Genomic DNA, 144,179 nt, shown 5'->3' with positions numbered 1-144,179 from the left:
CGACTGGTACATCAAAGGTCGTGGTATGTATTATCCTGTCTATGTCTATGGGATGGTGCATATAAAAGATCCCTTGCTGCTAATCGGAAAGAGTAGCCCATGAAGTGGCGACAACGGGTTTCCTCCCTCAATATCTGTGTGGTCCTTAACCATATGCCCGACGCCATATAACCGTAAATAAAATGTGTTGAGTGCGTCGTTAAATAAACCATTTCCTTGTTCCTTCTTATTTCTTTCTCGACGTTTCACTTCAGTCATGACTGACTGCTCGGTTCCTCGGCTACAAGAAATTAGCTTGGTTATACTCCTTGCAATATAGCCTATGCGTAGTCAAGTTAGCGAGAACGGTCTAGATTTGTTTGTTTTTATCTTCGTCGACCGGTGCCCGTCTCCCCATCAGTTGCTCCCTGAAGATATATCATTTCCTTCCAGATAACGTTATCAAGCAATTGGTTTCTTTCCGCAATTACTCCACTTCGATTAACTCGCTATCGCAATGCGCTGGCAGTTGTTTCATTTCGCCACAAACGCGATTTTGTCATCTGTGCATTGAAACGAGTCTATACAGCGGCCAGTAAATTAAAGTGGGAGACAGAGGGGTCGGGGCAGAGACAGCGAAATAGAGACAGGAAGGGACAGCGAAAGAAAGAGAGGTGGGGAGAAATACAGAGGGAAGAGACAAACAGTTAGAGAGAGAGAGAGAGAGAGAGAGAGAGAGAGAGAGAGAGAGAGAGAGAGAGAGAGAGAGAGAGAGAGAGAGAGAGAGAGAGAGGCGACAGCAGGAATGGATAATCGCAGATTAGCAACCCAGCTACAGGTGTGTAGACTGACTGTAAGCTCGTGTCAAACGTTAGGTAGTCAATGTTAGTCAAGTCCGTATAACAACCACATGGTTGTATTATACCAAATAAGATCCCAGAGGCAGCAATGTTAACATATATGTAGCTAAAATACTATATACAATAGATCAACCGAGCTATATACGTAAATATTTGAACCGATCCCTCAAAGTACTAACAGAAGAAAGCAGAGCCTATCATGACTAATTTTAAATATAACTTGATTATTATTGCTTTACAGCACCTCCTAGTTTCGCAAAAATATAGTATATAATTTTACAGATACCCCATACATGTTTCAGTTGCAAGGCTTCCTGACAGAGATGAAATAAAACAGTTTACACTTATTGCTCAGATAAAATATTCTTGACAACAAATACTGTCACATTTATCACCAGTGGCAAGACTGTACAATCAAAAGTTAGGTGTATTTTGAACTTTGACCCAGCCGGATATTATTTGGTTTGGTGCTATCTTACACTTCTCCGTTGAGGTAGCAGTGAAGAAAACAAACCAATCAGCGATGTAACCCGACGAATATAGTACAATGTAAATATAGCCCATATTTTTAGAGAAAAAATGTTTTAGTAGTTTGCAAGTAAGAAATTTGATATTTTACAGGATGGCACCTGTGCGTGTTGTTCACACATTTGTTAAACGAGAAATACAGAGGGAAGAGAGAAACAGAGAGAGAGAGAGAGAGAGAGAGAGAGAGAGAGAGAGAGAGAGAGAGAGAGAGAGAGAGAGAGAGAGAGAGAGAGAGAGAGAGAGAGAGAGAGAGAGAGAGAGAGAGATTTACCCAGGAACATTCATGTTCTCCACTTTTTCTTTGCATTTATGTTAGTACCCAGGAACGTTCATGTTTTCCACATTTCTTTGCATTTATGTTAGTGTAGTGGACAGCGCATTATAATTTACATCCCTGCCACCCTGAATCGTGCCTTCGCTCGGAGACGAGACTGCGATACCGTTACAAGACTTATCAGTCTCAAACTCGGTGGCCGAACCACATTGTCACTGAAACCAATAGCCTGCACGGTTTTATGGTCAAGCCCCAACTGCATTCTTTAGTGGGAACCAATATGTGCGGTAAAGAATATAAGCCTAGACGGTAATTTCACATCTGTTGCCATGGTCATAAAACTGAAGAATATTTTCTCTTTGACCTTTTAACATGGAGGAATTATAAGGGGGTATCTGGTAAATTAGTCTTCCCTTCAGACATGAAACGTCTGTTACTAAGGCAACTAAGACCATAACTAAGGCAATAATGACTTCTCCCTGCTATTTATGGCATCCGTCTGGAAAGAAACGTTTTTGGACAGGATTGGTCTTTTATCTTTACTCCACCACTCTCATTCATCGATTCAGTGAATTATATCCTGATCTAACCAATACTGGAAGGTTTTAGCTCAGTGACGTCACAGGGTAGATATCGCTCCGATGACTAGCCGCATCTTTCTCCCGCATTTCAAAGATCATTTTTTGTTAAAGTTAAAGTTTGTTTTGTTTAACGACACCACTAGATCACATTGATTTATTTAATCATCAGCTATTGGATGTCAAACATTTGGTAATTCTGACATGGTCTTAGAGAGGAAACCCGCTATATATATTTTCATTAGTAGCAAGGGATCTTTGATATGCACTATCCTGCAGACATGATAGCACATGCCACGGCTTTGATATACCAGTCGTGGAGCACTGGATAAAACCAGACCTCTTTGTTAATTGCTTAGCTTAGTAACTAGTTTAACGTGTCCATATACCACTAGGGTTTCGAACACGCCTATCCAGAGTCCGGCCTCCGATACGATCGGGGGTCTGACTCAGGATAGGGATAACCTAACAAATACGGTCAATTTTGACATTTTGAACATTAACACCAAAAGTATTACCCAAAAAAAGGAGAAAATTGGGGTTAATAAATTTTGACTGCGCCCTTAAAGAGAAATATTAACATTCCTAACCTATATAAATTATTAATACGGTATAATATAATTTCGGCGCAAATTTAGATGGGCTGATCTAAAATTAATAATAATTATTGAACAGTATTCATTAAGCCCATGGATGTTAACTGCTGCATGCTTAGAGTAGTGCGAGTACGGATCATTTTAACATGCTCATATACCACTAGAGTTTCGAGCATGTCCGTCCCGGGGCCTGTCTCTGGATAGCCAGTGATAATTTTAACATGCTCATATACCACTAGAGTTTCGAGCATGTCCGTCCCGGGGCCTGTCTCTGGATAGCCAGTGATAATGTTTACATGCTCATATACCACTAGAGTTTCGAGCATGTCCGTCCCGGGGCCTGTCTCTGGATAGCCAGTGATAATGTTTACATGCTCATATACCACTAGAGTTTCGAGCATGTCCGGCCCGGGGCCTGTCTCTGGATAGCCAGTGATAATGTTTACATGCTCATATACCACTAGAGTTTCGAGCATGTCCGTCCCGGGGCCTGTCTCTGGATAGCCAGTGATAATGTTTACATGCTCATATACCACTAGAGTTTCGAGCATGTCCGGCCCGGGGCCTGTCTCTGGATAGCCAGTGATAATGTTTACATGCTCATATACCACTAGAGTTTCGAGCATGTCCGGCCCGGGGCCTGTCTCTGGATAGCCAGTGATAATTTTAACATGCTCATATACCACTAGAGTTTCGAGCATGTCCGTCCCGGGGCCTGTCTCTGGATAGCCAGTGATAATTTTGAAATTGAGTAGTGTGTAGTTTGTTTGATTAAAGGGTCGGGGCGGGACGTTACTCACGGTGGTGGTAAAGCGCTCGGCTGATACTCTCTTCTAGGATCGATCCCCGTCGGTGGACCCATTGGGCTATTTCTCGTTCCAGCCACGTTGATTTACCGGTTGCATATGCATTAGGGAATACATTGAAGTTTGACCTAAAACAAACTCTAGTATGATCAGGAACACATTTTTTGTTCCGTGCTTATATCTAATTAAGGTTCAAGCACGCTGCCCTGGGCACACACTTCAGCTATCTGGGATGTCTGTCCAGGACAGTGGCGAAGGGAGGGGGACGTAGCCCGGTGGTAAAGTGCTCGCTTGATGCGCGGTCGGTTTGGGATCGATTCCCGTCGGTGGGCCCATTGGGCTATTTTTCTTTCCAGCCAGTGCGCCACGACCGGTATATCAGAAACCGTGGCATATGCTTATCTGTCTGTGGGATGGGCCTACTAATGGAAAAATGTAGCGGGTTTCCTCTCTAAGACTATATATTAGAATGACCAAATATTTAACATGCAATAGCCGATGATTAATAAACCAATGTGCTCTAGTGGTGTCGTTAAACAAAACAAACTACTTGTTTTGTTAACCTTTATGACAGTTATTTGCATAAAAAACAAATCTGAGCATTCTGAAAAGGGATTGAGTGAGTTTTTGAAAACAATTCTTGAGAAATTGTGTTGTTGGGCAAAAAAAACACAAAAAAAACGTTCATCATCGTAGTTACATCTGGATTCTATCTAGCTAATAAAGTCATTTCTTTCCATTCTGGTTTCTTTTTATTTATCTTCCTTCTTTTCCACAGTTCTGTTTTAGTTTTGCATAAAAAAATATTGATGATTAAGCTCTTGTCATTCTGAAATTAATTGAGTTGAACTTCAGGACGTATCAATCGATAATTTATCTTTGTCACTGCTGCGGCATTAACTCTTATCAACATGCAACATGCATTTTATATTATAACAGTGGCTGTCGAGTCTGAGTACGAAATATTCGGTTCTCTTTCAATAATTTGGATGATATTTCTGTCTAAGACGTGATTTCTTCTGTATTTAGTTTCTCTCATGTAGTCACGTGAAATTTATTACGATTGTATATTCAGCATGTAAATAATTCGTCAAGCACTTCATAACCCACTAATTTCAAGTCTTCGCAGAAGATGCGTAAATGCTTGTGTTATATTCATTGTCAGTAGAAGAGTTGTGAATTGTCACTGACGATTCAATCGGGATGGTTTTGAAAGGTATTTATAAAATGTCAGTACCATCAGAATTCTGTAGCTCGCCAGACGGTCACTGTAAGACACTGCCTTGACGTTTTGTAGACATTCGGGCAACCAATGCGATACCACAGTTATGGTGCAGTGACAGGAGTGAGAAATAGCCCAATGAGCCCACCGACGGGCACCGAACACAAACCGACCGCGCATCAGGCGAGGGATTTGCCACTGGGCTACGTCCCGCCGTTTCAAAAGAGAGAAAAGAAAGTAGGATAAAAAAAAAAAAAAAGTTTGTTTTGTTTAACGAAACCACTAGAGCACATTGATTAATTAATCATCGGCTATTGGATGTCAAACAGTTGGTATTTCTCGTAGTCATCAGAGAAAACCCGCTACATTTTACTTAAAGCAGCAAGGGATCTTTTGTATGTATTTCACACATACAGGAAAGCACATACCACGGTCTTTGACCAGTTGTGGTGCACTGGTTGGAACGAGAGAAAAAAACCAAACAGTTGAATAGATCCACCGACATGTTTCGATCATGCGACGCAAGCACTTCAAGCAACCACTCAACCAACTGAGCTAAACCCCATGCATATTGACAAATGTAGTAACCCAAATGAATGTAAGATTCAATAAGAAATAAGGTACCGTGTTTTTAAACCACTATCTACCTGTGTATAACCAAGACTACGATCAAACTATCGTAACAATCTGGATATTAAACTGAGGTGCGGGACGTAGCCAGTGGTAAAGCGTCCGCCGCATGCGCGGTCGGTCTAGGATCAATCCCCGTCGATGGCCCGTTAAGCTATTTCTTGTTCCAGCCAGTGCACCACGGCTGGTATATCAAAGGACGTGGTATGTGCTATCCTGTCTTTGAGATGGTGCATATAAAAGATCCCTGGCTATAAGTGGAAAAATGTGGCAGGTTTCCTCTCTAAGACTATAATATGTCAAAATTACCAAATGATTGACATCCAATAGCCGATTATTAATAAATATAATGTGCTCTAGTGTTGTCGTTAAACAAAACAAACTTCTTCTTCTTTTACCCTATTTTATTTTCTCTTTTGAAACGGCGGGCACAGTGATAAAGCCCTCGCCTGATGCGCGGTCGGTTTGTGTTCGGTCCCCGTCGGTGGGTTCATTGGGCTATTTCTCGCTCTTGTCACTGCACCATAACTGTGGTATCGCCACTGCACCATAACTGCGATATCGCCACTGCACCATAACTGTGGTGTTGCCACTGCACCATAACTGTAGTATTGCCACTGAACCATAACTGTGGTATCGCCACTGCACCATAACTGTGGTATCGCCACTGCACCATAACTGAATAGCACACACGTGTAGTCAATGTGGCGAAAGCGAGTGCCTCGTACGAAAATAACCAATTACATAGCAACCGATGAAATCGAAATATGTTGTCATGTCACAATCGGCTTTTTTCGAGGCTATTCTCGTACTAAGCAATCGTACCGTGTGGCTTCGCCGTAAACAGACGTCATGGCTTAAAAATGTACTGGAGCGTCGTTAAGCAAACATTTCTTTCCTTTCGTGGAATAGCCGTACCAATAGTGTGTGGATGTTCTCCTTATCGTTTCGTGGTCGTAGACTTAAGATGGTAATTTCCTTTCCATCTGCCATCCGCGCATGTTAAAAAAAAAAAAAAAAAAAAAAAAAAAAAACGCCGAAGATGGGCCATAAAGATCCATAAAAGCCAGTTTTTTTCTTGATACGAACTGCCATATGGTCTTTCTGGCGATTTAAGATGACAGGACAGAAGAGAAATCTCTTTTTTATTTCTCTCCAAGATTCCAAGACATTACCGTAGACTGGAACCAGTGCAGTGCCGCTTATCCCGGGATATCAGCACGGCACAAATTGATTGCGTCCTCGCAGACCTGTTATCAGGGGCAGAAGAATGGGCCGAGTGTTTTAATAGAAAAACGGATGGACGAAAAGAAAGGAAAAGAAAGGGATGTTTGTTTAACGACACATCAGCGTGTTGCTTCCAGTCAGCGGCTGTTTATTGTCAGCGTGACATGATTATGCTAATTTTTAGTGCTTGGCAAGTTGGTCTAGAGATAAACGAAAGAAATTATGTTTTTGTAACAGAGGCTGTTTCTTTTCGATTTGCAGTGTAGGGTATTTTACTTAATGATGTGAACGAATGACTGAATCTGTGTCAGAGTCGGAATATAGCTTGGTGGCACGGCCCCCGTCTATAGTGTGATAGTGATATAGCTTGGTGGCACGGCGCTCGTCTAGAGTGTGATAGTGATATAGCTTGGTGGCACGGCGCTCGTCTACAGTGTGATAGTGATATAGCTTGGTGGCACGGCGCTCGTCTAGAGTGTGATAGTGATATAGCTTGGTGGCACGGCGCTCGTCTACAGTGTGATAGTGATATAGCTTGGTGGCACGGCGCTCGTCTACAGTGTGATAGTGATATAGCTTGGTGGCACGGCCCCCGTCTACAGTGTGATAGTGATATAGCTTGGTGGCACGGCCCCCGTCTACAGTGTGATAGTGATATAGCTTGGTGGCACAGCGCTCGTCTAGAGTGTGATAGTGATAGCTCGTAAGATCGATCGCCCGCAATGTTCTCGGGTTCCCGCATTCCTGTCTTCGCAAACCAATGTCCCATTCCGTATATTTAGAATGATACTTGGCTTGCGGAGATGTTCCATCCCAGAGCATTGCCTAATCTTGTATGTCTATGGGAATGTGCTTGTTAAAGATACCTTGCTTCTTTTTTTTCTTCTTTTTCTTCCTTTTTTTTATCTTTTTAACTTCAAGACACTAAATAATCATAGTTTAAAAGTGGTAAAGCGTTCGGTCTGGGATCGATCCCCGTCGGTGGGCCCATTGGGCTCCAGCCGGTGCACCACGACTGGTATATCAAAGGCCGTTGTATGTATTATCCTGTTTGTGGGATGGTGCATATAAAAAATCCCTTGCTGCTAATCGAAAAGAGTAGCCCATGACGTGGCGAGAGCGGGTTTCCTCTCTCAATATCTGTGTGGTCCTTAACCATGTGTGCGTCGTTAAACAAAACATTTCCTTCCTTCCTTAATTGCAATCGCAGTGAGTTACATGTCCGTTCGACATACAGTTGGAAAGACATGATGGGGGGGGGGGGGGGGGGGGGAGGAACCCATGTTATGTTACTTAATTTTTGTAGTGAGTGTATTCCAGTTCTTCTCTGGAATACGAATTCGGCACCTGGCAGTGTTAAACCCGACGAGGTACCTATACGTTCGCTTTCTGGCCCACGTGGTGCCGCCATTAACGGAGTCTAATTAGTTTGTTTGTGGATATTATGAAACATCGATGCCTGTTGTAGACCATGTTTGGTATCGACCACGATAGGGTTCCTCCGCGGTAACTCGTCTCACGATGTGTGGCAATGCTCGAAACAGATGGTACGAACCGACATGCAAGCCAAACGGCGGCCATTAATCGCAGGTTAGACGGAGGAAACCCGTGTCTGTGAATGTATCTCCCAGCGTTAGAAATGTGCTTTTGGGTTGTCTGGCACTGGTTGAGGTTCAAGTTACACAAGGTACCGTTAAACGTACACCGGCCTCGGTGGTGTGGTGGTTAAGTCGTGGGACATAAGACTGGTAGGTACTGGGTTTGCAGACCAGTATCGCCTCACTTCCCCCAGCCAGAGCGAGTTTTAACAACTCATTGGGTAGGTTTAAGAACACTACACCGACTTCTCACTAAGCACTAACAAGTAAACCCACTGACGCACTGTCCTGCACAGACAGCCCAGATAGCTGAGGTGTGTGCCCAGAACAGCATGTTTGAACCTTAATTGGATATAAGCACAAACATATATATGTATAAATGAATCGAAATGTTAGTCGTACCTGCCCTAGACAGACCTCTCTGGCAAAGTCAGATGTTGTGCCCACGACAGGCGTTCTTTAACAATTTGCTGTTGTTTGCAGCCCAGAAATGACCCATATCTATTAATCGTAGGGGCTTCTAGTCATAGTTCAAGATGCACAAGGTGCTACTAGTCGTAAGTTAGACGAAGCGAACCTCTAATTGTCAATGTAGCCTCCGGCATTAGAACTGTACTTTGAATCACACAGTTTCGGTTGCTGGCACCAAATTATTGGGGCTTCCGGGTCATATAGAGTTCAAAGGAACCATTAGCCACAGTTTAGACAAATGATAAGTAATCACAGCCCGAGGCGTACCAAAAAATCTATATCGTGGCCTTGCATCAAATCGGGTGCTTTCGAAAAATAGTCCGGGTTCTGGAACGAACCTACGCAGAAAAGAAAGAAAAGGATGTGTGTTTAACGACACAAAAGAATATTTTAACTTGTGCTACTTGACATATGGCTATTTGAACACTTTGTCGACAGATATATGGAGACAGTAAACTAGCTTCCACCACAAAGGCTAATCCAACCGATAAAGCAGCAGGTTTCTTTTATGTACATTTACTCATGGACAAGACACTTAATAGCAGTGCAAAAGTTTGAATGATAAAATTTGTGTTTGTTTGTTTTGTTGTATTTGTTGTCTTTTGTTTTGTTTTTGTTGGGGGTTTTTGTGGTTGTTGTTGTTGTTGTTTTTTTTTGGGGGTGGTGGTTAGGGTGTGGGTGTTTTTGTTGGAATTGTAAAAGAATAATCCTCGAATATAACCATTTGATCGTGACACGATTTCAAAATGTATGGAATACCGAACAAAGGAGAGCAAGTCTATTTCTGATAATGCACTCATAAATAGATTTAATGAAACTTGATGATAAGAATTGAATATTTCGAGCAACAAACTAATTTTTAGCAGAAAATTTGCTACTGCGTTGCAAGACGACTAAGTGACTAAGTGACTTTAATGGATTTACAGCTTTGAGCATTACTTTGAGTTTGAAGCATTAATGTTGACAATATGCATGTCACAGAGCTTATTTTTTAAATACTATAATATATTTTATTTTCAGTACAGTTTTACATTCACAACATGTTTTTAAATCAGTATGGAGAACGGTACAACCAACACACACACACACACACACACACAGAGAGAGAGAGAGAGAGAGAGAGAGAGAGAGAGAGAGAGAGAGAGAGAGAGAGAGAGAGAGAGAGAGAGAGAGAGAGAGAGAGAGAGAGAGACAGAGAGACAGATACAGATACAGACAGAGACAGAGCTTGACCATTATATCACCAGGTCGTACTTAGCCAAACGAAATCTTCTGGAGATTCAAAAACGAATCGGGGCAGAGTAATGTATAGTCTTCTCCACGTAAACACAAATGGTACTTTGAGATCATAAACAGTCAATACCCCGTGCCCCCACAACTGTCAGGTACGGCCCTGGACATGTTTACTAATGTTAGATATGTGTTGGTGGTCACATAAGACTCATGTTTGAGTTTACTCTCCCTTTAACAATCGGTAGATAAATTATAAATGGGAGCGTCGTCAGAAAACGATTCGGTGCTATTGTGGGCATTCATTCCTCTCCTCGTTCTACATCGCTTTGATATGGGAAAAAACGTTACTTTCACTTCATGATGCTCAAGAATGCATCCTTTCGTGCTGAGTAAAAAAAAAGGTTCTAGCACGCCCTCTGGTTGTTAAACAAACATTCTTCCCTTTTCCACTATCTCTTTGAAAGCCCGTGAAGCGGTTGTATTTCTAGTATGTTATCACACAGGTGGCTGATCAACAATCACTGTTATCGTTTCTTTGTGAGGTCTCTGGAATTGGCATTCAGGATACTAGAAAAGAATCCTGTTCTGCTATTCTTACCATTGTATTTGGCACTTGCACCCTGTTTGCAACTGTAATGAGAGTAATGACTGTGAAGCGGCCACATACGCTACGCGTTTTCCATTAGCAGAACATTCTTACTGACATGAGATATCTCGTGTTTGTATGCCAGTGTTACTACGTGAAGATATCCTGTATATATATCCTATATAGAGACAGCTTGTGTACGTCGGGTGATATAAATGTACGTATTAACACACGCACACAGTCTCAGACTCTCTCTCTCTCTCTCTCTCTCTCTCTCTCTCTCTCTCTCTCTCTCTCTCTCTCTCTCTCTCTCTCGCTCTCTCTCCCCCTTGTTCCCTCTCTCTTTCTGTCTCTCTTTCTCCTTCCCTCTCTTTCTCTTCTCTCTCTCTCTCTCTCTCTCTCTCTCTCTCTCTCTCTCTCTCTCTCTCTCGCTCTCTTTCTCTTTCTCTCTCTCTTGTTCCCTCTCTCTTTCTCTCTCTCTGTCTTTCTCTGTCTTTCTCTCTCTCTTTCTCTCATAATCTCTCTCTCTCTCTCTCTCTCTCTCTCTCTCTCTCTCTCTCTCTCTCTCTCTCTCTCTCTCTCTCTCTCTCTCTCTCTCTCTCTCTCTCTCTCTCTCTCTCTCTCTCTCTCTCTCTGTGCGTGTGTGTGTGTGTGTGTGTTTGGTTGGGGCGGGAACAAAATAATAATTACACAAATAGGATTCAATCCTTTGACCCAGGCACCTCAAGGGAGCGCTCTACCAACTGAGCCAGATCCCGCCCCAACACGGAACGAGTTATTCCAAGATGTCGGAGAATAGCCATGATCATTGGCCGTGGGTCTCCCAGGAGACTAGCTCCATAAAAGCATCAACGAAACAGTGTGAGCGAATTTCCTGTCCGCCAATCAAGTCCTAGGTTTCGAATTTGTTTCTTCTTTTTGGTGACCAGCTTCTGACACCCGCCAGTTCCATCTGACAGTTGGATCACGCCGTTACAATACAGCGTTATCGTTGACTTAACCGACCGTGGTCCGTGCGACTTAACGTCCTAATGCGCAGCCTTTTAATAACTTAGCATATTTCAATATTAAATGTGTACTAACGTAAGTCTGACAAGGAAATTTAGTCGATCAACAGGTGCGGATCCAGTGGAGGGGTGCGCACCTCTTCAAAAGCCAACTAACCCACTGTGTAGTTTAGAGTAGACTGTCTGTTAGTTATCTGGCGACTGATTACCCTAAAAAAAACACACAAAAAAACACACAACAACAACACACCTATAAAAGCACAAGCAAACAAACAAACAAATCCCACTATTTGAAGTTGATTAGCGGGAAACGTATTCAGTCACGGAACATTGAAAATGTGTACAAAACCAGTCTATTGTTTTACGTATTGATGGTAAAATAAAAAATACTTTGATATAAAAATAGTTTTTAAAACGGTACGTAGTACAAATGTGTTCTATCCACAAACGCAACCGCCCCCTCCCATACGCCTGGATTATAGAAAAATGGTTATCATTGATTTGCTGTGTACCGCAGCAGTTGAGTAGCTTCTTAATGGCATGCCATTGGTTGACGTCATGTTTTGTATGACGTACGTTTATCATGTAAACTATGCATCAATGTGAAAATTCTGTCATCAGTAGACCACATGATACAATGGTTCTGTTCAAATGTTTATATTTCTGTGATGCATCTTTTTTCTGCTATTCAACTTCAAAACGTAGGCCATTTTTTATTATTCACCCAACATATTACCCATAGTATAATATTGGTATACATATAGATAGAACAGCCTTCGGGGGAGGGGGTGGCCGAATACATCGTGGGCAGTCAAGTTTATGACACATAGCTCTTAAACCGAGCTAAATATAAAGAAAATAAATGAAACCGAATGAACTCTTTCATTCCTTCTTTTTTATTAAATTTTATTTTGACATCTCTGCCCTGGACAGGCAGACCCAGGAGCAAGTTTCCGAAACGGGGGACTGACAGCGTTGCAGACAATTGCATTACTCGTCGTATTCCTCTTGCAAATTGCAATTGTTCAACTCCGTCGTTTCCATCAAGTGAGGAATGCGCCTGGCAGGATAAAATTAGTTCGGTTATGTCTTTTTAATATTCCAAGGGCCTGTTCGATTAGCCTGATTCCGGCCAACCTGGAACTGCAATACTTCCATTAACGTAATCCGGACATGTTCTGGTTCGATGGTCTAACTCATTAAAACCACCAAATGTATCATCTCTTAAAGGTCTTGAGTAGGGACCAGTGACTTGATAATTAGTCAAAGGGCTAGAAGAGACTCGATTTTTGGAGCAAGAGTAGGAGTGAGTGAGTGAAGCGAGAGAGGAGCGAGTGAGAGAGAGACAGAGAGAGAGAGAGAGAGAGTGAGTGAGTGAGAGAGAGCGAGTGTACTGCGAGGGAGAGTGGAGTTTCGTGAGAGAGAGAGTAGAGGAGAGAGAGAGAGAGGAGAGAGAGAGAGAGAGAGAGAGAGAGAGAGAGAGAGAGGAGGACGAGTTTGAAGGAGAGAGAAAATAAAGGGAAGAGAGAACGTGGATAGAGAGAAAGACCAGAGTGAGAGAGAGAGAGAGAGAGGACTGGAGGGAGATGAGAGAGAGAGATTCTAGAGAGGAGAGAGAGTGACGGAGAGAGAGAGAGAGAGAGATCATCAAAGGCCATGGTATGTACTGTCTTAATAACAAATATTTTATTATACCTATATTATTCCCCCTCCCCCTTTGTATATAATGTACAAAATCATTGTCTCTTGACGGATTTTGCATTGTAGTCTCGATATATTCAGGCGATATATATTTGAACCTCATTAAAGATGATAACGCGACGTAAGTGATTTCCGTCCAGGCTGAATCCATCACGTGGGACAATTATTCTGCGTCAGAATTAATTTCCACGGTAACTCCCTTCACTAACCAAACAGAAACGAGCATTACCTATTCTGTACGCAACACCAATTCCGGTGTAGCGAAGATAACTCGATAGATTACAAAATTTACAAAATGGCGACTACCACTGGCCGGAACTAACCAAGGCTTGGAATGGATTTGAGACCACGTCGCGAATATTATGGGTATAGATCTTTCCATTGAAGCAAGCTTACATTCTCAACAAACTATTTAACAGTCAGTAGACATTTTCGACACTTTTCTTTAAAAGCGAATTTCGCTAAAATGTAAAAAAACAAACAAACACAAAACACAAACAAACAAACACACAAACACACAAAACCAATCCTTTGTGCATGGTTTCTCGTGCACCACTGGTGAACATTTTACGTTTAGAAATAATCTGTGATTGAAACGACCAAAATGTCTACTGATCCTTTACTAATTTTGTTGAGTATATTTTGCGGAACAGGCATGCGCAAAACGTATGACGAGTGCAAAATGTTTTTCTTGTCCCGGCCTTTGTGGCGCAGTGGTTAAGCAATCAGACTACAGGTTAGTAGGTACAGGGTTCGCAGCCCGGTACCGGCTCCCACACATAGCGAGTTCTTAAGGGCTCAGTGGGTAGGTGTAAGACCGCTACACCCTCTTCTCTCTCACTAACCAACTAACCCACTGTCCTGGACAGACAGCCCAGATGAATGTCCCGTCACACCCCCCCCCCCCCCCCCCCCCCCCCCGCCACGCCCAATTTGAAGTAGCTCTTTGTTTCTTTTTAAAAAAAATACAAATTATCCTCACTATATCATTAAGTTGTCCTGAAAACACGTCTCTGAGCATCTGGAAAACATGCCTAAAAACCCCACCCCCACCCACCCATACATACCTCGGCGCTCTCTTTGAAACGTCGGCTCGTTTCCCTTTCACAAACTCAAACTTGCCTCTTTTAATTGTGTTAAGCCCCTCCTCCCTCCTCCCACCTCCTCTCCTACCACACACACACTTGCATAATCCTGGATCTGTCCCTGTTAATAATTCAAGGAGTTCAAACGTCATTTTATTTCCTAGTACATATATATATATATAATATATAATATATCTATATATATATATCTATATATATATATATATATATATATATATTATATATATATATATTTATATCATATATGTAATATATTACAGCTCGCTGAGAGGTGAATTCTATTTGTGGAATTACAAACATGACGATGTATATATACAGCCACAGATATTCTAAATAAGAAAATTCAGTGTTTAATTTTTAGGCTGTGTTAGCTGGAAACATCTTACAGGCCAGTCTGCTTAATCTCTGTGGTGGACCTACAGGCCAAGCAGCTGAATAACGTGCCCAGGACAGCGTGCTTGTATCTTAATCGCTAGCTGAGCTTTGATAATGTTATGTTTTATTCGTGGTGTTAAGTTTAATCTTCATGTTGGGTGTGTGACCTTTCTCAGCGGCGGTCAAATCAAAAGGTTGTTGTTTACTCAATTGGCCTTCGTTACAACAAACAGTTTGCGTCTTCCGGACAAACGTGGGGATTTGGAGGATTTCTTTACACTGTTTATTTTTCTGCGACAACCGAGAGATAGCTCAAATATGAGAGAAGCAAAAAAAAATATTTGTTTTTCTATTACCCCTCTGAATGGAGTATTATATAAGTCGAGAAAAGAGCATTGAGAGAGAGAGAGGGAGGGAGACCCATTGAATGATGATGATGAGACAGATGATGATCTCTCTAACCACTTAGTACACCCATTGCTTGAACCCTGTACAAAGAGCCGGCTTGGCCGGCTGATACAAGCAGGCCGGGTGGGGGTGGTGGTGGTGCTATGGAATTTGAATTTGAATGGAGCAGTTAAATGCCAACGAGAAAAGGGTGCGCAATTTTTATTGAGGGAATTTGGCGCAATTTTGAACGGTCGGTCGAAAGGTTAATGGCCAAGCTAATATAGGTGTCACGGGGATTCTATAATTCCCGTAACTGAATAAAACATGATTATCCAAATATCTCATACACTTTGGAATCTGTATTAACCTACGCTGACAAACGTACAGCCGTAGTAGTTAATTTAATAACAACAATAATAACAACCCAGAACTGATCACTTAATTAGTTAATCTCTAGGTGTCTAGTTTACACAATATGCGAATCACTTCACCGTGACACAACACCCACACGTGTGATAATTGAGAAACGCTTCTAGGAGAAGTAATTAAATAAAGGAATTACCACTCTCCACCACACCACATTCCTAACTGGTTAATTTTGTAATTAACCCTTACTAACTCGTTCATCAGTAACGTGTGATAACTGAGAAACGCTGCCAGGAGAAACTTAATTAATAAGGGAATTACAACACTATATCTATACTGGGTTAATTTTTAATTAACCCTTCACTACTCATTCAGTAAACCTTGTAACGTACAGAATTAATACTGGTACCTATCACAATAAAGACAATCACCTACAAGTTTACCTACGGTCTTCTAGGATGACTGCTAAGCTTTATATTACCAAATACCGCATATATCGTTAGAACAAAAAGTCTACGATTTACTTCGTCAGAACTGACCGAAGACACTGTCTAAAGAATATTGGTGTGAAATACAGTATTAAAATTTTAAAAGTCACATCAATCACATCAAGGTTATACAACAGAGCAGAAATAATATATATAATATTTACCAAAGTCCAAACGGACAACGTTCCCTGGGGAGCGTTCCTTTTTGCTTCTCCTCATAACTCTAAAACAACTAGCTATTTATTATAAAATCGAAATATCGCCTGGGGGTACAAGGCGGTACTCCCCCTATCATCTGATATTCCACCTCTTCCAGAGACGCATTTTTCTCTTTGATCGCCAGACTTACTGACGCCATCGTCGCCAAATCACGGTTGTAAAAACCGCACTCGCAGAGGTATTACGTAACTACTGGCCACATGGCTCCGCACCTGCGCTGGGTGTGTATTAGACGACCATCGCGCAGAAGTATTACGTAACAAGTTGCCCACCTAGCTAAGTGCATTTGGAACTGCACACGGCCTTCTAAAACAATTAATATCGCCACAGGCGAAAAGAGATTAAGAGCATGTACCGTCACAATAGGTTTTGATATTAGTGAATCGAGAGTAGCTCGTTAATTTTAGACCTCTACGATGCTGTGGTGTCTCCCTAGGTTGCCCATAGGGCCCTTATAAAGGGCCTGACCGCTTCTGGTCGAGGCATCACATTGTTTCTCTGTTGGTCTTTCTGTCCCCTCTCTCTCTTTGTGTGTCTGTCCGTCTGTCTCTCGCTCTCGCTCGCTCGCTCTCTCTCTCTCTCTCTCTCTCTCTCTCTCTCTCTCTCTCTCTCTCTCTCTCTCTCTCTCTCTCTCTCTCTCTCTCTCTCTCTCTCTCTCCTCCTCTCTCTCTCTCTCTCTCTCTCTCACGAAACACACCGTATTGAATACGTTGTTCACAATTGAAATACACCTAATACTATTTACTATTTCCCGTTGGCCTGTTCTCGTTACGCTTGTGATGTCGTTATTTGACAGAATTGGATAACTATAATTTACTAGCTTCGACGCTAACCCGATAGTAGGGATCCAATTAAGTATTTAATAAATAATGTCATGCCTGTCACATCACGAAATTAACAGACATAGCTTGCTTCTTCTCGCTGGACAAACCAATATCTAGATTTAATTTCGATCTTCGTTTATTCAGACACAAATAGCACGTTGTTAATTACTTATTGCTGAGAATATACTTCTCTTTTTTACTCTTCGAACGCGTAATCGACGCTGTCATATCGATCTGGCATTGATATCATAGACAATATGAAGTAATTAATTGTAATTTAGGTACTTAGAATTGAGCGCAAGAATCCAATAAGTCCATCCCGGTCACCATAAATGTAAATACTTGTAGTCTAACTTGACGTAGAGGACAAAACAAAAGAGGGGGAAATGTTTTGGGTTTTTTTTTAAATGTTTATGAAGAATAAAGAGAAAATGAGGAAAGTACTATACTTGATATTTTTCATAATTTTGTAACTCCTCTTTTCATATTCCACTCACACTGACCCGAACTCCTGTAACCTACCATGTGTGGGATGTAGCTCATTGGTAGAGCACTCGCCTGAAGTGTGACGAGACTCAGGATCGATCCTCATTAGTGGATTTGTTTTGTTTTCTTTTTTTAATCCCACTGCCCCCTTTCCTTTATCTCCTTTGAATTCCGTTTCATTTCTTCCCGATCTGGCAACTCCTATCTTTCAACTCCGTTCGCTGTCCACCTTCACAACCCAGTCCTCGTCTCTTCAACCGCTATAGGTGTTTGTGTCTTGTGGCTATCTGTGTCACTCACTTGCCATTTACCATCAGCTTTTAGCTGTCGGCTTCGTCTGACTTCGGAGAGTGTTCAATAGTTACTTCTGGCATTGTGAAGTGGCACTTGTAACCACCTACTGTACACCCCTACTATTGGCGGTCGTTAGTTATTGTCGTGGGTCAGCCCAGATTTTGTTCATAATAAAATTAATTCAGTATATCAGTCTCTCTCATTTTTCATTTCATTTCAATTTATTTTCGTGCTTATATCCAATTACGGTTCAAGTATGCTGTCCTGGGCACATACCTCAGCTATCTGGCTGTCTGCATAGGACAGTGGGTTAGTTGTTAGCAGTTAGTGAGAAAGAAGAGGATTTAGTGGTCTTACACCTACCCACTGAGTGGTTAAAATGCGCTCTGTGTGGGAGCTGGTAACGAGCTGCGAACCCTGCATGTATCTGACGGCTTAACCACGACACCACCGAGGCCGGTGATCTCTCTCTCTCTCTCTGTATATTTGTTTAAGTATGTTATGCTCCAAATAGCCATAGTTTAATGTATGCTGAGGTGTCTTTAAACACAAATTTCATTTTTGCAGAAAGATCCCCGTCTCTCCATTATTTATTTGCTCCGTCCTGCCCTTATAACCATACACTGACCCCTATGTGGCAACCAGACGTTCTTCCCGCTACCTGTGGTTACAGAAACAAATGTCGAGTGTTTTCGTTGAAGATAATTGCAGACGACAGAGCGAGCATATTGTTAAACGCCATCACCAAGACTGCGCATGTCCGTAGACAAGACGCTTCACAAGCTGTTATAGCGGGAAATAACGGAAGCGAGAATCTGGAAGTGTTTTCTCCGAAACTTGCTACAACTGTCTGGTGTTTACATAAACATTGCCCTGCTCTGTATGTTTGTAGTTACAGAATCCGTGAACTGAAAACAGAAAGTCAAAACAACATTAAGCGTGTTGATCCGAACCACAAGAGTCGAGTTAAACATATAGGACTTATTTGATACCGTAATATACATGTATACCCGGTGCATGTCGGTATACTGCGGAACAGTGCTTCAGCATATACAACACATGCGCTGTTTAAATACCGTGAAATCACTGTTATTCGTGGTGGTGTAATTTTCGTGTAATTTTGTGCAGTCAACGAATTTAAGAACACAACGAAAATATAATACACATATAATAATACGAATTTCTCATACTAACTTTTCGATCAACGAATTTAAGTACCCAGCGAAATCGGGGGATGAAATAATACCACTAAAATTGAAGCCTACAAAAATATTGGATTTCACAGTACACTATAAATCCTAAAATAAAGTTTCCATAATTGTTGTATGTTTATAAATATTAGCGAATTCAGAAGGGTGGGTCATGATCCACAATATACAACACTAAATTGCCCTGAAAAAAAACACCCCGTCTCGGAGCATTTTTATTTCAAACATTTCCAGGGAGCTAGTATAAAAGATCCCTTGCTACTAATGGAAAAAAATAGTGGGTTTCCTCTCTAAGACTATATGTCCAAATGTTTATTAATAAATCACTGTGCTCCACTGATGTCGTTAAACAAAACAAACTTGGACTTTTTCATTTGCGTTTGAAAAACTCAAACTTACCCGTTTTAGAATTTTACGACTCCCCCTGTACAAAATCCTCGACCCACCCCTGGAAAGCAGTCGGCCTAAAAGTGGAATATTACTTTTAACTCGTATACAATTTTCGGACCCGTTCTTTAAGTGCTTAATTACTTTATACACTTAAGGCGATCTTAAAACTACATTCCCTGGAATATTTTTTATTATTTAAGCATATAGAACAGAAAATCCAATTACGGTTGGTGCATATATGACGCCGCACTCCGCATTGGTTTCACTACGCTGGCTTATCCAGGTCAAAAACAAAGCCATGATTTTGAAAGTGGAACACTTTTGACGGGCTCGTACCGATCTCGGTTTTCATTGGCTTATCACAAGTATAGAATTCCCCAACAAGAGATCACGTGAGATTTCGCAAATCTGGAACAAATTTAACTGTCTTGATTGAGGGGTCGTCTCATATCTCCAAAACATATTTTTTTCCATAGAGGTATGGTACAACGCCTTTCCAGGGGTCGGTGAGTGGGGGGATTTGCCTTGAAATTTTGACAGTGGCCAGCTGTTGGCATACGCGTTACATGTAAGGGGGTGTTACTAATTACGTAACGCTCTAGGGGTAGAGGAAGAGGGTACTGTTTTCGATTTACGTAACATTTTTCAAGACTATATGTTATTTTTATTCATTACTTAAACTTAAAAAGGTCTTTTTTGGAAATGCGCGGTCAGTCTAGGATCGATCCCCATCGGCGGATATACAAAAAGACCATGGTATGTGATATCCTGTCTGTGGGATGGTACATATAAACGATCCCTTGCTCAAATGTAGCGGGTTTCCAAGGCGTGTGTGCAGGGATTTCAGCGGGGTTGGGGTTATAGACTGTGTTAAGCGAAATTTATATGAGGCCATGCGCCCCCATAAAATACATTTCAATTTTTTTTAAGCTTGGGCAAGTAAGGGTTTCGACCTCCAATACCCTCCCCCTGCACATGCACCCGATTCCTCTCTAAGATTATATGTCAAAATTACCAAATGTTAGACATCCAACAGCAGATGGAAGGAAGGATAGGATACGTTTTATTTAACGACGCACTCAACACATTTTATTTACGGGTGTATGGGGTCGTATGATTATTAAATCAATATGCTTTATCTTTGATGTCGTTAAACAAACCCCCCCCCCCCCAACTTTACCCTTTGCAAACGAAATAATATTTATTTGAATTTGTCGATTTTAACACGTAAAATTAAGAAGTGAAAACGTTCATTGTCTACTTTAGTATATTTTATTTTAAAAATATATACATGATTAATGTGTTACTAGTATACAAACTAAACTTTGAAAGTACTACTCACACTTCATAAAATATGAATTCTGAAATTGGAAGGTACGACTGTCGATAATACGTTGTCAAGATCAAACCGGTTTTAACTAAAGACTCTAGTACCGTACCCTCAACCGAACGTTCTCCGTATAGCGCAAGATTTCTCTTTTAATTTTTTGAGACGAACCCTACAATTTGAAATCGGCAAATGCACGTGTTAACTGAAACTGACAACAGGCTGTCGTTTGTGCTTTGCAGGCGACGAATCAAGCGTATACGTTTGACGATATCCGTTCATAGCGAACACACACGACTTTTTTAAAAGTGCATTTGAGCTTGTATTTCACATTTGTACATGATGTTATAATATAGTAACCAGAGAATGTAACTTTAACATTTGAGCTTGTATTTCACATTTGTACATGATGTTATAATAATTATGGTAACCAGAGAATGTAACTTTAAGTGCTACGTTCGCTTTGTAGAACGGGGCCCAGGACGGCGCTCTATACTTCTTGCATTACGTCAACAGAGCTCGTCAGGGATCGAACTTAACTACGGCTTCGACGACATTTGCCACAGCCGCGATCTGAATTGCCGTAGGTCAGTGTCAGGAGCGGTACTGATGGCAGGTTTTTGTTGTTGTTGTGGTTTTTTGCTGATAAATAAAAAGTACACAGTCATCGATTGAAGGGATAAAACCAGAGCCGTAGCTAGCGGGGGGGGGGGGGGGGGGGGGGCAGTTGAACCCCCATTAAGTGCCCCCCCCCCGAACAAAATCCAGAAAGCATTATAGAAACTTAAAGAAAATTCTCTTCTTAACAGTTTAAGGATTTTAGACTATTAACTACTCAGTTGCCCCCCCCCCCCAACCCCCAACCCCCCAAAAACAAAAAATCCTAGCTACGGCCCTGAAAACAGGCTTTTTAAATTCGTTTTGTTTTGATGCTACTCAGAGAATATATAATGAAGAATATGCCATACAGTTATTTATCCTATAACTTACCCATAATATCCATGCCATAAACTAATTGGATATCTAATGCAGAATATGCCATACAGTTATTTATCCTATAACTTACCCATAATATCCATGCCATAATGCAGAATATGCCATACAGTTATTTATCCTATAACTTACCCATACTATCCATGTCATAAACTAATTGGATATCTAATGCAGAATATGCCATACAGTTATTTATCCTATAACTTACCCATACTATCCATGTCATAAACTAATTGGATATCTAATGCAGAATATGCCATACAGTTATTTATCCTATAACTTACCCATAATATCCATGTCATAAACTAATTGGATATCTAATGCAGAATATGCCATACAGTTATTTATCCTATAACTTACCCATAATATCCCTGTCATAAACTAATTGGATATCTAATGCAGAATATGCCATACAGTTATTTATCCTATAACTTACCCATAATATCCATGCCATAAACTAATTGGATATCTAATGCAGAATATGCCATACAGTTATTTATCCTATAACTTACCCATAATATCCATGTCATAAACTAATTGGATATTTTGCTGTATTAACTCGGTTAATATTGTGTATATTTCTAACTTACGTCTATGTAATTTAACCGACCATAGACTGGTAGATACTTCTAGCATACTCTCTAACATATACCCAGTGTCTACTAAAAATAATAAAAATAATAATAAAAAAAAAAAAAAAAAAAAAAACAAGAAATGTAAAAAGTCACCACTCTATATAATGAGTAAAACAATTTTATGCATTGGCGCTGCTCCACGAAATATTTTCCATTGAAAAAGAATGTCATAAAGCGTCGTTCTTTCAAAAGATGTCGTAAAACGTTCCTGACAGATTTAATACCGTTATAGCTGGGGTCGCGGGGTTATTGTTATTTATTGCACTCTGAATACTTATTCTCATATGATTCCTTCCCATAGACCGGTCGATCGATACCACTGTAAGAAATATGGATGTCAGCGGTGGGGAGAGTTTGTGTAGTAAACACTAGTCTGCACTTTAGTTTTATTTCGGAAGCGCTCTCAGCCATGCCTAATAAAATATCAAACTCTCCAAACGACCAGCTCTCGTTATTGCTGTCTGCCTGTATTGGGAGGTTTAGTCTGACTTGTCTACAGGACTCATTTCGTGTAATTGCGGGTATTGGTTTATGGCAATTTGGCCATTCTGTGGTCATTTCAAATATTTGCGGATCCTGCCTGGAATGCCAATAGAAAACGTTCGGTAACCATTTCTCTCTTTTCAGCGTAACTGTATTAATGTTAGTGTCGCGGGTGTCTGGTGCCCTGGGATGAGAGGGTGGGGGTGAGGGCGAGGGGGGGGGGGGGGGGGGGGTGAGGGCGGGGGGGGGAGTAAAATAATATACTGTACAATAAAGAAAAGGAAACATTTATTTAGTTGTCTTTAATTTATTTAAAATTATTCAGTTTGAATTCCATTAGTAATTGAGTTTGTTGAAATTATCAGTTTCTTGTAAACATTCTAAGTCCATTTTTTACAGTCCAGTGGTAAAGCGTTCGCTTGATGCGCGGTCGGTCTAGGATCGATCCCCGTCGGTGAACCCATTGGGCTATTTCTCGTTCGAGCCAGTGCTCCACAACTGGTGCAAGGCCGTGGTATGTACTATCCTGTCTGTGGGATAGTGCATATAAAAGATCCCTGCAACTGCGGGTTTCCTCACTCAATATCTGTGTGGTCCTTAACCATATGTCCGACGCCCTATAACCGTAAATAAAAATGTGTTGAGTGCGTCGTTAAATAAAACATTTCCTTCCTTCCATTTTTAAGTCCATTTATAGAATTTATTGTATCATTAAAAAATACTTATATTACAATATTCGCGTTTCTTGTGTTATTCAGTATATTCCACGTTAAGCATAACAAATACCTTTTTATCGTTTGCGCACTTTGCATTGGTATCCAACGTGGTCATTCGACTTTTTGTTAACATGAAGTGCACAAACCAGCTCCGTGTTCAGCGACAACAAGTGACGCTAACGTTCGCGAGCTAACTGACTGGTCTCCGATGTGGTCACTTGGTTTAACGTCAAGCGCAAAAACCAGTCTAGAGAGCGTTTTTCTGCTCTGTTATGATGAACTCGGGCCAGTTTAGAGAATGTTTTTTTACTTGTAAGACAAAACGAAAAAAAAAGAAGAAAAAGAAAAGAATAAATAAAACCTTCGCTAGACTGATTTATGCGCTTCGCGTTAAACCGATTGAATACACTGGGAACCAGTCAAAACGCTCGCGAATGTCAATGTTTCCTGTAAAAAAAACACAATAATAATAATAAAGATTTTTTAAAATCGTATCACTGGTTGATTTCTTCTTTTTCAGATGAGTTTTAAATATTTTATATAACTGGGGGGGGGGGGGGGGGGGGGGGGGGGGGGGGGGGTGGGGGGGGGTGGGGGGGGGGGGGGGGGGGGGGGGGGGGGGGGGGGGGGGGGGGGGGGGGTGGGGGGGGGGGGGGGGGGGGATTCTTATTTTTGTGTTCAGGTCATTCGATTTGTTATTGGTGCCCAATTTAGGTCAGATGTCATTATTCCTTTAAACCGAATGACAACGTCGTGAACCATTCAAATACTATTATAGTAGTCCACGAATGTAAACCGCCACTCACTGTCGCTGAACTCTGATGTTGGTTACATCTATTTCCGTGATGCCGATTCGTCAATGTGAACCAAAAAACAGCTCATGGCTAGGCATCAACAATTGGGACGAGATCGTTGATCTTAGAAACCAATAACGGAGTTGACCTCGGCCCATTCTTCTCCGTGGATGTCCATTACCGTTAACTGAATCTGACAAATTAATTAGACGAAAACCTATTTATGTCATGCGATCACTATCCGCTCAGATCATCTATATTGCTCTGGCTACATCAGACAAATAGTTTCACAAATATTCACAACCGTATTTTATCACGACCCCAGTGGGGCGTGATGTTCTGTAATGTGTAATCTTCTAAAGACGTCAGGACAGAGAGAGAGAGAGAGAGAGAGAGAGAGAGAGAGAGAGAGAGAGAGAGAGAGAGGAGAGAGAGAGAGAGGAGAGAGGGAGAGAGGGAGGAGGGAGGGGGAGAGAGATGGAGATGGTGAAAGATTTTTCGACGCTTGATTAGATGTAAAGGAGAATGAAAGTTAGTTTGTTTTGTTTAACGACACCACTAGAACTACGATAATGAACCTTTTTTGGGCCAAAAGTCTACCTCAATCCCTTTTCAGAATGGTCAGATTTGTTTTTGATACAAATAACTGTGACAAAGGTTAACCAAACAAGACATTTGTTTTGTTTAACGACAACACTAGAGCACATTGGTTTATAAATCATCGGCTATTGATTTCAACCATTTGGTAATTCTGATATGTAGTCTTAGAGAAGAAACCCGCTACATGTTTCCATTAGTAGCAAGGGATCTGATGATGGTGTTGGTGATGATGATGATGGTGTTGGTGATGATGTTGATGGTATTGGTGATGATGTTGATGATGATTATGTTGATTACTATGATGATGATGATGGTGATAGCGATCACGACGACGATGATTATGATTATGGTGGTTATGATGATGATGGTGTTGGTGATGATGATGATGGTGTTGGTGATGATGTTGATGATGATGGTGTTAATTACTATGATGATCATAGCGATCACGACGACGATGATTATGATTATGATGGTTATGATGATGATGGTGTTGGTGATGATGATGATTATGTTGATTACTATGATGATAATGATAGCGATCACGACGATTATGATTATGGTGGTTATGATGATGATGGTGTTGGTGATGATGTTGATGATGATGATGATGATTATGTTGATTACTATGATGATGATGATGATGATGATGATGATAGCGATCACGACGACGATGATGATGATGGTGTTGTTGATGATGATGATGATGATAGCGATCACGACGACGATGATTATGATTATGGTGGTTATGATGATGATGATGATGATGATGGTGTTGATAATGATGATGATGATAGCGATCACGACGACGATGATTATGATTATGGTGGTTATGATGGTGTTGGTGATGATGTTGATGATTATGTTGATTACTATGACGATGATGATGATAGCGATCACGACGACGATGATTATGATTATGGTGGTTATGATGATGATGATGATGATGATGTTGGTGATGATGATGATGTATGTTGATTACTATGACGATGATGATATAGCGATCACGACGATGATTATGATTATGGTGGATGGTGATGATGATGGTGTTGGTGATGATGATGATGGTGTTGGTGATGATGATGATGGTATTGGTGATGATGATGATGATTATGTTGATTACTATGATGATGATGATGATGGTGATAGCGATCACGACGACGATGATTATGATTATGATGATGATGATGGTGTTGGTGATGATGATGATGGTGTTGGTGATGATGTTGATGATGATGGTGTTAATTACTATGATGATCGCGATCACGACGACGATGATTATGATTATGATGGTTATGATGATGATGGTGTTGGTGATGATGATGATTATGTTGATTACTATGATGATAATGATAGCGATCACGACGATTATGATTATGGTGGTTATGATGATGATGGTGTTGGTGATGATGTTGATGATGATGATGATGATTATGTTGATTACTATGATGATGATGATGATGATGATGATGATAGCGATCACGACGACGATGATGATGATGGTGTTGTTGATGATGATGATGATGATAGCGATCACGACGACGATGATTATGATTATGGTGGTTATGATGATGATGGTGTTGGTGATGATGATGATGGTGTTGATAATGATGATGATGATAGCGATCACGACGACGATGATTATGATTATGGTGGTTATGATGGTGTTGGTGATGATGTTGATGATTATGTTGATTACTATGACGATGATGATGATAGCGATCACGACGACGATGATTATGATTATGGTGGTTATGATGATGATGGTGGTGTTGATAATGATGATGATGATAGCGATCACGACGACGATGATTATGATTATGGTGGTGATGATGTTGATGATTATGTTGATTACTATGACGATGATGATGATAGCGATCACGACGATGATTATGATTATGGTGGTTATGATGATGGTGGTGATGATGATGGTGTTGGTGATGATGATGATGGTGTTGGTGATGATGATGATGGTATTGGTGATGATGTTGATGATGATTATGTTGATTACTATGATGATGATGATGATGGTGATAGCGATCACGACGACGATGATTATGATTATGGTGGTTATGATGATGATGGTGTTGGTGATGATGATGATGGTGTTGGTGATGATGTTGATGATGATGGTGTTAATTACTATGATGATCATAGCGATCACGACGACGATGATTATGATTATGATGGTTATGATGATGATGGTGTTGGTGATGATGATGATTATGTTGATTACTATGATGATAATGATAGCGATCACGACGATTATGATTATGGTGGTTATGATGATGATGGTGTTGGTGATGATGGTGTTGGTGATGATGTTGATGATGATGATGATGATTATGTTGATTACTATGATGATGATGATGATGATGATGATGATGATAGCGATCACGACGACGATGATGATGATGGTGTTGATGATGATGATGATGATAGCGATCACGACGACGATGATTATGATTATGGTGGTTATGATGATGATGGTGTTGGTGATGATGATGATGGTGTTGATAATGATGATGATGATAGCGATCACGACGACGATGATTATGATTATGGTGGTTATGATGGTGTTGGTGATGATGTTGATGATTATGTTGATTACTATGACGATGATGATGATAGCGATCACGACGACGATGATTATGATTATGGTGGTTATGATGATGATGGTGTTGGTGATGATGATGGTGTTGATAATGATGATGATGATAGCGATCACGACGACGATGATTATGATTATGGTGGTGATGATGTTGATGATTATGTTGATTACTATGACGATGATGATGATAGCGATCACGACGATGATTATGATTATGGTGGTTATGATGATGGTGGTGATGATGATGGTGTTGGTGATGATGATGATGATGATGGTGTTGATGATGATTATGTTGATTACTATGATGATGATGATGATGATAGCGATCACGACGACGATGATTATGATTATAGTGTTTATGATAATGGTGATGATGATGATGGTGTTGGTGATGATTATGTCGATTGCTACGATGACGATGATGATGATGATGGTGTTGGTGATGATGATGATGATGATGGTGTTGGTGATGATGATGTGATGATGATGATGATATTGGTGTTGGTGATGATTATGTTGATTACTATGATGATGATGGTGATAACGATCACGTCGACGATGATGATGATTATGATGGTTATGATGATGTTTCTGCTGATGATAGCGATATTTTAACTTATATATAAAGGAAAGGAATATTTCTTTAATGACACTCCAGCCCCTTCGACACTTCATCTGTTTGGTGTGTTAACCTTATTTATGGCAAATTTAGGGCCGGTTTCAATGTTCGCTGTTTTTTGGCATGGCGCGGGCGTAGCATGAGCGTGGAACGTGGAAAAGGAGGAATATATTTATCACCGCTATTGAAAACCAATACATTTTTGATGCGTCCGTTTTTCATCAGTCCATGCCCGCAATGCGCGAAAAACCCGTGCACATGAAAAACGACTCTTAACATTCTAACTCCTACTGGTGCTAAAGAATGTAGAGTTAAAAAACCAAATCCTGGTCTCCAATCTAGACGTTAGATTCGCCCCTAGTCGGCTTCTTTACTGGTCTCGTTGTTTACTGCTCTACGACTGATTGATCTGGTGAGTTAAACCGTGTATGCCGGGCACATTGCTCTGAACCGGTGATAATTGCGAGAAGTATTGATTACTATTCCCAGCAGTTTATCGTTAGTTGTATTATCCAGACACATGCCGCAGATATCATCGTAAAAGGTAAGGCAATGAACAATATAATGACGGTAATTATTTCTAAACCGCTGAAAACTTAAACGTAACTTCTTCAGCTATGAGGGCGAGACGTAACCCTGTGGTACAGCGCTCGCTCGATGCGCGGCCGGTCTGGGATCGAACCCCGTCGATGGGCCCATTGGGCTATTTCTCGTTCCAGCCAGTGCACCACAAATGGTGTAGCAAAGGCCGTGGTATGTACTATCCTGTCTGTGGGATGGTGCATATAAAAGAACCTTCGCTGCTAATCGAAAAGCGTCGTTAAATAAAACAATATTTCTTTCTTTGCTAAGAAGGATAACTAAACATGAACTAAAACCTGCCAACGTCATCATTCAGCTGAACCAGCTATTAACTGGGATACAGAATATAATTTACAATACGTCTTAAGGGCGAATCCGATCTGCAAACAACGATAAGCAATATAATACGTAACAAACACACCTGAACTGAAGTTTATTTAAAAAACATGCATGTAAATATATAATGAAACACATCTCCGATGTCGTAATTTTTACATAATGGACATATTCGATTGTTTAGTGATACATTTTTCCATCTGCCAGTTTCAATAGGAAGATTATGATTTGAAAATCTGAATCGTAATAATGGACACCAGTGTTTTTTCTCTATAAGTGTGAAATATGTCTCAAATGCAACAGTATTTTTTTATAATTTATAATTTGAAGCTTTGGATGAGTTATTAACGTGGGTGTACCATGATTGTAAGTATTGATCAGTAAGCCTTGTGAAAATAAATCTTTTCAACAAGGAACAACTAGTAATACCATTGCACTGTGAGAACCATATATATGTACAACCAACATCATCTAAAATTGATTTTACAAACATAATCCATTTGTGATTAGACTAGTAATGATAACTTGGACTGTTTTCCAGTGATTAATCGATACCAGAAAGAAACCATTCTTAATTTTACAGTGATATAAACTGGATACCGTCCAAGTTCTCCATATAGCATATACAATGGTGTTGATTTCCTTACAGGTAATAACAATTTTAAAAACTGGTTACATAATTTTTCCATTAATGACAGAGTTTCAAAACCTCAAACTTCGCTACCATATAAAAGGTAAAACCATGCAATCAAATAATTTTAGCTGACGCTGTATGGAAATATTATAATATCTGCCTTGTCTTAGAACGAAGTACATAGCCTTTTGTGCCTGTGTATATAGCATGTTTCTTGCCTTAGTAAATCTGTTTGATTTGTGGAATATAATACCAAGATATTTGTAACTTTCTACATTATCAAGCTTCGTATTTCCAAGATAAAATACGTTCTTATAATCCTTCTTATTGCCATTAAAAATTAAAACTTTTGTCTTCTTACAATTTACTGTTAGTTTCCATTTCGTGCAATAAGAATGAAAAACATTTAGTGATTTTTGCATATCTTGGTAATTATCTGCAAGGAGTACCGTGTCATCGGCATAAAGTAAAACAAAAAGAACGATTGACGTATATATTAAGGAATCGCTGAACATTTCATTTATACCGATGCCATGGCAGTCATTCCTTTTAAATGTATCTTCTATATCGTTAAGAAACAAGGAGAATAGCAGGGGAGATACATTTTCACCTTGTCTAACGCCAACACAGCAAGGAAAATAATCTGTTAGTGAATTATGTGCGCTGACACAAGACTTAATGTTCTGATACATCTTATAGATTACTTGAAAACAATGCCCATTTATACCATTTTGAATTAATTTACCCCAAAGTCCAATCCTCCAAACTGAATCAAATGCTTTACTAAAATCTATAAATGTACAAAAAAAAAATTTCTTTCGTGCTTTTATTAGTTCGATCAGTCCATAGAGTGTGAAGATATGGTCATTTGTAGAATAGCCTTTCCTGAATCCTGCTTGAATTTCAGATAATATATTATTTGTTTCAATATACAGTTTTAGTGTATTATTCAACACAGCGGTAAAGAGTTTACCAAGACAGCTAAGTAATGTAATAGGTCTATAATTTTCTGGATTATTTTTATCACCACTTTTGTAAATTGGTTTGATTATACCAACTAACCATGAGTCAGGAAAAATACCGTTTTCAAATACTGAATTAAAAAGTTTTACATATATATGAATCATACAAACAATAGTTTGCTTAATATATTCATTAATTATTTTATCTAAACCCGAAGATTTGTTATTTTAAAGATTTTTAACAGCAGTAAGTATTTCTTCCTGTGATATGGGGGAATTTAATGTACTGTTTTTTTCCGACTCTGTTGTATATTCTGTTTCGGGAGTGGAGTCATCACTGCTGTTTACATCTTTAAAGTACTGATAAAGTGTTTCTAAAGGTGGTGAATTACATATAATGATACATGTTGCTTCAATATTATGTTCTTATATTAGAATACTTACTTGAATCTAATATTTATTTAAAACCATAAGAGTCTTGTAATAAACATGGCACGTGAATAACATCTATAAAATACAAGAAACTATATCACCAACTTGAGACTTCTGTTCATTCATTCAAATTCAATGAACATTCAAAAACTACGCTGTGTTAATATTAACAACGGAATCAGTAACAGCAGCAACAACATTAAAATAAATAAATAAATAAAAATAAAAAGATTATCATAATGAAGAAGATGATGATGTAGATGATGTAGATGATGATGATGATGATGATGTTGATGTTATATTTACTCCCCTTGGAGTTGGGCGGGACGTAGTCCAGTGGTAAAACGTTCGCTTGATGCGCGGTCGGTCTATCCCCGTCGGTGGACCCGTTGGGCTATTTCTCGTTCCAGCCAGTGCTCCACAACTGGTGTAACAAAGGCCGTGGTATGTACTATCCAGACTGTGGGATGGTGCATATAAAAGATCCCTTGCTGCTAATCGAAAAGAGTAGCCCATGAAGTGGCGACAGCGGGTTTCCTCTCTTAATATCTGTGTGGTCCTGAACCATATGTCTGACGCCATATAACCGTAAATAAAATGTGTTGGGTGCGTCGTTAAATAAGAAACATTTCATTCCTTCCCCTTGGAGTTGTTGTTTGAACATTTAATTTTACTAGATAACAAAAGGTTACACTGGGGTTTTTTCCTAGCACATCATAGAAATATGTATACTTACATGTGCTTAATCGAATTAAACCGAACCGAAAACAATAATGTAAACACTATTACTGATGCAATGTAAACACCATTACTGATGCAATGTAAACACCGGTAAGTAAATATCATTTCGCAATTACGACTCGCATTGATGTGCGAGTTGACGCGGCGCGTGCTAGCCGACTTGCTGAGGGGAAAGCACGTGTATTTATCTACAGCAGACACAGACTTAAAGCATGTTGAACAAGATTGTCAGATCGCCACAATTATCGGAATGAGGAGCAATGATAGGTTCACGCCTAACTTGGTTTGTTGAAGGGCCATAACTTATCAGATATATCTATTTTTTTTAGAAAGTTATGACCCTTTAATTTAGAAGAACATTTGTGCGGACCTAACCGGCCTCGGTGGTGTCGTGGTTAAGCCATCGGACATAAGGCTGGTAGGTACAGGGTTCGCAGCACGGTACTGGCTCCTACCTCTTCTCTCTCACTAACCACTAACATTTATTAACAACTAACCCACTGTCCTGGACAAATAGCCGAGATAGTTGACATGTGTGCCCATGAAAGCGTGCTTGAACCTTAAATGGATATAAGCATGAAACCAACTTGAAATGAATGAATGGTTTGTTGAAATACAATACACCAGTATAGCACATTGATTTATTAATCATCGGCTATTGCATGTAATTTTGAAATATACTAGTAATCTTAGAAAGGAAACCCGTAAAAAAAAATTCCATTAGTAGCAAAGGATGTTTTATATGCACCATCCCACAGACAGGATTGTTGAAATACAAAGACAGCGTTAAATAATAAAATCCTGATAAAAATGATTATACCCAGTAATATGTAGCATATTTATGAAAATCTAGAGAAGGAATACATTATATTATATTACAAATAACAGAGATAGAGAGAGAGAGAGAGAGAGAGAGAGAGAGAGAGAGAGAGAGAGAGAGAGAGAGAGAGAGAGAGAGAGAGAGAGAGAGAGAGAGAGAAACAGCGATATAGAGTAAGAGAGGGAGGGAGAGACAGTCAGACAGATAGAGAGAGAGACAGAGTCAACACACGATCTCACATGAAGTGAGGCAGGTCGTAAAAGATCGATCACAAACCGCCTTACCCCAGTGGACAGACTGTACTGTCGGTGGATATGAAATCTTGCTAATAGTCCCTAATAAGTGGATCCATGACAAGAGTGGCTGTTTTTCTCCTTTTCAATATTATGTTGTAATTACCATAATGAGGCAACTCTTCCATTGAAGTGCGTTTTAGAGCAACCGCTGGTAGGCGGATAATAATCGAACGAGTTAATAAACTGTTCCTTTACTTCAATAAGGAATCGATGAAGTGACATGTAATTATATAATAAACTAGTGTATATATAACTCAAAGTACATTTTAATACAGGGATATTATTTAATGAGGTACTCAAAACATTTTTGTCTACGGCTATATGGTGTTAAAGGGACGAACCCTAGTTTTTAAACACTAAGGTATATTTTTCACCTAAACCCTAGTTTCAACCCGTAAAAATGGACACTAAGTTTGGCTAATTTACAAACCTGTGACAACAGAGTGAAAGAAGAGTTTGTGACGTTGAAATACTCTTTAAAATAGACTAAAACGCCACTACATAGCCGTTACTTCTCAGACGCACGTGCTTTTTTAAAAATATGAAAAATTGTATTTTGTGGTATTAGAAACACCAGGATGACCAGAAACACTTCGGTTCCACAGAAATGGATAATCTAAACAACAAAATATAATTAATGTTTTATTTCAGTGATAATAAATGGCTCTAATAGTGAAAAATATGCCTTAGTGTTTAAAAACTTTAGGCTGTCCCTTTAAGATATATGGTTATGGGCCGGTCAGATAATGAGAGAGAAAACCAGTTCATGGGCTACTCGTTTCATTAACCCGCAAGGTGTCATTTAAATGCACCACGGACTTTTCTTTTTAAGATATATGGTTACGGGCCGGTCAGATAATGAGAGAGGAAACCAGTTCATGGGCTACTCGTTTCATTAACCCGCAAGGTGTCATTTAAATGCACCACGGACTTTCCTATTTAAGATATATGGTTAAGGGCCGGTCAGATAATGAGAGAGGAAACCAGTTCATGGGCTACTCGTTTCATTAACCCGCAAGGTGTCATTTAAATGCACCACGGACTTTCCTTTTTAAGATATACGGTTAAGGGCCGGTCAGATAATGAGAGAGGAAACCAGTTCATGGGCTACTCGTTTCATTAACCCGCAAGGTGTCATTTAAATGTACCACGGACTTTCCTTTTTAAGTCAGTTGTGGAGCACTGGCTATAACGAACGAAAGAAATGTTTTAACGCACTCAACGCATTTTATTTACGGTTATATGGCGTTAGATATATGGGTAAGGACCACACTGATATTGAGAGATAAAACCCGCTGTCGCCACTTCATGGGCTACTCTTTTTCGATTAGCAGCAAGGGATCTTTTATATGCACCATCCCACATACAGGGTAGTACATACCACAGCCTTTGATGTAACAGTCGTGGTACACTGGCTAGAACGAGAAATAGCCCAATGGGCCCACCGACGAGAGTCGATTCCAGATCGACCGCAAATCGAGCGAGTGCTTTACCACTGGGCTACGTCCCGCCCCTGGCTAGAACGACACATTGTCCAATGGATCCATCGACGTTAGATCGATCGTTATTCACGCGAACGCTTACCGCTTGACTATGTCTCATCAATCCACCCCACCCACCCCACCCCACCCCACCCCACCCCACCCCATTCCCCCACCGTATATTGGAATCCTAATACTAGTGACTGCAATGTGCAATATGGGCGGATCCGGGGGGGGGGGGGGGACCGGGACCCCTCTCATCTAAAACAAACAACAAATCTTCATTGGGATATCACTTTGACGAGTTGGTCACTGTGCCTTTTCTCCGTTAGTTCCCCCGGCCTCGCCAAATATTTTCTATCGCAACCAACATCAATTTCAATTTTTCTTTCTCTTTCCACCTGTATTTGCACAAACTAAGTTACGCTGCGCCCCTGTCTAAGCTAGTTGTGTTATGAGGAAGTCGAAGTAATGCAAACGCAGATGGCAGCAGGGTTGTGTTTAATGAAAACTATAATCTGAATCACGCACGACTACAGAAGGCGAACTGAGGGCTGATGGTATCGGAATCACTCGGGGCGAACTCGTCGGAGGTTCGAGTGCATCACGCTCGCATCGCTCTAATATTCCTCATGAAATACAGCGTGTCACTGCTCGGCGGAATTTCGCTCTGTATTTATTTCGGCTAGCGAGTCTGTGGAAACGGTGTAGTAGGGGAAATGGTTAAAAGGTGGGAAGGAAAGAGGAATTCGTTACAGGTGGCAAGAAAAGGTATGTGTTATTTCATGTGGTGGTAGACACGGTCTTGATTTTTGGGTGTGTTTGGAAAGGATAAAGAATGTTTGTTTAATGACATATCAGAACTTTTTAAACTGTTGTAATTTAGATACTTTTGAGAGAGAGAGAGAGAGAGAGAGAGAGAGAGAGAGAGAGAGAGAGAGAGAGAGAGAGAGAGAGAGAGAGAGAGAGAGAGAGCGAGCTGTAAGTTTCGACCAAATGCACCGTTACACTGGTTTTTTTGCAATATGTAACTTTACTTCAGTTTTTAACAAGAAATAAACGAAGATTTTTTAACGATATACGAGTGTATATCAAAAGAAATGTTTTATTTAACAACGCACTCAACACATTTTATTTACGGTTATATGACGTCAGACATATGGTTAAGAACCAAACAAATATTGAAAGAGAAAACCCGCTGTCGCCACTTCATGGGCTACTCTTTTCGATTAGCAGCAAGGGATCTTTTATATGCACCATCCCAGACAGGGTAGTACATACCACAGCCTTTGATATCCCAGTCGTGGTGTACTGGCTGGAACGAGAAATAGCCCAAATGGGCCCACTGACGGGGATCGATCCCAGATCGACCGCGCATCGAGCGAACGCTTTACCACTGGGCTAGGTCCCGCCTCAAGTGTATATGAAAGGCTGTTTCATATGTTATCCTGTCTGTAGGAACGTGCATAACGAAACCCTTGCTGTTTCATATGTTATCCTGTCTGTAGGAACGTGCATAACGAAACCCTTGCTGTTTCATATGTTATCCTGTCTGTAGGAACGTGCATAACGAAACCCTTGCTGTTTCGTATGTTATCCTGTCTGTAGGAACGTGCATAACGAAACCCTTGCTGTTTCATATGTTATCCTGTCTGTAGGAACGTGCATAACGAAACCCTTGCTGTTTCATATGTTATCCTGTCTGTAGGAACGTGCATAAACCCTTGCTGTTTCATATGTTATCCTGTCTGTAGGAACGTGCATAACGAAACCCTTGCTGTTTCATATGTTATCCTGTCTGTAGGAACGTGCATAAACCCTTGCTGTTTCATATGTTATCCTGTCTGTAGGAACGTGCATAACGAAACCCTTGCTGTTTCATATGTTATCCTGTCTGTAGGAACGTGCATAACGAAACCCTTGCTGTTTCATATTTTATCCTGTCTGTAGGAACGTGCATAACGAAACCCTTGCTGTTTCATATGTTATCCTGTCTGTAGGAACGTGCATAACGAAACCCTTGCTGTTAATGAAAAATTTTAGCAGGTTTCGGCAAAGACCATGTCAGAATGATCAAATGTTTGAATGCAATGCAATACCCGATGATTAATAAAATCAATGTGCTCTAGTGGTGTGAAAACAAACTTTAATGATTCATTTACATCCTTCTCACCACCATCACCGCGCCATGACAGGCCCGTAGAAACCGGTATTGGGTGTATGTGTGCTGTGCCACACACAAAACGACGGAAATGTACGGCTATTAATCTTCCTTCTTTTTCTTTTTTTCTTTTCTTTTTTGTCTTATTCCATATGAAGATAAAACTCTGGCTTGTGCCACCCCACACTAGAGACGGTGCCCCACTCCATTAGATATCCCCTCCCCATCACGATTACTCTGACTGTAAGAGAGCTAGACGGACATTTGGAAGGTTATACGCTCTCATTACAGTACTCGGGCTACCCCCCCCCCCCCCCCCCCCCCCCCCCCAATCTCAAGATGTCGTTTCTGCATGACCCGTAAAATCTCCTGTTTATGTTCTAATTGCCACACGACCGCTCCAACTGTTTTTGCAGACGACAGTTGGACTGGCAGACGATCCCTCACCAAACGACAGTTGGCACGACATCCCGGGGCTTCTCACATATGGCGTACGGTTGAGTTCTCCAGCACACTGAGGAGCATAAAGTGTTCTCGAAATATCAAAGATCAAACTTCAGGCGAAACGAAGTTAATGACTGCACTCGCGGTGAAGTTCTTCCATATGTTTTAGGCAGGACGTTTGGTTTTAGCAGTGGTACTGATTCTCGCGCGGCACTGTTTGCGAGTGTCTGTGCTCCCATTCAGAACTGGCGTGTTAATATTTACATAATATCACCAAACAGGCTCCCAGAAGCCTAATTATCCTTGGTCGTTTGATATTAACAGATGCTTTGGAGCAACCAGATGGAGGTGTGCGCGATGGTGGACTAAGTGCTTTATTGCAGTTTAACTCGATTTTAGTCTGTGTGTGTGTGTGTGTGTGTCTGTCTGTCTGTGTGTGTGTGTGTGTGTGTCTGTGTGTGTCTGTGTGAGTGTCTGTGTGTGTGTGTGTCTGTGTGTGTCTGTCTGTGTGTGTGTCTGTCTGTGTGTCTGTATCTGTGTGTGTGTCTGTGAGTGTGTCTGTGTGTGTGTGTGTGTCTGTGTGTGTGTCTGTCTGTGTGTGTGTGTGTCTGTCTGTGTGTCTGTATCTGTGTGTGTGTGTGTGTGTGTGTGTGTGTGTGTCTGTGTGTATGTGTGTGTGTGTGTGTGTGTGTGTAATTAAAATATTTTATTAGTCGGAAATATCTTACAGTGTGGGAAAATTTAAGACAGTCTCTTTATTTATTAGTTGTTTCTGGTTAGTGAAAAAAAACCCCGTACAAACAAACAAGCAAACAAAGAACACCGCATGGCTAATGAATATTCAGTGGTTTGTTATATACGTTGAAAGCTGGTTTTTGTTATATACGTTGAAAGCTGGTTTTTGTTATATACGTTGCGAGCTGGTTTTTGTTATATACGTTGCGAGCTGGTTTTTGCAGTGTAGTACTAATACCATTACATCCAATTTCGTTTTGTAAATCTTATGTCGTTAATACACTTTCTTATTTTATCTCAATATTAGATTTATAGGTTATCGTAGATTTATTAACTTAAGTCTTCAGTTAGTTTGTGCAATTGATCGAGCTACATCCTAGTAGGGACGTGGGCGTAAGTAGCTTTATATTAGTTCTTAGGTAAACTGAAATGAAAACATTGTTATGCAGATATTCTGATGAGATATAAAAATCATATAAGGCAACTTACAGTTCGTGATTTGCTTAGATGCAAGAGATTGCATTCTTGTTAATATGATAATTTTGCCCTTCGAATCGGTCAACCAGTCAAACAATCAACATTGCAATCAATCAATCAATCAATCAATTAATCAATAATTTTACACATTCTTACATCCATTGAAGGTTCAAGCACGTCTGTCTAGGCATATTCTCCGAATTTCCCGGCGGATGTGGGGTGTGTTTGAGTATTAGACTCATACAGCTATGGAATTTATACTCTTATTAAGAGAAAAAAATATTTAAAAGTTGCAAAAATAAGCTTAAAATCAAACCCAAAAAACTAATTTTATTTGCATCAGACCTAAAAATGGAACAAATTAGTTGCAAATAGATCGGGCAACAAAAACTATCAAATTAGTAGAAGCATAAAAAAGTTTTAATTAATTAATTAAAAAAGGCCCTTCGGAGGAACAATTCCATTAAGGTATTTTTAGTATTGTATTCATATGCCAAGGGGCGGGATTAACTCAGTCTCAGGATCGAACCACCTCCGTGGATCCATTCAACTGATTGGGGTTTTTTCTCTCATTTCGACCAGTGCACCACAACTGGTAAAAGGCCATGGTATGTGCTTTCCTGTCTTTGAGAAGTGCATATAAAAGATCGCTTGCTGCATTAGGAAAAATTAAGTGAGTTTCCTCTGATGACTACGTGTCAGAATTACGAAAGCTTTGACATCCAATAGCTGATGATTAATTAATCAATGTGCTCTAGTGGTGTCGTTAAACAAAACAAACTTTAACTCATCCACCGATCTTACTCCAATGGCACCGATACTTCCTAAAAAAAATCTATCGTGAAAATCTCACGTATTTTGTTTTCGTCGTTGAAAGTCTGGTTGTAACAAGTAGGCGGATGTGATTTAAAGATGGCCGCCAGGGTTTAATACTAAGTTTGGTTTCAGATGTGAAGAAACAAGAAGAAAAACGTTACTAATTACACTGTATCCGGGGGCAGTTTCTTATTTACGAGAAAATCTTTTTGTCATTTTTTTTTTTTTTTAATATCGATCTCTTACAATACACGTATCCCAGTGTCGGTAACGCATAGCTACTCGAGACTGAGATGTGTGTGAATTTGAGTTTCATAGTTAACGACGCGACAGGAAGGAAGGACATGGTTTATATAACGACGCACTCAACACATTTTATTTACGGTTATACGGCGTCGGACATATGGTCAAGGACTACACAGATATTGAGAGAGGAAACCCGCTGTCGCCACTTCATGGGCTACTCTTTTCGATTAGCAGCAAGGGATTTTTTATATGCACCATCCTATAGACAGGATAGCACATATCACGGCCTTTGATGTACCAGTCGTGGTACACTGGCTGAAGCGAGAAATAGCCCAATGGGCCCACTGACGGTGAGCGCTTTACCACTGGGCGACGTCCCGCCCCCTAAGACGCGACAGATGTGTAGCTATAGGTGGCACAATACTGACGTGTAGCTATAGGTGGCACTATACTGACGTGTAGCTATAGGTGGCACTATACTGACGTGTAGCTATAGGTGGCACTATACTGACGTGTAGCTATAGGTGGCACTATACTGACGTTACCGTGAAAAATAAAAATGAGGAGAGTGAATAATTGCTCTCATACCTTATATAATGGGGAGTCATTTAAGATATTACTATGTTGAGCATTGATATTTAATTCTTTTGTAGTCCAAGTTTTTTAAAAATAGTTTTCACATACTAAGTGGTGATAAAATGATTCTTCTTGAACTAGTTTTAGAGGAGTAATATGGAGCAAGTGAAAACGGCAATGTCTATAGTGAAAACTATATAACATTTGATAGGGTCACAATTGGAAGTGTTAATAAAAGTACTGAATACGATCATGTCTGCTAATGGTCAGGGGCCTAATTCACTAAACTCTCACAACTTTGCGATCTCGCAGTGCAATGCTAAAAGACTTGCAAAGAGGATACTTTGTTGTCTAGCAGAGCCTAAGAGAGCTTTGTGAATTAGGCCCCAGGTGTTTCACAACTTACGACAAATAGCATGTTTATAGTATAACTTTCATTCTGTATTTCACAGTACGGTAACCAGCACATGTATATTGGCCCGAATTTACTAATCCTGTTTCTGCATTACACGCGTTTAAAGTAACAGACCCCAGTTTTTAAACACTACTTATGTATGAATCGTTTCGCGTTAACGCGCTTCGCCGTTCGAAAGCGGTTTTGTGTTTCATACTAGCGTTCAGTTCTAAAATGTTAACATTATCTGAAATGGAAATTAATTTGGTATCATGAAACCTGGGAACCAACTGCTACACCTACTAGATCTAACCACAGCGCCACCGAGGCCCATTTTTGAAAACGTCTTTCGACAGGGAACGGAAATGAAAAATTTGTCACGAGCGGATTATATTTAGTAGTGGTGGATAAAAGGGAATAAGTCCACTTGTGAAAGACGGGCATTAAATGAAGCGGAGTTTTACCAATGTAATGAAACGTCCGTCTGATCGATACCGCAGCGTTAGCGTCAGATTTAATTATACTTTTCAAGACCCCGTGACAAGCCCAGCCACCATTGTCCGACCGTCTTCGGTAAAGTTCCTCGTTCAGCAACGACGAACAACGCGAACGCTAGGAAACGATGTCATTGGTTTTCGGCTAACGGTGAAGCGTATAATCCAGTTGGGCGAATGATTTTATTTTTGTATTATTATTATTATTATTATTATTATTATTATTATTATTATTATTTGTATTTGGTTGAACGCTGCCATCAGGTAAGTTCAGCCAACTGTTTGTCGATAACGCTTTCTATACTGATTTTTACGCAATACATTAAACCATATGATTACTTTGGGAACCAGTAAAATTTGTTCGCAAAAGTTTAGCAAAAAACGTCTGGCTGAACGTAGGCCTGATACATTCCAGGAATATACAAGTTCCTTTAGAAGGAGAGTCTTTAGAACGGTAAGAGGGGTAGGGGGTAGAGGGGAGAAGATGTGGCCATTTTCAATCTTTCCCGTTCATTTTTAATATGACAGCCACTTTATTTAATATGTCGCTTAGATTTTATTGTTTATACTATCCATTTCTGTACATCTGAAGTGTTTCTGGTCATCATCTGAAGTGTTTCTGGTCATCCTAGTGTTTCTAATACCACGAAATACAGTGTTCATGTTTTTAAAAACCCACGTACCACTGAGAAGTTACCAAGTAGGTATAGAGACAAACTAATATATTTTTAAAGATTATTTCCTCGTTTCAACGTCACATTCGTGTTTCACTATCCTGTAACTGTATGCAAATATGTTACAGGTCTGTACATTAACCAAACGTCCACTTTCACTGGTTGAAACTAGACTCTACGACTTTAATTCAATGTTTAAAAATCTGCGTTTAAGAAAAACAGGGTTTATAAATTTGATACATTATGTTTTGTCCTTGTGTGTGTGTGTTTTTTTGTGTTTTATCAATTAAGTAAGCACCTAATGGTCAGAATAGTCTCTCCCCCCACCTCCATCCCCACCCCACATCCAGTCAAGGGAGTCTCCGAGGCGGATTCAAGGGGGACCCGGAGACCCGTCGTGCCTGAAAATATTCGAATGCCCCTTTTATCTTCTTTCATTTATTTTTTTATTGGGATTTTGTTTATTGGGACGAGTTGATTCATGTACCATTTTTCTGTTAGTCCCCCCACCCCCCAAAAAATAGTTCCTGGATCCGCCACTGGAGTCTAATGTCTAATCTACACTACCGTTTTGTTATGTTCTGGAGTACGTTTTGTTTACAATCAAAAGAAATATCAACTGGTTTGTCGACAGCCAAATCTGTAATTATACTTTTGTTTAAAATATATAAAAGCATTTATTTATTTAGAGTCAGGCACTTGAAATATACATGTGTTGAGTGCGTCGTTAAATAAAACATTTCCTTCCTTGAAACATACAGGCATGCTATCGTCAGCGTTATGGTAGATGTTCTAGCGCTTATCTTTTTCTTCTTTTTAAAATAAATCTAAAAAACCCACCTTATATCAGATTTTCTAATTATCGTATTCGCCATTGGTTGGAGTTTATTTGAATTCTCAGTCGTTGGTTTACGTCCGTTAACAGATAAACGATAATGTATGTTGTTTGTCAGATGCTGTTCGTCTGCAATTTATTAAATTTGTTATCTCTTTCCAGATGGTGCGGATGTGACGTCATGAACTGATACTACTAACCCAGTGCCACTTCCAGGAATGTCAGGACACAGAACGTAGGCGTGAAATAAAGAAATAAATAAATAAAAACGAATTTTACATTCAGCGCCAAGTGTAATTATTGCAGACGATAAATCGTAATGAAAAGTTACAGATTTTATTTCTGCGTCTCGCACTTGTAAAGTCCATGAAGGATCTAATCCGCGATGACTCTAAGTTTTGTGTCTTCCTTTATTGTTCGATGGAAGAGACGGAAGGTGAAGGCCGTTGCCATCATCGTCTCATTGCTGTTGATATTTGCTATCACTCTGCCGCAGGAACATCCGGTAGCTGACGTCGGCTATGACGTCATCGAGAGTGTGGACTACCACAGAACATGGCGGAAGCAGTCAGGCCAGATGTGTGTCCATCCTCAGCTGGACCCGTTCCACCCTTCTCTCAAGAGTTTCGTCCGCGATGTGCCAAAGATCGAATGTAGCAAGGACGAAAATTGGGTTCAAGTGGTGAACGGGACTTTTCGCATATCTAAGAAAGTGAAGCGTCGATACGGGCAGATAGTGTGTGAATACGCGCCCGTTGTGAGGGGTACGAGCGACTACTCGGCCCGCCATCTTGAACACATCAAGCCAATGCCAGACGGTTCCCCGATTAGGTCGGATTTCTTCAAAGTGGCATGTATATCGCCTAACAGACAAAAGTACTTCAACATTCATTCTGGAATAGCCTACAACAAGACCATTCACGAAAGGGCCAACAGGAAATTGTTGTCCGACAGCGCGTTGGGTCTGGACGTGTTGATGTTTGGGTTCGATTCCCTGTCGCGGATGGCCTGGATCAGGACTTTGAAGAAGACCAGAGACTATTTTCTAAGGGAGCTGAAAGGAATAGAACTTGAAGGCTACAACATCGTCGGAGACGGTACCCCACAAGCTCTTTTGCCAATTCTAACTGGCAAAACGGAGGAGGAATTACCGGAGGCCAGACGTGGCTGGAAAGACGCTCAGTTTGTCGACGGGCATCCGTGGATTTGGAAGAACTTCAGCGACAATGGGTATGTGACGTTCTGGGCGGAGGACATGGCCTTCATTGGCACGTTTCAGTACAGGATGCTGGGTTTCAAGGAACAACCGACCGACCACAACATGAGGACCTTCTACCTGTCGGCCGAGAGGATGTACGCCAGGAACAAACACCTGTGTTTGGGAAGCGTCCCGAGGCACCGGAACTTCTTCAACTGGTTCAGGGACGGCTGTATGATGTATGGCGCCAAACGCAAGTTCATGTTCGGATTTCACTCGGAGACCAGTCACGACGACAACAACATGGTGCAGGTGGTTGACGACGACGTTAAGGAATTCCTCCAGTTCCTGGAAACTAGCGGATACCTAAACCGAAGTGTTCTTATACTGATGAGCGACCATGGTGCTCGGTTCTCCAACATCAGGTCAACAGCTCAGGGCAAACAGGAGGAACGGATGCCTTATTTTGCCTTCAGGTTCCCGCCGTGGTTTGAAACAAAATACCCCGATATTTTGAAAAACGTAAGGACAAACGCGCACCGGCTGACCACTCCGTTTGATATTCATGCGACATTCCTTGACATTCTTAACTTCACTGGTTCGGGTTTGGGAGACCTCGGACAAAGGGGGATAAGCGTTTTGAAAGAAATTCCCAAGGAGAGAACTTGTCAACACGCCGGCATAGAGCCGCACTGGTGCGCATGTCTGGCGTGGAAGGAGGTCAACCAATCAAACGCCGTGGTACAAAAATCTGTGGCCGCCGCATTGCTCACGATCAACAGCTTCACGGAAGACCATCGAGACAAATGTGCCTTTCTGACTCTGTCGAGCATCTCTAAATCGGTGAAATATTCCACCAACTCCAACGTCCTCAAATATAAGAAGAGCGCTGACGTTGACGGGCGGGTGGCCGATCTCTCGGGGTCGATGAAAATAGACGAGGACTTTTACCAGGTGACTTTCACGACCGCACCGGGTAACGGGCTGTACGAAGTGACGGTCAAGCATTCTCTGAACTCCAGTGACATCACTCTGAGCGAGAAGGAGATAAGCCGGATTAACCGGTACGGGGACGACCCCCATTGCGTTCAAGAGGATTACCCCCACCTGAGGCCTTACTGTTACTGTCCTGCAGCTTCCAGGAAGTAAAACATTGCCGTCGACATCGTCATAATGGTTGTGAGAAGGCGCACATCTCTTGGACAGAACTATATCTGTCATAAGGTGTGTCCGCGACAGGCGTGCTTCAACAGTTATGTGATAGAAGCCAAAAGCTAAATATTAAGCACACCCACTCACAGGTCAAAGGCGCTCTGGGAAAATGGGAAATGTGTAGTATTTGTTAGTGGTGGCGACCAATTCAAGGATAATTGAACAGGTATATGATGGATGCCAAAAGTTACCCATAATCACTTACCGACAGAAGGCATTCTGGAAAACAAAATGTGCAATGAAAAAGGTGGCGACCAAATTAAGCTTTGAGATGTGGAAAAAAAGAAAAGAATTGTGGCAAAATGACTTGAAAAAAAATCATGTATAAGGTTGTTTATTAGAAAACTATATAGGTCACCCAAATATGAAACATAGTCAGATAGGTCACCCATACGTGAAACATATTAAAAATAGTGAGAGAAAAAAAATGTTGTATACGTAGACAAATATCAAAAACATTATGTGAGAAAAAAAAAACATATACGTAGACAACATCTATATAATTCACCAGTACGTGGAATATATCAAAACACTATGTGAAAAGCGCATATACGTAGACAACATTCAGATAGGTCACCAGTACGTGGAATATATCAAAACACTGTGGAAAAAAAACCGCATATGTAAACAACATCTAGATAATTCACCAGTACGTGGAATATATCAAAAACATTATGTAAAAACATCCATATGCGAAGACAACATTGTCAAAAAACCTGTATATGTAGACAACATCTAGATAATTCACCAGTACGTGGAATATATATCAAAAACACTGTGTGAAAAAAAGCCTATATACTTAAGTTACCGTCGACAAATTCTAGATAGGTCACCAGTATATAATCGAAGTATTCAGACAATCAGATAACTGGCCATCGAAATAGGGCACCCGTACGTGAAAAATAACAGAACTGTTGTCAGACAAGGGGCAGAGTGTTTTCCAGAACAAGTTGACACAATCGATACGTGAAAAGCAGTGGAGTTTTTTGGGTGGGTTTAATTTTAATTTTTTTTTTTTTTTTTTTTTTTTTTAAATCGTGTATCTTGAAAATTCAGGCAATGTTTTGCTTTTCAACCTTAAAACATGGCCAGATTGCTCACATGTATATGAAAAATAGAAATATCAACATAGTTCATGTGTAAGATATATGACGAACAAGTCAGGGTGTGTGTTTTAAATCAAATTGGTTTATGTTGACTATCGAAGACTACTGTAACTCGCCTGTGATACTGTTCCTCTTCATTTGATGTTTAAGTGCTTCATGACCTTTGTAGTCCCCTGCCGGTCCAATCGGAGGGGATTATAAGTTTCATCTTCGTCCTTCTGTCTGACTGTCTGTCTGTCCGTCTCTCTGTGTCTGTCGGTCCGTCGGTCCCACATATAGGTTTTCAGCCCTTTTTCTTTCTTTTTTTCTTTCTTTTTTTCTATTTTTTTGCAATGCCTAAACATATTGAGCTGAAAGTTTGTGCATAGCTTTTATTTATCAGGTCTGTTACAGAGCTAAGTTTGCCTTTACCCATTATTGACAGAGTTTTGGCTCTTGAACTTAGGAGATACGAAAACCAAAAACAATTCCAGACCTTTTTTCGGAATGCCTCAAGATACTCAGCTGAAATGTTTTGTATAACTTTACCATGTACTGTTACAGATCAAGTTTAACTTTCATTGTGATGTACCCTTTTTTTTTACAGTTAATGCCCTTGAACTTGGGAGATACGAAAATTTGTTGGGCTCGGTAGGGAACATATATTGGTTAGCAGTACTCTCAGAATGTTTTTAGGGTTTTTTTAATTAACCCCAAAGTTAACTGAATTCAATTTATACAATTATTCGTAAAACGACAACCTTTCCATTTTTTCCATTTTTATTTCTCTGTTAATTTTATCATATACATGTACTTTTGTGTGTGTGTGTTTTCTTCTCTTTTTTTCTTTTGAGCGAGCGAATATTTCAAAAACGTAAATTTTAACTATTGTTTGTATGTACATGTTTCCTATTTATCAATGGATTTATGACGTAAATAAACATGCTTTATGATTAGTAAAGCACAAATATTTTAATATATGTTTGTGTTATCTCTTTGCATTAAACTATTTATTCTCGGTCAAACAAACCAGTGCACTACAACTGGTCAAAGACACTGGTATATGCATTCCTGTTTCTGAGAAAGTGCATATAAAAGATCCCTTGCTACTAATGTGAAAAATGTAATGGGTTGTGAGATCTTGTAAGGGGAGTTTCGGGGGCATCATATAGAAATAGGCGAGACATAGCCCAGTGGTAAAGCGCTCGCTTGATGCGCGGTCGGTTTGGCATCAATCCCCGTCAGTGGGCCCATTGGGCTATTTCTCGTTCCAGCCAGTGCACCACGACTGGTACATCAAAGGCCGTGGTATGTGCTATCCTGTCTATGGGATGGTGCATATAAAAGATCCCTTGCTGCTAATCCAAAAGAGTAGCCCATGAAATGGCGACAGCGGGTTTCCTCCTTCAATATCTGTGTGGTTCTTAACCATATGATTAACGCCATATAACCGTAAATAAAATGTGTTGAGTGCGTCGTTAAATAAAACTTTCCTTCCTTCATATAGAAATATAGATGTCCAGAGACTGTTTTCAAGGCAATATATTGTTGTATATTGTGGATGATATTTCTTTTAAGAGTCATTATAAATGGCACTTAAAACGACCCCTGTGTGTCCCATTTGTATCCACTAATGTGGTGGTGGTTGTAACTCAAAATGTCCACAGACTAGAGTAGTCTGCCCATTTGGAAATGTATGTGAGGAAATGTAGTTTTGTTGTGCTGTACCGGCCTCGGTGGTGCCGTGGTTAAACCATCGGACATAAGGTTCGTAGGTACAGGGTTCGCAGCCTGGTACCGGCTTCCACCCAGAGCGAGTTTTCCCGACTCAGTGGGTAGGTGTAAGACCACTACACCCTCTTCTCTCACTAACCACTAACAACTAACCCACTTTCCCGAACAGACAGCTCAGATAGCTGAGGTGTGTTCCTACGACAGCGTGCTTGAACCTTAATTGGAGAAGGAAATGTTTTATTTAACAACGCACTCAACACATTTTATTTACGGTTATATAGGACCACACAGATATTAAGAGGAAAGCCGCTGTCGCCACTTCATGGGCTACTCTTTTCGATTAGCAGCAAGGGATCTCTTATATGCACCATCCCATAGAAAGGATAGTACATACCACGGCCTTTGATACACCAGTTGTCGGGCTACTGACTGGAACAAGAAATAGCCCAATGGGTCCACTGACGAGGATCGATCCTAGACCGACCGCGCATCAAGCGAACGCTTTACCACTGGGCTACGTCCTGCCCTCAACCTTAATATGATATAAGCACGAAAATAAGTTGAAATTAAATGTTGTGCTGTTATTCTTGGCTTGGGAGCTGTTTTGTATACTGGATTGTTACACTGTGTTTGACAGGTAAGAGGATGCAGTTAGTGAATAGAGTTGAAAATGGGCAGAATTTTGAAAATAGCAATTAGTAAAAAAGTTAATAGAATAAATTTTTAAAAAAAAGAAAAAAAAAAGAATTGACTGCTCGGCCGAATAATATTTATATAATTTGGAGCATTTTAGAAGGACGGTCCAAAATTAAATAAGAAAAAGAAGAGAGGATCGGACTATTTAATAATAATTAAAAAAAAGAGAGTAATTTCGACAATCTTTTGAACGCAGATCTAAAAGTTTAAAGTCCGATCGATATGTCCACGTGAGTGGCCTCGTTAAGGCCGTTTGGGTGCACAGCTTATAGGGACGAGATGGGTTGCATCCCGTCAAGAAAACCCCTAGATTGACAGTCGATAGACGTTGAAGGTGTAGTGCTGTGCTGAAATACAGATCTTGAGAAGCCGGATCCGTCTGAACGAGAGAGAGTATCAGACTAGGGTATAGTCCAGTCGTCATGGGTTGGTATAGTGGTGCGGACGGGCCCGACTCCGGAGGATACGAGATGGTATCACTATAAAGCAAATAAAGTCTAGAAAAAGAGTAGTAGGGGCCGACCCCGCTTCCTATTTCTTCTTAAGAGTGGGGCGGTCAATCTTCCAGTGCTGCTAGGACAGGCTCGGACATGTAGAGACTAAACGCGAACAACCGTGGCGTTCTGCAGAATGGCCGTCATACGAGTCACAAAAAAACAAGTCAACATAGTTAGACGGAGAAATGACGTGGAGGCGAGGAATCTCGCTAAAAAAGAATCCAACCTGGTGGTGCAGACTGTCGAAACGAGAAGCGTTCCAGCGTTCTATCAGTTCCAATGGCCGCATACATCCCAGTAGAAAACTTCATTTCGCTGACAAAAACAACAAAATGAAGGATCCCCAAGTCGAGCACATGAAAGCACGTGCAGTGTGCACCAGCGAAACAAACACGTCTTACCGCGTGGAGCTCCAGACTGGGAATCTAGTGATTTGAAAAGAATTTGAAAACATTCGGGTTTATGCCGAGGGTATACGAAATGATTCGGGTGAATTACGAAGTATGCCGGAAACTAATTTCAATATATAATTTTATATGAAATTCGTTTCAAGACGAAAACAAACCGTAATGGTATAGTTATAAATCTATTTGTACTAGTATACAATCCAGAGTTTATTACCGCACTTTTCCCCTGTTTTTTCAATGTTGAAATAGACCAACAAGTTCACCTATTGCATAAATAGTCTCGACCGATATTTTTAGAATTTGTATGCTCCCGAATAACGTTGTAAAAGGCGAAGTGTAATTGGTCCCGATATTTAAATTGTTATTTACAGATAAAATGTCACCTGGACATGGGAGTCCACGCAATGTTGTTAGTCTTACTGGTGAGACCAGTAGAGCTAATTTTAATTAGATTGGATTCGATCCCTTAATAATGTGTTTGTTTACATAGAGACAACTTGAAAAAAAATAGCTGGACAACAGGGGTCGTCCTTTTGAGGTTTCATTGGCCACAGTCAGGTACAGTTTCTTGTGAAATGCCAATGGCCTAGTGCAATGGCGTAGCCAGCATGAGGAAGACGAGTCGCTTGCCTCGTCTGGAATTTCCCCAGCTTTATTTTATTTTTCCCATGACACTGGTATTTATTTTACAGGTCTGGGTGTTCCTCGGCGTTTTTTCCTGTCTGGCTGTGCCCCAGTAATGAAAAAAGAAAGAATTTTTTTTTAACCTCTCGGTTGGCTACGCCACACATTTTGAATGAGCTGTACTACATGGGCTAAAAGTATTACTTCCCAGCACAAACTGGGGTGAACTATATCAGAAACACATAGTGTAAGGGTTTGGAGGGAACTGTATTGACGTGTCCGACCCATCCTACCAGCCTATGGTTCACCGCGCGCCCACTATGGATTCGGGTAAGGGAAGACTGTATTGACGTGCCAGTCCACGATTCCATGGCGGGGGTATAGTGTAATTAATTGTAGGCTGAGGCCAGATGCATTTTATACGAAACAAAACAGATATCTGATATGTATCTGGGAACGAGGGTCGGTGCCTTGAATACGGAAAAAAGTGAGTCGGGGCAAATCGTCCTAAAATATTAATGTACTTAATATTGCACTGAATGGGTAGTGTGAAGCGGCCGTGAGCAATGGAAGCTAACTGCCGTGATGTGTGGCGGTAATCAACTTTTCCACCAAGTTGACGATTATCTCTTTCGTGCTGCACGGCACACTTACTGAAGACACCGTTAATAGGGGCAAATGGCAACAGTAGTAATTATCGTTTGGTACCAGTCAATACCGGTAGCCATGTTTTGTCTTTCTGTTCAGACAGCATCAATTAATCAAATATTAATTATTTAATTGAGTTCGCTAATTAGAGTTGATGGGTTGGTGGGGGGGTTTTTTTCTTACTTTGTTTTAGACTTTTGTTTCGCTTGTGAAAAACCGTCGCTGTCGGAAAAGTAATACCAAGGCTTATATATCGGCTGTTTACTTCGTACAGGCGAGACGAACACTGAAAGCTTTAATGCATAATAAAATATTAGAATTATATCCATTCTTTTTAAAATGGAGACGGGAGGTGGGGGGGGGGGGGGAGGTTAAATTTTATTATTTTGTTTTTATTTTATCATTTTAGGACATTGAAAATACCACACATCGAGCATGATACATGTGTATGTTTAAGACAACTATTTTGACCACGGAAACTTGGGGTAAACGCTTTATTCTTGGGATGCACGGATGTAATACGTGTACAAATGCGTAGTGATTCGTTTGAAACACTAAATAGCTGTTGGTAGTAATGCTAATACGAATAAATGTTGTTATCCAGATTCGGACATTTTCGTTTAATTCGGGCAAAAACCCGCCTGCCCCACTACAGAAATGGAAGCCCGTACGCCTATGCTGTACTGAGGGGATTCGAACCACGGACTCTCAGTACAAGAATCCGTCGTTCTGTCAACTGAGCTAATAGGGAAATAGCTAGCTGCCAGTAGGAGCGCTTTATACCAGCACTACCACATACTCCCCCCTCAAGTGAAGCTACTTTCCAGAGCTGTGGGCCACGAGTAGTTGAACTGTTACGGGTCCTAACTGGGTTATAATTGAATTATTGTGTTGAGAACACACCCAGTCCCTACGTCGGCTACAAATTCGAACCACGAGAACAAGAATCCATCGCTCTACCAACTGCGCTAATAGGGGAATTCCCACTGGCTACTGCCAGTAATAGCACTTTATACCAACACCACCACACTACGTTGAATGAACGTCCTGCCATGCAATCACATATAACGATGTGGTCTACCTCAGTAATGTTTCTTTACCCTTCCCTTTCATTACATTTAAGCACTGTTCACGAAATACCCTGGGGAAATTTTGAGTTTTAGAGTAATCTTCCAGTCGACAAATTAAGTCCACTGACAATTCAACTGTGTCCACTCATGCGGCTGAAGAAATTCTATTTTCCAGGAATATCTGACATTTATTTTAGTCTTGGTAGACCCAAACCTTTCTGGAAACAGTCTGGAAGACTCCCCACACACACACACAAAGAACTTTATTACTGAGGCAGAGGTAATAGATCTGATTGGTCGAACTGATAGACTGGTTATGGTATAGCCGTTAATTATTGCTTTAACTAGCGTAGCAGACTCGCCGACACAGATCTTTTCACCTCATTATTATTTAGAATCTGAGATTATCGAGACAGGCGATTACAGTATTTCGTGTTCAAGAAGGCGAGCGTTCGCTTAAGATCGCAATAGACTCAGTGTGAAGTATAGAGAATCGATTGCGAGCATCTGCATTTGTCCTCCCTTCTAAAACTGGATTTAATTTTTTTTTTTAATGAAATGTAATGCTGCAAGACTGATAACTGAGCCAACCTTAATCGTTAAAAGAAATAAGTTTTAAAACCATTTTGGGCTGGGGAGTCTTGCCTTTGTCGGTAGACGTCTGGCAAAACGAGAGCAGAGCAATAACGGCCTCGGTGGTGTAATGATTAAATCATCAGACTTACGACTGGTAGGTACTGGGTTCGCTACCCACCAAGAACGATTTTAACGACTCAATTGGTAGGTGTAAAGCCACTATGCCGACTTCTCTGTCACTAACTAGAAATCACTAACAACTAACCCACTGTCCAGACAGCCCAGATAGCCGAGGTGTGTGCCCAGGACAGCGTGCTAGAAGCTTAATTGGATACAAGTACGAAAATAAGTATAAATGAATGAAACGATGCAGGGCAGTATTCGATGCTTGCCGATACCTGTTAAGATGTTTTCTATCCCTTGGCGACCTGCACATGGCCCCAGTTATTTGTGGCACTGGTTACAATGAGTGTAAAGCACACCCGTATCAGACCCAATAAAACACCGGAAATTAGAAACTATTTTGAGAAATAATCTATATGTATAGATGAACAGACTGTAATACAATATCTTTGCAATTCATAATACCGTATGCACTCTGGGTGGAGGTGATGGTGATGATTATGATGAATCTGTGATTTTCTACACATACAGAGAGAGAGAGAGAGAGAGAGAGAGAGAGAGAGAGAGAGAGAGAGAGAGAGAGAGAGAGAGAGAGAGAGAGAGAGAGAGAGAGAGAGAGAGAGAGCCTCTATCTCTCTCTCTCACACACACACACACACACACACACACACACACACATGTGTACACATTTTGTATGTTTGATTTTTATACACACACACACACACACACCACACCACACCACACCACACCACACCCCAATGTAAAACGTCTCTGTTAGTCGGCAACATGTTGACAATGGCAACAAACTCAGGACAGCCTCTTTAAAAGCGTCTTCAAATGTCAAGAGTAGTTAGCCTTCTTGGGCTCATTTAAATGTCATCTCAAACTGAACAATGCCAAGGAATCGGAAGACCTCTGTGGCAGGATCGTCTGTACCACGTATAATACATAAATAAATAGTTGCCCTTTTTAGCATTTAATCCCTGACTTTCGCGAGCCTTTACCGATAACAACCCGGCAAACAGGTTTTGCGAGTTCTCTTGAAAACCATCCCAAGAGCAATGGCATTGCCGGGTTGTGTTTTCCTTGCAGACCACGAAACCGTAAGCAATCAATCCTTCACTTTGTACGTTCATTCAAGTTAGTATAGATTGAACCAATGCAAATTTCAATTAACGTGGGATTGGCAAACTGCACGAAAATGGCCTGTCTTTGACTTGAACTCCAGGCATTTCCCTCGAGTGGTGGCACATTCGAATTAGTTGGTTTGATACACGGATTGCCGGCCAACGATCGGACTTTTCAAGATGGATGGAAGACCTACTGTAACTATATACAAGAATAGGATCACCGGCATTGACTGCGCCGGTCTGTTTGGCACTGTGGTATAAAACCATCGAGCTTAAATATGCCATCTCGAATCTTGATTTAGATAAGGATACGGTGTTTTAGAGGGTCGCGTTTTAGAATTTTTAAAATTAGCGACCACGAAAGTTGGTCTGTTTTCATAGGATTCCCATATGTTCTACGTTCGATTTAGACAGGTTTCACTGTATGTATGTATGTGTGTATGTGTGTATGCATGTATGTGTGTGTGTGTGTGTGTGTGTGTGTGTGTGTGTGTGTGTATGTGTGTGTGTATGTATGTATCTATGTATGGATATATTATTTAACCATTTAGAAACGATCATACACATAAAGCGGATGAATTCCATTAATAAAACCGCAATGGAGGTCGCCATTTGTGTCACTTTACAAAGACATCGCTGTATACACGGCGGCCGTGTATACAGCCTTGGCTAATTAGGGCTGGCTATCTACACGGCGGTCATATGTTGTGTGACAGCCCAGTGTAATGCCAACACAGCCCATCTAAACCTGCCCGTGAGTAGCACGTGTTACATGGCGGTCATATGTTGTGTGAAAGCCCGGTGTAATGCCACCACAGCCCATTTAAACTTGCCCCTGAGTAGCACGGGTTACATGGCGGTCATATGTTGTGTGAAAGCCCAGTGTAATGCCACCACAGCCTATCTAAACTTACTCGTGAGTAGCACGAGTTACATGGCGGTCATATGTTGTGTGAAAGCCCAGTGTAATGCCAACACAGCCTATCTAAACTTATTCGTGAGTAGCACGTGTTACATGGCGGTCATATGTTGTGTGAAAGCCCGGTGTAATGCCACCACAGCCCATCTAAACTTACTCGTGAGTAGCACGTGTTACATGGCGGTCATATGTTGTGTGAAAGCCCAGTGTAATGCCACCACAGCCCATCTAAACTTACTCGTGAGTAGCACGTGTTACATGGCGGTCATATGTTGTGTGAAAGCCCAATGTAATGCCACCACAGCCCATTTAAACTTGCCCCTGAGTAGCACGGGTTACATGGCGGTCATATGTTGTGTGAAAGCCCAGTGTAATGCCACCACAGCCCATCTAAACTTACTCGTGAGTAGCACGGGTTACATGGCGGTCATATGTTGTGTGAAAGCCCAGTGTAATGCCACCACAGCCCATCTAAACTTGCCCGTGAGTAGCACGGGTTACATGGCGGTCATATGTTGTGTGAAAGCCCAGTGTAATGCCACCACAGCCCATCTAAACTTACTCGTGAGTAGCACGGGTTACATGGCGGTCATATGTTGTGTGAAAGCCCAGTGTAATGCCACCACAGCCCATCTAAACTTGCCCGTGAGTAGCACGGGTTACATGGCGGTCATATGTTGTGTGAAAGCCCAGTGTAATGCCACCACAGCCCATCTAAACTTGCCCGTGAATAGCACGTGTTACATGGCGGTCATATGTTGTGTGAAATCACAGTATAATGCCACCACAGCCCATCTAACCTTACCCGTGTGTAGCACGTGTTTACATGGCGATCATATGTTGTGTGAAAGCCCAGTCTAATGCCACCACAGCCCATCTAAATTTACCCGTGAGTAGCACATGTTACATGGCGATCGTATGTTGTGTGAAAGCCCAGTGTAATGTCACCACAGCCCATCTAACCTTACCCGTGAGTAGCACGTGTTTACATGGCGATCGTATGTTGTGTGAAAGCCCAGTGTAATGTCACCACACCTCATCTAAAGGTACCCGTGAGTAGCACGTGTTACATGGCGGTCGTATGTTGTGTGAAAGCCCAGTGTAATGCCATAACACCTCATCTAAACTTACCCGTGAGTAGCACGTGTTACATCTAATCATAACATAATACAATAGGTACAATTAAAAAATAGCACTAGTGTGTGTTTAAAATGTCTTTATATATAATATATACTGTCTCTCATAATTCCATACAGAGGGGCGGAACGCAGCCCACCCAATAGTAAAGCGCACGCCTGATGCGCGGTCGGTCTAGGATCGATCCACGTCGGTGGGTTCATCGGGCGATTTCTCTTTCTAGCCAGTGCACCACGACTGGTATATCAAAGGCCGTGATATGTGCTATCCTGTCTGCGGGATAGTGCATATAAAAGATCCCTTGCTACTAATGGAAAAATGTAGCGGGTTTCCTCTCTATGACTGTGTCAGAATTTACATATGTTTGACAGCCAACAGCTGATGATGATTAATAAATCAATGTGCTCTAGTGGTATTGTTAAACAAAACAAACTTTTAACTTAATTCCATAAAGAATGGCTGATGTACTTTTATGTTGCTTTATTTTATATGTGTGTGATGTATTTAAGGCGAGACGTTACTTTCTGCCTATCTGGTTATCTATAATGATCTATATATGCGTGTGGATACCTCATTCTTCAATTGTCAGTTAAGATAGCCGAACTGTCATGTCTTGGTTGTCTTCTATACATTACATTCTGGTTACTTCCCTAGCCGAAGTACTCTGCCGTTCGAGAGCTATAGTCCGTTCCACTGGGAACGCCTTTTTTCATGTTATGGAATTTACTACAAGTTATTTATTTCTGATACGATTGTTTTCTATATTAAACACAAAAATAGTATATTTTTGTCATTTCAAAACCAATTTTACTTTTCTTCTTATGTCAGACCAAACTAAAATTATTAAAAAAAAAAAAAAATGTTTATAGAATGATGGGACGGACTATAGACGGACATCTGGATGGTTATGATCGCTCTCATAACCATCTAAATGTCCGCCTAGCTCTCGAATGGCAGAGTACTCGGGCTAGTTAATTCTCCAGTGAAAAACAAAAGAGAAAGAAATAATCGTATAATTAACATTTAAGAAACAAAAAAAAACTTTAACACCGTGCAATAAAGACACGTATCTTGACTGGGTAATATATCTTTATGGGAAAACGCTTTTAGGAAGGCGAGAAAGCACTTCCTTCCCGCTGCCGTCTGACAGTTTAGTGCTGGGTAAGTGGTGAGGATGAAGTGGTGAAGTGAAAAACAGATCGCACGGCCATCACGGCGAGCGTCACTCAAGAGGTTCTGTTCAAAGTTTTTATTGGATATTCCAACATCACACCGGCTCTCGGAAAACATTGACGGATTCCCCCGAGGAGACAAAATGGCAATTTGAGCAGGATTGACGGATGAAATCGTAATCGGTAGAAGAGTAGCGCGTGCCAGGCTTAATTGAGCATTGAGTTATTTCGGCTTCAGTAACTGATGTCATCATAAGATTAAATTTGTACATCACAAGTGCGGGCTTAAGTGGATGGGTGGGGTGTGTGATCAGGGTTGCAGGAGTTGGTTGTGTGGTGGTTTGATTAAGCCATCGGACTATCACTTTATGTTTCTATCAGTGCATGAGTGGGGTGGGGGTGGTGGGGGGTGCTGGTAGGATGTAATATCTTAGTCCTTTGGTTAAACCATCGGACTATCACTTTATATTTCCATCAGTGTATGAGTGGGGTGGGGGTGGTGGGGGGGTAGGATGTAATATCTTAGTCCTTTGGTTAAGCCATCAGACTATCACTTTATGTTTCTATCAGTGTATGAGTGGGGGGGTGGTGGAGGGTAGGATGTAATATCTTAGTCCTTTGGTTAAACCATCGGACTATTACTTTATGTTTCCATCAGTGTATGAGTGGGGTGGGGGTGGTGGGAGGGGGGGTAGGATGTAATATCTTAGTCCTTTGGTTAAGCCATCAGACTATCACTGTATGTTTCTATCAGTGTATGAGTGGGGGGGTGGTGGAGGGTAGGATGTAATATCTTTGTCCTTTGGTTAAGCCATCGGACTATCACTTTATGTTTCTGTGTATGAGTGGGGTGCGGGTGGTGGTGGGGTGGGGGTAGGATGTAATATCTTAGATGTTTGGTTATGTCATCGGACTTGTAGGCTAGAAGGTACTGGGTTCGCATCACGGTACCGGCTCCCACCCAGAGCGAGTTGAAGGACTAAGTGAGTAGGTGTTGGTCATTACAAAGACTTCTTTCTCTTACTAACAACTAACCACTAACAACTAACCACTAATCTACTGTCCTGGACAGACAGTCCAGACAGCTGAGGTGTGTACCCAGGACAGCGTGCTTGAATCTTAAACTGGGTATAAGCACGAAAATAAGAATAAATCAAATGAAATTGCGTACCCATCCCCTCGAACGCCCAAGTCAACCAATATGTCATCAAAGTTGGATAACCATAAGGGGTACACACACCCCACACACCCCACACACCCCACCCTTGATCTCCAAAGAGTCCCAAAACGTCAGTTTATGTTTTCAGTGAGGGGCGGAATCTAGCTCAGTTGGTAGGGTGCTTACCTGAGGTGCTGCATCGTAGGATCGAATCACCTCAGCGGACATTATTGTGTTTTTCCCATCCCAACCAGTGTCCTACGACTGGTATATCAAAGGCCGTGGTATGTACTATCCTGTCTGTGGGAAAATGCATATAAAAGATTTCTTGCTGCTAATTAAAAAATGTAGCAGGTTTCTTTTAAGACTATGTTTCAAAAATTACCAAATGTTTGACATCCAATAACCGATGGTTAATAATTCAATGTGCTCTAGTGGTTTATTTAAACAAAGAAAACTTTTTAATTTATGTTTTAGTGGTGTGTGTGTGTGTGTGTGTGTGTGTGTGTGTGTGTGTGTGTGTGTGTGTGTGTGTGTGTGTGAGGGGTGGGGTAGGGTGTTGGTATATAATACTTTAGTCTTCTGGATCTTTCTGGAATAAATGTTTAACTATTTTAATACAGATGATGTCATTTATAAAAATTGAAAACCCTCCTCTCAAAGAATCCCTTGCCGACCCTATAAGTATTCTGTATCCGCCCTGAATCTTCCCTCTTCACCACTTAATGCGCATGCTGTGTTTTATTGTTTCAGTGAAAATGGACTGTAAATTATTTAACAAGCACGCATTTGGCAATATATGGTATAACACATCCACTCAAGATTCAGTTTAATGATTGCACCATAACAGGCGCCAACACTTTTATCGCATCTTCAGATCTTTACTTATTAACAAATGCAGTTTAGATTCCCAGGCAAACTGCACATGATGCATCACTTATCTAATTGAGAAAAAACGACGAGATAGCCACATGGCGCGGGGTGGGAATTGGATGGGATTTTTCTAGGTTGGGATGCAACGTTTAAAAAGAAAACCTACAGTGTTCGAAAAGGGGGTGTTTCTTATAATGTCCAAATGTACACTAACGTGTTATATCTGTGCATTCGTCCCAAGAAAGACTAAGACGCCCAATATATTACATGGTCCCGCGATAGATAAATAAAGATAAATAAGTTAAAGCTTGTTTTGTTTTGTTTAATGACACCACTAGAACATAGTTATTGAACGTCAAACATTTGGTAATTCTGACATCATCTTAAAGAGGAAACCCGGTATATTTTTTCTATTAATAACAAGGGATCTTTTATGTACGCCATCCCACAGACAGGATAAGACATACCACGGTATTTGATATATCAGTCATGGTGCACTGGTTACAACGAGAAATAGCTAAAAAAAAATGTATTATTATTATTATTATTATTATTTTTTTTTTTTTTTTTTTGTGTGGGGTGTTTTGGGGAGATGGATAGGTAAGTTAATCTACAAACCTGTAACACAGTTGGATAAAATTACAAAAGAGCGAAACAAGAGTCTGTGACATTGAAATGGGGGAAATAACCTCTAAAAAATAGACTCGTGCACGTCTTCATATCCGTTACTCCTCAGAGATACGTGATTTAGAAACAAACAAAAAAAGCATTTCGTGATATTAGAAACACCATAATGATCAGAAACATGTGTGTTAGACGGAAATGTATAACCTAAACTGAAAAACAATCTTGGCAATCCTATAATAGTGAAAATAACAACTAGGGGCTGTCATTTTAAAGTGGTTGTAAGCATGAAGCCCCCCCCCCCCCCCCCCCCCCCCCCCACACACACACCCAACAATAAATCCACTTGATTAGAGACATTTCCAGGCAAACTATAAGCACGAGTGGGCGTCACGTTGATGGAAATGCTTTCAAAATAGCCATGCCACATGTTAACATTATCAATATTCTTCTTAATGAGTTTAACTGCTATTCAGTAGACTCTCTTTCTTAGATATGTCCACATGGTATTCAATTTATTGCAATGGACTAATTATGCACACTGAATTGTGTTGAATTGCAGAAAGAATGAAATAAAAAAGAAGAAGTAATAAACATTTCTTTCTTGTTTTCCATTAGCGTATTTTATTTGATGAGCATTCTGCATCATGTAACTGTGACACATTATCTACGATGCTAGAGAAGAAACCCACACAATCCTCTTATATTAACGATTACAAGCAAGGGCTTTTTTCCAATCGATTCGACATCACATGATTGATTACAATTTAATACAGACTATTTAAGGTTCAAGCACGTTTTCTGGTCATACAATATCTGACTGGTGTCCAGGTGCGTGTACAGGAAATTGTTTAGGGGGTCCAGACTGTGGTCAGCGACGTTTCTAGGAGGGGTCTGGTCAGAATCCACCGAAATCGGTTTGGAGCAGGGGGTGGTGTCGACAGGGGGTGGGGTCGATAGGGGGTGGGGTCGACCCCATCCGCGATCCTCACCCGCCTGGGTTTGACACCTGGTTACTTTCTAGTGATGAAGAAATCGATGCAGTTGTCTTACCCTTTTTCAATGCAATGAACTATTAATTTTTGTTTTAATTACCGGTCTCGGTGGTGTCGTGGTTAAGCCATCGGACTACAGGCTGGTAGGTACAGGGTTCGCAGCCCGGTACCGGCTCCCACCCAGAGGGAGTTTTAACGACTCATTGGGTAGGTGTAAGGCCACTACACCTGCTTCTCTCTAATTCACTAACCACTAACCAACTAACAACTAACCCTCTGTCCTGGACAGACAGCCCAGATAGCTGATGTGTGTGCCTATGATATCGTGCTTGAACCTTAATTGGATATAAGCACGAAAATAAGTTGAAATGAAATGAAATGTTTTAATTTGTTTTACACTACTTAATACATATTCGAGGTCAGTATATGTTTTAATTTGTTTTACACTACTTAAAGAGACATACCCTAGTTTCAACCCGTGAAAATTAACACTAAGTTTAGTTAATCTACAAACCTGTAACACATTTGGATAAAATTGCAATTCAATGAAACATGAGTCTTTGATTTTGAAATGGTGAAATACCCTCTAAAATTTACTAAATATCGACTCCATAATTGTTACTTCTCAGACGCACGTGCGTTTTTAGAAATATGAGAAATGCATATTATGATATCAAAAACATCAGGATGACCAAAAACGCTTCGAATGTACGGAAATTGATAATCTAAACAATAAAATCTAAGTAAAGTATGATTTAAGTTATCAAAAACGGTTATAATAGTAAAATATATGCATTAGTGTTTAAAAACTAGGGTATGTCCCTTTAATACATATTCGAGGTCAGTATATGTTTTAATTTGTTTTACACTACTTAATACATATCGAGGTAAGTATATGTTTTAAGCAATTATAAGTAATTCAAAGGTAACTATGGGTAACGGGTAGTATATTTGCGGATAGCGTAGGAGCCACCTTTTTAAAGGTGCACACCCTAGAACAACTTTGCATCCTCCCGTGGACTTGATAATGTAACAAGGTTTAATGAATTTATCGAGCTTGTCTTCCCATCCATTAGTTACTTCATATATACATCGAACACTCCATAAACGATATTTCTCTAACTTTAAGGTTAAAACCCATTAGCCTTACTTTTATATTGAGATCGGGAGCTGTTAAATCTCCCCAAGATGGCCGACCATTAGTTAAGACGCGATCCATTGCCCGGGGTCAGAGATTGATTGAAAGAAATGTTCGCTTTGATGATGGAGAAATCCAAGTCTTTGATATACCGATGACATTCGCTAGATCTTGATTTTAGCAGTGTTTCGCAACTTTAATGGCCGCGTATTCGCGTCTTTCATTGATGTAATGTTCGTGATCCGATTGCCATCGGTCGAACTCTTTGAAGTGGTCTAAGGGTAAGTAGTTAAGCCCGTGTGCTTGGAATAAAAACGAGCTTCGTCGATCAGATTTTGCTCTGTGTATAATAAATTATTATGATTTGCTCGAAGTGTTTGGGTTTTTTCAAATCAGAACTGAAAACGAAACAGTGGTTAAAAACGAAAACAGATATAAAGGAAACAATATATATATACAGACACATACGCACACACGCATGTACACGCACACACACACGCACGCGCGCACACATATACATGTTGATACAAATTGTTCAGTTACTGCTGTGTCATGTTGTATTGCCAGTTTGTATATAGTTCATCATTGGGTTGAACAGTTTATGCTGTAGGTAGTACTAAACCAAATAACTTCCGGCTGGGTCAGAGTTCGAGGTGCACCCAACTTTTGATAGAGAAGTGAACACCACAAGTCCTGTGATTGGTTATAAATGAGAGTGTGTTGGTTGTAAAAAATAATAGTTTCATCTGGGTAAAAAAAATGTGCACTTTTATTTCATCTAGTACCAATGTGTCAAGTAGCCTTGTGCTTGAAACATGTACCCGGTACCTGTAAAAAAAAGTACTAGAATTTTATGCGAAACTAGGGTAGTCATAGACGCTACCCGTTACCTCAGAAACGAGCAGCTTGACCCCCATTTTTTTCTGATTCACTTTAAGTATAAGGGGTGGTAGTATTTATATCCGTGGCGTTTATGTCGGTTGATACGTTGCAGGTAGGAGTTTTAGCCACATATGTTACTATTGTCGTCTATGGGATTTGATTTGGTAAGCTGTTTTGTTATATTTTTCAGGCGCCAATCCAGGAGAGGGTACTTGGTGTGCACAAGCCTCCCACAGACTTCAAAGTACCATGGAAACCATTGATATAGAGGCGGGGCGTAGCCCAGTGGTCAAGTACTCGCCTGCTGTGCGGTCGGTCTAGGATCGATCCCGTAGCATATTATCAGACCTGCTCTTTTACCACTGAGCTACGCCCCGCTACTTTTGTATTTTAAGCTGTTTTTGTTCTCACGTGCCGTGAGCCATACGGAAATAAACTGAACTAAATGGAATGGAATGGAATTTCGTCAGTTTCACACCATGACGTCGTGTTTATCTATTTGGGCGTCGCATTCCGTACTATGGTGCTATCTCGTTTTATTTCGAAAGCGAAAGTCGTTTTATGACACACCCATTTAAGAGAACAATGTCTGGGATTAGTAAGAACAAGACGATACCAACATGTGCTGGAGGTCGAATTAAAGACATCTGATTGGGCGATCTATGGTGAAACGAACACTTAACTAGAAAATGTCAATTACTGTCGACAACCGGCCTCGGTGGTGTCGTGGTTAATCCTTCGCATAATTATACGGTTGGTACGTAGGTAGGTACTGGGTTCGAAGCCCTGTACCAACTCTCAACCAGAACGACTTTTAACGACTCATTGAGTAGGTGCAAGACCACTACACCGACTTCTCTCTCACTAACAACTAACCCACCGTCCTGGACAGACAGCTCAGATAGGTGAGGTGTGCCCAGGGCAGCGTACTTGAACCTTAATTGGATATAAGCACAAAAATAAGTATAAATGAATGAATACTGCCAATTCCAAGCGCAAGCATCGTAATATTAGATAATCTACCTTTAAGTGACATAATTTCCCAATATTAGATCAAGTACCTTTAAAAGATATAATTGTCGGATATTATGTTGTGCACTTTTAAAATACATAATTACTGAATATTATATAGTGCATTTTAAAAATACATAATTACCTAATATTAGATCGTGCATCTTTAAAATATATAATTGGGCCTACCGAATATTATATCGTAAATCTTTAAACGATATAATTATTATTACATCTCGTATCTTTAAGACATATATTTGAATATTAGATCACGTACCTTTAAAATACAGAATTACAGGATTTTAGATCGTGTTATCATTTAAAGACATAATTTCCAAATATTATATAGGGTAGCTTTAAAATAGATAAATACCGAATTTTAAATCGTGTTACATTAAAAAATATAACTACTGTATATTAAACAGTGTAGCTTAAAATTAAAAAACAAAAAAAAACACAAAAAAAAACAAACAAACAAACCACCAAACAAACCAGATCTTGTATCTTTAAAATACATAATTGCCGGTTTTTAGATCGTGTAACTTTAAAAACTGTAATTACCTAATAGCAAGATACTCAATTGCCTGAACACAACAGCTTTATTGCCAGCTAATTCCGGCATGTTTCAATCATTAAACGAACGAGCCAGAGAAAGATGTAATTTTACAGTGTAATTGAAAACTAGCAGGATACTGGGGTCCGTCAAAGTCAGCTGCTGGAGAAATGCAGAGACGATTTTTTTCTCTCTGTTTTTAACCATGTTATATGCATATTTGTCGGCAGAACACAAATCAAATGGATTCAAAGCGCGATCCAATTTCTCGTTAAGATTCCATTTGAGAAGATAGTTGTATTGTAAAACAGATATAACTCTTCGGCTTCGCTGCTAATCGATTCTACGAGTTTCCTCTTTTTACAGATTAATTTAATATACGACAAACACTACAAAGCAGTTGGGGATACTTCAGAATCGACAAGAAAAGGCGAGCGATCCATTAAATTAAATTACCCTTTGATCAAAAAGAGATGCGTTGATTTATAAAATGAATAGAATTTTTCAGCATAGATCTAACAAACTGAAGTCGCGGATGCATAGCGCTCCTTTGGCGTTGGTCGTTCGTTTTAACTTTAATTAAGCGCCATCGATTCTTCCCCTTTGTCCTCTTTAGATGAAAGGACATGATCTAGGTCTATTCTATTTTCAGTTTCATCCTCTGAAAACAAGCAGTTCTTTTTCCCTTCTCGTTCGTCTCTCTCTCTCTCTCTCTCTCTCTCTCTCTCTCTCTCTCTCTCTCTCTCTCTCTCTCTCTCTCTCTCTCTCTCTCTCTCTCTCTCTGTCTGTCTGTCTCACTCTGTCTCTCTCTGTCTCACTCTGTATCTCTCTGTCTCACTTTGTCTGTCTGTCTGTCTCTCCCTCTCTGTTCCTCTGTGTCTTTCTGCGTCTCTCTCTCTCTCTCTCTCTCTCTCTCTCTCTCTCTCTCTCTCTCTCTCTCTCTCTGTCTGTCTCACTCTGTCTCTCTCTGTCTCACTCTGTATCTCTCTGTCTCACTTTGTCTGTCTGTCTGTTTCTCCCTCTCTGTTCCTCTCTCTCTCTCTCTCTCTCTCTCTCTCTCTCTCTGTCTCTCTCTCTCTCTCTCTCTCTCTCTCTCTCTCTCTCTCTCTCTCTCTCTCTCTCTCTCTCTCTCTCTCTTCTGAGGCGGGTATAGGATATTTTGTTATTGGCATGTTTAAGGACAAATGCAGGGAGAGCTGGTGGTGCTGCGTGACCGTCCCCTCAAAGTGTCAATAAATACAGTGCTTAGCAGATGTATATAATGGCGTTTTAAAAACTTATTATTATTTGTGAAGATAAATATCTTGGATCGGTGGTGTACTCCGGAATATTGTAGATGTCATCTCGTCCATAGAACAATGATGCAAAGGTGCATTCTAGAGCGATATCGAGTGAAAATGAATTTTCCCATTAAAATACCTCCCTTCCAAGAAAAAACAAAACCCGCTCCTCATTACACGTGCACACATCTTATTGAAGGGCGGGGGGGGGGGGGGGGGGGGGATGTTTATAAACACGATGAAACCATTACCGCGGCTTATAAATATTCATGGCGCTTAAAAACGAAATTAGTCGTTTCCTTTTTATAGTTTAACTTGAATGCTCTCTTCAGATTAAGTTTAGCGACTGACAGGAGCTGATACAGTCTGGCCGAGAGGCGGGGTTCGGGGGTGTACATCAGTGGGTGAGCGTTCGCCCGACGTGCGATGGCTGGACCAAGGATTATTTTTTTGCGCGGAGGGGGGGGGGGGGGGGGTAATAAGTTAGGCTCTCAAACTGTAGCAGGTGTTATCACACCAGCAGATCCTACAAAGACAGAATCTGACAGAGAGGCAGGATGTACCTCAGTGGTTAAGCATTCGCCAGCGAATCTAGGATTTTGAGAAGGGATATTTAAGTTCAATAAGTTAAACTGTAAAACTGTAGCAGGACTTATAATACTAGCAAAAAAGTTTGTTTTGATTAACATCACCACTAGAGCACCTTGATTGACTAATTATAGGCTAATGGATGTCAAACATTTGGTTATTTTGGCATATAGTCTTAGAGAGGAAACCCGCTATATGTTTTCATTAGTAGCAAGGGTTATGCACCATCTCACAGACAGGATAGCACATGCCGCGGCCTTTGATATACCAGTCGTGGTGCACTGGCTGGAATGAGAAATAGCTTAATAGGCCCACCGACGGGGTTTGATCCTAGACGCACCGCGCATCAGGCGGACGCTTTACCACTGGGCTACGTCCCGCCCCTAATACTTGCAAAACCTGCAAAGACAGAAAAACAAGAACTCTTGAGGGTGTTACATTGTATTGTGTGCATCAAGCAAAGACAGAACAACAAGAACTCTTGAGGGTGTTACATTGTATTGTGTGCATCAAGCAAAGACAGAACAACAAGAACTCTTGAGGGTGTTACATTGTATTGTGTGCATCAAGCAAAGACAGAACAACAAGAACTCTTGAGGGTGTTACATTGTATTGTGTGCATCAAGCAAAGACAGAACAACAAGAACTCTTGAGGGTGTTACATTGTATTGTGTGCATCAAGCAAAGACAGAACAACAAGAACTCTTGAGGGTGTTACATTGTATTGTGTGCATCAAGCAAAGACAGAACAACAAAAACTCTTGAGGGTGTTACATTGTATTGTGTGCATCAAGCAAAGACAGAAAAACAAGAACTCTTGAGGGTGTTACATTGTATTGTGTGCATCAAGCAAAGACAGAAAAACAAGAACTCTTGAGGGTGTTACATTGTATTGTGTGCATCAAGCAAAGACAGAAAAACAAGAACTCTTGAGGGTAGACAGAAAAACAAGAACTCTTGAGGGTGTTACATTGTATTGTGTGCATCAAGCAAAGACAGAACAACAAGAACTCTTGAGGGTGTTACATTGTATTGTGTGCATCAAGCAAAGACAGAACAACAAGAACTCTTGAGGGTGTTACATTGTAGTGTGTGCATCGAGCAAAGACAGAACAACAAGAACTCTTGAGGGTGTTACATTGTATTGTGTGCATCAAGCAAAGACAGAAAAACAAGAACTCTTGAGGGTAGACAGAAAAACAAGAACTCTTGAGGGTGTTACATTGTATTGTGTGCATCGAGCAAAGACAGAACAACAAGAACTCTTGAGGGTGTTACATTGTATTGTGTGCATCGAGCAAAGACAGAACAACAAGAACTCTTGAGGGTGTTACATTGTATTGTGTGCATCAAGCAAAGACAGAAAAACAAGAACTCTTGAGGGTAGACAGAAAAACAAGAACTCTTGAGGGTGTTACATTGTATTGTGTGCATCAAGCAAAGACAGAACAACAAGAACTCTTGAGGGTGTTACATTGTATTGTGTGCATCGAGCAAAGACAGAACAACAAGAACTCTTGAGGGTGTTACATTGTATTGTGTGCATCAAGCAAAGACAGAAAAACAAGAACTCTTGAGGGTAGACAGAAAAACAAGAACTCTTGAGGGTGTTACATTGTATTGTGTGCATCAAGCAAAGACAGAACAACAAGAACTCTTGAGGGTGTTACATTGTATTGTGTGCATCAAGCAAAGACAGAACAACAAGAACTCTTGAGGGTGTTACATTGTAGTGTGTGCATCGAGCAAAGACAGAACAACAAGAACTCTTGAGGGTGTTACATTGTATTGTGTGCATCAAGCAAAGACAGAAAAACAAGAACTCTTGAGGGTAGACAGAAAAACAAGAACTCTTGAGGGTGTTACATTGTATTGTGTGCATCGAGCAAAGACAGAACAAAAAGAACTCTTGAGGGTGTTACATTGTATTGTGTGCATCAAGCAAAGACAGAACAACAAGAACTCTTGAGGGTGTTACATTGTATTGTGTGCATCAAGCAAAAACAGAACAACAAGAACTCTTGAGGGTGTTACATTGTATTGTGTGCATCGAGCAAGGATGAGTCATATGACACAGTGTTGGTACCGAGTGAGGGTACACCCTCCCTCTTTTTCACTTGACAGCTAAAGGTGGGGGTTAAACCCCTAATCCCCTTGGATCCGCTACTGAGAATGGCTTACTCCCATTTGGTCGAATTCCCAATTGGTCGAACTACTAAAACAACAACAGATATGGTTCAATGGTGTTACTGACATGCATGTTGTTACCTCAGTCATTATAATGAATTGTTCCAGATTATTTGGAAACCGATTATTATTGTAGAGATGGTATAGATATCACTTAATGCATAAAGTATGCAAATATGACAAATATCGAAATAATCCATGTATTGAATGTAATGAATGTCTGTAGTTAATTAAAAAAGAAGGACTCCATCTAAAAAAAAATTGTTTCACAAAAAGCAAAACATTTTTAAAATATTCATTCTTTCAAGGCCATGGAGAACGTATATTGGTAAATAAGCTATTGTCCGTCTCGAATGAAAAACTGGAGAAAATATGTTTATGTACGGCCGCCCGTTTATGTACATTGGTAAATAAACCATTGTGCGTCTATAATCAAAACCTGTATAAACACGAAGAGGCCATGTTCATAACATGCAATGCAATGGGCGGTCTTCACTCGCGTAGATTAACTTGAAAGTCAAGACCGTTTCTGTAATTTTTAAAATTAAAACCACATATTTGCAAAAAGCAAAGCCAAAATGGTGTTTTAACAAGATCGTGACAGCTTCAAAGAGGGACTGTTGTCTTCTGTTTATAGGAGGACTGCCACTCCAGGACGACACATCCTTCCTAATCCGCCTGCATGAGGACTGCCACTCCAGGACGACACGTCCTTCCTAATCCGCCTGCAGAACTGCTACTCTAGGACGACACATCCTTCCTAATCCGCCTGCAGGAGGACTGCCACTACAGAACGACACACCCTTCCTAATCAGCCTGCAGGATGACTGCCACTACAGAACGACACATCCTTCCTGATCAGCCTGCAGAAGGACTGCCACTACAGAACGACACATCCTTCCTGATCCGCCTGCAGGAGGACTGCCACTACAGATCGACACATCCTTCCTGATCAGCCTGCAGGAGGACTGCCACTACAGAACGACACATCCTTCCTGATCAGCCTGCAGGAGGACTGCCACTACATATCGACACATCCTTCCTGATCCGCCTGCAGGAGGACTGCCACTACAGAACGACACATCCTTCCTGATCCGCCTGCAGGAGGACTGCCACTACAGATCGACACATCCTTCCTGATCAGCCTGCAGGAGGACTGCCACTACAGAACGACACATCCTTCCTGATCAGCCTGCAGGAGGACTGCCACTACATATCGACACATCCTTCCTGATCCGCCTGCAGGAGGACTGCCACTACAGATCGACACATCCTTCCTGATCAGCCCGCAGGAGGACTGCCACTACAGATCGACACATCCTTCCTAATCAGCCCGCAGGAGGACTGCCACTACAGATCGACACATCCTTCCTAATCAGCCCGCAGGAGGACTGCCACTACAGATCGACACATCCTTCCTAATCAGCCCGCAGGAGGACTGCCACTACAGAACGACACATCCTTCCTGACCCGCCTGCAGGATGACTGCCACTACAGAACGACACATCCTTCCTGACCCGCCTGCATGAGGACTGTCACTACAGAACGACACATCCTTCCTGATCCGCCTGCATGAGGACTGTCACTACAGAACGGCACATCCTTCATAATCCGCCTGCAGGAGGACTGCCACTACAGAACGACACATCCTTCCTAATCAGCCTGCAGGAGGATGCCCACTCCAGGACGACACATCCTTCCTAATCCGACTTCAGGAGGACTCCACTACAGATCGACACATCATTCCTAATCAGCCTGCAGGATGACTGCCACTATAGAACGACACATCCTTCCTAATCCGCCTGCAGGAGGACTGCCACTACAGAACGACACGTCCTTCCTACTCCGCCTGCAGGAGGACTGCCACACCAGGACGACACATCCTTCCAAATCCGCCTGCAGGAGGACTGCCACTACAGAACGACACATCCTTCCTAATCAGCCTGCAGGAGGACGGCCATTCCAGGACGACACATCCTTCCTAATCCGCCTGCAGGAGGACTCCACTACAGAACGACACATCCTTCCTAATCCGCCTGCAGGAGGACTGCCACTCCAGTACGACACATCCTTCCTAATCAGCCTGAAGGAGAACTGCCACTCCAGGACGACACATCCTTCCTAATCAGCCCGCAGGAGGAATGCCACTCCAGGACGACACATCCTTCCTAATCAGCCCGCAGGAGAACTGCCACTCCAGGACGACACATCCTTCCTAATCAGCCTGCAGGAGAACTGCCACTCCAGGACGACACATCCTTCCTGGTCCGCCTGCAGGAGGACTGCCACTCTCCATGAAGATTCATCCTTCGTAATCATCCTACAGGAGGACTGCCATTCTCCATGACGACACATCTTTCCTAATCCGCCTGTAGGAGGACTGCGACATCCTTCCTAATCCACCTGCTGGAGAACTGCTACTCTTCATGAGGACACATCCTTCTTAATCCACCTGCAGGAGGATTGCCACCCCAAGACTCAATAGTTTGAACTTACACAAAAGTCCGTGGATATACACATAGACACTTTGATAGCATGCACTCATAAAACACTGAGTAAGTGGGTCTGAACAGATCAAGACAATAACCTGGGTTAACCGCAGACTAACTAAAATTGGATCTTACTATCAACTTCCACTTTAGGTTTCCGTCAGCAGATCTCACCAAAGACAATGTTAGCTCATGTTTTGATGACCTTTCATTCGACTAATCAAAACATCGCCGCGATAACTGCCAGTATAGCTTGGCTCTTACCAGAAATATTATGTTACAATTATGAAAAGCTTGTAAGATCTGATTCAGTCAAGACTAAAAAAGCAGGGGGAAAAAGAAAGATCAAAAACAGATTTTTTTTTTAAAAAGGAAGAAAGATTTTTAAAAATCAATATTGGCTATAGAAGAGTTTGGGATAATGTAGCTAGCATATTCTGGAATTCAAAGACGACCGCATCTACTCCCGTTGCTTTACGATATGATGTAGGTGACACCGTGACCCTCGCGTCTTAGTTTATTTCATATAAACCTCTTTTATGAGGCTTCATCGTGGCTCTTCGTATTGATTGCTGGGGCCTCGCAGACGACCGCCAAGTTCTGCAGCTCGTGCGACTCCTCATCATTGTCGTCAAAAGAGTGCACGGGCCTGACCAGAGTTACAAAGCAATAACAACTCTCAGTCGGTGAACTCTGACATCACAGACCACCAACATGGTCAATGCTAACCGGATTTGATAGGTTTATTAGAGCAAACTGATTAGCGGCGAGAGAACCGTAGACAAATCTCTGTTAGGCTTACACGGTAATTGTGACTCATGAACAGACCCTAGCCGAGAGCATCGTGTTCATTACATGTATTGAGGAATAAATATTGACATGAATTTCTTCACCTTTTTTTTTTTATTTCTTTCACAACCAGATGTACGTGGGACGGTTAAAGTTTTATTTGTTTAACGTCACCACTAAAGCACATTGGTATCAAATTTATTTTTAAAAATACATATCTTGTAAATTATTTGGTTTTTAAATATTGGATCCATAGGAGTGACAACACCCCTCCACTCCCCCTTTTGAAAAAAGTTAGGGTTCCCTGAGAGCGAATATAACCGTACAAATTTCCGTATAGCTCTTGGACGACAAGTTTTGTAGGCTACATGTATTATATTAGCAGGGCCGTAGCTAGCGGGATGGGGTGGGGGCAAGAAAACCAGAAAAAAAATCCCGAAAAAATTATAGAAACTTTAAAAAAATTATCTTCTTAACCGTTTATGGAGTTTTAGACTATTAACTACTCAGTCTAGGTTCAATAAGCTGAACATACACCTAGGGTGGAAATAGCCCAGTGGTAAAGCGCTAACCTGATGTGCGGTCGGTCTAGGATCGATTCATTTATCATGTGACGGTAAAGCTTATACATTGAATTTCACGCACCACCCACTACCCCAACCCCAAAAAACACACAATTACATACAAATAATTTCACTTACTGCTTTTTTATTTATCTTATTGGAACATCCTATATTGCAATAAGATAAATTAAAAAAAAAAAAATTGAAATTATTTGGATCCGGGATGGCCGATAGGTTAAGACGTGGCGTTACAATATGAATTTGAATTCCATTCCCATACGACCGACCTCGGTGGCGTCGTGGTTAGGCCATCGGTCTACAGGCTGGTAGGTACTGAGTTCGGATCCCAGTCGAGGCATGGGATTTTTAATCCAAATTCCGACTCCAAACCGTGAGTGAGTGCTCCGCAAGGCTCAATGGGTAGGTGTAAACCACTTGCACCGACCAGTGATCCATAACTGGTTCAACAAAGGCCGTGGTTTGTGCTATCCTGCCTGTGGGAAGCGCAAATAAAAGATCCCTTGCTGCCTGTCGTAAAAGAGTAGCGACAGCGGGTTTCCTCTCAAAATATGTGTGGTCCTTAACCATATGTCTGACGCCATATAACCGTAAATACAAATGTGTTGAGTGCGTCGTTAAATAAAACATTTCTTTCTTTTCCATTCCCATACTGGCAACGAACAGGCTTTTATTTTAATGCATGAAGATTCTGTATGTACTCGCTTTTTTTTCGCACCGGCAATCTGCCGGTGATGGACAATGGATTATTAGTGAACATAGTCCTCTGCTACCTTTATTCCCTGTTGTGACAATATAAAATGCACTACACCCTCCTTCTCCAACCCCTACCCCCTCCTCATTCGCCAGCTTTACAACCTCGGTTTCACACTGGATCCGCCACTGAATAGTATTCGTATTGCTTTTAAAATATTCTAGCTGGGCCTTGTCCAGCCAAACAGAGCAGGAAACGCTCAGTAGAATGTTATTGGGTTGGGGTTGGGGTTGGGGTTGGGTTTTTTGTTGTTGTTGTGTTGTTGTTATTTTTGTTGGTTGTGTTTTGTTGTGTGGGTTTTTTTGGGGGGAGGGTAGTTGGTGGGTTGTGTTGGTGTTTTGTTATTATATATATATATATATATTTTTTTTTTTTTTTTTTTTTTTTTTGTGGCTCAGTTCCAGTCGATTACCGTACGCACATCGTACTAAATATTGCGTACAAAGATGATTTCCATAAATACAACAGTGAAGGTCGCCATCTTTGTTACTTGACAGCGGCCGTGTAGGCCTATACAGCTTAGGCTAATGAGGGCTGGCTACAACTGTTTACATGGCGGTCATATTTTTTGGCAAAGTCCAATGTAAGGCCACCACTCCCAATCTAAACTTTCTTGTGTACACAAGAAATTTTTTACATTGGTTGCTGGTAGTGAACGCATATAACATATACGTAACCGATAACGTTTACAGGTTGCAGTGTACCAAACCAGGAAGTTCCCTGTCAAAGTTGGAGGTGCACCGTTGAATATTTACATAATAAAGGAAGGTACAGCTCTGGGCCCCGTCTTATGCACTTAAGTTGATCTTAGGGCTAAGATCGCTTCGTGAAACGGGGCCCAGGTTAGTAGTAGGCCTAATATGTGACATTGATTATTTGTGCAAATACTTTTATCCATTGCCAATAAATAAATACCCCTTTATTTAGTATTCAGTTACCGCTCGGGAAGTGTATGCGGCCATTGGAACTGATTGAACGCTGGAACGCTTCTCGTTTCGACAGTCTGCACCACCAGGTTGGATTCTTTTTTAGCGAGATTTCTTGCCTCCACGTCATTTCTCCGTCTGACTGTCGACTGGGTGTTTTTTTTCGTGACTCGTATGACGGCCATTCTGCAGAACGCCACGGTTGTTCGCGTTTAGTCTCTACATGTCCGAGCCTGTCCTAGCAGCACTGGAAGATTGACCGCCCCACTCTAAGAAGAAATAGGAAGCGGGGTCGGCCCCTACTACTCTTTTTTTTAGACTTTACCTTGCTTTATAGTGATACCATCTCGTATCCTCCGGAGTCGGGCCCGTCCGCACCACTATACCAAACCATGACGACTCTAGTCTAATACTCTCTCTCGTTCAGACGGATCCGGCTTCTCAAGATCTGTATTTCAGCACAGCACTACACCTTCAACGTTTATCGACTGTCAATCTAGGGGTTTTCTTGACGGGATGCAACCCATCTCGTCCCTTTAAGCTGTGCACCCAAACGGCCTTAACGACGCCGCTCGCGTGGACATATCGATCGGACTTTAAACTTTTAGATCTGCGTTTAAACTTTGATGTCGAAATTACTTCTTTTTAAAAAATACTATTAAATAGTCCGATCCTCTCTTCTTTCTCTTATTTAATTTTGGACTGTCCTTCTAAAATGCTCCAAATTATATAAATATTCGGCCGAGCAGTCAATTCTTTTTATTTTTGGGGCTTGTAACCTTTTTCTTTTTTGTATTTATTCTATTAACTTTTTTACTAATTGCTATTTTCAAAATTCTGCCCATTTTCAAACCCTCCCCCCTCCATCCCGAGTCAGGCCACCGATCTTATCGGAGGTCGGACTCGGGATGGGCGTGTTCGAAACCCTAGTGGTATATGGGCACGTTAAACTAGTTATTATCATCATCATCGGGAAGTGTCGTGGTTAAGTCATCAGGGCTGGCACCCAGAGGGACTTTAACGACTCAATGTGCCGCGCACTTCACCGATTTCTCTCTCACTAACAACTAATAACTAGTCCACTGCTCTGGACGGACAGCTCAGATAGCTGAGGTATGTGTCCAGAATAGCGTGCTTGAACCTTAATTAGATATGTATATAAGCTTGAAAATAAGTTGAAATTGAATGACTAAATGAATGGTATGGTATAGGGATTAGCGTACACATTCAGAGCAAGCTGTTTTAGCGCACGCCTGTCTTGGGCACAGGATGAATGAATGTTAGGTGCCACACTTTTACAGGTGTACTGCCTGGATGGCACCGTTGAAACGTACGGCTGGTTATATCTTTAAAGAAAAAACACTCTTTGCTATCCATTCTGTCTTCACTGTCGTAATCCATGTTTGTTTACTGGCTACTTTGTGTCGCGTTTGCTTACTCTACATACACTGGTTTAGCGAACTAAGACAGGAGCTGACGTCACTTCCCGTTCACCTACTGGGGGCGTGGATACCCAAAAGGACGCAAAATGGCTGCTCCTAGTTAGTAGCAAAAATCGTGTGTTTTTTTTAAATTCTAAAATTACGAGGTTTTCATTTCTTAAACTGTCAGTATGTGTTGGTGGACCGAATATGCATCACTCCAATACACTAGGCTTATATTTGAGGGTGCTACTCCTTTACACATTGTGCATTGGAACCTGCAACACACGAGTGTTTTATCAAGGGAGACAACTAAACAAGAACCTCCATTATGTCCCTTTCCAAAGATCTCGTATGAAAAAGAGTTACTTTCTCTCGTTCTTATTTTGGTGTTTATGTTGTTGTTAATAATGTATTGAAATGAATGCAGACAGACGTCTGAAACGATGCCCGGAATTAGTCATATGCTAAAAGGCATACTCAGATATAAGAAAATCGATCAGGTGCATTTGGTGGAACAGTTCAAGCAAGTCCGAGAGAACCCTGAGGTGGGTATTCAATTTGCCGACAGCCGCTTGATTAAAGGGGAACAACTCTTATAATTTAATAAACGACCGTGACTCAGTTGAGGCGTTTCACACACAGGAACTTGTAGCGATCTTTAGAATACTCACAGGAACTAGATAGCAGTACAATTGAGAACAGACAAATATAGTTTTTAAAATTAAGGTTTTTTTTCAAATGACAGTCTTTGAAAATCGGAGAAAAGTATTAAGAAATGTGCAGCTATGTAAAGTATGTTTATTATAATGATAGTAATAGTTCATCAAGATTAACCTCGTGTGCAAGCACAAGGTAAGGTTTATCCTGCCTAGCCATTAAGCCATTCATTAGCTTTTCTGAACGGTTCCGAGGAATTTTGCTCGGAACGAATTGCGGTCAAAATAACGACTACCATCACGTTTTCACACACTAATCGTGTATTGTGATCTATTTCAAGCTCATGGAGACCAAGAAATACTTACTTTGAAACGATCTTCATTTTGAATTAAAGGAGCTCAATCATGGATTTAGTGGGCCTTGTTTCTCTAAATATGCATTATAAATGAAACTTACATTCCTTTGGAATACCAAACCTAATTATTGTATGATCCAAAACATTTTAATTGAACTACGATCGAGGGAATTCCATGATACGCTTCATTTTTAAAATTTGGAACTCTTCTTGTGATGAGACCAAAAAACCCCGGAAAAACAGACTTAGTGATGAGGCTATATATACGACAACCGTATAATGTATTTTTAGATTTTATATAAACGATCGCCGTGTATAGAGACTTGGCAAATGAGGGCCGGCTATATACATGGCAAATAATAAAAAATATATTATTTCATGACGAAAATAACCGCGAATACGCTGTAAAATAATAAACAGTCAGAACATGAACTCATCATTTATTATTATTATTATTACTATTAGGCGCATGTGCAAATTATTTTGACTGGTTCGCAAAGTGGTATTTCGGTTTTAATGTATAGCGTAAAAAAAACAGTGTACTGTTGCATGTTTTGTCGTCCAAAGGTTGGCTAATTATTACTTAACCCAGGGACAAGTTCAGCCTGCCATTTGTGTGTGTGTGCACGCACGTTAATCTTGCATTTTTATAGCCCAAACTCCTCCAGATAAAACACTGCCCCTCCACCCCAAAAAGGTAGTAGTAGGCTAATAATAATAATAATAGTAGTAGTATACATGTATTATAATGTTGGTAAAATCACATCGCGATGGGGTGGGTGGGGGCGGTTGTTACAGAAACGTTACATAAATTTAGAGGGGGACCCGGGAGTGGTCTCAGCTTTACTAGTAGCCTATAAAAAAAAAAAAAAGTACTTATTTACCACCTATATACATTTTTGCTGTTAATATAGCCAGCCCTCGTTAGTGGAGGCTATATACACGGCCTTTGTATATATAGTCACATCATATATAAACACTGTCTAGTTCAGAGTATTCTTTAAAAATGTAACAATTCCTATCCCAAGTCAGCTGTTATGGCATATTTGGCATAAAATGAATTTGACAAGGTGGAAAATGAAGGTGTTTGTGATCCAGGTGTTTAGAGTTTTTCGCGTACGACTAACGATAAATTGACCTATAGATACAAAGGCCTAACTAGTCAGGATTGTCGACATTTAACATGCTTCTGTTACTAAAATAAATTAATGTATAAGCTTATTATCATTCAAACCATGTTTTTATTAATTTTTAATAAATTATTTTCATTGTTTTTTGTTTTTTCTATTTACCCTACGTCGCAGAGGACGGTCAAGCATTCTCGTTACACGAGCTTGGTAAATCGTTTTGACACTGCGGTTATTCGGGGAATGGCCATCACGTACGTGACTCAAAATAATACGTCACATCTCTGCTCTCCAAATAGCCGTTATTTTTCTCAGAATTATGGACCGTACACATAATTCAATTATTTTTATAAAATATCAATAACAAGTGTGATATGGTGGTTATGTAGATGGTTCAATAAAGTACTTATAGGTACAAATCAAATGTATATATTGTCATATAATACCTTGTTGGGTCAATAATTAGGTCAATCATCTGTGAGAGAGCGCGTTTAAAGGAAAAAAGTCCAACTGTGTTTGTTTTTTTCACCGAGGGGATTCTAGCAGCCAATTACGCTGGCAGACAATTTCAGCAGACACACATTGTTACGTTCTAAACACCGGACTCATACGCCTTTCTGTTGTTATCTGTATTTCCCGCACTTTTAAACACACTGTTATGGGCCATTCCATGGTAATGATTTAAGCCAGGATGTGACATTCTGACTTTTATGATCTCCTTCACTAAAAATCCTTTTTAAATGGAAATGCAGTTTTATAGACTCATTACATTTAGTAGTATAAGCATGTCAGGCCTAATTTTGTTTTTGTAAAAAAAAAAAAGACTTATAAAGTGAAAAGTAAAATGTGCCAGGACGTGACGAAAATGGACATCACTTTTTTAACACTGCAGTAAATTCCAAAACTCTGCTCTCCTGATAGAATGTTTGCTTATTGAAATACACTTTAAACCAATATCCAGGCTATTTCTAAATGCCGTATAGCAATTTACAAAAAAAATAAATTCTTTATGATGTAACATTTACTTTTAAAAATTCCAGTAAGAGCCAGGACGTGACCTTTTGTCCAGTTCACTTATACAACTAATAAATGATATGTATATCAAATACTAGTAATGAAAAACTGTTGATTTATGAAATCAATGATATTTACTTGTTTTAAGTGTTTTTATCATCAAAATAAGTGCATAAAATCCTGATTAATTGAACTGTCATTGTGCTAAAAAAAAGTTCTCATACACAGGGCTCACGCGACTGGGCAAAGTGAGCCCAAACTTCACTCTGACCAGCCTGACTTCGCTGTGCCAGACACAGTAAGGCTAAATCTGTGTCACCTTTGAAAAATAGTCATCACCTGCAAGTACACATAACAGATGAATGGTGTAGAACTTGAGGAACACCTATTCATAGATAATAATTAAGTGTGAAGTGTCTGAGAGTTTGAAAAGAGACTAGCGCCACAAAATCATGTGACAAGCTCACAGATACCGGTAGATTGTCTAGCTCGGACAACATCCGTGCAGCAGATAAGCAAGGTACACACCTTCATGGATACTAGTACCCATTCCGTCCGACAACTCCACAATTAAGAAACTGTGACTGTGGAACGCATTTAATTGCCTCTGGGTAATCTAAGCTTGACCGTGGTAGATTAATCGACTAGGACAATACTCTGCATGGAGTAGTTAATAAATGAAATGAGAAGACAAACTTGTGAGAGAATGAATTCTAAACGGTTAAATTAGTACTGTTCAATTATGTGTCATTATTTCTAAAGAAGACAAAAACTATAGATTACATATCCATCAATTAGCAGTACAGACGGTACAAAAATAAAATAATAATAATTAAAATACAGATTGTAAAAGTTGCACCTGTATTAAGATAACTTATTTTTGCGTATTTTATTTTTCGGATTAAAAATTCAAGTCTCCCTGCTGTTAAAAACTTCACCATCTCTAAATTTTGAGAGAGAAGTGACTTTTTTCAGTTTATTTTTACACAGCATTTTAAGTTATATATTCCAAATTTTTTTTAAGCAATATATTCCGATTTAAGTTTTAAAAATAACTCTACAGATCACATACATGAATGTAATACTAATTAGTGAGAGATATGAAATTTAGCGAACTATAATGTTTCGCACCAATGTTTTTAAATTTTCTGTTACATATTGCACCCCACCCAACTTTATTAAGATTCCTGTATCCACTATGGACTAATTTCATATTTTGTTGGTGTCGTACTGTCGAACGATATCGTTTCATTCTTTGGTTGGTAGTGGGCATGTTGTAACCTGGTACTTGAGGTGGACAAAGGGTTGAATGGTTTTATATTTAGTTTTGTTTCTGTTGTGACAAGTGTTCTCGCTGCTCCATTTAAGCAGGGCAGCCGGCCCACTATTGCATTTTGCTGCCCCGCTTTCGTGTTTTGCCGCCCCCTTTATTTTTCTCCATCCCTCTTTATTTTCCCGCATCCTACTATATTTTACAGAACCCAGCTCTGCTATTTCATATTGGACACTAAAATTGATCAGTCGGCATACTCAACATCAAAGAAAACAAGCCGTGGTGTGGAAAAACTTGAGTAGCTTACGATAGTTACTGTAACTTAATTTAACACTATTTTAACAGCCTCGGTCAATCAGTCTTTTGTGTTCACTAACTTTCGTCTGATATTTTGTTCTCAATTGCAGACGTAGTTGGCCGTAACTGATAGGTTTAAATTACTGTCATTTTGTTTATTCGGCAATTCTTTATAAAATATTAGAAACTTTTTATTTTGGGGGTATCACCACTTATAAAAATAACGGAAGTGGTAGTGTTCATCATTAAAAATATTTTTCTTGGACTCCAGTTTATATATATATCGCCTTTACAAAAACGATATCAGTGTGATCGATTCATTCGATGAAGAAATATAAAGAACACAGACATGTTATCCCAATTTAGGGGATCACCTTTATTTTTTCAGATATCTTGAAATCTTTATTAAAATAATATTAAAACAAGGGGTATGTCTTTTCGCAAAGTCGACCAATACGCAACGATAGGCCTACACGTAGCCCAAGAACTCGGGCTAGCCTATATGGTAATCATGTTTCCCACCCCTTTTTTTTCTTTTTCTCTTCTGGTTTCTTTTTTAGGGGGGTGTGTGTGAAGGGGGGCTTCCGCCCTCCTTTAATTTTTACCCAGCCAGAATATTATGTAGGCCTACATTTCCTTCTGCTCTTTTTCCATTTCCCTCAACTTCAAAATATGGTAATAAATTAGATTTTCAGATTATTTTCTAAAAGACAATCCACTGCATCCTTTCTGTAACTTGTGCTAATTGGATCAGGTTCAGTGTCATTCTGCTCACTAGTGTTATCATCAGATAAGTGTTTGATTCTATGTTCAGTATTATTGTCAACATCTACTGGACTGTATTTATCATATTCATCCAATACAGTTAAAGTTAAAGTTAGAGAACATTGATTTATTAATCATCGGCTATCGGATGTCAAACATTTGGTAATATTGACCTATAGTCTTACATAGGAAACCTGCTACATTTTTCTGTTAGTAGCAATGGATGTTTTATATACCCCATCCCAGGCAGGATAGCACATACCATGGGCAGACAACAGTAAATTTGTTTGCAAATAAATAAATAAAATAAATGGTAAAATAAATAACTAAAAATGTAGTATTGTTACAGATATATATTTTTTTTTGTAGGAAATGATTTAGTTTTCAGTATTTAGATTATAAATAGAAGTAGAAATAGTGGTGTTGATTGTAGTCCACAAGACAGGTAGGCCTAACCGAGTGGTAGACCCATGCAACCCGATACGATCCTAATTTGATGTTTGGTCTAACTTATGAATATTGTATATAACTTCTGGAAAAGTTGCTGAACTTTATGTTATGTATAATCATGTACGTTATAAAAACGTGTGATACTTGCATACCATATCGATATATAGGACTTCTCCCTATGTTTGTAAATGTGTATCAAAGTACAGATGGTATCGCTAACGATCTCGACCAATGTTCTCAGGTACAAAATACAAAATAGTAACCAAACACTATTGTACATACAGATATATGTTTACTTCAAACTGATCTTCATGTAAAGAAGAAGATGTCATCTTCTAAATTCTTTAAAAAAAAACCCAACACAAACAGCATGTCAACTTTTACTTCCACATTTTTTAAATGCAAAAGCTGTTTGTCATCAGTACATTCAGCAAATGAATACATCGTTCGAGCTTGATGGCCAGTGGACGGGGGTGGGGGGGGGGGGGGGATAAAAACCACCATAACGATGGTGTGAAAACAAGATTTAAGAAAAGAAAGAAAAGGATGTACAAGTCAATTCTTTTGATTTCTTTTCACATGCAACAGTTCACTGATGAATATATGGTCACCAGTAATCTATGCCTCATCCCTGAAATAAATATACTTACTTTTATTCAAGTCCAATTTAAATAAAATGTGAATTTGCCACATTTTGAGAGTCTTCCATAAAAAGGCAAAATGGCAGCTGCACAAAATGACATGATTTTTGCCCTATGCAATCTCAGCGAAGTTGATAATAGGTGACATGTTTATCATCTAGTATGTGGAATCTGTGTCATTATAATGTTGGGGTTTTTTTCAAGACTTTTGTCTGGACAAAATGTGGGAGAGCAATTTATTGTAGTTGTTAACAATGTGGTTTGGACTTTAGTCCTGTATGACAACAGTGGTCTCACAAAATTGTTCTTGATTTTTCTCTCTAGTTAAAAACAAATATTCCTTTTATAATCCAGTGTGTTTCTGTGTTTTCAGCCATTGTCCGTGTTCTTCACGTGTATCGACAGCAGAGTTCTTGCTTCGAGGTTCACAAACAGTCAGGTCGGAGAAACGTTTTTTGTGCGAAATGCCGGCAATATCGTTCCTCATGTTAAGATATCATCAAAAGACATTGGTGGTTCAACAGAGCCAGGAGCACTGGAGTTGGGCTGCGTTGTGAACAATATCAGACACGTGGTGGTCTGTGGTCACTCTGACTGTAAGGTAAGTGTGCGTGTTTAGGTTGGAATAGCTGATAACAGTTATTAGTACATGTATGTAGTGTTTCATGGCAATTACACATATATCAGAGTTTTATTCCTCAAATGTAACTTGACAAGTTTGTGTTTTTCATCATTAAACAATGTTATATACATGTATATCAAGACAAAAAAGTATAATTTAGCAATTTGGTACTCCTGCATTGTACTTTAAAAGTATGCTATATTCACTGATGTTACAGTTACCCATTTCATTTTGTATTGAAAATCTCCTGTTTGATATATTGGCAAATGATTTTCTTTTAAATTTAAGCACATTTAGCAAATAGCTAAACTTTGGATAGCAGGCTCTAACTTAAGACTTTGTCACCCACTGATGGCAATTTTGGAGAAAAAAGAAACAATTGTGACTTTTGCAGTGAATAAACATAATTGAAAGGTTATTATGCTGTGTTCAATCTGTTCATATGTACAAAATTGACATTGTTGAGGAGCTTTACCGATGGCAGTAATTTTTATCCATTGGCACAAAAGTGTTGTCGTTGACGCTGCTAATCTATAGAAATTTATATCTCAGTGGTGGCATTGACTGCCCTGGGATGGAAGGCGGAAGAAAGGATTACATCTTTACGACATATGCTGAGATGGTGATACACTTTCCTTTCCTTCAATCAGGGCTTGTAGATTATGGTAGCCCCACTCCCATGGCTAATGATATTCAATGTTGGGCTAGTAAATAACTACTATCGCCATGCCTGATGAGGCTTCTAGATTATGGTAGCCCCACTCCCATGGCTAGTGATATTCAAGGTTGGGCTAGTAAATAACTGCTATTGCCATGCCTGATGAGGCTTCTAGATTATGGTAGCCCCACTCCCATGGCTAGTGATATTCAAGGTTGGGCTAGTAAATAACTGCTATTGCCATGCCTGATGAGGCTTCTAGATTATGGTAGCCCCACTCCCATGGCTAGTGATATTCAAGGTTGGGCTAGTAAATAACTACTATTGCCATACCCGACGGCTAGTGAAAAAAAGTTGTTAAATGCTGCATTTAAGTCTATTTTTAACCATATATGAATATCCTGCCCCCCCCCCCCCCCCCCCCCCCCCCCCCCAATCTTAATGTTTTTAATCTCTATCTCCCTCTTTAGGTAACATATCCAATTATTACTGTTAGTAATTATTAAGGTTACGGGTGAATTTTTAATCATTGCTAGTACATTTATTTTTAATCACTGATTCCATGGTTAGTGGATTTTGTAAAAAGTCTAGAAGCCCTGCTTCAATGTAGTTTAGTTTTGTTTCCAGGCGATGAACATGCTGTATGGAATTAAGCACGACATGTGTAACCACGCCGCGTGTTCTCACTCCCCGCTCCGAGCTTGGCTTCAGAAACACGGAGCCCCCACAGTCAAGAAGTTCGCCAAACTGAGTCCAGAAAACAACTTCTCGGGACCTCTCATATTTCAGGGAGAAACGGAGGAGAACAGCTTTGCCGCTTACATTGATCCCGAAAATAATTTCTCATTGCCAGATAAACTGTCACAGGTAAACCATGTCATGTCCATTAAGAATAATTTTGAGTTGTTGTTCAGATTTAAGCTGGATGAAAAATGTATTGTTCTATTTTGTGAAGATTGTTCGAAAATGTGTACAAAATAAAAATCTTATTTGACGAAATATGTGACATAATGAATCTGACATCATGATGATTGATTTATATCTCTGCGCATGTCATGATGATGTTAGTTTGTGTCACATACTTCCACCCTTCTTGACAATATCAAAATGGTAGCCGGCCAAAAATTACGCACTGTTTGTCCTAGCGAAGTCAATATAGATGACAGGGTTACAATCTTATGTCATTGTAAAAGACGTTTTCACAATTTGTGTCTGGACAAAATGTGGAGACAGTCTAATGGTAATTAAATGTTGGAGAGAGTCATAAGCATATGAGACTGGGGGCAGGGGGGCAACTGCCCCCCAACCAGTCCTGGAGAAAATTATCAAATTTAGGCAAAAACAATGGAGAAATTTGGGCAAAATGGGCTGGCCTGAACACTTTTCACTATGTATTTTCATTATTGTACCCAAAATATTAGTTGTAACCCATATAAAAATGCTATATAGCTGTATAGCTGTTGTGATTCGGATATTTTTAATAACTACGGTTATTATCTTTCAGTACATTGTAATTAAACGATTGATAACTTTGATATACACGTGGCACACCGATACTCGTATTCATGTAATAATCCGGGGCGGGACGTAGCCCAGTGGTACAGCGCGCGGTCAGTGTGGGATCAATCCCCGTTGATGGGTCCATTGGGCTATTTATCGTTCCAGTCAGTGCACCACGACTGGTATATCAGCGGCCGTGATATTTACTACCTTGTCTGTGGGATGGTGCATATAAAAGATCCCTTGCTGCTAATCGAAAAAAGAGTAGCCCATGAAGTGGTGACAGCGGGTATACTCTCTCAATATCTGTGTGGTCCTTAACCATATGTCTGATGCCATATAACCGTAAATACAATGTGTTGAGTGTGTCGTTAAATAAAACATTTTTTCTCTCTTTTTTTTCATGTAATAATCTTTCATTTTTAGGTGAATTGTTTACAACAGTTGCAGAATATAGCCAGCTATCCATTTTTGAGAGAGAAACTGATGAGAGATGAAGTTCGACTGCATGCCATGTTTTTCGATATCTACACGGGCAATGTCTACATGTTCAGTCGAAAAGAGAAGCAGTTTATAGAGATTTGCAAAGAGAACTACAATGCTCTGTTAAAAGATGCAGACAGTCTGGAAGTAAATGAGGAATAAAATGAAGATTTTTAATTTGTTTGGAAATGAGAATGGCTCAGAATCAAGCTTGTGAATCCAGGGTTCATTACGGGTTATGATTTGTTTTATTTATCCACATAGTTTAAGGTATGCAGGGAAATATAACAAGTACAACATACAGTATGCCGTAACGATTTTACGTGACCAAGAAATGACGTAATTTTGGGAGGCGACATCATATCATGATGTGGCTTCCCCAGTCTTAACCAACATCATTTCATTGTCTCCTCCTAGTTACGTTTGAAACGTTTTGACATGGTCCTTGTTGGCCTATTCATAAAAAAATAATACTACGGATAATAAAGAAATTATTACACTCGCTGGTGAATCGTACAGATTTTCCAAAACTTGTGTCAGGATTAATGTAATACACTCGGTCTCGCTCAGAATCCAGACACTCGTTTTGTAAATGAGTATGACAGAAGCTTGTATCTCTGTAACATTTTTTCCACTGTGTCGAACATCTCTTCATCCAGTTACGTTATTAAATTGTCCTTCTTTCTCCTTCGTTTCTATGGTTCAGATGTCTTTTCTTTGCTCTGTATAATCCAATGCATCCTGTATTTGTGGGGTGAAATGGGGGAATTATATGTGGTGAGAGATCACATGTGGTATTAATGAACAGAAAAAAATGCTCAAAATTTTATTTTATTTTAAAACATTGAATTTCAAAGGCTGAAAATGTTCTGGGTCTATCTGAATATATTAGGGGTGCTAAATCTACGCATATGTGATATTCTTCATGTACTACATGTCCTATTAAGAAGGAAGGGATTGGTTTCTTTAACGACGCACTCAACACATTTTATTTACAGTTATATGGTGTTGGACATATGGTTAAGGAACACACATATTGAGGGAGGAAACCTGCTGTCGCCACTTCATGGGCCACTCTTTTTCGATTAGCAGAAAGGGATCTTTTATATATACCATCCCATAGACAGGATAGCACATACCACGGCCTTTGATGTACCAGTTGTGGTGCACTGGCTGGAGAGAGAAATAGCCCAATGGGGATCGATCCCAAACCGACCGCACATCAAGCGAGTGCTTTACCACTGGGTTATGTCTCGCCCCCTCCTATTAAGATGTCTAATTCTTGTTTTACCAAGTTTATGTCATGTTGATCTAATTGTAGCCTGCTGGAAGATACCTTAATACAGTATTTTGCCTATTCCTAAATCACTTATTTTCAGAACAATTCTGCCCTTTAATGATCCGTTTAATATTGTTTGAAAATAAGTGCAGATACATTGATTTGTTAAGTCCCACAGAGCACAATCTCTAGTGAGAGGGTCAAAGTATCTAGTGGGAGGGTACAAGCCACATTTTAAACTTTATTTATGCTAAGTAGGGCCAAAACCCCGATACATTTACACCCTCAAATGGGAGTACACAGTTCCTATGGACCAGGGGCCTAATTCACTAAACTCTTGCAACTTTGCGATCTTGCAGTGCAATGCTAAAAGACTTCTAAAGAGGATGCTTTGTTGTCTAACAGAGCCTAAGAGACCGTTGTTAATTAGGCCCCAGGGCCCCATTCCATAACGCGATCTTGGAGATAAGATCACCGTAAGTGCATAACCGATGACTTCATTGCACACGGCCCCAATGTTTTAATGGTCTGGTTTTATTGTATAACTTCATTCAAATATTGTATTCTTTTAAAGCCGCACACCCTAGTTCCATCCAGCGAAAATAAATTATAATTTGGTTAATCTACAAACCTGTAACACACTTAGATCACGTTTTTATCAAATGGAGTGAAAAAGCAGGTTTTATATCGATAAATACCATGGGAATCCCCATGTCCCAATTGCTTGAAATAATTTTGAAAGTTAGTATTCTGATGTCACCGGTAGATGTCGCTCGAAGCACAACAATGCCTACAATGCCTACGTCACGACAAATTTCACAGACTTGGGGTGCATTCCTTTCACCATCACCTGGACATGTTCCAGCTGTTCTGTCCTGGTTGTATCCCCTCTCCAGATATCATAAGACTTAGCAAAATTATGGGTTTGTGACGTTTTGTATTGAGACACTTACTTGTCTGAACTTTATTGTTACTGAAAATGTTCATGAACTGTGAAGAAAAATCTCACAAATGAACAACAACAAATCAGATGTTGATTGCACGAACCGTACACGAGAAAACCAACCGAACCAAAAACGGTCACGTGGTATACCAACGTCTGTGACATTGAAATGGAAATATCCCGTCTAAAAATAGATTAGACCTTGTCTGCTCAACGTTTTTTTCTCAAACGTGTGCATTTTTAAGAAATAAGAAAAATGCATTTTGTGGTATTACAAAAACAAGGATTACCAAAAAAACACTTAAGGTGAATGGAAATGTATATTCTTAATAATAAACGGTAAGTAAAGTGCAATTTTATTTGTGAAAAAATGGGTTTAATAGCGTAATGGTTAATTAGCCTTAACTAGGGTGTGTCCCTTTAATGCTCTTTTGCAGTGCATATTGGTTGTTTTATTTCACCTTGTTGATCTATACATAATAGTTAATACATGTACATGTGTGTTTTTATTATATAATGATACTGTTTTTATTATTTAAAATGTGTTTTTAGTCGTAATGAATGTATTCAAAGTAATCTTGAATATCTAGCATTAAATTGAAAAGTATTCATGTGTTCAAAGAAGAACTATTTAGTAGGTATTTTTCATTGTATTTCTCAAGTGTGTTTTGCCATCAACAATCCAGTCTGGCTCAATGCAGATCTTGATGCCACCTCAAATTATAGGTAATTAGTTTTGAGACACAAGATATATAGAGAATACTACATGAGTTGTTGTTAGATACCATTTATCTTACAAGTTGTTTTAAAATGTATCTTAAATTGCAAAAGCAAGTTTAAGTTTTTAAACAACAACTTTCAAGATGAATGATATCTAATGGACATGAATGTACTGGAGTATTCTATTTCTTACATATCCTAAAAAACATATTTATGGTCCTAGCACTTGTAACTAACTTACACATCACAGGTTAACTGTATTTCACCATTGTAATCAATTTCAATATGCTTTTTATTGTTGGATGGTATTACATTGGAGATCTGGGGCCTAATTCATAAAGCTCTCTTAGGTTCTGTTAGACAACAAAGCATCCTCTTTGCAAGTCTTTTAGCACTGAACTGTGAGATCACAAAGTTACGAGAGTTTAGTGAATTAGGCCCCTAGTCATCACCTAGAAGTAGCCAGTTGTATGCCTTTAAATTGTTATCACACGTATACGTGTTATCATATGTAATGAAGGATGTTCTCACCAATGGGTATTCAAACAAAACCAAAAAGAGTCGGCAGTTGAAAACATTTTGTAATCAATATGCAACATTATTTCTTTCTTATGTATGATAGAAATGTCACTGATTTAGATTCATTTTCACTTCATGTGGGATCTGGACTAACTGAGAGAGATGCCAATTTAACTCCAAAACATTGAGATAAATTTAATTTTGTTTATACACATATCGGCCTAGTGGTCTAGTAGTGTCTTTTGCTGCTAGGTTTCGATATATATTTTAAATTCTGTTACCTTGGAAACAAATAGCCAGAATGATTAACCGTTTCCAGGGCATAACTCTAAAACGGTTCAAGATTGTTTCACTGTATGTTGTTCGTATCAGTCTAGTGGTCTTGTATGAGCTACAATAGGTAAGTTGTGCTATACAATAGGTAAGTTGTGCATTGTGCTATTTTTAGCACTTACCCTAGTGGTATTCTTTATACATGTATTTATGATAAAATCTTTATTGATGCATACCTGATTATTTCTGTTATAAAATGTATATTAACTGTGTCATTAAATTTATTGAATAGTATTACGCAATAAACTAAAGAAAACCATTGACATCAGATTTCTGTTTGTTTTTCTTCAAGTTCTTATAAAGTGTGCCACAACTTTGTTCTTTTTTTTGAAGAGCTCACAATAACCCTAATAAATTTCTTTGAGATTTCTGGGAAAAAAAAACTTCCAGTCTGTTTCATCTCTTGTGCAGTCCAATAGTAAATAAGCTTTATTTACACTTCATTCATTCATTTTGTTGCTTGCAGAAGTTGTTTGCAAAGAAACTGCTAGGATTTTGTCAGAACGTCCATTGTGTGTTTTAGTCTCTGTATTGTGTTTTTTTTGCCAATAATTGTCATCATTTCTGCAACTGGAGGGCCTTGCTGAAAAAAAAAAAAAAAAATCAAAACAAAATCAACAATCAACTTGAAACTATAAAATTGGAAGTGTTGCAGGTAAACAATCGGCACCGATTCTGGCACTGACCAAATTTTATTTTATTTCCACAATATAAATTAATGTAACAATTGATATTTTGTTTGAAAATAACTGGGTTTGTCCGATTTTAAAAAAGTGTAATAGATAATTTTGCAAAATGTTTCATTCACCCAGAACTAGCCCGGACAATGCTTTACTCAAAATGCTGTGGTTAAAAATAGAATCTTCTTCTTTTAGGGCCTTTGGCTTCCAATTATTCCATTCAAATTGACTGAAAAGTTGACATACTGGGTAAACTATACATGTAAAACTAACATGTTTAATCTATGGTTCATTCTTCAGATTTTTACATTAAAGAAATTAATCTTTTAACTACCAGCAAATGAAATGATCTGAATTTAGTTTTTAATGGGCATTAAGATACAGCAAAACCTCTGTAAATCAGACACCTACGGGCTCAAGTAAAAAACGTCTGGCTTTAAAGGGTACCGATATTTACAGAGGGATCATTAAAAATGTCTGGCTATAAAGGATTCCGATATTTACAGAGGGACCATTAAAAATGTCTGGCTTTAAAGGGTTCCGATATTTACAGAGGGACCATTAAAAATGTCTGGCTTTACAGGGTTCCGATATTTACAGAGGGACCATTAAAAACGTCTGGCTTTAAAGGGTACCGATATTTACAGTGGGACCATTAAAAACGTTTGGCTTTAAAGGGTACCGATATTTACAGTGGGACCATTAAAAATGTCTGGCTTTAAAGGGTACCGATATTTACAGAGGGATCATTAAAAATGTCTGGCTATAAAGGGTTCCGATATTTACAGAGGGGCCATTAAATATGTCTGGCTTTAAAGGGTTCCGATATTTACAGAGGGGCCATTAAAAATGTCTGGCTTTAAAGGGTTCCGATATTTACAGAGGGACCATTAAAAACATCTGGCTTTAAAGGGTACCGATATTTACAGTGGGACCATTAAAAATGTCTGGCTTTAAAGGGTTCCGATATTCACAGAGGGACCATTAAAAACATGTGGTTTTGAGAGAATTTTGGTTTATTGAGAATCCAGTTTTGAAGTGTTTCACTATTATAATATTTATATTTAAAAATAAAAATTAATAAATACATCTGGTAAGCTGCAATAAAGCATCTTTGATACAGCCCCCTGTAGGTAGCACTAAACCAAATAACTTCCGGCTGGGTCAAATTTGAGGTGCACCGAACATCTGATAGAGAAGTGAACACCACAAGTCCTGTGATTGGTCATAAATGTGAGTGTGTTGTAAAAAAAAAAGTAAAGGTTTCATCTGGTCAAAAAATGTATGCAGTTTTATTTCATCTAGTACCACTAAGTAGCCCTATATTTGAAACGTGAGGGGTACCTGTAAAAAAGTACAATTTTTTTGTGTGGAACTAGGGTAGTCAAAGATGCTACCCATTGTCAGAAATGAGCAGCTTGACCCCCAATTTTTTCTGATTCACTTTAAGGGTGAGGGGTGGTAGTATTTATATCTGTGATGTTTATGTCGACTGATATGCTGCAGGTACGAGTTTTAGCCACATATGTTACTATTGTCATCTATAGGATTTGATTTGGTAGTATACACCCTGTAAAGATGGCCGAAGAATGAAAACTGACCTGCAAGCCACTGAGGGACTTCCTCAAACAGTGCATACAGGTGTTCATTTTTAACTTCTCATCCTTGATCAGAGACCGCAGAGACTGAGTCACGTGACCGATATCAAAGTCTCTCACTGTGTCCAGTGTGGTGATACAGCCGTGCAGCAGGTCGGGAACCGAGACTGGGGAGTTCTTTAAGTCTGCTATGTCCTGCTCTTGAGGGGTTGTCCACAGGAAGCTGAACTTAGAATCCAGTAGATCGTTAGTCTTTATGATCCTTTTCTGAAATAAAGCAGGACAAAAATGAAGATAAGAGAGCAAAAGACAGACAGACAGAAAAAAATAGACTGATGCGAGAAGGCCAGAGAAAATGACAAAGAAATTCAAGAAAAAGGAAAAATTTCAAATAATAAAACGAATAGAATAAAAAAAACAAGAAGAAGAAAATGAGTGTCTCTGTGTGTGTGTGTGTGTGTGTGTGTGTGTGTGTGTGTGTGTGTGTGTGTGTGTGTCTGTATGTGAGAGTAAAACAAAACGAAAGAGAATAAAAAGTTTGTTTTGTTTAATGACACCACTAAAGCACATTGATTAATCATAGGCTAATGGATGTCAAACATTTGGTAACAAAGTCGTAGAGACATTTTTTCATTAGTAGCAAAGGATTTTTTGGATTAACTTTCCCACAGACAGGAAAACACATAATCACAGCCTTTTACCAGTTGTGGTGCACTGGTTGGAACAAGGAAAAACCCAATCAGTTGTGTGGATCTCCTAAGGTGGTTCGATCCTGCGACGCAAGCATCTCAGGCAAGCACTCAACTGACAGTTAAATCCTGCCTCCGAAAGAGAATAAAACAACGTATCATTTGGTGAGAAAAAACTGAAGAAGGAGAAGAGTAATGGCAAATTTGAGAAAGTGTAGAGAGAATTAATCATCGGCTTCTGTATGTCAAACTTTTGATAAATCTGATATGTACATAAGAGTCAGAGAAATATAGGAATGAAAGGAAAAGATAACTGTCGATAAAACTTACTTCCGACACAGCCCAGTCTAGTATAGAGCCAATGTACTGAGAACTGAGAATGTGATCTGTAATGGAAGCATCGCCCAGTCTGAAATAGAGTTAACATGTACATAAATAAACTGTTCACTGCATACTTCAATAATATGATAACTGGTTTAAGATTCAAGCACACCATTCTGGACTCTGAACCAGGCAGCTCATATCAGTCGGCAGCAAGGGGTCATTAATTATATATACAGAGAGAAATTAAATTACGCACCTCTTGATATAATAAAAAGGTTTTCTAAGTCGGGGATCGAAACAGCCATTCAGGTTAAGAGAAAGTCAGAATATTTGAGAAAGCTACTTCATTCTCCATAAGGGGGCGGGACATAGCCCGGTGGTAAAGCGCTCGCTCGATGTGCGGGCGGTCTGGGATCGATCCCCGTCAGTGGGCCCATTGGAATATTTCTCGCTCCAGCCAGTGCAACACAAATGGTACATCAAAGGCTGTGGTATGTGCTATCCTGTCTATGGGATAGTGCATATAAAAGATCCCTTGCTGCTAATTGAAAAGAGTAGCCCATGAAGTGGCGATAGTTGGTTTCCTCTCTCAATATCTGTGTGGTCCTTAACCATACAGGGATGTCTGACATTATATAACCGTAAATAAAATGTGATGAGTGTGTTGTTAAAACATTTCCTTCCTTCCTTCCTTCATTCTCCATAAAATATTATCAAAAGAAAATGATACTGTCACATAATTTGAGTGTTATTCAAATATAAATACCCATACAAGAAACAGAAAGAAACAAAGAAATGTTTTATTTAACGACGCACTCAACACATTTTAATTACGGTTATATGGCGTCAGACATATGGTTATGGACCATACAGTTTTTGAGAGGAAACCCGCTGTCGCCACTACATGGGCTACTCTTTCCAATTAGCAGCAAGGGATCTTTTATTTGCGCTTCCTACAAGAAACAGTACCAGAACTGTCATGTGAATGAACAAAAACATTTTACTGAGTCTGTGAATGGTTTTATAGAACTAATGTTAAGATATTATTAATGGGTCATAACCTATAGGTTATCAAGTCCATAATATATGTTAACCTGTACATGGGTTACCAAACACTTTGCTTAATTCAATGCCTGCTAACGTAAGAATTTTCTGGCAGCCTTGGAGGCTACATTACATCAGAATTGGCAGCAGTTACTTCTTGATCGTAGAAAAACAACACAGGGCTCGAACTTAAGAATTAATCTCCCAAAGAAATTTTAAAAATAATTGTCATGGGTGAAATGTCCCACCGACGGCAATTTCCAGCCTGCCTATGTTGAGGAGCTTTACCAATGGCAGTAATTTTTCTCCAGTTCTACTTGCTGCAAATAAACATGACTGAAAGGTTATTTTACTGTATGTAGACACATTTCAAATTTGCAAATGTTAAATATTGGCAGATAATGTATACCAGGTGTATACATTTTGCCATTGTTCAGGAGCTTTACCTACGACACAAAAGTGCCATCGTTGATGATCTCTACCTACAGCAATTTATATCTCAATGACGGCAGCCGTTGTTAAGTTCGAGCTGTGCAGTATGATTAATTTTATAACATACCAGCAAACGATAAATTAATCATTCATGCCCACCCACACTTCACATACCTCAACATTCTGGAATAGTTGCACGCCAGATTAAAAGGTGCAGTAAAATAAATATTCAAATTATATTTTACCTTTCTGAATAAGCAGTTGACACCAGTTCCCGAAGCTGGTCTATGATTAGGCTTCTCTCTGCTCCATTGACTTTAATCCTCAGGTGTTCTAAGTTAGCATCATCCAGAGTTTGCATATCCAGTCGACCGTGACTGCTTTTGACTTTTTCAATAGAAAACTGAAAACAAAATATGCCTAATAAAAAAAAAATCATTTTAAACTCGTGTTTTATATAATTAAAGTTTTATATTTTTGTATACAATCAGTGAATGTTTTATTTTTTTTTCAGTGGATTAAAAGAAATAATATCTTTTTTATTTATATAAACAATTTATTAAAAAACAACAATCTTATTTATGATTTGATAACCAGTTTTGTACAAAGGTTTCTTTCATCAACTATTTCAGAATTTGTTGCATCAAATTTTCATTTAACACATAAAACAAACATGATAACTAAACTTAAAATTCATTTATTATAAAATATATTTTCAAAAAGTAACTTTTTCAGTCATCTGTATCACTTTTTCTACATTATTATTTTATTATTTAAAGAATTTGAGAAACATAATCAAATACAGCCATTCATTCTCTCATAGGTTCAAATACTGACTAAGGAACTTGGGTATATTGACAGTGTTTCTGCCAGAAAGACATTTTTGAGTATGGTGCTATGGAATTGAATGCAACCACAGTCAGCAGGGGGTATGGGGGGCCTCCCCAGAACAAAAATGGGTTGAGTTTTGGGTTAGGGTTAAGAAAATCATACAGTAATGATAAGAGTAATTAATTTTGTCAAAATGTTAACTTACAAAAAAAATCTGCAAAATATTTTGGGTATGGCACCATACCCATTTTACTCTCTGGCAGAAACACTGATTTATTATATTTCTCAGGGCTGCATATGTTTGATTCTTATAACATGAGAGGTACTTAGTACATAATGACTTTTTCTTTACCAACTCTTTAGACCAACAGGGCTTGACCTTAGTAGCATCCTAGGATGCTTGGAATTCAAAACTGGGCTTGGGGCTACCATATTCTTAAAGCCATGATGTGTATGACACCTAATAGCTGCTGATTAAACAATGGGATGTGGTGTCTTAAACATGTATTCAAGGACTGTAATGTTCTGTACCTTTTGAGTGAGTTCATCGAGACCCATTCCATTCGTACCGTCCATGTCGAATCCACCTCCAATCTTTGTCACCAGGTTTAAAACTGCCTCAGGGAAGTAGCCTCTGTTCTGTTTAATATCAACATCATACATCTCAGTAATCCCAGTATAAAATAAATCATAGATAAAAGGTGTGCCCTCATTTTTTAATGGCTAAATATTTTTGCTCCATGTATGGTATAAGAAATAAAATTTCATCCCCGCTCCTATTTTGAAAATCAATTAAAAATGAAAATCTAGCATTTAATTTATAATGACCTAAAAGGAACACTTTCAGTGTTTTTCGTTTTTAATTTCTCACAAATCACTGTCTTAATGTCAGACTAATATTGATTAAAACCCCACTTGTGTGGAAAATTGCCCTTCTGAAATTGTCAAAGAGGGAACGTAACACTCCTCAAAATAATCTGTGTTAGAGAAGAAGTGCGGTATATTCAAACAAGAGGCTTATTTCTTCGCACTCCTTGGAATGAACTGACGATCGTGCAAAACAAAAATATGGTACATTCTCAATTTGTTTCAATCAGTTTTTTTAGGATATGTATCAAATAGAATACTACTCATGTCTTGTTAGATCCCATTTATTTTGCAACCTTTTGTTTGAAAACCTTTCAAACTCAATTTTGCTTGTTTTGAAACAACTCGTAAGAAAAATGGTATTTAATGACAACCTATTTAAAATTGTGTCTATGCTATGTGCAAACATCAGTGCATACCTTGATGTTCTCAACATGTAAATCTCCCTGTCTTTTGGAAAGTTTGGTTCCATCTCTGCAAGAACAATTGAAGAATGTAGATCATTACTTAATATTGACTCTGTGGATGGAAGAAACATTTTATTGGGACGATGCCCTCAGTACGTTTTTATTTACAGTAATATGGCATCAGACATATGTTTAGGAATCACACATATAGTGGCTATTCTTTTCACTGGCTGCAATGCAAAATAGGTCAGAAATATTTTTTTACTATTTACAAACCAACTAACAAACACTTATTTTATTAACCGTGTATTCTTAATTACAGGGGTGGGAATTCTCCTCGGATCATCTGTTTTCTTTGCATTTTAATCGTCCTTTCCTGCAAAATGTGTCAGATGACACAGATTTTAACCTAGTATTTCAAGAATTTCCGGGACCCCTCTAGATTTCCTCTTTTTTACAGTTCACCAATTCTCACACCTGTAATTAACATTGAAATGGTAATGATAACAAACCAAATGAGAAGCACATATTAGATCTGTAGTGACCTACTTGTTGACAATAAGCGGGAGATGTGCGAAGTGAGGTGGTGACCAGTCGAAGGCTCTATACAACAGAATGTGTTTCATTGTCGACGGCTGCCATTCCTAGAATGAGAAAATTACAGACATTTATGCACTGCACACTGGCCACTAGAATGGATATTTAAAAGAAAGAAGGAAATATTTAATTTAATAATGCACTCAATACATTTTAACAGTTGTATAGCAGACCTTGAACTTGAGGGGAATCACTAACTGGTCCATTAACTGGGAGCCATTTACGGTTCTACCATACTGATGCAATATAAATTCACTTGCTAACAGGACAAAATTATTTTCAATAAAACAAACAAATTCTGTGTAAGCATCGGGCCCTAATCTAGAATTGAACAAGTAGAAGAAGTGACTTCTCCATTCATAGGAGAATGGGAAAAAGTGTGATCAAAATAGGCAAACTTAAAATTTATCTGTACATTCGTAAAGTTCTGCCATGTTCCACATTCATTTGGAAATCATTCCTAATTATACACTCCATTATAATCATAATATTTCGATATCAAATACTACTTTCTGTAATAAAATTTAAACAAACAATTGTATGATTCATTAAAAACGCGATACATGTATTATTAAATAATTGATAATATGGTGTTGTGTTGAAAGTAATAATTAGTGTTTTTGGCATTACTAAAATAAGTGACCAAGAACAAAACAACATCTGACTGGTCACAGCAAACGGTGCAACATGCATTGATGTACAAAGTAAAAACATGGTGGCAACTGAGCTATGACACTAAACAAGTTGGGGTCTTGACGTCTGTTGTGTGATTTTGTTTTTGAAATCGGATTAGGTCCAAAATATTACGGTGACTTCGACTTCTCACTACAGCTAATATCTCATCGACTTAAGCCGACTTTCACTGAAGAAAACGTTAATTTTGCCGACTAGATTAGGGCCTGGACCAGAGCAACTTACATCTCCTCGTAGGACGTGCGTAACTTTCATCAGATGATCGTCAACGACATTGGCAAAGTGGTATGTTGGGAATCCATCAGATTTCATTAAAACCTGCAATTCAGAAAATTCTACTTTCATCTTATTCCAATTACAGAAAGAGTGTGTCAGTGCAAAATTATTTTGAAATTAAATGTTTCAATCAATTTGGAATTTATACTGTAATTCCAACATATACTGTAAAGCAGGAAATTATTGTGTTTAAATTTTACATCATATGCTTCCAATCTCAAATCGAAAAATTTATAAACACACTTTATTTCCTTTGCAGTTAGTTATCACTATACTATACACTCAACTTTGGGTTGAAGTTGGTGAGGGTATATGAACCCAGTACCTACCAGTCGTAAAACTGATAAATGAATAACTACATCACCAAGGCTGGTAAAACATGGGGAAGCAGGTTTACTTATACATGTATAGAGAAACTGATTCTAAGAAATAAACTGTATATAGATCACCTCAGTCTGTTATGACTTTTACTTCTGTAAATAACAAAAACAAACTGAGTCTCAAATTATATTGTATAAAAAATAACTGCAGGGTGACCAACTTTCTGGAATTTTCCGAAAAATCCGGAATTTTTAACCCATATCCGGAATTCCGGAATTAATGCCAAATATTTGGAAATATTTTCCAAATTCACTATCATTATGGTTTTTTTGGAAGCAATCATGTCTGAATATATTTTTAATTTTCTATATTTTTAAATCACGAGTTTATTAAACAGAGTTTATCATTTTGCATTCTCCATTGCAACCTGAACTTGGTATTATCGACTGTTTCGTGCTATTACTAAGACGTTTGTCTATTGGCTGTATTTGTCAACAGCCGACCAATGAAAATGTTTTTGACAATCTAGTAAACTGAAGCCATGTATGAAATTTGTCTTACTTGCTATGTAATTTTTGTATTCATTTTAAAGATATTTCAAATATCATATAGTAATTATTACGGGGCCTCGGTGTGTAAAAATCTGAACATATAACAGAACACTTTGCGATTGTACAAAAACAAAAGAAACGGATCCACAATTCTCTTCTTAAATTCTTTTCTTTTCACTAAATACAATTTGGCTACCAGTAATCTGTGACTCATTCATGACATTAATATTAATTAATTAATATACCTACCGATCTGGTTTTATTCAAGTAAGTTAAACTATAAAAAATTTAAATTTTTACAAACCATTGTTGGATTTTGCCACGAAAAGTACAAATCTAATAGTAATGTAAGCATAATGCATAACGATAGCCAGTCTTAATGTGGGTACCAGACGTTTCGTCCCTGATTCAGTTAACCACAAATTAGTTTGACCCCACTGATGAAATAGTGCAAATGTGGCAATGTACCTACTGTATACGCAAATATGTTTGCGAATAAAATATACCGCGAAAATCGCGAACAGTTGTTAGCACCGTGAATTTAATTATGCACGAACTTATTTCCGATTTGGTATATTATTATTTACTTATCTCTACACGCCCAACCCATATCAGAATCAAGCAGTCAGTGGTCCGCAAGGTCACGTGGTTCTGTAAACCTGCCTGGTCACATGGATTTGATCCAAATGACACACATTTGGGTGCAAGTCTGTGGTTACTTAATCTCAGTTTTGTTTGTTTTCTTTGTAACCTTAAATGGAAGTTTGTGAGTATCACCAATAATGAAAAGTTATTTCTTATGATATTTGCATTTTTCAATGTTCTGTATCGCATGTGCGTGTTCCATCGATAACATGACAATAGTCTTATCAGACATACATACAACATTGACATCTCACTGGCTATCCAGAGATCGGGCCCCCCGGGACAGACATGCTCGAAACTCTAGTGGTATATGAGCATGTAAATAAATATTGGTAATGGTAATGGTCTTGCTGACAGCACAGTGAACATGTCCAAGTATGTGCGTGAAATTGTCATTGAAAACAGTTTGGCAAATGAAATATGGGTAATTTTTATTTTATTATCGGGGGACAGTCGCGAAAATAATTCCTCGCGAAAATGTAAAATGAAAGCCTGATCGCAAAATATTTTAGCTGTGAAAATATTTGCGTATACGGTACATAAAAATAACATTGGTCCCAAGTTTGTCACTATTACTAATCTGTACGTGGGAGTGAAACTGTACAACACTATTTGCTAATAAAGTGGGGCTTTTGGGTGTGTGTGTGTGATGATTTTTGGTCTGTCTGTTTGTGTGTGTGTGATAATGCTGTCAATTGCTGTACTAGGTATAGTAATTTTATTTACACTGATGAATATATTTAGCATGTTTTACTAGACAAACCATAAAGTTGGGTTATGCTTAAAAAGGAATTAGAAAAATTCTGCCACTTATGTGGATTGATTTATACTTTTATTATTGAATACATAACATTCCAATAAATAAGATTTTTTTTTTATTGTTATGTATCTCTTTTTTTTTTGAAAAATTTAATGGTGTTTTCGTGTGCTTTAGACTTGTTTTGAAAGGGGCGTTTGCGCGCTTAAAAATACCAGAAAATTCCGGAAAAATATTTCCATTAGGTTGGTCGCCCTGTAACTGATATATCAAGGCTGTGCTATTTTGTGTCCTGTCTGTGAGAAACTGCATACAAAAGACCTTTTGCTAATAAATGGAAGGAGTAACATGGTGAAAAAGGGTTTTACTTTTTTCTCACATTTTTTAAGACCAAGTATCACCATTACCATTATGTAACCCTGTCAAGTTAAAAATTGGCCATGGAAAAAATAACATGCTGTGGAAAACATCTTAAAGGTCATAAAATTCAACAGCAATGTTTTGGTTAATGTGAAAGAGAGGAGTTTATTTGTCAGTATTACAAAAAATACATATTTAATTAAGAAAAGTGAGATATAAAATTTAAAGTTCCATGGCAAAATACATGCTGCATAAAACTAAAAACACTGTGGCAATCTCCAAGGCATTATCGATTGCCATGGGTAATTGCCATGGCCGTTATGAGACAATACAAAAGCACTGATAAACAAGCTGCTAGTATGTCATCAAACGATTCTTTCTCTTCAGTGAAGAATGTTTTTGTAGAGATCGCTATGTTAAAGTTTGTTTTGTTTAACGACACCAGTAGATTTTATTAATTTATTAATCATCGGCTATTGGATATCAAACATTTGGTCATTTTCACATAGTCTCAGAGAGGAAACCCACTACATTTATCCATTAATAGCAAGGGATCTTTTATATGCACCATCCCCCAGACAGGATATTACATACCATGAGCTTTCACATACCAGTTGTGGTGCACTGGCTGGGATGAGAAAAAGCCCAATGGGCCCACCGACAGGGACTGATCCCGAACCAAGCACACATCAATCGAATGCTTTACCACTAGGCTACGCCTCGCCCTTCCTTCAATAAAGAATTTTTTGTAGTGATCGTTAGGTTAAAGTTTGTTTTTAAGGACACTACTAGAGCACATCATTGGCTATTGGATGTTAAACATTTGGTAATTTTTTTACATATAGTCTTAGAGAGGAAACCAGTTATATTTTTCTTTTAGTAGTAAGAAGCTATTATATACATCATCCCACAGACAGGATAGCACATACCATGGCCTTTGATATACCAGTCGTGGTACACTAGCTAGAACAAAAACCAGCTCAATAGGCCCACAGATGGGAATCGATCCTAGACGGACAGGTGAGTGTTTTACCACTGGGCAGGCAGGTTGCTGTTAGCAACAAGTGATTTACCACAGAACAGAACTCACTGGGTCGCCTTCGATGTTGGCTACGTCGTGAGAACTCGGCCCCTTCACCAAGTCTTCCCAGGTATCAGTGGTGTGCTCCAGCTGAAACAGGAAAAATAATATACAAAGTTTTGGCAATGATATAATACATGAAAAGTTAAAACCTTGTCTCGTTTAATGTCACCACAAGAGCAGAGTCATCAGTTTATTAATCACTGGCTATCGGATGTTAAACATTTGATAATTCTGACATCTAATGTTAAAGGAAATGTGCTACATTTTCCCTCCTCCTGCTATACCTATCAGGGCCAGCTCTGGGTGGACACAATATTTCACCAAATTATCTATTAACCTTAAAAAAATATCTGAAATCTACCATTATTTTAAAGAAAATATCAATCATTACTTGAAATTATTTTGCCAAATTAAAATAAAATTCACCAGTTGAGATTAAAATTCACAATTGGTGAATTTTGCGAGTGGCAGAGATAACCCTGCTTATTTCCGTGCTTATATACAATTAAGATTCAAGCCGACTGTCTGGGTTATCTGTCCAGGATAGAGGGTTAGAGGGTTAGTTATTACCGGCCTCGGTGGTGTCGTGGTTGAACCATCAGACATAAGGCTGGTAGGTACAGTGTTCGCAGACCGGTATCGGCTCCCACCCAGAGCGAGTTTTAACCACTCAATGGGTACATGTAGGTGTAAGACCACTACACCCTCTTCTCTCTCTCACTAACCACTAACCCAGTCCTGGACAGACATCCCAGATAGCTGAGGTACAGGCCCAGGACAGCATGCTTGAACCTTAATTGGATATAAGCACAAAATAAGTGGAAATGAAATGAAATGTTAGTTGTTAGTGAGAGAGAAGTCAATGTAGTGGTCTTACACCTACCCATTTAAAATTCGCTCTGAGTGGGAGCTGGTACCAAGCTGCGAACCCAGTACCTACCAGCCTTGTCTGATGGCTTAACCACGACACCACCAAGGCCGGTCATTTTTCCGTAGCAGTTAGGTATCTTTTATATGCACCATCCCACAGATAAGATAGCCCATCCCATGAGCTATTATATACCAGTCGTAGTGCACTGGCTGGAGTGAGAAATAGCCCAATGGGCCCATTGACAAGTGCAATAATTAATATAATACAATTCAATTCAATATTTTATTCCCGTCTCACCTTTTGAAAAATATAAAACAATATACATAATATTTTAAAAGCCACTCAATACAGTTATGAGAGACGATAATATTATACAAATAAAAGAACATTAAAATGAAAGATAAAAAAATTAAATATATTAAATAACTTTTTCTTACTTTTAAAATCTGTGCACAGGTTTTGGCACAAGATCGCATAATAAAATTGTTGGAAAATAAAAATATCATTTTATCATGACAACTAAAATAACTAATATTATCATTAATTACTGCACCCAAAATCACAGCTCAGAGTTACAGTGTGCTGCAGCTGAAGATAATACAGAACATTTTATATCAAATTTGGCAGTGGTGTCATACATGGATATGAACTGAGTAACCAAAATCATAGCTCACAGTTACAGTGGGTTTTCATGACATTACAAGTCAGTAGCTGCTATAAGTTTAAAGCTACCACCGATAACCATAACACTGTTTTGCATTTCTCTTGGTGTCCATTATACATACACCCACGTGCAAATAACAAATAAGATATTTAATTACAGTACTGCTGCATTTTATTTGGCTACGAAATTTGTCATTCTGCAACATACAGTTCCATTTATATTTAATTTTTTTGTTTTTTATTAACTGTTAATTACAATTTGTTTCCCCCAACAAAGTGGGTTGGGGATCATGTGGAATCCAGGCCAACCTCCTCCCTGAATCTGTACCGTAAAAACTGAAATCTCTGAACTTACTTTAAATCTGACAACGTGTAGAAGTTTCTTCTCCAGTCTCTCTGTAACCTCGTCACTGGTCAAATGCCTACATCTGTTGTCATATTTAGGCGTCTCGCCTCGTCTCACGGCATCTCTTCTCAGAAGTTCCAGTCGCTTCGGTGTACAGAAACATGGGTAGGCCGTCTTATTCTACACAAAAAATACCGTAACTGTCAAATCTTGAAACATTAAGTAAACTATTTGCGAAAATAAAAGCGACAAAACACTATTAATGCCTGGAATGATTGACTAAGCACATTAACATTTTTGAAGATGATAAATGGCTTGTAACATTGACACAAATGTTTAATGCTATTGAATGTAAACACTTTAACAATATGTTAAACATGCATCAAAAATGGTACATCAGAAAAAAAAATTCTTACTTTTTATGTAAAATTACAAAGTTTCTGCTATTATTTAATTTAATGGTCAGACTACCAAATTACTTTACAACTGTTGGTTTCAAACGTGTACAGTTCTATAAAGTTGAAGAATGACTACCTGAAGTAGCTTTTGGATATTTTCTTGATAGATGGCTAACCTTTGAGACTGAAACAAAAACAACAAAAGTGAAATGTATTGCATAGATACACATGTATCGGAGTCATCATGGTGTGACAGTATTTTATAGATAATACACATGTATCGGAGTCATCATGGTGTGACAGTATCTTATAGATAATACACATGTATCGGAGTCATCATGGTGTGACAGTATCTTATAGATAATACACATGTATCGGAGTCATCGTGGTGTGACAGTATCTTATAGATAATACACATGTATCGGAGTCATCGTGGTGTGACAGTATCTTATAGATAATACACATGTACCTTAAAGCTGTGTTCTAACTGGACATTGATTTCAATTGCCGTATCCTAACCACACGCATGCAATGCGAATTTCTAAAGTAATCGCTCAAAACACTCGCGTCCAGTTAGAATACAGCTTTACGGTGTACATGTGTATTATCTATAAAATACTGTCACACCATGATGGCTCAGAATCTACATTACATGTAAATCTAAACTATAAAACATTAATCAATAAAGACAATGTAGCCTCAAAAATTAAGAGCACAAAAAATTGTTTACTATAACCTGATAATGCTTTATCTCCTTTCTTTTGCTTAATTTTATTTGTTTTAATCTAAAATGAGAACACCAGTATTTCCCCCAGGATATGCATACTTATACGTTTAGGGTGACGAATAAGCAATACTGAATTAAAATATAATTATTAACACAAGAACATTATTGAAAATACACAGTCAAATAATGAATATGACGAGACAGCCCATAATTGGCTGTGTTACAGTCAACAAATGTAATGTCTTACTTGTATATATGGACCATAACTGGCCGTGTTACAGTCAACAAATGTAATGTCTTACTTGTATATATGGACCATAACTGCCACCTTGCCTTGGACCTACAATACAATAACATGACAGACATCATAACGTGATAGTGAGTGAATTAGGAGTGGTGTGTACGTGCATGCATGTGTTCCATTTTTGTATATTGCATGTTGTATTTTTGTATGCGTGCTTGTTATGTGTTTATTTCCATGTGTTGTATGTATCTGTACATGTGGGGGTGAGACGTAAACCAGTGGTAATGTGCTTGCTCGATGTGCAGTCCGTCAATTCAAGGGGTGAGACGTAGACCTGTGGTAATGTGCTTGCTCGATGTGCAGTCCGTCAATTCAAGGGGTGGGACGTAGACCAGTGGTAATGTGCTTGCTCGATGTGCGGTCCGTCAATTCAAGGGGTGAGACGTAGACCAGTGGTAATGTGCTTGCTCGATGTGCGGTCCGTCAATTCAAGGGGTGAGACGTAGACCTGTGGTAATGTGCTTGCTCGATGTGCGGTCAGTCAATTCAAGGGGTGAGACGTAGACCAGTGGTAAAGTGCTTGCTCGATGTGCGGTCCGTCAATTCAAGGGGTGAGACGTAGACCTGTGGTAATGTGCTTGCTCGATGTGCGGTCAGTCAATTCAAGGGGTGAGACGTAGACCTGTGGTAATGTGCTTGCTCGATGTGCGGTCAGTCAATTCAAGGGGTGAGACGTAGACCAGTGGTAATGTGCTTGCTCGATGTGCGGTCCGTCAATTCAAGGGGTGAGACGTAGACCAGTGGTAATGTGCTTGCTCGATGTGCGGTCCGTCAATTCAAGGGGTGAGACGTAGACCTGTGGTAATGTGCTTGCTCGATGTGCGGTCAGTCAATTCAAGGGGTGAGACGTAGACCAGTGGTAATGTGCTTGCTCGATGTGCGGTCCGTCAATTCAAGGGGTGAGACGTAGACCAGTGGTAATGTGCTTGCTCGATGTGCGGTCCGTCAATTCAAGGGGTGAGACGTAGACCAGTGGTAATGTGCTTGCTCGATGTGCGGTCAGTCAATTCAAGGGGTGAGACGTAGACCAGTGGTAATGTGCTTGCTCGATGTGCGGTCAGTCAATTCAAGGGGTGAGACGTAGACCTGTGGTAATGTGCTTGCTCGATGTGCGGTCAGTCAATTCAAGGGGTGAGACGTAGACCAGTGGTAATGTGCTTGCTCGATGTGCGGTCAGTCAATTCAAGGGGTGAGACGTAGACCAGTGGTAATGTGCTTGCTCGATGTGCGGTCAGTCAATTCAAGGGGTGAGACGTAGACCTGTGGTAATGTGCTTGCTCGATGTGCGGTCCGTCAATTCAAGGGGTGAGACGTAGACCAGTGGTAATGTGCTTGCTCGATGTGCGGTCCGTCAATTCAAGGGGTGAGACGTAGACCAGTGGTAATGTGCTTGCTCGATGTGCGGTCCGTCAATTCAAGGGGTGAGACGTAGACCAGTGGTAATGTGCTTGCTCGATGTGCGGTCAGTCAATTCAAGGGGTGAGACGTAGACCAGTGGTAATGTGCTTGCTCGATGTGCGGTCAGTCAATTCAAGGGGTGAGACGTAGACCAGTGGTAATGTGCTTGCTCGATGTGCGGTCAGTCAATTCAAGGGGTGAGACGTAGACCAGTGGTAATGTGCTTGCTCGATGTGCGGTCAGTCAATTCAAGGGGTGAGACGTAGACCAGTGGTAATGTGCTTGCTCGATGTGCGGTCAGTCAATTCAAGGGGTGAGACGTAGACCAGTGGTAATGTGCTTGCTCGATGTGCGGTCAGTCAATTCAAGGGGTGAGACGTAGACCTGTGGTAATGTGCTTGCTCGATGTGCGGTCAGTCAATTCAAGGGGTGAGACGTAGACCTGTGGTAATGTGCTTGCTCGATGTGCGGTCAGTCAATTCAAGGGGTGAGACGTAGACCTGTGGTAATGTGCTTGCTCGATGTGCGGTCAGTCAATTCAAGGGGTGAGACGTAGACCTGTGGTAATGTGCTTGCTCGATGTGCGGTCAGTCAATTCAAGGGGTGAGACGTAGACCAGTGGTAATGTGCTTGCTCGATGTGCGGTCAGTCAATTCAAGGGGTGAGACGTAGACCAGTGGTAATGTGCTTGCTCGATGTGCGGTCAGTCAATTCAAGGGGTGAGACGTAGACCTGTGGTAATGTGCTTGCTCGATGTGCGGTCAGTCAATTCAAGGGGTGAGACGTAGACCAGTGGTAATGTGCTTGCTCGATGTGCGGTCAGTCAATTCAAGGGGTGAGACGTAGACCAGTGGTAATGTGCTTGCTCGATGTGCGGTCCGTCAATTCAAGGGGTGAGACGTAGACCAGTGGTAATGTGCTTGCTCGATGTGCGGTCAGTCAATTCAAGGGGTGAGACGTAGACCTGTGGTAATGTGCTTGCTCGATGTGCGGTCAGTCAATTCAAGGGGTGAGACGTAGACCAGTGGTAATGTGCTTGCTCGAAGTCAATTCAAGGGGTGAGACGTAGCCTGTGGTAATGTGCTTGATGTGCGGTCAGTCAATTCAAGGGGTGAGACGTAGACCAGTGGTAATGTGCTTGCTCGATGTGCGGTCCGTCAATTCAAGGGGTGAGACGTAGACCAGTGGTAATGTGCTTGCTCGATGTGCGGTCAGTCAATTCAAGGGGTGAGACGTAGACCAGTGGTAATGTGCTTGCTCGATGTGCGGTCAGTCAATTCAAGGGGTGAGACGTAGACCAGTGGTAATGTGCTTGCTCGATGTGCGGTCAGTCAATTCAAGGGGTGAGACGTAGACCAGTGGTAATGTGCTTGCTCGATGTGCGGTCAGTCAATTCAAGGGGTGAGACGTAGACCTGTGGTAATGTGCTTGCTCGATGTGCGGTCAGTCAATTCAAGGGGTGAGACGTAGACCAGTGGTAATGTGCTTGCTCGATGTGCGGTCCGTCAATTCAAGGGGTGAGACGTAGACCAGTGGTAATGTGCTTGCTCGATGTGCGGTCAGTCAATTCAAGGGGTGGGACGTAGACCAGTGGTAATGTGCTTGCTCGATGTGCGGTCAGTCAATTCAAGGGGTGAGACATAGACCAGTGGTAAAGTGCTTGCTCGATGTGCGGTCCGTCAATTCAAGGGGTGAGACGTAGACCTGTGGTAATGTGCTTGCTCGATGTGCGGTCAGTCAATTCAAGGGGTGAGACGTAGACCTGTGGTAATGTGCTTGCTCGATGTGCGGTCAGTCAATTCAAGGGGTGAGACGTAGACCAGTGGTAATGTGCTTGCTCGATGTGCGGTCAGTCAATTCAAGGGGTGAGACGTAGACCAGTGGTAATGTGCTTGCTCGATGTGCGGTCCGTCAATTCAAGGGGTGAGACGTAGACCTGTGGTAATGTGCTTGCTCGATGTGCGGTCAGTCAATTCAAGGGGTGAGACGTAGACCAGTGGTAATGTGCTTGCTCGATGTGCGGTCCGTCAATTCAAGGGGTGAGACGTAGACCAGTGGTAATGTGCTTGCTCGATGTGCGGTCCGTCAATTCAAGGGGTGAGACGTAGACCAGTGGTAATGTGCTTGCTCGATGTGCGGTCAGTCAATTCAAGGGGTGAGACGTAGACCAGTGGTAATGTGCTTGCTCGATGTGCGGTCAGTCAATTCAAGGGGTGAGACGTAGACCTGTGGTAATGTGCTTGCTCGATGTGCGGTCAGTCAATTCAAGGGGTGAGACGTAGACCAGTGGTAATGTGCTTGCTCGATGTGCGGTCAGTCAATTCAAGGGGTGAGACGTAGACCAGTGGTAATGTGCTTGCTCGATGTGCGGTCAGTCAATTCAAGGGGTGAGACGTAGACCTGTGGTAATGTGCTTGCTCGATGTGCGGTCCGTCAATTCAAGGGGTGAGACGTAGACCAGTGGTAATGTGCTTGCTCGATGTGCGGTCCGTCAATTCAAGGGGTGAGACGTAGACCAGTGGTAATGTGCTTGCTCGATGTGCGGTCCGTCAATTCAAGGGGTGAGACGTAGACCAGTGGTAATGTGCTTGCTCGATGTGCGGTCAGTCAATTCAAGGGGTGAGACGTAGACCAGTGGTAATGTGCTTGCTCGATGTGCGGTCAGTCAATTCAAGGGGTGAGACGTAGACCAGTGGTAATGTGCTTGCTCGATGTGCGGTCAGTCAATTCAAGGGGTGAGACGTAGACCAGTGGTAATGTGCTTGCTCGATGTGCGGTCAGTCAATTCAAGGGGTGAGACGTAGACCAGTGGTAATGTGCTTGCTCGATGTGCGGTCAGTCAATTCAAGGGGTGAGACGTAGACCAGTGGTAATGTGCTTGCTCGATGTGCGGTCAGTCAATTCAAGGGGTGAGACGTAGACCTGTGGTAATGTGCTTGCTCGATGTGCGGTCAGTCAATTCAAGGGGTGAGACGTAGACCTGTGGTAATGTGCTTGCTCGATGTGCGGTCAGTCAATTCAAGGGGTGAGACGTAGACCTGTGGTAATGTGCTTGCTCGATGTGCGGTCAGTCAATTCAAGGGGTGAGACGTAGACCTGTGGTAATGTGCTTGCTCGATGTGCGGTCAGTCAATTCAAGGGGTGAGACGTAGACCAGTGGTAATGTGCTTGCTCGATGTGCGGTCAGTCAATTCAAGGGGTGAGACGTAGACCAGTGGTAATGTGCTTGCTCGATGTGCGGTCAGTCAATTCAAGGGGTGAGACGTAGACCTGTGGTAATGTGCTTGCTCGATGTGCGGTCAGTCAATTCAAGGGGTGAGACGTAGACCAGTGGTAATGTGCTTGCTCGATGTGCGGTCCGTCAATTCAAGGGGTGAGACGTAGACCAGTGGTAATGTGCTTGCTCGATGTGCGGTCCGTCAATTCAAGGGGTGAGACGTAGACCAGTGGTAATGTGCTTGCTCGATGTGCGGTCAGTCAATTCAAGGGGTGAGACGTAGACCTGTGGTAATGTGCTTGCTCGATGTGCGGTCAGTCAATTCAAGGGGTGAGACGTAGACCAGTGGTAATGTGCTTGCTCGATGTGCGGTCAGTCAATTCAAGGGGTGAGACGTAGACCTGTGGTAATGTGCTTGTTCGATGTGCGGTCAGTCAATTCAAGGGGTGAGACGTAGACCAGTGGTAATGTGCTTGCTCGATGTGCGGTCCGTCAATTCAAGGGGTGAGACGTAGACCAGTGGTAATGTGCTTGCTCGATGTGCGGTCAGTCAATTCAAGGGGTGAGACGTAGACCAGTGGTAATGTGCTTGCTCGATGTGCGGTCAGTCAATTCAAGGGGTGAGACGTAGACCAGTGGTAATGTGCTTGCTCGATGTGCGGTCAGTCAATTCAAGGGGTGAGACGTAGACCAGTGGTAATGTGCTTGCTCGATGTGCGGTCAGTCAATTCAAGGGGTGAGACGTAGACCTGTGGTAATGTGCTTGCTCGATGTGCGGTCAGTCAATTCAAGGGGTGAGACGTAGACCAGTGGTAATGTGCTTGCTCGATGTGCGGTCCGTCAATTCAAGGGGTGAGACGTAGACCAGTGGTAATGTGCTTGCTCGATGTGCGGTCAGTCAATTCAAGGGGTGGGACGTAGACCAGTGGTAATGTGTTCTCGATGTGCGGTCAGTCAATTCAAGGGGTGAGACATAGACCAGTGGTAAAGTGCTTGCTCGATGTGCGGTCAGTCAATTCAAGGGGTGAGACGTAGACCAGTGGTAATGTGCTTGCTCGATGTGCGGTCAGTCAATTCAAGGGGTGAGACGTAGACCAGTGGTAATGTGCTTGCTCGATGTGCAGTCAGTCAATTCAAGGGGTGAGACGTAGACCAGTGGTAATGTGCTTGCTCGATGTGCGGTCAGTCAATTCAAGGGGTGAGACGTGGACCAGTGGTAATGTGCTTGCTCGATGTGCGGTCCGTCAATTCAAGGGGTGAGACGTAGACCAGTGGTAATGTGCTTGCTCGATGTGCGGTCCGTCAATTCAAGGGGTGGGACGTAGACCAGTGGTAATGTGCTTGCTCGATGTGCGGTCCGTCAATTCAAGGGGTGAGACGTAGACCAGTGGTAATGTGCTTGCTCGATGTGCGGTCCGTCTATTCAAGGGGTGAGACGTAGACCAGTGGTAATGTGCTTGCTCGATGTGCGGTCCGTCAATTCAAGGGGTGAGACGTAGACCAGTGGTAATGTGCTTGCTCGATGTGCGGTCCGTCAATTCAAGGGGTGAGACGTAGACCAGTGGTAATGTGCTTGCTCGATGTGCAGTCCGTCTATTCAAGGGGTGAGACGTAGACCAGTGGTAATGTGCTTACTCGATGTGCGGTTGGTCTGGGATCGATCTCCGTCTGTGGGTCCATTGGACTATTTCTCGTTCCAGCCAGTGCACCACGACTGGCATATCAAAAAGGCCATGCTATGTGCTATCCTGTCTGTGGGATGGTGCATATATAAGATCCCTTGCTGCTAATCAGAAAGAGTAGCCCATGAAGTGGTGACAGCGGGTTTCCTCTCTCAGTATATGTGAGGTCCTTAACGATATGTCTGATGCCATATAACCGTAAATAAATATGTGTTGAGTGTGTCGTTTAATAAAACATTTCCTGTACATGTGCACTTGTAGGTCTGTGTGTGTTAATAAGCGTATGACACGGGGGTGGGGGAAACTACTCCCCAAGTAATGCATTATGCTGGAGCAAATCCTTAAATTCAGCCAAAATGATCGAGATGGCTTAAAAGTGAAACCTTTTTCACCACATATTTGCATCATTCTACGAACAATATTATTTGTAATTCATGTAACAATGCATAGTAATTTACTTGCAACTCTATGTAGCTGCTTAGTAGTAATGCTAATATGAAAATCAGGGGCTTCTAGATTATGGTAGCCCCACTCCCATGGCTAGTGATATTCAATGTTGGGCTACTAAATAACTACTATTGCCATGCCTGACGGGGCTTCTAGATTATGGTAGCCCCACTCCCATGGCTAGTGATATTCAATGTTGGGCTACTAAATAACTACTATTGCCATGCCCGACAGCTAATGGAAAAAAAATAAGTCAAATGTAAATATGAATATCCTGCCCCCACCCCAACTCCCAATGTTAGTATTTTTAAGTTCTATCTCCCTCTTTAGGTGACATATCTGATTATTACTATTATTTAGTAAAATTGTATTAACTTTAAAGTAAAGTAAGGTTAGTGAATTTTTAATCATAGCTAGTAATTTTTTTAAATCACTGATCCCATGGCTTGTGGATTTTATGAAAATTCTAGAAGCCCTGATAACACACCATAGCAGATTATAATTTTTTTTAAACAATAATTAATGGTACCTTCATCGGGTACAAGTCCAGTCCAAGAAAGAATGCCTTCCAATTTGTCCATTGCTCCCGGAACAAGACGAGTCTAAAGAACAAAATACACATACATTTTAAATTGTCAGAATAGCAGGGCCAGCTCTGGCACTCGCAAAATTCACTAGTTGTCAATTTTTTAAAACAAACTGATAAATTTTATTTTAATTTGACATAATAATTTCATGTAGTAATTGATATTTTGTTAGAAAATTGAACTAAGTTTCTGCAAGTTCTGAAGTTGGCGAAATGTTCTGCTCACCCTGAGCTACATGGAACCCTGGAATAATATTTATAGCACTTGCCTAAATACTTTATCAAATCTATGATGTTTCACCCCCAAGCCTGTTTGCTTCATACCAGTTTGCCCTACCCCTCTTCAAATTAAAAATATATCAGTTCGCCCCAAAACATTGCCAGTTTTCCCCACAAAAACATCCTCCCCACTTGGTGTTTACTGTACATATATATTAATAGTTAATTGTACACAATTAATGATTATCATTACATGCGTTTTCAGATAGTGATTCTTGATGCTTAATTAATTTACTAATTAACAGAATTGGCCTCATTCGTTAATCCCACTAGTAGAAAAAGGGATGGCATAGTGAATACCTCCTATACAAATAAGAAAAGGCCATACCAACTCTGTGATTCAAAGCACTCTTTGGTGTCAGTTATTATCATAATGTTCATTTCATCTCCACTTTATTTCCATTCCTATATCCCATTAAGTAAAAAAAAGTAAAGTTTGTTTTATTTAACGACGCCACTAGAGCACATTGGTTTTTTATCTTATTATCGGCTATATATCCAATTAAGGTTCAAGCACACTGTTCTAGGCACACACCTCAGCTACCTGGGCTGTCTGTCCAGGACAGTGGGTTAGTTGTTAGTTAGTTAGTACCCACTGAGCCCTTAAGAACTCGCTCTGGGTTGGAGCCGGTACTGGGCTGCGAACCCTGTACCTACCAGCCTGTAGTCCAATGGTCACCAAGGCCAGTTCATAATGTTCAGTATTATTACAAAAGCATCAATCTAATTTGTTTTAGTTTTATGGCTAACCTTTATTTAATTAAATCTCTTTGGTATTAAATATGATATTTGTGGTGTTAATATATATATTTTTATTATTTAACAGAAAACAAAGTCACTTATGCCTGCTCGCATAACAAATTGTAAATAAATAATAATAATATAAACTTGTAAACAATCCTCTACAAAAATCACCTTTATTATCTGACATAATACTGGGGGAAGGGTAGCTTGAGTCACCTCTCCTTATTGAAAAAAAGAAAGCAATTTTTTTTTATTTAACGACTCACTCAACAGATTTTATTTACAGTTATATTGCGTCAGACATATGGTTAAGGACCACATGGATATTGAGAGAGGAAACCCACTGTCACCACTTCATGGGCTACTCTTTTCGATTAGCAGCAAGGGACCTTTTATATGCACTATCCCACAGACAGGGTAGTACATACCACAGCCTTTGATATACCAGTCATAGTGCACTGGCTGGAATGAGAAATAGCCCAATGGGCCCACTGACGAGGATCGATCCCAGACCCATGTCCAGAATGCTGTTGTCTGTTGTGTGTGTCGATGTGTTGGTGTCATTTACTGGTAATGTGTCATGCTCATTTGTTGTTGGATGTGCCTCGGGGCTGTCATTTGTTGGGCTAGGTCCAGAAAATGAGGGACTGGTTATAATGGCTTGGTTTTAATTTTGTTGATTTGGTATTACATGGAGATAATCGGGTGCGTCTCCTTTCACGAGTTGTCCCAGATCGTTCAGTTTGAACTGGAAATGGTTTTTGACTGTTTCTTTATTGTGTCCGTGTTTATTCTGTAGTTTTTCAGATGCGTTACGAGTCTGAATGCAAATACATGATTCGTTGGTGTCACCTCGTTGAGCCAGTATACATCCCTGGCTTTGTCACGATGAAACTGCTTTGCTAGCTCCTTCACCAGTGTTGATCTACGTAGATATTCTTTTGGTACGTGACAATTTTCTTGATGAAACCAATCAAATAACATGTATTTGGCATCAGTACCAGTAACTGGGTGTACTGCTGGGTCTGAAGATGTCTTAGGTCGGTCGTCAGTTAGAAATTCTATCGATTCTTCGTGTAGCTGGAGGTGACTCGAGCTAGGGGAAGGGGTGAACAGACAACTTGAAATAGTTGGGTGGGAAGTGACAGGTGGGGGCGAAACGACTGGGAGCCAACTGACACTTGGGGGAACTGGCTTGGGGGCGAAACGTCTGGTACCCTACCTGATCTGTATCTTCAATGCGTAAAATAAAGGTTCCTTTTTGTGATTTTGCAAACAAATAATTATAAAGTGCTGTTCTCAACCCTCCTAAATGGAGCATACCAGTAGGACTAGGTGCAAACCGTACTCTAACACTGTGTGGTCTTAAAATAAAGTGACCCCATATTCTGGCTATACGTTTTGTTCTGAAATAATTCCCATTAGTGACATAAAAACATGTTTTAATGGGCGCCGCCATTTTGATATTTTAATTTCCGTTTGTCGCTATCGACACACTTTTTGGGGGATAAAAGTATGTAAATTAGTTTTAATATAAATGTTTTACCGATGAAACTGACAAATATTGTTGTCAATGTAATTTTCTATCATTTTGAATATTATGTCAGTTATATTTATAAATGTAATAAGTTTACATCATATCGTAAGCGTAACTATTTCCGTCGGCTGCAAGTGTGCTTTGCGTCAGTTTGTAATTTCGTCACGTTTTCTGAATGTTAACTTAACAAAATCAAAAGACAATGGTATGTTTTTTGTTTTGTTTTCGACATAACGACACTGATAATTTTGACATATATACAGAGATGTCTTTGTTTAACTGTTGTTACAATTAATACTGTTGACGACATTACGATTTTGTTCTTTGAAACATTCAGTTTCACTTGACACTTCAGTCTTCAATGAACTTGAAATTAATTTTACTTTTTAGTTGTAACTGCCAGATTTCTTAAAACATTGAACGTTTGTTTTTAACATTTAAGGCTGCTGACCCTATACTTGTACTATTCTTCATTTTAATTATTCTAGTTTTATTTAACCTAGAAGAAATGGAATTCAACTGTTTTTAAAATTTAATAAATTAAGGTGTAACTGCATGCATCACGAGAGATGTGACCACTAGCATGACATAAATAAGAGGATCTGTTTCTGTCCCAATGGGAAGGGGACTAAGCCATACAGGGGTCGGGGGGGGGGGGGGCGGAAAGGAGGGGCAACTACAGCTATTTATTGCCATGGAAACAGTCCAATTTATCACCACGGACTGTGGTCAGTAATAACTTAAATAAGGGTAGCTGTAGCTGCAGTAATAGCCATATAGTACCATTGGCCAAATTTGATCCAAATAATAAATATATTTTAATTTTTCACTTATTGTATTGAAAACATAATATTATTATACACAAGGATATTTTTATTTTTAAAAAGTACACACAATGGTCAGGCTGTCAACGATATATATAAAAAGAGACAACCATGAGGACCCATACTGACCATGCACATAACTAGTGGAGAATGTTTACTACTCGTGGAATTTGAAATTATATTTTGTCTCTTTTTTATTTTTTAACCATACTTAACAGCGGACATCCATGCAAGGTTTTTGCCAGAGAGTATGAATGGTAAAATTACTTAATCCAAAAGGTGTTGCTATTAAATGATAGCAAGACAATTGCTATTTAAAGGCATACTGTCACAGATTTAAGGACCTTATTTCTTTAAATATGGATAATAAATAAAAATTACATTAATTGTTGGAAACCAAATCTAGCTATTGCATCACCTTAACTGAGCCAATTTTAGTTTTTGAATTATGGACCATTGCCATAATTCAATTATTTTTACAAAATATTAATAAATGGAGTATGGTGGTTATGAAGATGGTTGAATAAAGTACATTTAGGGACAAATCAAATAATTTTTGTTCAGGTAATACTTTGTTAGACCATTAAATAGGTCAGTGGTCTGTGACAATATGCCTTTAAAATTGGTCATAGTGCATAAAATACAGTGTCCAGTTTCAAAATCTCAAGTTCATAACAGTACATTAAGACAAAATTATAATAATGGTCTGTTTTGTTTTTATTACATACTCTCAAATTATTTTCTGAACTTTTCAACTTTCAGACACATTAACAAAAGAATAATCAGATATAGTTTAGTAGGGTAAACCGATCCAGAAAATATAATTTAAAAATACATTAATTATTTATAAGCAGATGACATTCTGCACTAAGTGTATTGTGACTTGTGAGTATTGCTGTTTTATTTAATCATATTTATTATAAAATTTTAACTTCTATTCTCGAGAAGAACATTTTATATTCTATTATTAAGAAAACTGAACATCTAGATGTTTGGATAGTAAGCCAACTATAAATTTGTATTTCAGAGCTCTGGTCTTATTATTGCTGGAGTTGGTCTTGCAGTGGTGGGATATGCAGGTACACATAATTTATATATGTCTCTATCCATATCTCTCTTTTTCTTTCACTCGTGTCTGTGTCTCTCCATACCCCTCTCTGTCTCTCTCTCTCTCTCTCTCTCTCTCTCTCTCTCTCTCTCTCTCTCTCTCTCTCTCTCTCTCTCTCTCTCTCTCTCTCTCTCTCTTTCTCTCAGTCACTCACTCACTCACTCACTCTCAGGTGTTGAAATAATCACACTGCACATTAAATAGCCATACATGTAGTTTAAAATGCTTGCCATAGGATATCAAATTTTATGGGAAACACTTTTTCGGTTCTGTGCCTTGTGATCATGATCATGTATATTATTTTCAATGAATACTAATAGTTGTACTTGATATAATAATCATGGGAAACAAAATTTTGGTCCTGTGATTTTACCGACACTATCGGAAATTATCGTTTCCGTGAAATCCGAAGGCCTGAGATATGCTACACTGTCATTAAACAAATCCTCCTTTGCTTGTTATATTCATATATGTACATATACATGTACATTTAGCTATAAATATATACAGGTACATGTATTCAGTGAAACCTATCTACAGATCATCTCTATTTTGTGCTAGTCTTGAATAAATGTTGTATTTAAGAATGATTGACTTATGTGGAACCAGCAGGTCACGAGGTGTATTTTCATTTCCTAGAACCAAGCATCACATTTCCTGTGTTAACACGTCCATCCCTACAAATCATACATTTCTACAAACGGCTCTATAAAAAAAAAACCCCACCTTTACATGGTTTTATATTAGAAAATGTTTTAATATTAATATTTCAGGCCGATACATTTTAAGATATGGACGAGCTGCACAAAACACTATAAAAAAGCAGTTGGATGCATCTGGGGTAAGTTTATATCCATGTAGATTGTATTGAGCTATTAGTGAATATAAATTTCAGTTCAGGGCTAGCTCTGGGTGCACACAAAAGTATTATCTATTAAAGTTAGAAAGTTGCAGAAAAACTAAATATCAGTTATTATATGAAATTATTTCACCAAATTAAAATAAACTTTGCCAGTTGTTTTTGAAATTCACAACTGGCGAATTTGGGGAGTGCCAGTTATTTTGGTCTTTACCCAGATTGTTCAGTTTTCAGGCATCATAATAAACAAAAGTTAAAATGTTTTGTTTAATGACACCACTAGAACACACTGATTTATTAATCATTGGCTGTTGGATGTCAAACATTTGGTAATATAGACATATAGTCTTAGAGAGGAAACCTGCTATATTTTCTCATTAGTAGCAAGGGATCTTTTATATGCACCGTCCCACAACCAGTCGTGCACTAGCTGGAATGAGAAATAGTCCAATGGGTCCACCAATGGGGATCAGTCCCAAACTGACTGCATCACAAAATAAACAATGTACATGCATTTCTGATAACCATTTATATAAAAGACCTGGCAATCTTCACAAATTTATTAAGTTGACAATTCCAATTATAATATGTGCATTGAAATTTTATATCTACTATTTACTCTATAAGTACAGTTAAAGTTTGTTTTGTTTAACAACACCACTAGGGCACATTGATTTATTAATCATCAGCTATTAGATATTTTGACATTTTTCATTAGTAGCATTTGTATTCACCATCTCAGACAGGATGGCACATACCGTACTACAGCCTTTGATATACCGGCCGTGGTGCACTGGCTGTGAAAAGAACTCGCCCAATGGGTGCAACTACAAATACTTGTACATACATGTAAGTTAAAATTTCAAAATTATACATGTAATTTCCTGTGGTTCAGACTTTTACTAGCTTTATATTCATTTGTAAAATTCCATTTCAAGTGAAAAAATTGAAGAAAAAAAGCAAAATCAGTGTTGATCCATATACATCTTCTTCTTCTTCTTTGGTTTGACAAATATATATATATATATATATTTTTTTAGGCTTTCAGCAAATACTATAAAGGAGGATTTGACCCCAAAATGTCCAAGAGAGAAGCAGGCCTTATACTTGGAGTCAGGTAAAATTTTAGTCTGGTATATATATATATATATATATATATACTCTTCAAAAAAAGAAACGCAAAAGGGTACAAATGGGTTATAACTCTGATTTTATGTTTCCTACCGGTTCATGCTTTGTGAATATAAGGTCATTGCATGTCCCAAACACATTCCCACGGTTACATTCGATAAAACGCAGCTACTGTACAATAAAGTTCCAAAATGTGAATATTCGCAAACGCAGCCACGTGCAAACCATGTCACCACTGCACGTGCGTTGTCTGCACATGCAACATGAACACCGACAGTATAAAAGTGCAGGGTGTTCGCTTGCCTGGCCTCTGTATCTGGCCGACAGTTGACAATCCAGGACATGCCACGTCTCAGTGAACCGCAGAGAAACAATGCCATCGGCCGACTAGACGCAGGCGAATCCAGAACGGCCGTTGCCAGGGCATTCCATGTGTCCCCAAGCACCATCTCCAGACTGTGGGACCGTTACCAGCAACATGGATCAACACGTGACCTCCCTAGATCCGGTCGACCACGGGTCACTACCCCCGAGCAGGACCGCTACATCCGGGTACGCCACCTTCGGGAACGATTGACTACTGCCACCTCCACAGCCACAGCAATACCAGGTTTGCGCAGGATATCCGACCAGACCGTACGGAACCGCCTACGTGAGGTAGGAATTCGTGCCAGACGTCCAGTTCGAGGTGTCATCTTAACACCACAACACCGTCGACTCCGACTGCAGTGGTGCCAGATTCATCGACAATGGCCTCAACTGCGATGGAGACAGGTGTGGTTCAGTGACGAGTCCCGATTTCTGCTCCGACGTCATGATGGAAGATGTCGCGTGTATAGGCATCGTGGTGAACGTTATGCGGCAAACTGCGTGCAGGAAGTGGACAGATTCGGCGGGGGTAGTGTCATGGTGTGGGCAGCCATCTCACACACTGGCAGAACTGACCTGGTCCACGTGCAGGGCAACCTGAATGCACAGGGCTACATTGACCAGATCCTCCGGCCACACATCGTTCCAGTTATGGCCAACGCCAATGCAGTGTTCCAACATGACAACGCCAGGCCTCACACAGCACGTCTCACAACGGCTTTCCTACAGAACAACAACATTAATGTCCTTCCTTGGCCATCGACATCACCGGATTTGAACCCAATTGAGCATCTATGGGACGAGTTGGACCGACGCCTCCGACAGCGACAACCACAGCCCCAGACCCTGCCCGAGCTGGCAGCAGCCTTGCAGGCCGAGTGGGCAGGCGGTGCCAGGCAGTTGTCAACACACGCGGAGGCCACACCCGGTATTGACTCCAGATGACCTTGACCTTGGTGGTGTGTCCTATCACTTACTCACAATGGACTAGAGTGAATTGTGAACAATCCTGCAACATTTGGTAATTATCGGACTCACCATTCAATAATTAAATCAATTCTCCAAATGTTACGACAATGTGGTTTTGCATTTCTTCTTTTGAAGAGTATATATATATATATATATGGCCTCAGACCACAATTAATTTCGCTATATGTTTCTATATAGCCTTAGTGGCTATAACATTTTTATTAATATCAGCAGGCCCGTGAAGTTTTGTATGTACCTTTGCCTGCATGGGGGACACATACCCTGAAAAGGACAACCCCTGTTGTCCAGCTCTTTCTCCCAGCATATTGGTTTAAACAGACACACCCTCTAAACCAGGCCGGAGTACACCCATTTTACACAAAAAGCACTACTTTTGCATGGGCCGGAATTACCACAAACAAGTCTTCAATGTCAACAAGTTACACATGTTTACAAACTACATGCTATCCCCTGTCACTTCAGTCAAACAGTTGCCACTTCATAGCTGTCTGCCATGAAATAATCACAGTCAAACAGCAGACTACTTGCGCGGTCAAACTTCCGGATTTTGGACAACCAAATGGGAAGATAACTGTAATCTGAGGCCTATCAGTCCATTTTTTCCCCTAAAAACTGGCCCACACTAATGCATTCCAATGATATACATATTAAAGCAATGCTCGGTAAGTATCGGTATGTCACCTTTAAACTGAGAGTATACAGAGGCTGTGTTAAAACACCTACCACAGTGCCTTGCCATGGCCAATTTTAGCAATGGAAACTTGAGGGACACCAACTTCAAAATGTAATAACTTTATCAAATTTTGGAATTTCTTCATACAATGAGCAGCTATTTTTTCTTCTACATATGTTCTATCTGCACAGTGTTGTCTTGGAAAGATTTTGAAATATTTAAAGGAAAAAAAATCAATCATTAGATTTTACTTCATTTTAATTAAATATTAAACTTAAATTTAAATTTTTGAGAAACAAAAAAATCTAAAACTGTAAAATTTTGCATTTTAGATATGATAAGTGGAGGCTTAGTAAAGATATGGTGACTGAATTCATGATACATTATTAGAAATGTGTCAGAGGGATGGTGAAAGTCACAAAATTGGGGCCATTTGCAACAAATGTTTACACACTAATTTCAGGGAAAATTAGACATGATAGGCCTCATATTCAATTTTGACCTGCTGTATTTACTTAATCTACTTCATTTACTGTATTAGACATGTAGCCACTTTGTAAAAGGCAAAACAGTCCATATAAATGCATATTAATATGAATATGCCCTACAGATATCACTTAGGTATACACCATAATATTTTTTTTGTTGACGACAACTTTGAAAATTAAGATTTTGTCACAAAATGCTGATATAAATCCTACCAAGAGGTACTTGCACCATATTTTTCAGTTTCCAGTGATAACTGTTAACAAGTGTAGTCATGTGCCAGTGTCTGGGATACCTCAGTGTAGGATTTCTTGATTGGAAGGATGTTTGTAGTAATGACCACTGAATATGCATTATGGATTATTCTGCCATATGTATTACAAGCCAAATGTTAACCTTTTTGGCACATTTTCTGCAATAAACTTGACAAGTATACCAGCATCTGATTACTGAACACAATAAATACATTCAGACAGCATAGAATATTAGCCTATTAGATTTTCTAAGGATAAAAGACCATTTTTGAAAAATGACTGAAGTGTGTAATTTACATAAATGTAGGTGAAATGTATTATTAGAGTACTTAATCTTGTTAAAAACTGTATACTATTTATTTAAAGTGTTTAATTACATTTAGTAGTGATATATTCATTATATTTAGATCTTCTGTCCAATTGCAATAATTGAGAAACTCATTAAAATTCATATATGTAAAAAAAATTAAAATCTCAATATTGACTAACAAAATCCAACTTTTGCTCTTTTTTACCAAATTATTAGCTCAAAACTGTTAAAAAATATTGCAACAACCTGTAGTAACATCAGAGGTCATCTTATGCTATTTTGGAGGATACTGAAATTTAAAAGTTGAAAATTTTAATTTTAATTTTTAATAAATTCAAAAAAAGTTTTCATATTCCTTGTGGTATGCACAATCAGTCTGTGTAATTTCACCTCTCTGGTTATAATACTTTCATCAGAATCAAGAATTTAACCGGTGTAATGTGTGAACTATATCAGGCCTCAGACCACAATTAATTTCGCTATATGTTTCTATATAGCCTTAGTGGCTATAACATTTTTATTAATATCAGCAGGCCCGTGAAGTTTTGTATGTACCTTTGCCTGCATGGGGGACACATACCCTGAAAAGGACAACCCCTGTTGTCCAGCTCTTTCTCCCAGCATATTGGTTTAAACAGACACACCCTCTAAACCAGGCCGGAGTACACCCATTTTACACAAAAAGCACTACTTTTGCATGGGCCGGAATTACCACAAACAAGTCTTCAATGTCAACAAGTTACACATGTTTACAAACTACATGCTATCCCCTGTCACTTCAGTCAAACAGTTGCCACTTCATAGCTGTCTGCCATGAAATAATCACAGTCAAACAGCAGACTACTTGCGCGGTCAAACTTCCGGATTTTGGACAACCAAATGGGAAGATAACTGTAATCTGAGGCCATATATATATATATACATACACATTATCCCACAGACAGGCTGTCACATACAAAAAGTCATAAAAGACTGAGTCCTTGTGAGGTAGCTGACCATTTTGTTTTTTCTTGTTTTCCAAATATACATGTACTACCTTGTATGATCTTCCATATTTTGTTTGATTGTTATGGGGGTTTTGTTTACTGTTGAGATTTCTATGGGTAACTAATTTCAAGGGGCTTGGTGGGTATCTTCTTAGCTGGTCTGGGGTAAGGGAGGATGATGATACATATACCTCAGTCAAGTTGACATATTTGTTTCTCTCTCTCTCTCTCTCTCTCTCTCTCTCTCTCTCTCTCTCTCTCTCTCTCTCTCTCTCTCCCTCTCCCTCTCCCACTCCCTCTCCCTCTCCCTCTCCCTCCCCCTCTCCCTCTCTCCCAAACGACCATTGTTGGAAATGTTCTGAGGTGTCAGTATTGACAATTATGAATATATAAGAATATTCTTCCATTTCAGCCCCTCAGCCAGCAAGGCCAAGTTAAAGGAGGCCCACAAGAGGATCATGCTATTAAATCACCCTGACCGAGGCAAGTAGAATCCAGTATGCTTTAGTGGTGTCGTTAACTGTTACGGTGCTGACTATAACCACTGATGCTCACAAGTTTATTGAAATTATAGTTGTTTGTATTTCATATGAGTAATTGATATTGTAATATGGTATGGCAAGATTCAGGACTCTAATTTAATGGTGGCCGCAATGCCCTAGTCATATGACCCAAATGCCCTGAAAGTTAAACAATCTAATTTAATGGTGGTCGCAATGCCCTAGTCATATGACCCAGATGCCCTGAAAGTTAAACAATCTAATTTATTGGTGGCCGCAATGCCCTAGTCATATGACCCAAATGCCCTGAAAGTTAAACAATCTAATTTAATGGTGGCCGCAATGCCCTAGTCATATGACCCAAATGCCCTGAAAGTTAAACAATCTAATTTAATGGTGGCCACAATGCCCTAGTCATATGACCCAAATGCCCTGAAAGTTAAACAATCTAATTTAATGGTGGCCGCAATGCCCTAGTCATATGACCCAAATGCCCTGAAAGTTAAACAATCTAATTTAATGGTGGCCACAATGCCGTAGTCATATGACCCAAATGCCCTGAAAGTTAAACAATCTAATGGCCAAACTGGTCATGCTTTATTTTTGCATTAGGTCATCATACTCATACTCTATCAGTCGAAGCCAAATGGCTTTGCCCTCTAAGACCGGCCTCGGCGGTGTCGTGGTTTAGCAGAGTATGACAAATATTTTGAAAAGTCACCAGCCACAGGGCTAAAGTTTGTGAAAACCACTAGCCCACCAAGATAAAGCACTAGCCCAAATTCCTGATCAATTATAACTGGATTTTTATATAATTTTGTAACATTACACATTTACGAGTATAACAGTAAAATAAAACAAACACTTAAATCATGTTGTAACTTTCAGTTTTTTGTCGTGTTGTACGTTTGGTTTTTTGTCAAGTGTGATCCATCATCATTGTTCCGTTTTCGCTTTTCGCATTTAGGGCCCTACTATTTATGTCGCCAGGAACGGTGATGTCAATTGCTCAAATACAGGGCATTATCCCGTGTCAGACCGATATCCAAAGAATATAACGGCGACATCTAATCCGTTGTTAATTGAATGAACGAAAAAGGTATCATCTTGTATCGGCAGCTGTGACGCATTATCCAGACCACTACATGTAATAGGCCAAACAGAGTCATTGCATGTGCGGTTACCATTAAAGTAAATTGTTTTCCTGATTGCCGATAACCACATGTCAGCGAAATGTTAAATTAGAAAACAATAGGTAAATAAAACAAACACTGAAATTCAAAGCATGACTGGGGTTTACTTGACTGAGATTAACCTGTCGTCGCGATTGGTGATTTCCAAGTTCTTAGTCTAAAACATATGTGCGAGATTAACTACCACGTGATGTGTCCAACCAATCAAAACATGCATGTCATTAGACTTATTTCTTGTGCCAGAAACTTGAAAGGGAAAAGTAAACATGCATGCTGTAACTGTGGCGATGTAGAGATAGCATGTTACTGCAGTTTGCAGACCTAGTTCAAGTGGATTATTATTATATACTGATTGCGTTGATATTATTTGATGACAAACGTCACAATCAAATTTATTAAACGATATTTCAGCCGAGAGAAAAACAAAACAAAACCAAGAAACATGATCAAGCGATAAGGAGGGGGCAGGAAACCATTAGCCCACAGGGCTAGTGGTTTTGCGTTTCTCACAAGCCGAACTTAAAAACCACTAGCCACGGGTGTCGGGTTAGCAGATTTGTCGAACTCTGGGTTTAGCTCAGTGGGTAGGTGTAAGATCACTACACCCTCTTATCTCTCACTAACCACTAACACTACAGCCCAGTATCGGCTCCCACCCAGGTAGTTTTAACGACAGTGGGTAGGTGTAAGATCAGTACCACTAACCACTAACACTGACAGCCCAGTACCGGCTCCCACCCAGGTTTTAACGACTCATTGGGTAGGTGTAAGATCCTCCCTCTTGTCTCTCACTAACCAGAGCAAGTTTTTAACGACTCAGTGGGTAGGTGTAAGATCACTACTCCCTCTTATCTCTCACTAACCACTAACACTGACAGCCCAGTATCGGCTCCCACCCACAGCAAGTTTTAACGACTCAGGGGTAGGTGTAAGATCACTACTCCCTCTTCTCTCTCACTAACCACTAACACTGACAGCCCAGTATCGGCTCCCACCCACAGCAAGTTTTAACGACTCAGTGGGTAGATCACTACTCCCTCTTGTCTCTCACTAACCACTAACACTGACAGCCCAGTATCGGCTCCCACCCAGCAAGTTTTAACGACTCACACTACCCCTCTTATCTCTCACTAACCACTAACACTGACAGCCCAGTATCGGCTCCCACCCAGAGCAAGTTTTAACGACTCAGTGGGTAGGTGTAAGATCACTACACCCTCTTCTCTCTCACTAACCACTAACACTGACAGCCCAGTATCGGCTCCCACCCACAGCAAGTTTTAACGACTCATTGGGTAGGTGTAAGATCACTACTCCCTCTTGTCTCTCACTAACCACTAACACTGACAGCCCAGTATCGGCTCCCACCCACAGCAAGTTTTAACGACTCATTGGGTAGGTGTAAGATCACTACACCCTCTTATCTCTCACTAACCACTAACACTGACAGCCCAGTATCGGCTCCCACCCACAGCAAGTTTTAACGACTCAGTGGGTAGGTGTAAGATCACTACTCCCTCTTGTCTCTCACTAACCACTAACACTGACAGCCCAGTATCGGCTCCCACCCAGAGCGAGTTTTAACGACTCAGTGGGTAGGTGTAAGATCACTACACCCTCTTCTCTCTCACTAACCACTAACACTGACAGCCCAGTATCGGCTCCCACCCACAGCAAGTTTTAACGACTCATTGGGTAGGTGTAAGATCACTACTCCCTCTTGTCTCTCACTAACCACTAACACTGACAGCCCAGTATCGGCTCCCACCCACAGCAAGTTTTAACGACTCATTGGGTAGGTGTAAGATCACTACACCCTCTTATCTCTCACTAACCACTAACACTGACAGCCCAGTATCGGCTCCCACCCACAGCAAGTTTTAACGACTCAGTGGGTAGGTGTAAGATCACTACTCCCTCTTGTCTCTCACTAACCACTAACACTGACAGCCCAGTATCGGCTCCCACCCAGAGCGAGTTTTAACGACTCAGTGGGTAGGTGTAAGATCACTACACCCTCTTCTCTCTCACTAACCACTAACACTGACAGCCCAGTATCGGCTCCCACCCACAGCAAGTTTTAACGACTCAGTGGGTAGGTGTAAGATCACTACTCCCTCTTGTCTCTCACTAACCACTAACACTGACAGCCCAGTATCGGCTCCCACCCAGAGCAAGTTTTAACGACTCATTGGGTAGGTGTAAGATCACTACACCCTCTTCTCTCTCACTAACCACTAACACTGACAGCCCAGTATCGGCTCCCACCCACAGCAAGTTTTAACGACTCAGTGGGTAGGTGTAAGATCACTACTCCCTCTTGTCTCTCACTAACCACTAACACTGACAGCCCAGTATCGGCTCCCACCCAGAGCAAGTTTTAACGACTCATTGGGTAGGTGTAAGATCACTACACCCTCTTCTCTCTCACTAACCACTAACACTGACAGCCCAGTACCGGCTTCCACCCAGAGCGAGTTTTAACGACTCAGTGGGTAGGTGTAAGATCACTACTCCCTCTTGTCTCTCACTAACCACTAACACTGACAGCCCAGTATCGGCTCCCACCCACAGCAAGTTTTAACGACTCAGTGGGTAGGTGTAAGATCACTACACCCTCTTATCTCTCACTAACCACTAACACTGACAGCCCAGTATCGGCTCCCACCCACAGCAAGTTTTAACGACTCAGTGGGTAGGTGTAAGATCACTACTCCCTCTTATCTCTCACTAACCACTAACACTGACAGCCCAGTACCGGCTTCCACCCAGAGCGAGTTTTAACGACTCAGTGGGTAGGTGTAAGATCACTACTCCCTCTTATCTCTCACTAACCACTAACACTCTCAGCCTGGTACCGGCTCCCACCCAGAGCAAGTTTTAACGACTCAGTGGGTAGGTGTAAGATCACTACTCCCTCTTGTCTCTCACTAACCACTAACACTGACAGCCCAGTACCGGCTCCCACCCAGAGCAAGTTTTAACGACTCATTGGGTAGGTGTAAGATCACTACTCCCTCTTGTCTCTCACTAACCACTAACACTGACAGCCCAGTACCGGCTCCCACCCAGAGCAAGTTTTAACGACTCAGTGGGTAGGTGTAAGATCACTACTCCCTCTTCTCTCTCACTAACCACTAACACTGACAGCCCAGTATCGGCTCCCACCCACAGCAAGTTTTAACGACTCACTGGGTAGGTGTAAGATCACTACTCCCTCTTATCTCTCACTAACCACTAACAGCCCAGTATCGGCTCCCACCCACAGCAAGTTTTAACGACTCAGTGGGTAGGTGTAAGATCACTACTCCCTCTTGTCTCTCACTAACCACTAACACTGACAGCCCAGTATCGGCTCCCACCCACAGCAAGTTTTAACGACTCATTGGGTAGGTGTAAGATCACTACACCCTCTTATCTCTCACTAACCACTAACACTGACAGCCCAGTATCGGCTCCCACCCAGAGCGAGTTTTAACGACTCAGTGGGTAGGTGTAAGATCACTACACCCTCTTCTCTCTCACTAACCACTAACACTGACAGCCCAGTATCGGCTCCCACCCACAGCAAGTTTTAACGACTCATTGGGTAGGTGTAAGATCACTACTCCCTCTTGTCTCTCACTAACCACTAACACTGACAGCCCAGTATCGGCTCCCACCCACAGCAAGTTTTAACGACTCATTGGGTAGGTGTAAGATCACTACACCCTCTTATCTCTCACTAACCACTAACACTGACAGCCCAGTATCGGCTCCCACCCACAGCAAGTTTTAACGACTCAGTGGGTAGGTGTAAGATCACTACTCCCTCTTGTCTCTCACTAACCACTAACACTGACAGCCCAGTATCGGCTCCCACCCAGAGCGAGTTTTAACGGCTCAGTGGGTAGGTGTAAGATCACTACACTCTCTTCTCTCTCACTAACCACTAACACTGACAGCCCAGTATCGGCTCCCACCCACAGCAAGTTTTAACGACTCATTGGGTAGGTGTAAGATCACTACTCCCTCTTGTCTCTCACTAACCACTAACAATGACAGCCCAGTATCGGCTACCACCCACAGCAAGTTTTAACGACTCATTGGGTAGGTGTAAGATCACTACACCCTCTTATCTCTCACTAACCACTAACACTGACAGCCCAGTATCGGCTCCCACCCACAGCAAGTTTTAACGACTCGGTGGGTAGGTGTAAGATCACTACTCCCTCTTGTCTCTCACTAACCACTAACACTGACAGCCCAGTATCGGCTCCCACCCAGAGCGAGTTTTAACGACTCAGTGGGTAGGTGTAAGATCACTACACCCTCTTCTCTCTCACTAACCACTAACACTGACAGCCCAGTATCGGCTCCCACCCACAGCAAGTTTTAACGACTCAGTGGGTAGGTGTAAGATCACTACTCCCTCTTGTCTCTCACTAACCACTAACACTGACAGCCCAGTATCGGCTCCCACCCAGAGCAAGTTTTAACGACTCATTGGGTAGGTGTAAGATCACTACACCCTCTTCTCTCTCACTAACCACTAACACTGACAGCCCAGTATCGGCTCCCACCCACAGCAAGTTTTAACGACTCAGTGGGTAGGTGTAAGATCACTACTCCCTCTTGTCTCTCACTAACCACTAACACTGACAGCCCAGTATCGGCTCCCACCCAGAGCAAGTTTTAACGACTCATTGGGTAGGTGTAAGATCACTACACCCTCTTCTCTCTCACTAACCAGTAACACTGACAGCCCAGTACCGGCTTCCACCCAGAGCGAGTTTTAACGACTCAGTGGGTAGGTGTAAGATCACTACTCCCTCTTGTCTCTCACTAACCACTAACACTGACAGCCCAGTATCGGCTCCCACCCACAGCAAGTTTTAACGACTCAGTGGGTAGGTGTAAGATCACTACACCCTCTTATCTCTCACTAACCACTAACACTGACAGCCCAGTATCGGCTCCCACCCACAGCAAGTTTTAACGACTCAGTGGGTAGGTGTAAGATCACTACTCCCTCTTATCTCTCACTAACCACTAACACTGACAGCCCAGTACCGGCTTCCACCCAGAGCCGACTCAGAGCACTAGTTTTAACGACTCAGTGGGTAGGTGTAAGATCACTACTCCCTCTTATCTCTCACTAACCACTAACACTCTCAGCCTGGTACCGGCTCCCACCCAGAGCAAGTTTTAACGACTCAGTGGGTAGGTGTAAGATCACTACTCCCTCTTGTCTCTCACTAACCACTAACACTGACAGCCCAGTACCGGCTCCCACCCAGAGCAAGTTTTAACGACTCATTGGGTAGGTGTAAGATCACTACTCCCTCTTGTCTCTCACTAACCACTAACACTGACAGCCCAGTACCGGCTCCCACCCAGAGCAAGTTTTAACGACTCAGTGGGTAGGTGTAAGATCACTACTCCCTCTTCTCTCTCACTAACCACTAACACTGACAGCCCAGTATCGGCTCCCACCCACAGCAAGTTTTAACGACTCACTGGGTAGGTGTAAGATCACTACTCCCTCTTATCTCTCACTAACCACTAACACTGACAGCCCAGTATCGGCTCCCACCCAGAGCAAGTTTTAACGACTCAGTGGGTAGGTGTAAGATCACTACTCCCTCTTGTCTCTCACTAACCACTAACACTGACAGCCCAGTATCGGCTCCCACCCACAGCAAGTTTTAACGACTCAGTGGGTAGGTGTAAGATCACTACACCCTCTTATCTCTCACTAACCACTAACACTGACAGCCCAGTATCGGCTCCCACCCACAGCAAGTTTTAACGACTCAGTGGGTAGGTGTAAGATCACTACTCCCTCTTATCTCTCACTAACCACTAACACTGACAGCCCAGTACCGGCTTCCACCCAGAGCGAGTTTTAACGACTCAGTGGGTAGGTGTAAGATCACTACTCCCTCTTATCTCTCACTAACCACTAACACTCTCAGCCTGGTACCGGCTCCCACCCAGAGCAAGTTTTAACGACTCAGTGGGTAGGTGTAAGATCACTACTCCCTCTTGTCTCTCACTAACCACTAACACTGACAGCCCAGTACCGGCTCCCACCCAGAGCAAGTTTTAACGACTCATTGGGTAGGTGTAAGATCACTACTCCCTCTTGTCTCTCACTAACCACTAACACTGACAGCCCAGTACCGGCTCCCACCCAGAGCAAGTTTTAACGACTCAGTGGGTAGGTGTAAGATCACTACTCCCTCTTCTCTCTCACTAACCACTAACACTGACAGCCCAGTATCGGCTCCCACCCACAGCAAGTTTTAACGACTCACTGGGTAGGTGTAAGATCACTACTCCCTCTTATCTCTCACTAACCACTAACAGCCCAGTATCGGCTCCCACCCACAGCAAGTTTTAACGACTCAGTGGGTAGGTGTAAGATCACTACTCCCTCTTATCTCTCACTAACCACTAACACTGACAGCCCAGTACCGGCTTCCACCCAGAGCGAGTTTTAACGACTCAGTGGGTAGGTGTAAGATCACTACTCCCTCTTATCTCTCACTAACCACTAACACTCTCAGCCTGGTACCGGCTCCCACCCAGAGCAAGTTTTAACGACTCAGTGGGTAGGTGTAAGATCACTACTCCCTCTTGTCTCTCACTAACCACTAACACTGACAGCCCAGTACCGGCTCCCACCCAGAGCAAGTTTTAACGACTCATTGGGTAGGTGTAAGATCACTACTCCCTCTTGTCTCTCACTAACCACTAACACTGACAGCCCAGTACCGGCTCCCACCCAGAGCAAGTTTTAACGACTCAGTGGGTAGGTGTAAGATCACTACTCCCTCTTCTCTCTCACTAACCACTAACACTGACAGCCCAGTATCGGCTCCCACCCACAGCAAGTTTTAACGACTCACTGGGTAGGTGTAAGATCACTACTCCCTCTTATCTCTCACTAACCACTAACAGCCCAGTATCGGCTCCCACCCAGAGCAAGTTTTAACGACTCAGTGGGTAGGTGTAAGATCACTACACCCTCTTATCTCTCACTAACCACTAACACTGACAGCCCAGTACCGGCTTCCACCCAGAGCGAGTTTTAACGACTCAGTGGGTAGGTGTAAGATCACTACCTTAACCACTAACACTGACAGCCCAGTACCGGCTCCCATCTCTCACTAACCACTAACACTCTCAGCCTGGTACCGGCTCCCACCCAGAGCAAGTTTTAACGACTCAGTGGGTAGGTGTAAGATCACTACTCCCTCTTGTCTCTCACTAACCACTAACACTGACAGCCCAGTACCGGCTCCCACCCAGAGCAAGTTTTAACGACTCATTGGGTAGGTGTAAGATCACTACTCCCTCTTGTCTCTCACTAACCACTAACACTGACAGCCCAGTACCGGCTCCCACCCAGAGCAAGTTTTAACGACTCAGTGGGTAGGTGTAAGATCACTACTCCCTCTTCTCTCTCACTAACCACTAACACTGACAGCCCAGTATCGGCTCCCACCCACAGCAAGTTTTAACGACTCATTGGGTAGGTGTAAGATCACTACTCCCTCTTATCTCTCACTAACCACTAACAGTCCAGTATCGGCTCCCACCAAAAGCAAGTTTTAACGACTCATTGGGTAGGTGTAAGATCACTACACCCTCTTATCTCTCACTAACCACTAACACTGACAGCCCAGTATCGGCTCCCACCCACAGCAAGTTTTAACGACTCATTGGGTAGGTGTAAGATCACTACTCCCTCTTATCTCTCACTAACCACTAACACTGACAGCCCAGTATCGGCTCCCACCGACAGCAAGTTTTAACGACTCATTGGGTAGGTGTAAGATCACTACTCCCTCTTGTCTCTCACTAACCACTAACACTGACAGCCCAGTATCGGCTCCCACCCACAGCAAGTTTTAACGACTCATTGGGTAGGTGTAAGATCACTACTCCCTCTTATCTCTCACTAACCACTAACACTGACAGCCGAGTATCGGCTCCCACCCAGAGCAAGTTTTAACGACTCATTGGGTAGGTGTAAGATCACTACACCCTCTTATCTCTCACTAACCACTAACATAAGGCTGGTAGGTACAGGGTTCGCAGTCCATTACTGGCTTCCACCCACAGCAAGTTTAACGACTCATTGGGTGCAGTGTTCTCGCTGGGTGAAAATTAAAGGAGGGCGGTCGCTCGGCACCACACCCTTCAAAAACAAACCACCCCACCAATAAATGAAAAGCAAAAAAAAAAGTGAGGGTGGGGGGAGTAGTTTGATTACCATATTGTTGTGTGTTAGTAGACTTTGTGAAAAGACATACTCCTTATTTTGCCTACAAAAAAGTGCAAAAAGGTTTATAAATACGAAATACAAGCAAACTCGTCTTTTAATTGAACCGAAGATGATATCGGTCTGACATTCACAGGCAGTTGCGGTTTTGCTGGAGCGATCAAAGTTTTAATATTATTATTTTTAATAAAGATTTCAAGATATACGAAAAACAATAAAGATGTTTGTAAAGTGATCTCCTAATGTCGGATACATTTTTGTTATTCCCATCTTCATCAAATGAATCGATCGCTGTGATAAAATATTATCGCCAACTGATAAAAAGTAGTTTTGTTTTTGTAGTGGTGGTGTATATATTATTTGGCACTCAAGATAAATGATTTTAATGATAAACACTACCACTTCCGTTGTTTATAAAAGCGTTCATATCTCCCCAAAATGAAAAGTTTACAATATTTTATAAAGAACTGCTGAATAAACAGAATGTTAGAAAGTAAAAATCATCAGTTACAACCAATTATATTTGCAACTGAGGACAAAATATCAAACGATAGTGGAAACAAAAGAAAGAATGACCGTTCTGATCAAGTGACAAATTTGGCGCCAAATAAGGTGTTTTTTTCAATCGGAGATTGCCGAATCCGTAAAAAATAAAATGTTTTCATTGCTCACATAAAATATAACTTTTATTGTGTCTATCAAACATACAAATGGATACAGATATTGGACAAAATAGAGGCTGTTAAAAATACTGTTAAATTACGTTACGGTAACTGTTGTAAATGTCTCGTCAATTGCTTTTTCGTACACAACGCGGCTTGTTTCTTTTGATGTCCAGTGTGCAGACTGATCATTGTTTTTTGTGTGGAAAAAAGTGTGCATTTGGAAATAGCGGAGATAGGTGCTGGAAAATAAAGAGGGGCGCTCAAAAATAAAGGAGGGCGGAGAACGTGAAAGTAGGGCGGCAAAATAGAATAGCGGGGCGGGGCGGGGCGCCCCGCTTAAATGGAGCAGCGAGAACACTGGGGTAGGTGTAACACCAACCACTACACCCTCTTTTCTCTCACTAACCACTAACAACTAACCCACTGTCCTGGACAGACAGCCCAGGTAGCTGAGGTGTGTGTCCAGGACAGCATGCTTGAACACTTATTGGATATAAGCATGAAAATAAGTTGAAATGAATTGAATGCCCTCTAATTTTCCAAATTCAAGACGAGAATTTTTAAACTTTAAACAAAGATTCCTTTCCTTTCTGACTGACCATTACCAATAGTTACAAGATCATGTCGTGTTAGATTATCACTCAGTGTCAGGGCTTCTAATTTGTTTTATAAAATCCACTAGCCATGACGATGGGATCAGTGATTTAAAAAACTTACTAGCCACTATTAAAAATTCACTAGCCCTACTTTACTTTAAGTTAATACAATTTTACTAAATAATAGTAATAATCAGATATGTCACCTAAAGAGGGAGATAGATCTTAAAAACACTAACATTGGGAATTGGCATTGGGGCAGGATATTCATATTTACAAAATAGACTTAAGTGCAACATTTGAAAAAGAAAATTCACTAGCCATCGGGCATGGCCATAGTAGTTATTTATTCCCAACATTGAATATCACTAGCCACGGGAGTGGGGAAACCATAATCTAGAAGCCCTGAGTGTATTTTATGTCTGTGAGTTACTCATGGTTTTTAGAGTGGGATCTAGCTCAGTTGGTTGCATCTGTGGGAAAGTACATATAAAAGATCTCTCGCTCCTAATGGACTGACTATGAGTCGGAAATTACCAAATGTTTGACATCTAATAGCCAATGATTAACAAATCATTGTGCTCTTGTGGTGTCGTTAAACAAAACAAACTTTATTGTTGGTTTTATTTATTTTTTGTTGCAGGAGGATCCCCTTACCTTGCTGCCAAAATCAATGAAGCAAAAGATTATTTGGACAGTGCCAGACCTGGTTCAGGGAGCTGAGATCAAACCTGTCTGTGGTTTACAATTAACTTCCGAGATCAGTTATACAAGAGACATTTCATGTGCTATTAAATCTGTGTTTATTAAAAAGAAAAGAAATCATAGATGAATTTTAAATCATGACCAAAACTGTTGACAGTGTGTAAGACATACAGCCGTATGACTGTTAATGTAATGAGTACAGTAATAATATACAAGAAGCATTCTGGGAGTGCTGCTAAACCAATACATGTCGTCTACCAGTCCCAACACATTTTCCAATCTCTTAAGATTAAAGGCCACAACTCTGTCAGAAATAGGTAAATAGCCATACAAGTCAAACTTGATCTGTAACACAACATGAAATAAAGTCTGGAAAACATGTGGGACGGACAGATAGATAGATAGATAGATAGATAACTAGTTTAACGTGCTTATATACCACTAGGGTTTCTAACACGCCCATCCCAAGTCCGACCTCCGATAAGACCGGTGGCCTGACTCGGGACGGACAGGACAGACGAAACCTATATCGCCCTCTGGTCGGACAGGTAGAGGATTAATAAGAATTAGGCTATGGGTTATTAATATCTTGAAAGTAGATTAAAGTAGGCCACTGTCTATTTGTATTTTTAAAAAAGTGTTGAGCCTAGTTTTTAACAAGTGTGAAGTATGTTCGACTATTGTAGCATTTAAACAGTTGAATATTAATTTGTGTAATGTAATCAATTAATATACAGTCTTCTCCATGAGTAATCTTTTATTGTAAGGAAGTCAATTTTCTGATCATGTCAAAGTTTCCAGGAAAGTGTGGAGGGGAACAAGCACCTGTTATGTCAAAGACTGAATAATTTATTATTTATTACATGGAAATCACTGTGAAATAATTGGCAATCCAATAAAGATTTGTATTTGTTAACTGACAACTTGCTTAAAGTGACAGACCCTAGTTTTTAAACACTATGACATATTTTTCACTATTAAAGCCGTTTTTGATTATTTAAATTAGAAATACTTTCATTTTATTATTTAGAATATTCATTTTCGTACACTTGGAGTGGTTCTGGTCATGCAGTTGTTTGCAATACCCCAAAATGCATTTTTCATCAGTCGAAAAATATACGTTCGTCTGAGAAGTAATGGTTATTTTTGGACTGTATTTCACCATTTAAACACCACAGATTCTCTCCCTTACAACTTTATCTGAATGTGTTGCAGATTTGTGGATTAACTAAACTTGGTGTCCATTTTCTGGGGCTAAAACATGAGTGTGCACCTTTAAGGATACATGCTTACCTTATCATTGCTAGCAAATTCAATGTGTTCAGATGGTCATGATGTTTGGCATAGTATTTTGTGTGGACTACAAGAGGTACATACCTGAGAAACAACATGTAGTGGCAGTGATTTAAAGTGTGTGTGTGTGTGTGTGTGTCTCAATGTATATCTAGTTGCTGAATGGATGGTGTTACTCAATACAAATAAAGAATTTTATTTATTATCTTTTTGTTGCAATTAGTTGGTTTTTGTTGTGAATGTTTTTTGTGGGGTTTTATTTTTGTTTTTTGTTTTTTCATTGTAATCATAGTACAGTGATCAGGTTGATTTTAAGAACTGAAGATTTCATTTCTATATATGTAAGATTATCCCCCAAAATACAACCACTGTGTAGCCAGCTCTCATTAGCCGAGGTTATGTTAAGTCAAAGATGGTCGCGGCCATGGTGGTTTTATTTATGGAATTCACATTTTTAAGCAATCTTTAGCACGGTGTGTGTATGCTGTTGACTGGACATGACTGCAAAAATATTGTTTCTCAGGTCAGGTCAGATTGTTTAACGTACACATTCAGAACGAGCTGTTGTAGCGCACGCTTCTCTTGGGCACAGGTGCTGGCCTCGGTCGGCTCATCTGCCCAGGGCAAGATGTCGTTGCTAAATGCGGCAACGGGTAAGTACAAAGAAGGCTGTCTTCAGTGCATATCAAAAGATAAGAAGCGATCAGAAGGATCGTAAAATATTAAAACGGCTTTGCGTATACTATACTCTGTCAAAAAAGAAACGCATAGGTGATAGGGAAAGAAGAAAAGTGTTTGATTTTACAAAATATCGTGTGGGTTTTTTTTTTACAATGTTGCTGAATGACCATGTTTGTTAATGTTCCTGGAATGGGACAGCATGCTCAAATGCACCCTAAAACAAATTCAATGCACGTTGTGCGACAATTGCAGGAAATCGGCGTGAAATGGTCAGATTTTGGCGAATGCACGTGAAACTCGGGGGGGGGGGGGGGGGGGGGGGGGGAGATTGGGTTAGTGATGGGTATTTAAAACTGCAATGATGCCTCATTTCCATTTCGACGTAGACGAGTTACAAGATGCCAAGACTAAACCTGCCGAATCGAAACATTATAATAGGCCGCTACCATTTAGGTGAATCGCAAGCAGTCGCACGCCACATGAACGTTCATCGGAGCACCATTTCACGTCCCAGGGACAGGTACCAGCAGTTTCAATCAGCTGAAGACCGGCATAACAACTGCAGCACAAGGTCGCTACATCCGGGTTCTGCACTTGCGTCACCGAACTGCCACAGCAACGAACACTGCTGGACGCATACCTGGTTTGAAAAGTGTGTCTGCACAAACCATTCGGAACCGACTTCGAGAAGCTGGTTTACGGGCTATGTGACCGTATGTTGGCCCCGTCCTGCGACGTCAACATCGACATTGACGTGTTTGCTGGTGCACGAATGTACAGGGGTGGAATTTGGGGAAACTGGCGGCGAGTATGGTTCAGCGATGAGTCACGTTTCCTTCTATAGCGACGTGATGGACGACAACGTGTTTACAGACGCCCAATGAACCTTTTGCCAACAGCTGCGTCGCCGAAGTTGACAGATTCGGTGGAGGGAATGTCATGGTGTGGGGAGTCATCTCATATACCGGCAGAAGTGAACTTGTGTTCGTACAAGGCAACCTGACAGCTGTACGCTACCGGGATGAAATTCTTCGCCGTTGTCACATGCTTCCCATTTTGGATCGACAGAGAGCTCTTTCAGCAGGACAATGCCAGGCCGAATACGGCACGTGTAACATGGATTTCCTACAGAAAGAGAACATTAATGTGCTGCCATGGCCATCAAGATCGCCAGATCTCAACCCCATTGAACATATATGGGACGAACTGGACAGACGTGTACGCCAGCGTGACCCGGAGCCTCAGACGCTTCCGCAACTGTCACATGCACTGCAGGAAGAATGGTCTAGGATTCCACGTGCCCGGATTCAGAGATTCATTCAGTCTATGCCAAGGAGATGTTGCGCAGTGATTGCTTCTGCTGGTGGCCACACAAGGTACTGATTTCAGCGCCCACTGTTTGGTGACGAAAACGCCTCCACTGCCGTCAGTCCATAGCAAGAACATTGTCACATACTCATGTCAAATTTGACTGTGATTTGATCATAAATAACGAAATTATGCCAACTTTTATTAAAGAGATAATTCCATTAGTATTTCGCCTATGCGTTTCTTTTTTGACAGAGTATATTATGGATTAGGGATGGGTGTTCACAAAATTATAGTGCACTCTTAACCACCCCAGCTCTCCGAATGTGTTTTCCAGAGCAAAGTTTGGATCACTTGTAACTTTATTAACGTTAAGTTTTCTGTAAATGCTTTTAAACACTTGGATACTTTAATGGACGTTCTGTAGAGATGAGATGGTTCACCCGTAGATTGCTCATTTTAAAACATCCGGTTGAAGTTTGCCAAACAATACGTAATCGATGTATGTGTTCCGGAAGTACTGGTACTTACAGTTTGGTTTTCGATCAATTAAGTGATCATCGGTTTTAAGAGGAAGTCTTGTTTATTCTGCCAAATCATTTAATATAGTTACCAGTAAAGAGGTTGGCCTGATTTTGCTGCTATTTTAACTTGTCCAACTAATAGAGCCTTTTTTTAATGACTAAACTTTCCCTATAAAATACATTTTGTTGCTTAAAGAATCCATATCTGTTTACTCCGTTCTTATCTGTTGGATGATGCATATAAAAGATCACTTGCTGCTAATCGAAAATAGTAGCCCATGAAGTGGCTACAGCGGGTTTCCTCTCAATATCTGTGTGGTCCTTAACCATATGTCTGACGCCATATAACCGTAAATAAAATGTGTTGAGTGCGTCGTTAAATAAAACATCTTCCTTCCCATAGCCGATGATTAATAAATCAATGTGCTCTAGTGGTGTAGTTCAACAAAAACTTTAACTATGGAGGGTTTTCGTTGCACTCATTCTTTCCTTAAAGCGTTGGTGTGATCGTTTATTTATTTCCATCATTATAGACACAAGAGAAAGAAATAACGGGCTATTTGATAGTGTAGACCTAATTTTAGTCGCTATTAGCTCCGTAATGTCTGTATTAAAAAACCCAGTTTGTAACGACACTACTAGAGCACATTGATTTATTAACTATCGGCTATTGGATGTCAAACATTTGGTATTTCTAACATATAGTCTTAGAGAAGAAACCGGCTACATATTATTTCCATTAGTAGCTAGGTATCATTTATATGCAAGATCTCACATACAGGACAGCACATACCACTACTTTTTGTATACTAGCTAGAGCAACAAATGGCTCACCGACGTAAAGGAATATTAAGTCTTGGTATTGCAGACCAAATTTCAATCGCTATTAGCGTCAGGTCAGGTCAGGTCAGAGTGTTGGCTATTGGGTGTCAAAACTGATAATGCAAACAAATAAAGTGATGTTCAACATCAATATAAAAATTCAAGATTTAAACAAAAACACAGTGTAAAGATGCGTGGAAAACACAAATATCACAGATACTGAATTTTACTCAAAGTTACATTATCTGGTTACCATATTATAACATGTACAAATGTAAAATACAAGCTCAAATGCATTTTTTAAAAAGTCGTCTGTGTTCGCTATGAACGGATATCGTCAAACGTATACGCTTGATTCGTCGCCTGTGCCGCCATAGCTCGGCAAAGCACACACCACAGCCTGTTGTCAGTTTCAGTTAACACGTGCGTTTGCTGATTTCAAATTGTAGGGTTCGTCTCAAAAAATTAAAAGAGAAATCTTGCGCTGTACGAAGAACGTTCGGTTGAGGATACGGTACTAGAGTCTTCAGTTAAAACCGGTTTGATCTTGACAACGTATTATCGACAGTCGTACCTTCCTATTTCAGAATTGATATTTTATAAAGTGTTAGTAGAACTTTCAAAGTTTGGTTTGTATACTAGTAACACATTAATCATGTATATATTTTTAAAATAAAATATACTAAAGTAGACAATGAACGTTTTCACTTCTTAATTTTACGTGTTAAAATCGACAAATTCAAATAAATATTCTTTCGTTTGGAAAGGGTAAAGTTAGTGTGTGGGGGGGGGGGGGGGGGGGGGTGTTTAACGACATCAAAGTTAGAGCATATTACTTTAATAATCATCCGACGCCATACAACCGTAAATAAAATATGTTGAGTGCGTCGTTAAATAAAACATATCCTATCCTTCCTTCCATCTGCTGTTGGATGTCTAACATTTTGGTAATTTTGACATATAATCTTAGAGAGGAATCGGGTGCGTGTGCAGGGGGAGGGTATTGGAGGTCGAAACCCTTACTTGCCCAAGCTTAAAAAAAATTGAAATGTATTTTCTGGGGGACCCAATCTAATTAAAATTAGCTCCACTATTACATGTGGATCTAAAGACAGCCAGTTGGAGCTCATGTCCACCAATCAAAACCTTACTTGCAGAATCCTGCAATGTAAGACTGGATGTCAGTAATGTGAGACTGAATGTCAGTAATATGAGACTGAATGTCAGTAGTAACGTGAGACTGAATGTCAGTAATGTGAGACTGAATATCAGTAATGTCAGATTGAATGTCAGTAATGTGAGACTGGATGTTAGTAATGTGAGACTGGATGTCAGTAATGTGAGACTGAATGTCAGTAATGTAAGACTGAATGTCAGTAATGTGAGACTGATTGTCAGTAATGTAAAACTGAATGTCAGTAGTAATGTGTGACTGAATATCAGTAATGTGAGACTGGATGTCAGTAATGTGAGACTGAATGTCAGTAATGTGAGACTGAATGTCAGTAAGGTAAAACTGAATATCATTAATGTGAGACTGAATGTCAATAATATAAGACTGAATGTCAGTAATGTGAGACGGAATGTCAGTAATGTAAAACATAATGTCAGTAGTAATGTGAGACTGAATGTCAGTAATGTAAGACTGAATGTCAGTAATAATGTGAGACTGAATGTCAGTAATGTAAAACATAATGTCAGTAGTAATGTGAGACTGAATGTCAGTAATGTAAGACTGAATGTCAGTAATAATGTGAGACTGAATGTCAGTAATGTAAGACTGAATGTCAGTAATATGAGACTGAATGTCAGTAATGTGAGACTGAATGTCAGTAGTAATGTGAGACTGAATGTCAGTAATGTGAGACTGAATATCAGTAATGTGAGATTGAATGTCAGTAATGTGAGACTGGATGTTAGTAACGTGAGACTGGATGTCAGTAATGTGAGACTGAATGTCAGTAATGTAAGACTGAATGTCAGTAATGTGAGACTGAATGTCAATAATATAAGACTGAATGTCAGTAATGCAAAACTGAATGTCAGTAATGCAAAACTGAATGTCAGTAGTAATGTGAGACTGAATGTCAGTAATGTAAGACTGAATGTCAGTAGTAATGTCAGACTGAATGTCAGTAATGTAAGACTGAATGTCAGTAATGTAAGACTGAATGTCAGTAATATGAGACTGAATGTCAGTAATGTGAGACTGAATGTCAGTAGTAATGTGAGACAATGTCAGTAATGTGAGACTGAATATCAGTAATGTGAGATTGAATGTCAGTAATGTGAGAATGGATGTTAGTAATGTGAGACTGGATGTCAGTAATGTGAGACTGAATGTCAGTAATGTAAGACTGAATGTCAGTAATGTGAGACTGAATGTCAATAATATAAGACTGAATGTCAGTAATGTGAGACTGAATGTCAGTAATGTAAAACTGAATGTCAGTAGTAATGTGAGACTGAATATCAGTAATGTGAGACTGGATGTCAGTAATGTGAGACTGGATGTCAGTAATGTGAGACTGAATGTCAGTAATGTGAGACTGAATGTCAGTAATGTGAGACTGAATGTCAGTAATGTGAGACTGAATGTCAGTAATGTGAGACTTAATGTCAATAATGTAAAACAGAATGTCAGTAGTAATGTGAGACTAAATATCAGTAATGTGAGACTGCATGTCAGTAATGTGAGACTGGATGTCAGTAATGTGAGACTTGATGTCAGTAATGTAAAACTGAATGTCAGTAATGTGAGACTGAATGTCAGTAATGTAAAACTGAATGTCAGTAGTAATGTGAGACTGAATGTCAGTAATGTGAGACTGAATGTCAGTAATGTGAGATTGAATGTCAGTAATGTAAGACTGAATGTCAGTAATATGAGACTGAATGTCAGTAATGTGAGACTGAATGTCAGTAGTAATGTGAGACTGAATGTCAGTAATGTTAGACTGAATATCAGTAATGTCAAATTGAATGTCAGTAATGTGAGACTGGATGTTAGTAATGTGAGACTGGATGTCAGTAATGTGAGACTGAATGTCAGTAATGTGAGACTGAATGTCAGTAATGTGAGACTGAATGTCAGTGGTAATGTGAGACTGAATGTCAGTAATGTTAGACTGAATATCAGTAATGTCATATTGAATGTCAGTAATGTGAGACTGGATGTTAGTAATGTGAGACTGGATGTCAGTAATGTGAGACTGAATGTCAGTAATGTGAGACTGAATGTCAGTAATGTCAGTAATAATATAAGACTGAATGTCACTGAGATGTCAGTAATGTAAAACTTGAGACTGAATATCAGTAATGTGAGACTGGATGTCAGTAATGTGAGACTGAATGTCAGTAATGTGAGACTGAATGTCAGTAATGTGAGACTGAATGTCAGTAATGTAAAACTGAATGTCAGTAGTAATGTGAGACTAGATATCAGTAATGTGAGACTGGATGTCAGTAATGTGAGACTGGATGTCAGTAATGTGAGACTGAATGTCAGTAATGTGAGACTGAATGTCATAATGTGAGACAATATCAGTAATGTGAGACTGGATGTCAGTAATGTGAGACTGAATGTCAGTAATAATGTCAGTACTGAATGTCAGTAATGTAAAACTGAATGTCAATATCAGTAATGTGAGACTGGATGTCAGTAATGTAAGACTGGATGTCAGTAATGTGAGACTGAATGTCAGTAATGTGAGACTGAATGTCAGTAGTAATGTGTGACTGAATATCAGTAATGTAACTGGATGTCTGAATGTCAGTAATGTGAGACATGTAGTATGTGAGACTGAATGTCAGTAATGTGAGACTGAATGTCAGTAATGTAATGAATGTCAGTAGTAATGTGAGACTAATAATGAGAGGTTTGAGTCAATATCAGTTAGCGTTCACCCTTATGTCCTTCCAACACTATTATTTCAAGAAACCAATTCATGTAAGACGTTCACCGTGACTTGTTTTTGTGTAGGTGTCGTCATAATGTGAGTTTGAATGTGATTACATACAGCTTGCCCTCTATTGACCTGATACTGAATGTCAGTAATGTGAGACTGAATGTCAATAATATAAGACTGAATGTCAGTAATGTGAGACTGAATATCAGTAATGTCAAACTGAATGAATGTCAGTAATGTGAGACTGGATGTCAGTGGATGTTAGTAATGTGAGACTGGATGTCAGTAATGTGAGACTGAATGTCAGTAATATGAGACTGAATGTCAGTAATGTGAGACTGAATGTCAGTGGTAATGTGAGACTGAATGTCAGTAATGTTAGACTGAATATCAGTAATGTCAAATTGAATGTCAGTAATGTGAGACTGGATGTTAGTAATGTGAGACTGGATGTCAGTAATGTGAGACTTAATGTCAGTAATGTGAGACTGAATGTCAGTAATGTGAGACTGAATGTCAATAATATAAGACTGAATGTCAGTAATGTGAGACTTAATGTCAGTAATGTAAAACTTAATGTCAGTAGTAATGTGTGACTGAATATCAGTAATGTGAGACTGGATGTCAGTAATGTGAGACTGAATGTCAGTAATGTGAGACTGAATGTCAGTAATGTGAGACTGAATGTCAGTAATGTAAAACTGAATGTCAGTAGTAATGTGAGACTGAATATCAGTAATGTGAGACTGGATGTCAGTAATATGAGATTGGATGTCAGTAATGTGAGACTGAATGTCAGTAGTAATGTGAGACTGAATGTCAGTAATGTGAGACTGAATATCAGTAATGTGAGACTGGATGTCAGTAATGTGAGACTGAATGTCAGTAATATAAGACTGAATGTCAGTAATGTGAGACTGAATGTCAGTAATGTAAAACTGAATGTCAGTAGTAATGTGTGACTGAATATCAGTAATGTGAGACTGGATGTCAGTAATGTAAGACTGGATGTCAGTAATGTGAGACTGGATGTCAGTAATGTGAGACTGAATGTCAGTAGTAATGTGTGACTGAATATCAGTAATGTGAGACTGGATGTCAGTAATGTAAGACGATGTCAGTAATGTGAGACTGGATGTCAGTAATGTGAGACTGAATGATAGTAATGTGAGACTGAATGTCAGTAATGTAAAACTGAATGTCGGTAACACGGTTAACGTCCTGACACTAATAATGAGAGGTTTGGTTGCAGTCAATATTTCTTGACAGCGTTAGCGTTCACCCTTATTTCCTTCCAACACTATTATTTCAAGAAACCAATTCATGTAAGACGTTCACCGTTCGGTACTTGTTTTTGTGTAGGTGTACGTCATAATGTTCTTAACACCTGTTTTACACTGGAGATGATTACATACAGCTTGCCCTCTATTGCCACCTGTATACTTTAAAATAATCATCACTTTTACATTCATTGCTGTCAATTACATTGATTTTTTTTTCCTTTTAAAACATTGTTTTTCTTCACATTTCAACCGAGTCATGTTTTGTACATGTATGAAGAATTGTACTTTTATGGTTGTTTTTTGTTGTTGTTGTTGGGGTTTTATTGTGGGGGTTTTTGTGTGTATTCTTTGTATTTATTATCTTTTTACTTTTTAAAATATGTTTATATTATTCTTTTTTTAAATTATTTTTATTATTATTTATTTTCAGTTTAAATTAATTTTCGCGCTTATATTAAGCAGCTGTTTTCCTCTCATTAATTTCTCCGACCACATGTTGCGATGAACTTTCGCTATAAGTAATTTCAAAATTACCTCACATATAAAATAAAATCCGAACATTAGTTGTCATTATTAACTTTTGGTGGATTATTACTAGTTCATATTGAAGATAT

General features: G+C 40.2%; 4 protein-coding genes across 5 annotated transcripts in view; 3 read left to right on the top strand and 1 right to left on the bottom strand.

Annotated features, from left to right (window-relative positions):
• LOC121369528 overlaps positions 1-46,824 on the top strand; it is a 63,028-nt gene extending 16,204 nt beyond the window's left edge. The window contains exons 1-2 of one of the 2 annotated variants that reach the window (XM_041494634.1): positions 35,070-35,272; positions 42,516-46,824. In XM_041494634.1, the coding sequence (XP_041350568.1) occupies positions 42,739-44,700 (1,962 nt within the window). In that variant the 5' untranslated portion in view covers positions 35,070-35,272; positions 42,516-42,738 and the 3' untranslated portion in view covers positions 44,701-46,824. Of the gene's footprint in view, positions 1-35,069; positions 35,273-42,515 lie in introns of those variants that run through there. The other variant, XM_041494636.1, reaches the window with a different exon arrangement.
• Positions 46,825-75,194: 28,370 nt separating this feature from the next.
• Positions 75,195-85,756, top strand: LOC121386544 (beta carbonic anhydrase 1-like). Its single transcript, XM_041517519.1, has 4 exons — positions 75,195-75,379; positions 81,787-82,014; positions 83,321-83,560; positions 84,620-85,756. Exons 1-4 carry the CDS (start codon positions 75,278-75,280, stop codon positions 84,836-84,838), a joined length of 789 nt encoding a protein of 262 aa, XP_041373453.1. The 5' UTR covers positions 75,195-75,277; the 3' UTR covers positions 84,839-85,756.
• Positions 85,757-87,643: 1,887 nt separating this feature from the next.
• LOC121368627 (probable glutamate--tRNA ligase, mitochondrial) lies at positions 87,644-113,747 on the bottom strand. The gene is made up of 14 exons (XM_041493369.1): positions 113,511-113,747; positions 111,209-111,281; positions 103,934-103,971; positions 103,041-103,088; positions 102,516-102,686; positions 100,633-100,713; positions 96,858-96,950; positions 95,892-95,986; positions 95,355-95,409; positions 94,600-94,707; positions 93,483-93,640; positions 91,768-91,846; positions 90,752-91,015; positions 87,644-89,053 (listed from the first exon to the last, which is right to left on the bottom strand). Exons 1-14 carry the CDS (start codon positions 113,745-113,747, stop codon positions 88,958-88,960), a joined length of 1,596 nt encoding a protein of 531 aa, XP_041349303.1. The 3' UTR covers positions 87,644-88,957.
• A 180-nt stretch (positions 113,748-113,927) lies between these two features.
• Positions 113,928-135,244, top strand: LOC121369516 (mitochondrial import inner membrane translocase subunit TIM14-like). Its single transcript, XM_041494629.1, has 6 exons — positions 113,928-114,030; positions 115,677-115,728; positions 116,531-116,598; positions 117,657-117,733; positions 122,228-122,298; positions 133,685-135,244. Exons 1-6 carry the CDS (start codon positions 114,028-114,030, stop codon positions 133,762-133,764), a joined length of 351 nt encoding a protein of 116 aa, XP_041350563.1. The 5' UTR covers positions 113,928-114,027; the 3' UTR covers positions 133,765-135,244.
• The last annotated feature ends 8,935 nt before the right edge of the window (positions 135,245-144,179 follow it).

Source organism: Gigantopelta aegis, chromosome 1 (genome assembly GCF_016097555.1).
Source record: "Gigantopelta aegis isolate Gae_Host chromosome 1, Gae_host_genome, whole genome shotgun sequence".
Taxonomy (NCBI): domain Eukaryota; kingdom Metazoa; phylum Mollusca; class Gastropoda; order Neomphalida; family Peltospiridae; genus Gigantopelta; species Gigantopelta aegis.
Note: the sequence above shows the minus strand (reverse complement) of the source record. Positions and strands in the feature narration are given on the sequence as shown.

What these genes read in the sequence shown, in the direction of transcription:
- LOC121368627 (XM_041493369.1), bottom strand. Translation starts at nt 113,747, where the DNA reads ATGGCGGCGCCCATTAAAACATGTTTTTATGTCACTAATGGGAATTAT. An exon ending in TGGACTTGTACCCGATGAAG is followed by an intron (nt 103,972 to 111,208) that starts GTACCATTAATT and finishes ATTGTATTGTAG; the next exon opens with GTCCAAGGCAAGGTGGCAGT. An exon ending in TACACGTTGTCAGATTTAAA is followed by an intron (nt 100,714 to 102,515) that starts GTAAGTTCAGAG and finishes TTCCTGTTTCAG; the next exon opens with CTGGAGCACACCACTGATAC.
- LOC121386544 (XM_041517519.1), top strand. Translation starts at nt 75,278, where the DNA reads ATGCCCGGAATTAGTCATATGCTAAAAGGCATACTCAGATATAAGAAA. An exon ending in AAGTCCGAGAGAACCCTGAG is followed by an intron (nt 75,380 to 81,786) that starts GTGGGTATTCAA and finishes CTGTGTTTTCAG; the next exon opens with CCATTGTCCGTGTTCTTCAC. An exon ending in GTGGTCACTCTGACTGTAAG is followed by an intron (nt 82,015 to 83,320) that starts GTAAGTGTGCGT and finishes TTTTGTTTCCAG; the next exon opens with GCGATGAACATGCTGTATGG.
- LOC121369516 (XM_041494629.1), top strand. An exon ending in AGCAGTTGGATGCATCTGGG is followed by an intron (nt 116,599 to 117,656) that starts GTAAGTTTATAT and finishes ATATTTTTTTAG; the next exon opens with GCTTTCAGCAAATACTATAA. An exon ending in ATTAAATCACCCTGACCGAG is followed by an intron (nt 122,299 to 133,684) that starts GCAAGTAGAATC and finishes TTTTTGTTGCAG; the next exon opens with GAGGATCCCCTTACCTTGCT.